Below are 106,253 nucleotides of genomic sequence, written 5' to 3' on the forward strand. Positions count from 1 at the left end.
CAGACAGAAACCAGATTACGGATTTTATGTAATGTGTTGAAACGGACCTGGATCTTGTGTTTATTCAAGATTTTGGAGATATTTTTTGACCCACACACCAAAAAGCTAGACGTTAACAAAGTCGTAATTAATCGCAGTAAGTTCTATTTCCAATGGTCTGAAATCCGTTTTAGCTAAAGGTCTAAACTTTGCAGTCACACCTAAACACATACCAGTTAATGATATCATTGCCCAAGTAGACGTTGCTCTCAAGGGCCTGGGTCACATCGCTGCAGACGTAGCAAGATCTGAAATCGCTGCAACTCTCAAAAACGCTAAGATGCCAGCTAGCAACCTTAGCAAAGATGAGCGTTTTGAATAATATAAATTAAAAAAGAGGGATGACATTGTAATCCTCTCAGCCGACAAGGGCAATGCTACTGTCATCATGGAGAAAATAGAATATAACAACAAAATTAAAGAATTACTCGACGATGGCAGCTATACAAAAATAAAAAGAGATCCCACCAACAGCCTCGTCACACAAACCAACAAAATAATTTCTGATTCAACCGCATTAATTGATCAAACTGAACAGTTTTTGTTGAAATCTTCTGCTGCCAAGCCACCAAGATTATACGGCTTACTAAAAATACATAAAGTAGATACACCCCTTCGTCCCATCGTCTCTACTATCAACTCCCCCACCTACAAACTGGCTCGTTTTCTGTCTGAAATCCTGCGGCCTTTCACTGGAAAAACCACCTCTGCGGTACAAAATTCTACTCACCTGGTATCGACAATCAAGAGTATTTCCCTGTCCCCAGACGACCTGCTTGTCAGTTTTGATGTAGTTTCCTTATTCACCAAAGTTCCTGTACCTGACACCATCGCAATCATTGAAGACTTGGTTCATCAAGGACTAAACACTGAGGTACCCCCCTGGTGAGACACTGCTTAACCAATACATACTTCACTTGGAATGGAACTTTCTACAAACAAACTGAGGGCACCCCAATGGGCTCCCCCCTATCTCCGGTTATAGCCAACATTTTCATGGAGAAATTTGAGACTGACGCCATCCAGACTGCCACTCTGCGCCCAACCTTATGGAAGCGGTATGTGGATGACACTTTTGTCATCTGGCCACATGGCCGGCCTGCTCTAGACCAATTCTTCAACCACATCAATTCCATACACCCAGCTATCAGATTTACCATGGAAGTCGAAAAAGATGGCAAGCTACCTTTTTTTGGATGTCCTAATAAAAATGAGACCTGATGGTTCAATGAACCACTCTATCTACAGGAAAGCTACCCATACGGATGCTTATCTGAAACCGGATTCCCACCACCATCCATCACAGAAGAATTATCTCATCAAGACTCTGCACCATAGAGCCCAATGCATATCCGACCAGGAACACATAGGCAGTGAACTCAAGCACGTACACCAAGCTCTTAAGGTTAATGGTTACTCCGACTATACAATCCGCAAAGCTATCACCCAAACCATGAGGAAGGACCCTCTTGAGGAGCCTTTCAAAACCATCACTTTACCCTACATTGCGGGGATCACAAAAAAAGATCTCCAAAATCTTGAATAAACACAAGATCCAGGTCCGTTTAAACACATTACATAAAATCCGTGCTCTGGTTCCATCTGTAAAAGATGTGATTCCGGACATACAGTACCCTGGTGTCTACAAACTAAGTTACCTCTGTGGTAGTAGTTACATTGGAGAAACCAAACGACATGTCTCGGACCGCATTCGTGAACACAAAGCAGACCTTAAACACGGTAGGATCATCACCTCGGCCGTGGGTGATCACTGTTATAATTCAGTGGGGTCACATGACATTGACTTCTCCAAGACAGAGGTTCTTTGCAAGCCATCGGGCTACCATGAGAGATTCGTTCATGAGGCTATCCACATATACAAACACAGAGACAATTTCAACCGAGAAGATGGATTCTGGCTTAGCAATCATTGGAAGGATTTGATAAACCATTTCGGGTCTTAATTGATTGTTCACGCTTACGGTGGCTTTCAGACAGCATACATAAAATTTTCGTCTCCCCCCTCCTCTTTTCCGAACATAGATGAACTCGTCCATCTAACAAACTGTCAAATCGCTCTCCGTGGTGCCAACGCTTAAAAGTAAATAAATGCAAACGCCGCCAGGAAATAAATAAATAAATACAAACCGCCACTTCTTTCAAATGTTTCTTGCCGTTGGTTTTCACACCTGATGATGACTGTTTGTGTTACAGTCGAAACGTCGTGAGAATTTTATTGTTTTATATATATTTTATTATTTTACTAGCTGTACCCGGCCACGCGTTGCTGTGGCCCAGTCTGGTTAAATGGAAAAGAAAGAAAAGAGAAAGCGCACATTTGTAATATGTTTAATTTCACAATGCTTGTGGGTATACAATATTTTTTGTTGTTCCATTGTCTGTGCAGATATAGAGATTGTCTGCTTTGCCGACTCTAGAACACGCAACATATAATTGTCCATGTGAGAAGCAATCCGTGTCTAGATCTAAACCGCACAATTCTAAAGATTGGCCCTGAGCTCTGTTGATGGTGATTCCAAACGCCAATCGAATTGGGAATTGCAATCTCTTAAATTGAAATGGCATATCCGTTGGAATCATAGGAATGCGAGGAATGAGGACATCTTCACCTTTGAAAGGTCCTGTCAAGATTGTTGCTTCTACGACGTTGCTCATTATTTTTTTTACTGCAAGCTGCGTGCCGTTGCAAAGCTTTGGCTGGTTGATATTTCGCAACATGATAATTGGCACGCCGATTTTCAATTGCAGTACGTGCGGTGGCATCCCTGGCAGATCGAGTGAATTCAAAAATTCTGTTGGATAATTAACCGCTTCATCTGCTTCCACAACAGTGTCGACGGACTTGTATGTGACTGCCTCGCTTTGAATGTTAGACTGAATAATATTGTTAAGTTCGTAGACGTCTTTGTTCTTGGCCGCAAGAATAGCTCGTTCACTCAGCCAATCGTGATTCTTATAATTGGTTTGAATATTGGGAAATACTTTTTCAACCAATTCTTCTTTTGACGTCACTAAATTGCAGAAGTTATGAGGCAATGAAATTCGTCCTGAGGTCAGATCAACCGGCACCTTTCCGTTAACAATTTCCAGCAATTGATGTGAGCATATCTCAGCTGATCGATCGTTTTGCAGCTGGACACGCATATTTGTAGTTAATTTTAACGTCTTTACGTGTCGCCACAAAGAGTATTTCAAGCAAGAATTTATTTCGTCCGCTGGTGTCGATCGAGGAATTACAGGTAATGTTTGCCTGAAATCTCCTGCAAGCAATATTAATGCGTTCCCAAATGGTCTGATGTTTCCACGCAAATCTTGCAATGATCGATCAAGAGTCTCGAGCGATTTTTTTGTGCGCCATTGTGCATTCATCCCAAACAATAAGTTTGCATTTCTGCAATACTTTTCCCATGCCGGATGCTTTGGAAATGTTGCACGTGGGAGTTTCAATGAAGTGCATGTTCAATGGCAATTTCAAAGCGGAATGAGCAGTTCTTCCACCTGGTAGCAATGTCGCAGCTATTCCGGACGACACAAGAGCTAAGGCTATGTCATTTTGGGATCGAATTGCTGCCAGAATCAATGTAATTAGGAACGTTTTACCAGTTCCTCCTGGCGCATCTAAGAAGAAGATTTCTCCAACCCCGTTAGTGACAGTTTGCATTATTTGATCGTAAATGCCTTTTGCTCAAGCGTTAGCTTAGGAATATTTGATTGCATATACGACAAAAGATCACCCGTGTTGTAATTTTGTTCACGACGCAATTCTACATCGAACGAAGCAGCAGCAGATCGATTCGGTGATGGCATTCCCAATTTATTGAGAACTTTGTTCGCGATTTCTAAGCACAAATCTTCAATCATTATCAACGCTTCGTTGTACATTTCTGCTGTGAAATCCATGTTCATGTTTGAATTTTCCTTGCGTATTCGACGGAAAATATCTTCAGCCATGTGCGATTTATATTTCTCCCATAACTCTTTTGGAGATGAAGGAGAGCAGGCGGTCAATATGATTGCAAACAATGCACGAATTTGATTTGGATGTGACGTGCTGCACGCGTCATTAATGCATACATCCCAGTGTCGGTCGTTCGCCAATAAATTCAGAGCTTGACATGCACTGCGGAAAGTGGCATGTGTAACGCCGTTGACAATTCTCAATTGCTGGAAAGACGTTGGACCAGGCACATTTACCAACAGCATGCGAAGAAAGAAGCATTAATCTTGATTGGGATGCACGGTGTACAGTCTGCCTATCGTAGTTTCTTTGAATATACCAGGTTGTCCGTCGACTCACTCTCCTCGTTTGCGTCGTTCAAATGATTTTCTACTCGCATTCCATGTGCAATACGTAGGCACTTCCGAATACAGCAGTGTTTTCGCAAACGCGTCATTTTGATATAACGTGAAGAAAGCAGTTAACGTTGTAGCCGGTGGATTCAGGGCTATTTGATGCACATTTGCAGCTGTGAAATAAACGCGTTGTCCATTTTCTAGATGTACTGCTAAGTGGATAACAGCTGGACTTCGTTCATGTATGGGAAATGAAAGAATTCGCCATACAGCTTAATTGCTGCTTATGTATCTTCCAGCCTGATACTGTGCGATTTCATCGATATGTATGACCGCATTCCTATCACTTCTTTCCGGTTGCACGCCAAAAACTGCCATGTCGCTGCCTTTATTCACGTACTTACAAATGTATTTGATCGATTTTACGGAGTTACAGTATTCCACGTTTATGTGCGCTTTGTATGTTTTTGATAGCGAAGGCGAATATGGAACAACCCACCGGTTATCTACTTCGATGTCACCGTCTCGCATTTGTATGGTTGATAATTTACCGCCATCTTCTGATCTTCTTCTGTATAAAGGATATCCATCGTTTCCTGTAACTGTGTTGGATAGTAATGCTCGAGGATATCGCTTAGAGCATTTTGCGTCTATCATGCATGGTGAATTTGGATTCAGTGTACCGCAAGGTCCATGTATCATATTTTTCGTCACAACTTCATGCAAATCCTTATCGACGTCGGCATCGGGTATTTCAGCGCATATTACATCGTCGATTTCGTTTGAAGTGATTTTGTTATAGAGCCAGATGAGTATATGTGCGTGTGGCAATCCTCTCTTTTGCCATTCCACTGAGTACATCCAGCAGCGCACAGACCCAAACACTTCATGTTTTACAATGAAATCCATCAGCGATTTCAGCTTCTGTCTGAAAACACGTGCTGTGATGTCATGCCTATCCACCGGCGATTGCCCAGGAAGTAAGAGCTGTTGTATATCGTCCCAAGCTGGATTGCATGTGAATGTAATGAATAGGTCTGGACGCCCGTAGTGACGAACATACGCAATTGCATCTTGAGCGTACTCACGCATATGACGTGGACTGCCTGTATATGAAGATGGCAAAATCGTTAGTCTTCCAACGTTAGTTGTATTACCGTCATTTACAACTGCATCTAGCAAATGCACGTATTCTTCAGAGCGAAGCTTGGTCTGATTCAAACGGATGAATATCAAACGTTCTGTTTCGATTTTTGCAAACATATCTACGATGTATTGGTGAAACAATTGACGGCATTTCAAAATGTGATTGTCTTCGTTCGCTCGAATCATTAATCGGTATGAATAATAGTTCATTGCGCTGCATTTCATATTTGTTTCTTCGCCACTGACTGGATTTATTTTTTATATATGTTTTATTATTTTATTGTTTCCCTTCAACGTGACTTTACCGAAAGAGCTAAGAATATGGATTTATCATCTTAACGTTGCAGTGATATCCATCGGCACCATCCCAAAAAATGATTGGATATTGCAGGGCATCGTAGCATCGATGAGTTTCTGCAACTTTTGTTAATTGATCGTTTCTCCGATGAAGAACGATATCTCTAGGTTGGAATTGATCTCCGACTATAACAATTGCATCTTCGTCTATAGTTGGAGCATTGAATCTTCGCACATGTTCTCCAGCAGGCGTTTTGTCAGCATGACTAACAATATTGTGTGTATCAGATGGCATCATGTCAATTGCTGTTTTAAACAAACGCACTAAATTGTTTTTTTCGTGAAGAAGCTCTTGCAGTTGGGAAACGATGGACCTTTTTATGCCGGTAGAAATTCCGCAGCGTGCATTCAATTAATCATTGCCATCACTGATGAAATACATTTGTAGGAATTTATGTTGACCATCTGGGAACGGAAGCAGGGAGCCGGCTTTATGATAAATTTGTCCTTTCATTTTGAAAGTTGGCATGAATTGAGCTGTTACGATTTCTGCGCCGAACGACATCATTTGGAAGCATGAGTTGTATTCCCTGATGTTAGATAGGAAATGCTTTGATTCGGCGGTATATCCGGCAAGCAAAGTTTTCAATGGCTCTGGCGGTTCTCCAAGTTGAGGCAGTTTAATTTTTCTGGCGGCGCAACACATTCCTTTCGTTTCTCCATTAAATTTCAGAGCCTTGCAATAAGGACACACTTCAGTCATAGTGCCGATGAGAACATGCCGGCTAAAAACTATAATCATCAGCTGGGTTGTACCGGAATGCAAGGCGGATTGTAATCGCGTGATTGCTGAGCACGGAGTCGTGCTTGACGCTGATCTGCTGTTTCTCGTTGACGTCTTTCAGCCATATTCTTAGCTCTTTCGGTAAAGTCACGTTGAAGGGAAACAATAAAATAATAAAATATATAAAACAATAACAAATCTCACGACGTTTCGACCATAACACAAACAGTCGTCATCAGGTGTATCGGTTCGCATTAATTTATTTATTTCGATTTAAAGCTTTCGTGACTGCAAGGATTCATCTTCTTTGGTTCTTTCGGTAAAGTCACGTAGAATGAGAATAAAATAATACATTGATAAAATAAAATAACACAATAATATTCTCACGACGTTTCGGCCACAACACAAGCGGCCTTCATCAGGTGAAGGGGACGAGTGAAGGGGACGAGATGAAGGCCGCTTGTGTGGTGGCCGAAACGTCGTGAGAATATTATTGTGTTATTTTATTTTATCAATGTATTATTTTATTCTCATTCTACGTGACTTTACCGAAAGAACCAAAGAAGATGAATTTATTTATTTTGAAACGGGCATTTATTTATTTATTTAAAAAACGTCAGCGCCACGCGCAGCGATTTGGCAGTTTATTTAGAAGGACGAGTCCATCTATGTTCTGAAAAGAGGAGGGGGGAGACGAAAAATTAATGTATGCCGTCTGAAAGCCACCGTTAGCGTGAACAATCTATTAAGACCTGAAATGGTTTATCAAATCCTTCCAATGATTGCTAAGCCAGAATCCATCTTCTCGGTCGAAATTGTCTCTGTGCTTGTATATGTGGATAGCCTCATGAACGAATCTCTCAGCCTGTCGCGTTCATTCCGTTGAGAACGAAGCAGATCTGAAGCTATACTCTTTGGTTCTATTGGATCCTTGCAGTCACGAAAGCTTTAAATCTAGCAGATCTGAAGCTGCAGAACGCGATCGCCGTGCTCGCAACCCATGCATCCTCAAGCCTGGCTGCACGTCGCTCTGCTGCTTCCTAGGCGCGTATTTTCAGCCATTCTTTGTCTCACTCATTGTTTTTTTTCGGTAAAGTCACGTATGTAGAAATACAATAAAATTATATTTAAAAAAAACAATTACTACGACGTTTCGATCACAACGCAAGCGATCTTCTTCTTGCGTTGTGATCGAAACGTCGTGATTGTTTTTTTTGTTTTAATATAATTTTATTGCATTTCTACATACGTGACTTTACCGAAAAAAAAACAATGAGTAATTTTATGCAGTCACGAAAGCTTTAATACTTTATCATTCTTCGTCTGTTTCGCTCGTTCGCTGATGCCCGTTCTTCCTCACTTTGATTTGCAATTACCCGTCGCACTGCGAGGCGTTATTTGGATGAACTAAAGCGGATCGATTGCACTGAAAAAGGAGAAAGAACGTTATAACCAAAACATATGAAATTGCAAAGCATTAAAAAAGGAAAAAAACACAAACTAAAAACAAAGAAAAAAATAAAAAATACTAACGAAATATTTCAATTCAGACGCGGATCAATCGCCACAGCTGAATTCCACCGCCAATTGCACTGAAAAATAAGAAAAGCAGTTAAAAAAACGAAACGAAAAGCAATGAAAAAAGTAAAAAAAGAAACTATACTCACGAAATGAACGCTATGGTAAACGACACAGCTCAATTCCAACGCAATGTCACACGAAATTATTAAATCAAAATGAAAATAAATCAAAATCTATGAAAATTCTACTTAATGACAACGGAAACATTGAAATGGAATCGTGAAATATTTAGTACAGCGTGTGTTGCTTTTACGTCCAACAGATGGCGCTGCTTTTTTTTTTAAAGCATGTTTTTACCTGTCACAGGTGTGACATCTATATAATAGTAGGTATATAAAAACACGCGCGTATTCGAATGCAACGTTGTGTCAAAATAGTAGGTGTATAAAAACAAGCGCGTATTCGAATGCAACGTTGTGTCAAAATTTCAAAGCAATCGGTGAAGAACTTTCGGAGATTTCAGATTTTGAACAAACGAACATTTACATTTTTATTTATATAATAAGATAGACGATTGTTTCCCTTCTACGTGGTGACTTTACCGAAAGAGACAAGAATATGAATCACTGCAGTCACGAAAGCTTTAAATAAGAAATTAATTATTATGCCTCATATCGGCCAATCACAAGCGGCGACTCGTCCCGAAAATAACGGCGAACGCGATTGGTCCACGTTGTCTGTAACTCGCCGTCGTCACGGCAACGCGGTTGCTAGGAGACGAGAAGCTCTGGCCTAGTGCTCGATTGGAGCCTGAGGCCTGTGCGCCTCACTCTTTAGATGTTTTTAAGAGCCATTTGTGCAAAGTAAGAAATACATTTAAAGTTAAAATTTGAAGATAATAAAGGCAGGGACATGGCCGGGAGGGGTACCGAAGGCGGTTTATGGGCGCCGGCCGGCGCGGCCTTCAGTCCGGCTACCCGAGATCTGCTGAGAGGTGAGACCTTCACGTCAAAATTTTGTTTTAACTCTATTAAGAACATTGTATTGCGGTAATTGGAATTAAGTATTGCGCAAGCTGCGAGGCGAAATGTTTGCACGAGACGACGCAGGAGACGTGGACCGGTTTGGTGCAATTGGCGAGTCATCACCCATACGGTTTAACCCCGTATTCTCTTAGAGGGAAATAGAGTTTTAAAGCCCATACGGCGTAAAGCCGTTTAAGTGCGGGGGATTTTTGTTTGTTTATTTGTTTGTGTTTCTCCCTTGTGATGGCGACTTTGTAGGACGAACGTTGGGATTCATAAGGGGCACGGGGTGACCAATAAGGTCTGAATTGGTTTGTAGTAAGGTAGGGAGGGGCACTGATAAGGGGTTGACAGGTAAGAGTACACAACAACAACAAAAACTATTAGGTAATTAAAAAAAACTACGTTATTTTTTTGTCTATTTGTTTGTGTTTCTCCCTCGTGGTGGAACTTTGTAGTATGAGCGTTCAGATGTATAAGGGGCACGGGGTGACCAATAAGGTATGAATTGGTTTGTAATAAGGGATTGACAGGTATGACACTGACAAACTTCGACGAAGTGATGATGGCAGTGAAGATGAAGCCGGCTTTTGGCTGCTAAACCATCGAAACAAAGACGGTGGGGTCATCGCATCGCGCGCTTTCTGCGGCCGTCTGGAACGCACCTTCCTTCCGATATTAGGGATGCCACCGGAGCTATGCACTTTTAAACCACCTAGATTGAAAAACGAATGTCTTTAGAACTGCTTTTGTGTGTTTAGTTTGTTGTGCGCCCCGCGCACCTCCGATTAGCGCGGTTGGTTACGTACGGTGCGAAAAAAGTTCAACGTAATGGGGATGCCTTTAGCCAAGATTGTGGGAGTTTGTTTTTCCTTACATGTGCCTTTTTACGGGGTTTAAAGGGTTAAACATACTTAACTGGATTCATTAATAAAGTGGTTTAATCCGTTTCGCCCATTAAACCGAGGTTTAAACCGGGTTTGATATAAACCCGTTGCTGATGTGAAAGCGGTGCTTTAACTCCCAACTTACTGCCAAACAGCGCCTCACCGCGGCTGGAAATGGTTGTTTTACCGTTTGGTTCTATTCGGTAAAGTCACGTAGGTAAAAAATTAAAACAAAAATCACGACGTTTCGGCCACAACACAAGCGGCCTTCATCAGGTGAAGGGACCAACCAGCGCTTGGCTTTCTTCACTCCAACTTTGTCCGCTGGACAGGTTGGTCCCTTCACCTGATGAAGGTCGCTTGTGTTGTAGCCGAAACGTCGTGATTTTTGTGGTTTTAATTTTTTACCTACGTGACTTTACCGAATAGAACCAAAGAGCATGGATCCTTGCAATCACGAAAGCTTCAAATCTAGAATTGTTTTACCGTTTTTTGTTAGTTTTAATTCAGTTTTCAGTTTCAGTTAATTTATTATGGTATAGCCCTGTGAGCCATTCAGCTCTTGAATCGGGTGCAACCACAACAAATAAAAAACACAAAAAACACGAACAAGAATAACATCTTAAAGTGACTATGTGACTGTGCAAACAGAAAATCCATGAAAAAAACAGCTAAATATTCCTGAAAAAAGCACCGTACACCAACGCTGTGTGCAAAAAAATCCCAGTGGGATGCAAGTCAAACAACAACAACCACAAGAAAACTTAGATTAAGGCCATCAGTCTAACTCCGTACTACAACAAAACAAACATGTCCAAACCAAAAAACGTTTTCGAAATCACCAAAAAATAAAGCCATAATTGCAACGTAACAGTGATCACAGGTACTGTGACCGAAATTTTACAATAAACTACATAAATAACATGTAACACCAAATCCTAGAGCCATAGCTGCCTGCATGAGTTACTCCACAACAACAGAAGCATCAGTCGGAGTATCACATTTATTTTTCAATGCACCTTTAAGATCAGCACGCTAAATCAAAATACAGATAATACTTTGCAGCGTCATCCGGAGCTAAACATTTTATTTTACGCCAATGAATAGCAGTGGCAGCTAGGGGTGTACAACTCCTCTAGAGCAGTTTTGAGAGAAGATCTCATTGGTAGCGATTCAAGTTGCAGTTTATTGGCAATAGCATTCCAGACCCTGGGGGCATCAATAGCAAAGGCCCTTCCTCCAGTTTTTGTACGGCAATAGGGAATGTGAAGCTGGTAAATGAGCGAAGACCTGAGGTCAAATTTGTTCTTTGAAACAGAAAGGAGATCCAGCAGGTAGTCTGCGGATTTTTTTCTAAGTACATCGTGAATAAATAAGATCTGGTGCGCAAGCCGTCGAACATTAAGAGATGTTAAGTTTGAACCAATGTAGAGATCACAGTGGTGAGTCCTATATGGGCAGTTCAATGTATATCTTAAGGCCGAGTGATAGATGAAATCAAGCTTCTTCAGTACAGTACTTGGGGCTGATTTATACACGATGTCACAGTAGTCAAGTAGAGCCAGTATGGTAGCTTTTATCAATTCCAAATGGAACATTGTGGGGAAGCAGTGCTTGTGTCGATACAGAAAACCAATTTTTATTTTTGTCTTTTAATATTGGATATCGCCGTGATTTTGCCTAACAGTATAATGAGGTTACTTAAACACGAACGTATTAGTACACTTGTTTTATGAAGTTATAAAAATGAACCTTATTTTGCCTCTCATTTTTTCCACTTGCCAATCGTGTCTCTTGTTGTTGCAAATCCGCATCTCCTTTAAGGCGTATACATGCAACCAATTGATAATCGTCCAATAATAACTCCAGCAATTGTGATGAATATTTTTTTCTCTCCAAATGTGCTGCTGATTCCTTTCTCTTCCCAGTGATGATGAAAGAGGCTCGCCTGACGAACCTCCAGCAGAGACACCTCACCGCCAAGATCGCGAGTAAAAGCGCACCCGTCTCTTCGAGCGCCCTTCCTTCCCCCTTTGCCGAATTATTGCAGTTCGATCATCGATTATTCGGCTTCCAACATTATCCGGTGGTCCCGGGCCGATCCGGTGAAACTGGCAAAACTGTTCCAAACGTCAGTCCGACAATCGGCACCATGTGCGTGACAGATTAAAAGGAGCTCTGTTTGATTTCAGTTTCAAATATTATATGCAGTACATTATACACTACATACAACTTAAACAATGAAAATACTGAACGTATATACATCACCCCATGCACAGTCTGCGAGATTGGAGCGGTATGGTACAGTAAATACAGTAAAAAACATTTAAGTAGGATGTTTATTTTTGTCCATTTGTATGTTTAATTATGCCAATTTCACAAAGTAAACACATTTAAAACACTGAAAAAACACACAACACCTAAAACACGTCATACAAGAATGTGCAAAAATAAGCTATTTTAAATAATGTGATTATCCATAATTTTTGAAAATCCTGCGCCCCCTCCCACCCCCGAAGCACGCCGGATAATCGACGAACGACTGTATCTCATCATTTCAGCATCTCATTCGGGTTGACTTCCCACAATCACCACTAGCGTCGCCCGGAAGGTTCCTGAAGCCTCTGGGTACAATGCCACGTGGGGGCCCCTCTTGTTAAAAAAATGACAAAACAGAACACCAGGCAAGTTGTGGCACCCCCTCTTTTTGTGAGCTCCTCGGAAAATTTTACCTATTTCCCCCCCTCCCCTTCTGGGCGGCCCTGCGCACCACCTACAGATTAATGTAGTCTCAAGCACAGATTATAGATTTATTCCCACAGCCCAGGCAGCCAGACGAAAGCACCCTGAGAAGTATTACAGTTCAGTGGTCATGCCTGAAGCTCGCAGAGGCATACACCTTCAGGATTACAGTATTAAGGTTTAGTGACATTTCTATAGGCTCGCAGAGTCATCTTTAGGATTACGGTTTACTGTTCCTGCCCAAGGCTTAGTGGCAGACGGAAGCACTCTTTCGACTACTATATTTGGATTTAGTGGCAATGCCAGTGCTCTTACTCATTTTCCTTCAGCTTGAACACCTGGTTCGTCAAAAAATACAGCTATTCAATTGATCAATTGTAGAAAAACTATAGGAAATATAAGAGGGTAATCAGTAGGTAATATTTATATTCATAATTTGACACTCCTTTGTCAGTCCACTGTTGATGGCCTCTCCACTCCGTATCAGTCATGGGAGTTGATTGATCATACATAACCAAACTGGCCAGTGTGGGCTGCTGAGTGTGGGTTGAGATATCACTCACATCAACTTTTATTCATTGCTGGGAAGCGAACTTACACCGCTGAGTTAAAAGCACAATGCGCTAACCACTACACCACCACTTCACCCGTCTAACAATTAAATTACAATGAAAGAACATCTTAAGACATTGCACATGAGATGGGAACCCAAAGCTGTGGGGAGAAGGCGGATGAAAGGATGGATAAGAGGTCTCGTACAAAGATTATGAGAGGATCTGGTGCAGTTAATGGCAGAGGAGTTAAAGCTAAGAGGCAGTCATGGATAAATGAGAAGAGGAAGGTCTTGAACAAGTACATGAGTCAGCATCGCTCTACTTAAAAAAGTTTGATTGTTCGTGTCTCCAATCACATTTCTTTATCAAATGTTGGTCCACTGATTTTAATGCATTTTGATGAGTAATTGCATGTCGAATATGATCTGTGCCTTCGTTTATTGTGACTTGTGTTTACATTATGTTTTTTCCTGCTTTGACAGAACAGTATATTTACTGTTAATGAGCAACTGATCGTCTCATCTAAGATATTTAACTCTGTGTACTTAGATCTAAATTGCACTTGTTGACCTGGCTCACCTTGCAAAAGTGAAATGTCAAATCAACCCATATGGAATCATTGGAGCTCATCGTTGAACTATATTCAATCACATACTATCAAGGGAAGCACACTGTTTTATGGATCCTCGTTCATTTAGCTTATTAAGTGACTCATACCCAGTTACAGATTTCATGGGAAGCCCACAGAGCTGCATGGGTCATCATCATTCGAGCTCATCAGTCAGCCATGTCAAGCTGCAGACTGCCAATGAGAGCTCATTGTGTTATATGCATCTTTCTTTCATCAGGTCTCATAAGTGAATCATGCCATGTATTGGGGGCCTGTGGTGGCATTTCGAATTCACCATGGCATTGGGGGGCCATATACCGCGATGTGCATTGTGTTATATGTGAGGGGGCTACAGCTTAGCCGTGGTGCCAGTGGAAGTAGCATGTAGAATATCACGGGAATACATTTAAATTGAATGCACGGAACTGGTGCAGATGGCGAGAGCCTGCCGCTGAGCAGCCATGCGCCCACCAGCGCCAGGCGGTACAGAAAGCCACCGCCACAGGCTCGCTCCACCGCGGCCTCCAGGGGAAGGCCCCACCTACGACCGGCGAGTGACTGCATGGCCGGAGACGCCTACAAGAGGGAGCAGTACCGCCCAAAGCCCGGCAGTGAGTCCCCTTTCCTTTTCAGCACAAACCCACACCCCATGCTGTCAGTGACCACTCCTCATGGGTTTCAGGTTGAGAAGGCTCCAAACTCAGTGATGAGTGGAACGCAATGGCAGGGAGTGACGATGATGAGGAACTAGCTGCTGGGCTCCAGATGAGTTCTGTGATGCTGTATGGACTGCATTCTCCCCTTGCAATAAACTTTTGAATGGGCTGTCATCTTGCTTTATTTTTTTATGATTGCATAGACATGCATTTGATCGTCTGGTGCAGAAATAGCCAGTGATTAAACCACTGCCAGCGCATTTCAGTTACTCACTGCATACCCACACACGTTGTTCTGAATCCATCTGAGATATGTTAAACCTAGGGTGGAGTTTGTATCTCCTCCTGGACCCAGAGCCGCGAGCCAACACCACACGTCACGGTTGTGGTTGCGCGAGTTTGAGCCAGCACTGTGGCGGTCATGTGCTCCGTGGCAGAGAACACCGAGGCCGAAAAGCAGCGGCTGCAGAACTTGATGGCGACGGGGCGAGCTGACGAGGAAGGCGGGACCCATCGACCCCGGCAGCCCAGGACCCCTCCGCCACCGGAGCCAGAGCTTGACAGATTCACGGAGTGTGGGTGACACCGTCACTACCAACCGCTACTGCCAACACCAACACTGCTGCCGCTGCTACTGCCAACAATATCACTGCTATCACTGCCACCACTGCCACCGCTACACCCAATACTACCTTTATCACCACTAATAGTGCCACCAATGTCACCATTCTTACTGCTGTGATTACCACCATTGCTACAAGCTACTGTTATGACCATCACCATTGCTACCACCATGACTGCTACCGTCACCATTACCACTGACATCACCACTTGCAGTCATAACTGTGATCATCACTACTTACCAATGCCTTGACTACAACCACCACCATATGGCATTACCATATCTGCAACCATTGCCTCCACGGTCTCCTCTCATCCTTGTTCCCATTCTTCTCGGTGTGTCTTGGCAGTGATGGAGGAAATTGAGGAGCGTCGAGTATTCCTGCAGGAAATGGAGGCGTTAGGTCGGAGCAAGCAGTACGCGCCTCTCATCCACTCGCAGATCTCGCAGGTGGTTCCAAGTGCAGCATGACGCACTCATCCAACTTACCCACCCAGTGGTAGTAGTGATAAAAGGGTGATAAGGAGGCAAATTGTCTTCCGGTGAGTGTCTATTAAAGAAATATTTTTATGACTTGTTTTTTGGCAGCATTATACATTTGGGAAGTTAGGTTATTTGAACCAATTTGCTGTAGTGCCTTCTACAGGAATTCTGCACGTGGTGCCACCTGACCGGATACCGAATCTCTTTGGCTGTCACCAACAGAAAATCCGCGAGATGGAGGATATCGACCGCAAAAGGACGAAGGAGCTCACAGATTTGGTGGAAAAAGATGAGGAGCGGAACTCAAATCATGATGGCAGAGTCACAGTTGCAGAGTGACCTCGCAGTCCCTGCAATTGCCACGGAGATGGGTCGATGTATAAACAAGAGGTTTCACTCCCAGTGAAGCCACCCATGGAATTATCAGAGTTGTGACACGTGCTGCAGAGCAGACCTTACAGGTCCTGTGACATTGGGTGAGACTAGGCCCAGGGCTTTTTGCAGCCGGGTCTTTTCGGGTCAGCAACCTAGAAAAGACTTCTGCATCCGGGACACCACATCGAGTATACTTCTCACTCCGGCTGTGGCTACTACCAGTCACGTGCCACTTGCCAGCCTAACAGTCGAAAAATATTGAGTGAGAAAATTAAACCCCAGGTAGGGCATTGTATTGTTGTATCAGCCCGAATACCAAGTTGTTAAAATATAAATAAATTTGATTGTGTAACTGAATCTTAAATTCACACTGCGATTTCACTTACATACGTAATAGATATGGAATTATGCACCACTCAGCAGCCAGTGATTTCCCCTTCATGCATAAGAAGTAGAACGTGTCCTTAGCGATTATGATAGTTACATCAGGTTGATGTTTGCGTAAGTGGGGTTTCCCATAATGCACTGTGCCTTTCACATCTTATATCTTCACCTATGAATTTTTATTTAGCAGACAGGAATTATCATTGGTTGAAGATAGTGTGAGCATAGTATGACGAGATATAATATAATTTTACAACCTTGTCAATGCACTACTGCATGAAGGCCACTTCACATAGTGTTGGTCATCGGGAGTTGTTTGACCATACTTCACTACACTGGTCAGTGCAGGTTGGTGAAGGTAGCACCCAGGACCAGTTCAGACATCACTCACCAAAGATATGAGCTGTGGCCAGGAATCAAAACAACGGTCACTAGGTTCATAGCGCAGGGTGCTAACCACTGCACCACCGCTCCACCCCTTCATCCACCAGTCGATTGACAAAGGCCTCTGAATTAAGACTCGATATGTACATAAACTACTCATCACAGTCTAGTGTGAGTACCTCCCTGCTTAAATGCGCAATAGGGTGGTGATAATCCCCACTCGCAACCCAAAGCCATCTGTCAAAATTCCACATTCGAATAGGGCCGTAGCCAGTCTCTACACAGACGACCACTGTTGACCTGTTGACTTCCGACAAAGTGGTACCAGCTATCTTATGCACCCCACCCAACAAGTGAAATGGAGGCTGCCTCACACACACTTGAGCAGGTGAACACTTTTACTGGTAGGAACCTCCTGGTTACACGAGCCCACAGGGGATTATTGTGTCCGTCCGTCGTGCATCCAAAAATGTGAGGGGTGGGGCTGGGTGGAGAGGGAGGGTGGGGAGGGGCTGGGTAGGGAGGGGAGGGTGGGGAGTTGGCTGGGTGGGGAGGGGAGGGTGGGGAGGGGCTGGGTGGGGAGGGTGGGGCTGGGTGAGGGGTGGAGCTGGGTGGGGAGGGACTGGTCACCCCGTGGTGCCCTTATAAAACTCAACGTTTCACCTACTCACGCCGGCTATTGCCCACCCTCACAGTCGGGCATATTTGCGGAATACACCACGCCGCCGTTGACCCTGGCCATTGACCGAGCAACCCAACGTTCCTACCAGCTCCCTCCGCAGGAATGTGTTATTCAAACTACGAAAGCAATTGATGAGTGTTAAGAGTGGCTATTCAGCAATTCACCCACCGCTCCAGCCCTGCGATTTGACGAGTTCTCACAGTGTACGTTTCTATTCTCATTAATAATCAATTCCTTTGATTAATTTTGCTTCCATACATTCTATATAATTTTCACTCTAAATTGCACGTATCGTGTGCAGATTCAATTTAAATTGACAGCAAATTAATTGTTACATAGCTAATAGTATGAAACCAGTGGCGATTTAAAGCTTGCATATATTTTTTTAACCTGTCATTGTCCGTGTGTGCGGCCCAAACTTACGAAGGATTTGGCTCGCAAACCGTGGGGTTGAAAAAAGTAGCCAGGTACCACGCCATAAGCCCCGTGCTGAGCCAGCGCTATTCCGATTTCGCGTCCGTCACATTTCAAAGTTTAAGTAACGATTTAGTGCTGTTTTATTTTTTACATAGCGCGCTAGACCATACCAAGTCACACGCGTTCGGTGGGGGTATTTCTATTTCGTGTGCACACTGCGCAAGGTAACACACGCAAATTTACAGCTCCCTTCAAACAGTTATTCCCGTGACTGTTTACTCATTACAAATTGCCTTTTATAGGTTAGAGATTTAATGACAGGGATGAACCGATGTTTTTGAATAGCCTTTTTCTGTACTCTTGATGCATAAGCAGCCACGCAATATCACTTTACTGCACAGATGGCAAACCAATAAATATACTCAATTACGTCTTCATTCTATCACATTTACACTTGCCCCCTCAGTAGGGGGGTTGATCAGTGACGTTCTGTCAATGACGCTTGATCGGTGCGCATCTGGCTCATGGTGTAATAAGTGGCTCCGGCACGGCGCAACTTTATTTATTTATTAAAGGTTCTTCACAGCCACGACTCCTCTCGCCGCTCTCCACCACACCGCTGGCTGGCGGCGCGCTGGGAAGCGGCTGGAGGTTCGGGCCGCCACGTGGCTGCTGGAGGTGGCTGGGGCAGCAGCGACGGGCGAGCTCCTCTTCAATCTTCAACCACCGAACCTTCCGCGAGACTCCCCGCTTTATATCCCTTCTTCCCAGGCCAAGCCCCGCCTCTGGCCACGCCCCACTAGGAACCTTCGAGAACGTTCCAGAGGCTTCCTTGCTAGCTCCGCCCATTAACCTTCCTCCCAGATAGAATCCCACTACTGACGAGGCATGGACTGTCTCGACAGTATATAAAGTGTAACCCCGCAATTATGCAGGAGATTGCGCTCGCTTATTACAATAGTTACAGGTAGGTTAGGTTCGTTTTGTATTAGTTGACTTTCATTTATTTGCCGCTCTTGCTCGCGGCAAATGTTTGCACCAAAATGGCGGAACACCCTCGCAGTCGCTCCTAATGACTTATCCCCTCTCCCTTGCCTCTTTCGCTCAAGTCACGTACATAGAAAACTATTATTTACAAACTTATTAAGTCTATATAAAAGTGCGAGTGTGCGTGTGTACATCCATGTGTGAGTTCATTATGTGTGTGCGTGTGGGTCCATGTGTGTCAGTCGATGTGTGTGTACGTCAAAATGTGTGTCTGCGTGAGTCCATGTGCGTTTGTAAGTCGACATGTGTATGTGTAAGTAGATGTGTTTGTGTGTGGGTCGATGTGTGCCAGTCGATGTGTGTGTGTGTGTGAGTCCATGTGTGTGTGTTTGTCGATATGTGTTTGTGCAAGTCCATATGTGTGTGTAGGTCCATGTGTGTGTGACTTTATATAGGTGTGTGTTTAAGTCCACGTGTGATTAGTCGATATGTGTGTGTCTAAGTCCATATGTTTGTGTGTGTGTAATTCCGTGTGTGTGTGCGTCGATTTGTGTGAGTCTGTGTGTGCGTGGGTCCATGTGTGTGTATGTCAATGTGTGTGTCTTTGTCGATATGTGTGTAAGTCCGTATGTGTGTGTGTAGGTCGATGTGTTTCTGAGTCTATGTATGTGTATAAGTCGATGTGTGTGTGTGCAAGTCGATATGTGTGTGTGTAAGTCGATGTGTGTGTGTGTGTCAGTCGATGTGTATGTCAGTAGATTGTGTAAGTCGATGTGTTTGTGTGTGCGTCGATGTGTGTGTTAGTCAAAATGTGTACGTCCGTGTGTGTATAAGTCTGTGTGTGTGCAAGTCGCTGTGTGTGTGCGTGATTCTATGTGTGTGTCAGTCGATGTGTGTGTTAGTCAATGTGTGTGCGTCATGTGTGTGTGCACAACTAATATTTAACAATTAAGTTAGTAATTTTCACAATAATGTGTGTGTCTAAGTCCATGTGTGCGTGTGAGTCGATGTGCATGTCTGCGTCGATGTGTGTGTGCGTGAGTCGATATGTGTGTGTCAGTCGATGTGTGTGTGTTAGTCAATGTGTGTGTGTGTAAGTCCATTTATTTGTGTGTATGTGTGAGTCGATGTGTATGTGTAAGTGAATATAACAACATAATTGTGCGTGTAATTCCATGTGTGAGAGTCGATGTATGTGTGTGTAAGTCGATGTGTGTAAGTCCATGCGTGTTAGTCAATGTGTGTGTAAGTCCATGTGTGTGTGAGAGTCGCCGTGTGTTTGTAAGTCTATGTGTGTGTGTGGGTCTTTGTCTTTTTGTAGGTCGATGTGTGTATGTGTGCATCCATGTGTGTTTGTAAGTCGATGTGTGTGTACGTCGCTGTGTGTGTGTAAGTCCATGTGTGTGTAAGTCCATGTGTGTGTGTCAGTCTATGTGTGTGTGAGTCGCTGTGTGTGTGTACGTCGATATGTCTGCGTGTAAGTGGATGTCTGGCTCTATGTGCGTGTGTGAGTCGATGTGTGTGTGTAAGTCGATGTGTGTAAGTCCATGCGTGTTAGTCAATGTGTGTGTAAGTGCATATGTGTGTGCGTGTAGGTCGATGTGTGTGTGTGTGTGGGTCGATGTCTGTGTGTGTGTAAGTCTATGTGTGTGTGTCTTTTTTGCCCGGGGAATGCCGGGTACTTCCTGCTAGTATATATAAAAAAAGAAAATCACCATTTTTAACAAAGACTGCACAACTTTATTTCGGAAGCAACAATAGTGTTCTAGCTTAAGGCTGTAGAGAGTTGCCAAGTCCCGAAAGCAGCAATTAATATCGCAGTGTATACATTTTGCAAAAGGCAGAGAACATGTTAGAAACGGGAAATGTGCTGTAAAGTGGAACTGAAGCTTGCCCATGCGCTTGCCGGCCACTGTGCAAATAGCCCAGATGGTCAGACAACTATTGCAGTCTAAAAACCCTAAAGTGCAACCACAAAAGGAAACAAAAACACAACTAAAATCAAAACGGCCAGGGTTCAAAAATGAAAACAGTGGAGCCCCACCGTCAGTGTCGTGGCGCCACCCCTCTTGGCGCCCGGGTGGCGAGATGTTAAGTAGCTCACCTGGTATACAGGGGTCGTGGGTTCCATCCTGACCCTAATGCCTGTATATTTGGAGTATGCATGTTATTCCCGTGGAGATTTTCTCCGGGTCCTCTGGGTTTTCCCCCCACATCTAGAAACATGCACTTAAGAGTATTTGGCTGCTATAAATTTCCACAAGCCACTTATTAGAGCTATCATTTGTGGACAGGTCGCTGCTGAAAAGAGCTGCGTAGCTCAGTGGGCCTTACCTGGTAAAATAAAAAGTTTCAGTTTAGTTTAAACCACGTCTAAGCGCCACCCTCGACCCGACGGCCCCCCAAACTCGTACTCTGGAAGAAGTGACGGTCGGGGATTAATTTCCGCCGGGTCTGAGCCAGAAAATGTTCGCTATGGTTGTGGCTACTAGTCAAATGCCACCTCCAGTGTATCAGCGGTCCGGAAAACACTCGGTGAGAAATGAAACCGTGAGTGGTGCTGACTGGGAAGGCATGGACGGCGATGGTGGAGGGAGTGGGTTGCAATGGCGCCGTGACCTCACCCCCCACCGCCGTTTTCGTTTTAAGTCTCGCTTGCCCATGATGCAGCCGCCTTCACCACGGCGGTCAGGCTTCGATCTTTCCGTTTTCCGTCTCGCTGCTGAGGGTGTCACTTTGGTTCTTTTTGTTCTCAGCTTTTTCCTTGTTTTTCTTTGACTTCTCCTGCTTCTCCTTCTGCTGCTTCTCCTTCTCCTGCTTCTCCTTCTGCTGCTTCTCCTTCTCCTGCTTCTCCTTCTGCTGCCTCTCCTTCTCCTGCTTCTCCTTCTCCTGCTTCTCCTTCTGCTGCTTCTCCTTCTCCTGCTTCTCCTTCTGCTGCCTCTCCTTCTCCTGCTTCTCCTTTTCCTTCCGTTCCTTTTCGGCTCGTTGCCTCTCCTGCTTTTCCTGATCCCGCCGCTCCTTTTCTGCCCTGATCTTCTCCTTCTTCTCAAGGTCCTTCTTCTCCTGCTCGGCCCTCTTCCTCTCTTTCTTCTCCTTGGGTGTCTCCTTTCCAGTATCCTTGGGCGTCTCCTTTCCAGTGTCCTTGGGCGTCTCCTGGCCCGTCTCCTTGGCCTCTTGGCTCTTGAAGATATCTGAAAGCCAGAGGAAACCGAGTTTGACAACCAGGAAAAGACATTTCACGCAGCCTTCGATGCGAGAGTGATTGTTACGCGGCTAGCTTTGCCCCAGGTGTCGCTCATTGAAGCCAGCAATTCATTTTGATCATCCCCCGAAACTTTTCAGCGAAAGTAGGCAAGCATCGGGCATCGACAGAACTGTTACATCACTTCCTGCGATGTTACTTCTTGCAATGCTACAGTATTCCCTCATTATTTCCAAGGGATATGTTCTGGAGACGCTCGTGAAGAGAACATTTTGCGGATAACGATATTGGCCTATGATAATTATCATATGCGCAACGTCTGCATATTATTTTAAAGCGTCGATAAGTTCTTTATCTCTTTATCTCTTCACTTTCTCGCATCACATTCTCTCATGCACTTTCTTTCTATCTCTCTCGTTGCAGTCGTGTAGAATTTCAGATGCGATTCGCGGATAGCAAGTTCGTGAATAAAGAGGGAATATTTCGATTTAAAGCTTTCGTGACTGCAAGGATTCATCTTCTTTGGTTCTTTCGGTAAAGTCACGTAGAATGAGAATAAAATAATAAATTGATAAAATAAAATAACACAATAATATTCTCACGACGTTTCGGCCACAACACAAGCGGCCTTCATCAGGTGAAGGGACGAGACTGTCTGGAGGACAGCGCAGACAGTCTCGTCCCTTCACCTGATGAAGGCCGCTTGTGTTGTGGCCGAAACGTCGTGAGAATATTATTGTGTTATTTTATTTGATCAATTTATTATTTTATTCTCATTCTACGTGACTTTACCGAAAGAACCAAAGAAAAAGAGGGAATACTGTACTTTCTCATCGACAGGCCAGGGGTTGTGGGCTATGGAACCGGTAATGACATCCACACGGTCATCTGCCATTGGTTTACTCAGATTGTAAATATTGTGGATTTGCTCTCCAATACGTTTACTCATAACGAATTGGTATGTTCTGTTTACGTGACAAACCTTACTATATTGGCTGTGTCGGGTGGTGGCGGGTTTAACGACACATTTATATTTACACGATCTAACCCAAAAATACCTACATTAGGGATCCTATTGGTTTGTCAACAAGGCCACACCTATTGACGCTGCACTGTTGTTGCTCAAAGACAGTCGATGTCAAACGCATAACGCCAGTGTCCTTCACGAATTTTCAGAGGGGGGCCACTTTCGCCGATAACACATCAGTGTTGGGGCCCGCCACACATTTGAAACCATTGGGGTTTGGACAGCTCGATGGGGTGTTTTCACGTTTTGTGTATTTTTGGGGGCTGCACGTCAGAGGCTGCACTAAAGGCCACCATGGGCTTTTCAGTGGCCCGCGGGCCTTCCAATGAAGAAATCTGGCATACGCAGAGCACGGTGCAGTGTATATTTATCAGATAAACATCAATTAACCCGAGTGAGTACGTCACCTTCACATTATTTTACTCATTCAAACTTTATACACTTGTTGCTCTGATGTTATTTATAAGTCGACGTTGACTAATATTAGTGCCGTCATTTCTGCGGTTGCCTCCGTAGGAATGTGATGAATATGGACATCGAATTGCGGTGATTGTAAATGTCAATCTCTGCTGCATTAATCTCTGTGCTGAGGTTTTATGTAACACTCGCTTTACTACCCGGCTTCGCCCGAGACTTGGATTCTTGTCTTGGATTAATACACGGCCCACGCGGAGGGTTGGGGGGGGGGGGATGCGTGATGTCAGCAGGCACACTGTGTGACGCTGCCGCATGCGGGTAACATCACAGATGTAACGTCACCGCTCATTTGCCGTGCAAAATATATCCATTATTGCGCCCCCCCAAAATATTTTTATACTTTTTGCATTGTTTACAGTCTGGAAGTTAATTCTAGATATGAAGCTTTCGTGACTGCAAGGATCCATACTCTTTGGTTCTATTCGGTAAAGTCACGTAGGTAAAAAATAAAACAACAAAAATCACGACGTTTCGGCCACAACACAAGCGGCCTTCATCAGGTGAAGGGACCAGACTGTCTCGAAGTCTGGTCTCTTCACCTGATGAAGGCCGCTTGTGTTGTGGCCGAAACGTCGTGATTCTAGTTGTTTTTATTTTTTACCTACGTGACTTTACCGAATAGAACCAAAGAGTCTGGAAGTTACCCACATGCCAATTTTCAAGTTTGTTGCATGTCGGGAAGTATGCTAACCATTTCGAACAGACACACGTTCACAAGTTTCCCTTTTATATATATGTAGATGAGCCAATGTAACAGCAAATAAATACCTTTTGTAGACAGCATATCCTCCAATGCCTTGTCTTCTTCTAATTCTCTGTTGAGAAGGAATAAAAAAATAGTTCAATTAACTACAACACAGACTGGCTGTAAATCCTTATTTACATGTGCGTATTTATCTGTGTATCTTCTCGACTAACTGCATACTTGTGTAGTGGCACAGCGCCGACTGCTGTCCAACAGCAGCAACTGCGGTGGACGCTTAGCGCACACGCCGTTGAGCATGTACACGGTGTGTGTGTGCCGGCAGGGCCGAGGAACTGGGGCAAGGGTCACGGTAGACCTCATGGGGAGGCCCCTGGAACCCTACCGGTGGGTTCGAGAAGGGAGGCGAGGCTAGGGCGGAGCCAAGCTGCACCGAGGGGAATATAAGCAGCGGAGAGAGAGAGCTCCAGGCTACCGGTTCTGGGATTGGGCTCGTCTCCTCGTCGCTGTCGTCGTCGCTGCCCTCGTCGCTGCCCTCGTCGCCGCCGCCGCCGCCCGATCATTGCGCAGCCGGACAGCGGTTGGCTGTCTCGGTCAACGCCGTCGGTGCAACGCGGACAAGGTCGTGTCTGGGACGGGTCGTGCCTGGGACGGGCTGTATGGCAGCGTGGTCGTGAGAGAGGAGGCCGGATTTGGTGGTGTTAAGATAATAAAGAGAGATGATGGTGCCTCCTGCCAACTAGTGTGTGCGCCGCACACCACACGCACTCACACGCCGGGAGGAAGGAGGACACTACACTTGTATGCCTTTCTCCCTGCATACTTATCTGTGTACCTGTCTCTGTAATAGCCTGTGCATCTTCTCGTGTACCTGCCCGTGTACCTCTCGAGTCCATCTATCCACCCATTTGCCTCTGTTTCCCCATCCGCAGGGCACCAGATCACACCTTTTCTGTACCTCTGCATCCCCCATTTACCTGTACATATATACCTGTCTTTGCAACTGTCAGTCTACGTGTCCATGGTAACGTCCTCGCCTTGTATATGGGGAGTTGTGGGTTTCATTCCGACCCTGACACCTGCTGTATATTTGGAGTTTGTATGTTCTCCCCGTGGTCGCGTGGATTTTTCTCTGGGTCTTCCGGTTTTTCGCTCCACATTCAGCAACGTGAGTTTAGAGTATTTGGCTGCTTTGAATTTCCACGCGAAAAGCCACCTCATGGAGCTATCATTTGTGATGAGGTCGCTTCTGAAAAAGAGCTATATGGCTCAGGTGGGCCTTACCTGGTAAAATAAAAACAATAGTATTTAGTTTACCTGTCCTCTGTGTACTTCTGTTTACCTATCCAATCACCTGTCTCCCTATCTAGGGGGTGCAGTGGTGGTGCAGTGATTTGCGTAATCCGCGACGAGCACATGCGACCCGAGTTCAAACCTGGCCAGGGCTGACATTCATGGCGAGGGATATCTGAACCGGTCCTGCGCTCTGCCCTCCCTTTAGCATTCTACACTCACCAGTTTTCTGATGTATGGTCAAACAACTTCTAAATCCCATGTGGCATGCATGGGCAGTCTTTCGTTCCTCAGTGAATTGACAGAGAGCTGTACACCTCCCCCTGTTTGCCAGTATCTGTGTCTACCTGTGTACCAGACTTTCTTTATACCAGCCTGTCAGTCTGTATGCCAGTCTGCAAGCCTGTGTTCCCACACGCCCTCTCACCGCAGACGGTCCCTCTCGAGGTTCTCCACGATGAGGTTGCGGTCGCGCACGATCTCGATCAGCTCATCCAGCAGCTCCTGCTCGTGTGCTCGATCCTTCTCCGCCTCTACTCACACACACGAATACACACTCTAAGACAAAGATCCCCCTGTATGGCCTTAACAGACTGTTGGGGCAAGCGCTGTTCGCGAGCACCTATGAAGATCGGAATGGCACACAAGGGGGTGGGTGGCCAGCAACCACGCCAGGCCGCCTTTGTCTCCATAGTGGCGATGTTTACGCACTGCACCAGGAACTCATTTGACGCTGAGTCGACCTAGGGGAGGCCCAGGACCGGTTCAGATAATCGTCACTGGTGTTGGCCACGAGCGGGAATTGAACTCGGGTCGCTGGGTAAGTAGCGCAGCGCGCTAACCGCTACACTACCGCTCCCCACACACATGACCACACATACACAAGCACACGCACACCCGCGCATGCACACATTCCACGTGCACTGCACGTGCTGCGTGAACCGTGCGCATCTCACCGGGCCGCCCCATAATCCGCCGGATCTGGTCCTCCACCTCGACTTGGCGCTCCTCCAGGATCTGCTGCTTGGAGCTGCACACGAGACATTATCATCGGCATCCACCAATATTGTCGGCATAAATGAGATCATCAGTATCTTCACTATCAGCATTGGTGCCATCATTCATGTCAACATCACCATCCTTTCCAACAACTTGGCCACCAACGTCATCATCATCATCGTCGATACTATCACAGTCATCGTTGCCACCATCATTGTCATTATCACTATAAACTGCTTTTTGTGTTTGTTTTTTTGTCCTTTCCCCGCACCTCCGATTAGCACGGTTGGCTACGTACGGTGCTAAAGAAGTTCAACGTACGTACAATCACACTAATTTTGATAATCTTCACCACTGTTTTATCATCCCCATCATTGTGATCACCATCAGAAAGTCATTATTAATCATTATCATAATTGTCATTGGCAACATCAATTCATCTCCGTTTCATCTTTCACCAATGCCTATTTATCATCATCATCATCACCAACTGTGCAACCATCATCGTCATTTCTACGTCATCATCATCATCATCCGTCCCGGTAACCAACCCGAAGTAAAAATTCCACATCCGGCACACCACATCCATGACTGCGGCTACTTCTAGTCACGTGCCACTAAATTCAGTCTACCAACAACCTGGAAATCATTATTTTAGAAATCAAGCCTCTAGTTTCTATCATCATCAATCATCATCTTCATTGTCATCGTTGTCAGCACCACCGTGCTGGAGGGAGCCTTACACGTATGCAAGCTCAGATTCTTTTCGCACGAGCAGGTTCTTTTCTTGGATGAGTCGGAACCAATTGACGAGCAGCTCATCTTCGCCATCTCCTGCATGCAAGCACGCAGCGCCCATCAGCACACGCACAAACATCTGTGTGTGTGCATGTAGTGTGTGTATGTGATGTGTGTGTGTGTATGCACGTGTGTATGGAGAGCGGTAGTGCAGTGGCTACCACAGTGTGCTAGGAACCGAGCGACGTGAGTTAGAATCCCGCTCACGGCCAACACCAGTGATGGTCATCTGGGCCTCCTCTAAGTCAACTCAGCCTCAAATGGGTACCCGGTGCACTGAGTAAACATCGCCACTGGGGGAGACAAAGGGGATCGCGCGTGGTGCTGCCCACCCACCCCCTCGTATGCCGTGTTGGTCTCCATAGGTGTTCGCTTATAGCACTTGCCTAAACAGTCTGTGAAAGGCTATAGGGGGATCTTTGTCTTTGTGTAAATAAGAGGCTGGAGCCGTGATGCAGTGGTTAGCACCCAGTGCTACAAACCCGGCGACCTGAGTTTGATTCCAGTCCATGACTATCATCACTGGACAGTGATATCTGAACAGGTTCCTGGGCATCTCTCTGGCCGACTCAGCTCCAAGTGAGCATTTGGTTTAGAGTGTTAACATCAGCACTGGGGAGACAAAGGTGGTTGGAAATGGTGCTTGCCACGCAACCATCTCGATCACCGTGCCGGCTGTAGTAAGTGCTTCGCTGCGAACAGGCCCCAACAGCCTGTGTAGGCTACAAGGAGACTCTTGGTCTCGTGTGCATACGCACGTGCATGTGTATGCAAGTGCGTGAGTGTACGTGTGCACGTGCGTTCGCACCTCCCTCACAGCTCCTCAGCTCTGCCTCCAGCAGCACTCCCCTCTGCTGCATCTCATCCAGGCTCAAGCAAATGGAGTTCAACTCCGCCTGGATTTGCTCCGGGGGCATGTACGTGTCCGGCTTGCGTCGCTGATGTCGGCAAGGGAGTGCAGAGGGTGGGGGGGGGGGATTAGTGTGGGGGGGGGGGGCATGTGTTTGCATATAGAAGCACGTTTACCCCTGCTGCTGCAACCGTCCAGTCGTTTCTAGAGAACCAAGCTTATCCGAGACGCAGACTTCATTTGCAGCACACAGCGCAGACTAGATATTGGTTCTAGATTTGAAGCTTTCGTGACTGCAAGGATTCATACTCTTTGTTTTTTTTCGGAAAAGTCACGTAGGTAAAAAATAAATAAAATAAATGAAAACAACTCAATTGAATCACGACGTTTCGGGCGCAACACAAGCGTCCTTCTTTAGGTGGGGACAATGTAGCGAAAGCACAAACGCCGCTTCAGTGTGTTTGTGCATTCGCTACGCTGTCCCCACCTAAAGAAGGACGCTTGTAAAATTTTGATTTAAAGCTTTCGTGACTGCAGGGATTCATATTCTTGGTTCTTTCGGTAAAGTCACGTAGAAGGGAAACAATAAAATAATACAAGTATAAAACAATAAAATTATCACGACGTTTCGACTGCAACACAAGCAATCATCATCAGGTGTGAAAACCACAGCAAGAAAATTTGAAAAAAAGTGGCGTTTTTTTTAACGTTAGCACCACGGAGAGCGATTTGGCAGTTATTCAGATGGACGAGTCCATCTATGTTCAGAAAAGAGGAGGGGGGAGACGAAAATAATGGATGCGGTCTGAAAGCCACCGTAAGTGTGAACAATCAATTAAGACCCGAAATGGTTTATCAAATCCTTCCAATGATTGATAAGCCAGAATCCATCTTCTCGGTTGAAATTGTCTCTGTGTTTGTATATGTGGATAGCCTCATGAACGAATCTTTCATGTTAGCCAGATGGCTTGCAAAGAACCTCTGTCTTGGAGAAGTCAATGTCATGTGAGCCTACTGAATTATAACAGTGATCTGCCACGGCCGAGGTGTTGGTCCTACCGTGTTTTAGGTCTGCTTTGTGTTCACGAATGCGGTCCGAGACATGGCGTTTGGTTTCTCCAATGTAACTACTACCACAGAGGCAACTTAGTTTGTAGACACCAGGGTACTGTATGTCCGGAATCACATCTTTTACAGATGGAACCAGATCACGGATTTTATGTAATGTGTTGAAATGGACCTGGATCTTGTGTTTATTCAAGATTCTGGAGATCTTTTTTGTGATCCCCACAATGTAGGGTAAAGTGATGGTTTTGAAAGGCTCCTCAAGAGGGTCCTTCTTCATGGTTGGAGTGATAGCTTTGCGGATTGTGTAGTCGGAGTAACCATTAGCCTTAAGAGCTTGGTGTACGTGCTTGAGTTCACTGGCTATGTGTTCCTGGTCGGATATGAGAATTTTATTGTTTTATATTTTTATTATTTTATTGTTTTCCTTCTACGTGACTTTACCAAAAGAACCAAGAATATAAGGACGCTTGTGTTGCGCCCGAAACGTCGTGATTTAATTTAGTTTTCATTTATTTTATTTATTTTTTACCTACGTGACTTTACCGAAAAAACCAAAGAGTATAGATGTTGGTTGCTCATTGTGACGTGACCATATTTATTTAACGTTCAATTGAATATTGAATTTAAGTCAGATTATTTTGTAGTAACGGGTCTTCCTTGATTAGCTGTCTCTGCGGTGTGTGTCCAGCTGTCTGTTCCGTCTGCTGTGCGGACATCTATCTGTCTGCAATAGAGGTTTTTGGGTTAGATCGCGTAAATGTATAAATGTGTCGTTAAAACCCGCCACCACCCGACACAGCCAACTAGTAAGGGTTGTCACGTAAACAGAACGTGGCCAATTCGTCACTAGTACAGCACCACCGGTGTATTGGAGAGCCAAGCCACAACTTTTGTGGCTTGTACATTTGTGTCACGAGTACATTGCTGCACTAGTGACGAATTGGCCACGTTCTGTTTACGTGACAACCCTTACTAGTTGGTTGTGTCGGGTGGTGGCGGGTTTTAACAACACATTTATATATTTACGCGATCTAACCCACAAAACCTGTGTTATGGATATTGGTCGCGAAAGCCTACGTGTTAAACTATCTGTCTGTCTGATCTGTCTGCTGTGTGTACAGCTATCTGGTCTGTCTGCTGTGTGTACAGCTATCTGGTCTGTCTGCTGTGTGTACAGCTATCTGGTCTGTCTGCTGTGTGTACAGCTATCTGGTCTGTCTGCTGTGTGTACAGCTATCTGGTCTGTCTGCTGTGTGTACAGCTAACTGGTCTGTCTGCTGTGTGTACAGCTATCTGGTCTGTCTGCTGTGTGTACAGCTCTCTGGTCCGTGTGCTGTGTGTACAGCTATCTGGTCTGTCTGCTGTGTGTACAGCTAACTGGTCTGTCTGCTGTGTGTAGAGCTATTTGGTCCGTCTGCTGTGTGAACATCTGTCTGGTCTTTCTGCTGTGTGTAGAGCTATCTGGTCTGTCTGCTGTGTGTACAGCTCTCTGGTCCGTGTGCTGTGTGTACAGCTATCTGGTCTGTCTGCTGTGTGTACAGCTATCTGGTCTGTCTGCTGTGTGTACAGCTCTCTGGTCCGTGTGCTGTGTGTACATCTATTTGGTCTGTCTGCTGTGTGTACAGCTAACTGGTCTGTCTGCGGTGTGTAGAGCTATTTGGTCCGTCTGCTGTGCGGACATCTGTCTGGTCTGTCTGCTGTGTGTAGAGCTATCTGGTCTGTCTGCTGTGTGTACAGCTCTCTGGCCCGTGTGCTGTGTCCAGCTGCCTGGTCCATATTCTGTGTGTCCAGCTGCCTGGTCTGTCTGGTGTGTGTACAGCTATATGGTCCGTCTGCTGTGCGGACATTTATCTGTGTGGTCTGTCTGCTGAGTGTCCAGCTGCCTGGTCCATGTTCTGTGTGTCCAGCTGTCTGGTTCGTCTGTTGAGTGTACAGCTGCTATAGCCACATGTCCTGCTTATTGCAGGTTTCTGCAGAAAATGTGTTTCCATTCACTATCGCAACCCGGGACAGCGTGGGCGCTGTACCGTGTGTTGGGGGGGGGGAGGGCAGGGGGGAAGGTTACCGGTATGCGATTTGGGGGGTATCCATATCCCGGAGCTGGATTCTTCTTCCACGTTTTTTTGGGGGTCTCGGCGGTCTTGGAGGGAGACCCGCCACGACCTGAGTGGGGCAGAGGTTGGGGTCAGAAACGGGGTCGTTGGCAGTGGGCGCATCGGCATTCACTTATCTCGTGTCTTAATACAACTACATGTCAAGACGCTGTATAGAAACAGTGTGACATGCACACACGTGTAGATGGTAATATATATAGGATATATGTTCTAGAGAAGATATATGGTCATGGGAAGAAGATAAGCAGATGGTCTCGAGCCTCCACATGCAAAGGGGGCAGGGACTCTTCTCTTGTGAAACTCCCAAAGCTGCTGGGGTACACGGTGGCCATGAGACGGCAGTACAGAAAGTTGATTCGTGATTTTGTCCGTGGCAGATTCTTCAATGAGCAAAACACCCATTGAAGAATTGGCCCGACTTCCCAAAGTAGGACTGTGCTGCAAGTGACACTGTGAGACATGGGAGACAAGTTTGTCCGACAGATGACACAGTGAGATATGGGAGACAAGTCTGTTCGACAAGTGACATTGTGCGACAGTAGCAGCTGTGGTTTCCACCAAGCGTGGCACACCACATCGCCACGGAAAGCATTACACGTCAGAGAAATATTTAGGACGGATAATAAATTGCTGTCTCACTTCCTCTCGTCTCTCCGCGGGAAGCAATGGGAGTGTTTGCCGAACGGCTTGAGTGGGGGTGCGAGTAGAGTCCCTGAATCAGTGCACGCATTCCTTGTGTCACGGGCATGATCGGGCATGTCTGTCCATCCATTCGAATTGTCTGTTTATCCATATGTGCCTCTGTCCATCGGGGCTGTCTGTCTGTGGTTCTGTCGGCAAGATCTGCTTGTATGTCGGTCCATTCATCCGCCCATAATTTTGTTTGTTTGTCCATCTGCCTGGATGTGCATATATATGTTCGTCCGAGCATGGCTTCAGCTGCATGTCCATCTACTTGTCAGATACAGCCTCTCTTACTTTCCTTCTATTCATCTGTGTTTCTGTCTATTTGCTCGCATGTCCTTTCCTCTGCCCGTCGATCCGTTTGTCCGTCTGTTCCTCTATCCATCTGTCAGACCGTTGTCTGTCCCTCTGTCATGTCTGCCTGCCTGTCTGTCTGGCTGTCCGCCCACCCCACCAACCTCACCCCACCCACGACCCCACCTCTGTGGGGTTTTCATTAAGGTCACGCATGGCACCGCGCACGTATTCTTAGAAGGCTGGGGCGGACAGTTCACGTGCTTTGGCTACCGCTTATTTATAGCCGCTGTTCACAGGGGGCAGATCAAATCCTCGAAGCACGTGCGACCCTTTGTAACTCGCTGCTGCACACGTCCTGGCTACGCTCCAGTGTGTGAAAAAGAGAAGTCTGCTGGACAAGAGCTTTATAGCTCATTGGATTCCTCCAGTGCCAATCAATATTCTGATTTCCAAATCTGTGTGGGTAAGGGGACAGCGGGTCAGCCAGTTGGTTGGTAGGGTGTGTATTCAAGTATGTTGGACTTCTTTCGCACCGTATGGAACCAACCGTGCTGATCGGAGGTGCGGGGGAAGGACAAAAAACGAAACACAAAAAGCAGTTCTAAAGAAATGAGTTTTCAATCTAGATGATTGAAAAGTGCATAGCTCCAGTGGCTTGCTTATATCGGAATGAAGTGCATTCCAGATGGCCGCAGAAGCACATTTGAAAGCGTGCGATGCGGTGACCGTCGTTATTCGATGGCCAGCTGAAAGCCGCCGCTGTGAGGATGACGACTGGAGTTGTTGCGGTAGTTCATGCTCCTTGACGGAGTTCTCGTGGTAGTTCATGCTCCTTGACGGAGTTCTCGTGGTAGTTCATGCTCCTTGACGGAGTTCTCGTGGTAGTTCATGCTCCTTGACGAGATCAGCGAGGTACTGTGGTTCATCTGTGGCAAGCACTTTTGTGTGCAATGAGTGCGACACTTTGTATGTAATGAGGGTGAGGGGTACTTAAGTGGGCTAAGCATATGCTGGTGAGGTATTCTGGAATCCTAACCGTATGCCAGATGGTGTGTTAGATTTGTCAGGGTGTGGCAGTGGAGCGGTTAGTGCCCTGCACTATGAACCTGGCGACCTGAGTTGGATTTCCACTCGTGGCTAACACCAGTGACGATGATCTGAACTGGTCATGGGCCTCCCTTAGGTCGACTCAGCCTCAAATTAGTACCTGGAGTGGTGTGAAAACATCACCACTGGGGAGACAAAGGCAGCCGGGTGTGGTGTTGGCCACCCACCCTCTCGTGTGCTGTACCGGCCTTCATAGGCGCTCGCTAACAGCACTTGCCTCGACAGTCTGTTAAGGCGATACGGGGGAACTTTTTTGTCTTTGGTGTGCCAATGAGTGTGCTATAGGTGAGTGGGGTGAGTGAGTGTATTAAGTGTGAGTGTTAAGTAATTAGGCAAGCATGCTGGAAGTGTCAAGAGCTAGAGGTGTGTCAGTGCGCAAGAGGTGTGTTCAAGTTCTAGAGGTGTACGAGATATGTGTGGGTGAGTGTCTGGGTGAGGTTGTTGGGTAAGTTACGTTAAACGAGTAGGTGAGCGGGTATATCAGGAGTGTCCGGGTTGCTGTGAGCCAAGTGTGAGTGTCTTATGGTAAATCGAATTAAGTTGTTAGACAGGGAGGAGAAGTGGCACAGTGGTGATACCGAATGACTGACTTGATTCCCAGCCACGGTTAACTCCAGTGGCGAGTGATACCTGAAACCAGCCTTATCACCCTCCCATCACCCAGGCCTGTCTCCAGCTCCACTCAGATGGGGGGGGGGGGGGGCAGCAGAGCTATAGTGCGGCTGGTCACCATCACAGGGAGATTCACCGCTAAAGAGTGTGAGTGAGTTTGGCCGGGCCAATTAGCACGGTTGGCTATGCGCGGTGTGAATGAAGTTCAACATACACACACACACATACAAGGGGACATTTGGTGGTGCAGCGCCACAAGTCATCGCCGAAAATGATGATGGCGATGACGATGGCGATGATGAAGATGCCGGCGATGATGGGGCGGTGACCGTGGCCTGGCGACAGCGCGTTCGCTCATTGCTTTTTGGTGAGGTTCACGGATCGAATCGAGTGGCTGCCCTGACTAATACTGCGTGGACGTTAAAGATCCCGTGAAGTCGTTCGCGCGAGCAGTCCATCGCATGCCGGCGTCGTGCTCAAAGATTGACCACATTCTAAAGATGACGCGAAAATGATTCAGTTGACCCCGCTACCTCCGCCGCCACCAAAATATATTTCTTTCGGGACCCTCCTGACTCGGTGATGCTTTTCTTGGGCAGACACGCAAAAGAACACAACGATAGCAGCCACGACGGGAAGAGGTGGTTGCACCTTTCGTGTCTCCGTGCCCAAAGGGAGCGGAGCCTGGAGGCCCCGTGTGGGGCAGAGAGGCGGGCACCTCCCACTGTGCCGTGCTGCGGTGGCCGCCACCATCGACCGGCCTGGCACACGAGGTCACACACAAGCACAACGAGGTCACACACAAGCACACGAGGTCACACACAACCACACGAGGTCACACACAAGCACACGAGGTCACACACAAGCACACGAGGTCACACACAACCGCACGAGGTCACACACAAGCACACGAGGTCACACACAAGCACACGAGGTCACACACAACCACACGAGGTCACACGCAACCACACGAGGTCACACACAAGCACACGAGGTCACACACAAGCACACGAGGTGACACACAACCACACGAGGTCACACACAAGCACACGAGGTCACACACAAGCACACGAGGTCACGCACAAGCACACGAGGTCACACACAAGCACACGAGGTCACGCACAAGCACACGAGGTCACACACAAGCACACGAGGTCACACACAAGCACACGAGGTCACACACAAGCACACGAGGTCACACACAAGCACACGAGGTCACACACAAGCACACGAGGTCACACACAAGCACACGAGGTCACACACAAGCACACGAGGTCACACACAACCACACGAGGTCACACACAACCACACGAGGTCACACACAAGCACACGAGGTCACGCACAAGCACACGAGGTCACACACAAGCACACGAGGTCACGCACAAGCACACGAGGTCACACACAAGCACACGAGGTCACACACAAGCACACGAGGTCACACACAAGCACACGAGGTCACACACAAGCACACGAGGTCACACACAAGCACACGAGGTCACACACAAGCACACGAGGTCACACACAAGCACACGAGGTCACACACAAGCACACGAGGTCACACACAAGCACACGAGGTCACACACAAGCACACGAGGTCACACACAAGCACACGAGGTCACACACAACCACACGAGGTCACACACAACCACACGAGGTCACACACAAGCACACGAGGTCACACACAACCACACGAGGTCACACACAACCACACGAGGTCACACACAAGCACACGAGGTCACACACAACCATACGAGGTCACACACAACCACACGAGGTCACACACAACCACACGAGGTCACACACAAGCACACGAGGTCACACACAAGCACACGAGGTCACACACAACCACACGAGGTCACACACAACCACACGAGGTCACACACAAGCACACGAGGTGACACACAACCACACGAGGTGACACACAACCACACGAGGTCACACACAAGCACACGAGGTCACACACAACCACACGAGGTCACACACAACCACACGAGGTCACACACAAGCACACGAGGTCACACACAACCACACGAGGTCACACACAAGCACACGAGGTCACACACAAGCACACGAGGTCACACACAAGCACACGAGGTCACACACAACCACACGAGGTCACACGCAACCACACGAGGTCACACACAAGCACACGAGGTCACACACAAGCACACGAGGTGACACACAACCACACGAGGTCACACACAAGCACACGAGGTCACACACAAGCACACGAGGTCACACACAACCACACGAGGTCACACGCAACCACACGAGGTCACACACAAGCACACGAGGTCACACACAAGCACACGAGGTCACACACAACCACACGAGGTCACACACAAGCACACGAGGTCACACACAACCACACGAGGTCACACGCAACCACACGAGGTCACACACAAGCACACGAGGTCACACACAACCACACGAGGTCACGCACAACCACACGAGGTCACACACAACCACACGAGGTCACACACAACCACACGAGGTCACACACAACCACACGAGGTCACGCACAAGCACACGAGGTCACACACAACCACACGAGGTCACACACAAGCACACGAGGTCACACACAACCACACGAGGTCACACACAACCACACGAGGTCACGCACAAGCACACGAGGTCACACACAACCACACGAGGTCACACACAACCACACGAGGTCACACACAACCACACGAGGTCACACACAACCACACGAGGTCACACACAACCACACGAGGTCACACACAAGCACACTAGGTCACACAACCACACGAGGTCACACACAACCACACGAGGTCACACACAAGCACACGAATTCACACACAACCACACGAGGTCACACACAACCACACGTGACCTCTTAACCATACACAATCACACGAGGTCACACACAACCACACGAGGTCACACACAAGCACACGCGACCTCTTAACCATACACAACCGCACGAGGTCACACACAACCACATGTGACCTCTTAACAATACACAACCACACGAGGTCACACACAAGCACACGAGGTCACACAACCACATGTAACCTCACTACTGTACACGACCACACCAGGTCACGCACAACCATAAGCAACCACACAAAGACACAAGCAGGTACATAAAAGTACATACATAACAACAATAACCACTGTCGGTTGCCACTAAGTCGCGGTGCCATCACCACGGCACTTTGTGCCAGGCTAGGTGCACCTTGAGGTACGTAAAAACACCCATACCTAAACACACACCCTTAAGAGGCTGTTGGGGCAAGTGCTGTTTGCGAGTACCTATGACGGCTAGCAAGGCACACGAGAGGGGTAGGTGGCCAGCACCACGCCTGACCACCACTGTCTCCATCGTGGAGATGTTTACATGCTGCACCAGGTACTAATTTCAGGCTCAGTCGACCTAGGGGAGAACCGGACCGGTTCAGATAACTGTCACCGATATTGGCCGTGAGCAGGAATCCAACGCAGGTCGCCGGGTTTCTTAGTGCATCACGCTAACCGCTGCACTACCGCTCCCTCTACATGTGCATGCACGCTCTCACACACACATTTTCACACGTACACACCCAACCACACATTCATTCATTCACGGGCTGATGAAAGGGCCCATATATACACATACACAAGCAGGCACGCATGCACGTAAGCATGCACACACTGCCACGTACAAACAACAAAGACAAAGATCCTCTGTATATTCTTAGCAGACTGTTAGGACAAGTGCTGTTAGCGAGCACCTATGAAGGCCGGCACGCCACTTGACGGGGTGTGTGGCCAGCACCATGCCCGGCCGCCTTTGCCTCCCGAGTGCCGATGTTTCATACACCGCACCGGGTACTGATTTGAGGCCACTTAGGAGAGGCCCAGGACCAGTTCAGATAATTGTCACTGGTGTTGGCCGTGAGCGGGAATCGAACTCGGGTCGCCAGGTTCGTTGTGCGGCACGCTAACCATTACATTACCACTCCCCCTACACATGCATGCACACACACACATATGCCCACACACAACTCAGCTCTCTCTGTTGGTAACAGGACTGTTAAATGGTAACCGGTAACCATTTTTGGAATCGATTACTGGTTCTGAAAGTGAGAAACCGATAATATTTTCCAGTGGAATTTTAGGAGCTAAAACCCACACACAGTGTAACTGGTGTTAGCCAATAATCCTAAAGGTGAACAAAAATTACCTGCAAATTACTCAATTTGGTGAATTACACACAGCAATGGCAACATTGCCACCAAAACCTAACAGGACCTCTCCCAAAAAAGAGTTGAGGATTCAGCAAAACCTTCCTGGGTAAAGAAGAGTAAACTAATTAATAACAATATTGCATCAAATATTCATTAATCTAATTATGAAGAGGTGGGGGGTGAAGGGTGGGGGCGATCACACTTCACCCATTTCACCCAACAACCACACGTGAGCAGCCGATCGACCGTTGCGTACACCTTCACACCGCTGGGCGGTGGGTGGGGTCATTCAAGAAATCCGCACCCATTGTTCTCACCGCTGCGCCGCCAGGAGATGGAATCAAACCGACGACCCCGGCCTGGATTGCGAGTCCAGTGCGCTGCTAACAATTACACCACTGTGGCGGCAGCTGCCTCCAGCATCTCAGTACAGAAAGTAAATTTATTTTGTTATGATTATGGTAAGACGTATCTATACGTGTGGCAAACCGGTGATGCAAAAATAAGGAATGTACCAGCCCCGAGTGGGTAATAATGTTATTTGCAGGTGGAGCTATTCAGCCATGTCCCAGAGATCAGCTAAATTCTTAAATTTTTTAAATGTTTATTCTAATACTGCGGTGAATGTACCGGCTGGCCTCTTGCAGAAAATCACAATAACCACCCCCATCCCACGCCGTGTGGCTTAAAACCGGTAAAAATAAATTAGCGACATCTATTTTCACTTCCATTTTCGTGCCGGGCGTGACCGTACACGCGGGTGTGGGCGCCGCATGATGGTGGTACCAACCTCGGCTGCTCGGGGACGGGGATGGTGACGGTGACGGTGACCGACTGAGCCCTGCCACTCTGCGGGACGAACGTGGTGGTGCCGGAGGCGGTGCTGCTGGGGGCCTTGGTGGCTACTGGGGTCGTGCCACCAGCGGTGGAGGTGGTGCCCGTGCCCGCAACCGGAGTGGGCGATTTGGTGGGACGTAACTTCACACCGAACGCGCCGGCACCGCCTTTCGACGCCGAGGATTTTTCTGGGAACCCGGCCGGCTGCCCAGGTGTTGTCGCCTTCCGCAAGACGATGTCTGCAAGGGGACAAACTTAAACTATTTTTAAACTATTTTTTATTTACCATGTATGTAGCTCTTTTTCAGCAGCGACCTGGCCATCACAAATGATAGCTCAACGAAGTGGCTTATCACGTGGAAATATATAGCAGCCAAATACTCTAAACTCACGATTCTAAATGTGGAGGGAAAAACCGGAGGACCGGGAGAAAAATCCACGCAAGCACGGGGAGAACATGCAAACTCCAAATATACAGGTGTCCAGGTCTGGATGGAACCAATGAGCTCCTGTATACCAGAAGAGGTAGTTAACATCTCGCCACTGTGGAGGACGAGACTTGAGTGATGCACGCGTCTCCCCCCGGTACTCTGTAAATTTCACGAAATGTAACGGTTCAGGGATCACAGTTTCGCAGTGATCGAACAACTCAAAAATAATTAAACAAAAGTCGCGTCCTTACAAGTTCGCTGAAGGAGAGAACATGCCTGTCTGGGAGATACAGCAGGGCATAACACTTGCGCGATTTTAAACGTCGCCGACTCGTACAAGCACAATTCGGTGCGAGCGTCTCACCCGCGTAGATGGAACCGGGAGTTTTCACGGAAGAATCGGCGAGCGACGCCACCGGGGAGCGGCTAGTTCCGGCGCTGCTGCTGCTGCCGCCACCACCGCTGACACTGGTGGCACCCGTGCCAATCCTCGTCCTGGTGGGAGACTTCTCCGGAGTGGCACTGGGCGTGTATTTGGGCACGGGAGACACTGACGACTCCCATTTTGACGGCACGAGCTCGGGGATGGTGCGACGTGGCAAGGGGATCGGCGTGGGGCCGGCAGGCGTCACCGTGGGGGTCTCGCCTGAGGTTGCCGAGAGGTTACCGGAGGCCGGCGAGCGTTTCCTGGAAGTTGGTGAGAGTTTTCCGGAAGATGGTGAGAGGTTGTTGGAGGTCGGTGCCACCGTTGAGCTCTGCCCAAACGGCAGGCGCCTCGCTAGGAGCTGCCGCGCGTTCTCCATGGCCTTGTCTCTTTCCTCGTATCTGTTCTTGTCCAAGCGCGGGGAGGCGGGGGTCCCGGTCCGGCCCGAGGTGGGGGTGTCCGAGCTCCCGCCTCTCGGAAGTTTCTGCTCAAACCTATCCCAGCCCGGCGCCGTCTGCCCTGACGCCGGCGTCGACAGGAAGAATGTGTCCCTGGCCTCGCTGGTGCGGCCGGTCTCCGGCACGGGCGACACCGTGAGACGCGCGGCCGGGCTCGGGGAGGTCGCGCCGATGCCCCTGCCCTCTCTTCCTGACGGCGTGGTCGGCTGAGAGATGGTGGGGGTGGCCGCGGCGTTCAACTTGCCGATTGTCGGCACGTCTCGGCCTGGGGTGACCCTGCTGCTGGCTGTGCTTGGTGACGTCAGCCGAGAGGGCAGAAAGCTGGTACTGCTGGTGGTGGAGGTTGCGCCGGTAGTGGTGGTGGTGGCGGCTGTGCCAGTAGTGGTGGTGGTGGCGGCTGTGCCGGTAGTGGTCGTGGTGGCGGTGGTTGTGGTTGTGCCCGTGCCGGCGTTGATGGTTGTGGCGTAGATGGATCTGGCCCGGTGGTGCTGGCACACATAGGTGCCTGGCTCTTTGCCCTCCTTGTACATCCCCGGCATGAGGGTGTTGCTGCACTCCTTGCATCTGGTGGGGGGGGGGGGGTCGGTGGGGGGGGGGTTAGGGGATAGGGGTCGAGGGACAGAAGGGAAGGCAGCCGTGTCAGAGACAGAGTGGTCGGTAAAGGGAATTCACGAGGGTGAGAGAGGGACCAGGAGAGGAATTGTGATGATTCTAATAATAATGTCATTGATTTAGGACCACCAATTCCTTTTTTAAAGGAGTAGTTTTGTGCGTGCGGGAAAACTGGAGCACACCTTGAGAGAAATACATGCGGGCAAGGGGTTGCAAGGAAAATCACAGCAACCCGCTTGCTGTCCTGCCAACTGCTGCCCAAGTCATAACCCGACAGGCTAACAGTATCCATTGCGTGCAAGCATCTCTAAGCAACCCATCAACCCGAGCACCCAAGGTGCTGCATCGCGGTGTGGTTCATAAGCTTTGTGTGGTGGCACTCCCGTTGTGCATGAGAGGGCGGGAGACCAGGGTAGAGAGAGAGAGGTCAAAGACCAGGAGGTCAATCGAGAGAGATGTGAAGAGACAGAGAGGTAGAAATAGAGAGGGGTATGGAGAGACAAAGAGAGAACACACACAGATATGGGAAACAAAAAGAGACGTGGAGAGACGTGGAGAGACAGAAACGGAGATATTTTGAGGTGGGAAAGCAGGGAGAGAACAATGAGATAAAGGGGAATTGTGGGTACAGGAACAAGAGTGAATAAGCTGTTGAGCGTCTGTGTGAGAAAGACGGTATGTATGTATGTATGTTGAAACTCTTACGCACTGTACGTAGCCAACCGTGCTAATCGGAGGTGCAGGGGAAGGACAACAAACTAAACCAGGGGTGGGCAAATTTTTCGACTCGCGGGCCACAATGGGTGCTAAAATTTGACAGAGGGGCCGGGCCAGGAACAGATGGATGGAGTGTTTGTGTGAACTAATATAAATGGCATGTAAAAATCATTACATGAAAGGATTTGGCCTTTAACAGGTAGCAAAGCATTTATTTGCTAGGCAATTTAACAAATTGCACGAACATGAACAATACAAAAAGATGTCATAACTCCCGGTCAAAGTGCGCCATCTAATGGGAAAATGGGGGCATTACAGGAGAAAGGTAAAATTGTATTTAATAATATTTGGACAAGTTCGGCGGGCCGGGTTAAAAAGCCCAACGGGCCGTATACGGCCCGGGGGCCGTACTTTGCCCATGTCTGAACTAAACACACAAAGCAGTTCTAAAGAAATGAGTTTTCAATCTAGATTTAAAAATGCATAGCTCCAGTGGCTTCCTAATATCGGAAGGAAGAGCGTTGCAGACGGCCGCAGAAGCGCATCGAAAAGCGCACGATGAGAGAGGGAGAGGGACAGAGAGAGAGAGAGCTGGGAGACACAGAGATATAGAAGGATACAAAGGTGGTGAGAGTGCAGCGGAAGGAACGTGAAAGAGAAATTGAGGGAGGCAGAAGGGAAAGTGAACAAACAAGGGTGGAGAAAGGGCAGGGGCAGTGGGCGTGCCACCATTTGGGGGATTTTTAGAAGCGATTTTCATTCCCGCCGCCCCCGCCAAAGAAAACGGAAGAAAAGATGAAGAGTGTGCAAAGGGGCGTGGAGGGTACGGCGCGCACTTGGCCTTACGCCAAGAGACGGACAGACGAAGACTCGTGTTGGAGAGCGTAATGCACGTTAGAGACGTCACGTTGACTCGTGTTACCCCACAACTCGCGCGGCCGCCACATCTGACCTGCATTTCCATGACGGCGCCGCTTTGTGGATTCACAAGAGTGAGCCCGGGCAAGGACTCTGCTCGTACAGCCAATGGAATCTCCCCAGGAGACAGGAAGCATATTATCGAGGTCACGGAGGAGAGAGTTAAGTTGTTTGGGCACGTGTTGAGAAGAGACAAGGACGATGCACAAGAAGGACTTTGGAGACTTGAGACCAATTGACTCACACAGAGAACCAGAGACTCGCCCAGAGACCCACATACTCACACAGAGACTCACAGACTCATACAGAGACTCAGAGGGACCAACCGATTAACAAAGACACCCACAGACTCACACAGAGCCTCACAGTAAACCCACAGACTCACACAGAGAGATTCACAGACTCACACAGAGACCCGGTGGAACGAGGTATGAAGGTAATGGATGCGAGGAGAGAAGAGGAACAGAATATGGAAGCACATGGATAAATAAAATCAGAGTCGCTGACCTCACGCGAGTGTGACTTACGGCTTGGAAGAAGTAAGTCTATGGGTGTGCATTTTTCTATACAAGTCTATTGATCATGTAAGTATTGATCATGTATGTGTAATAGTTGCTCTTCATTGGTCATGCAAAATCATCATCATCATCATTGCCGTCATGTTGTTTGTGTGTGCGAGTCTATTGGTGTCTACGTAAGTGTACGGATCTCTGTGTAAAAATGCTGGACGTGATGAGCGAAGAGGCACAGAATGAGATGTGCAGGAAGGGAGAGAAAGAATTGGGGCAGTCGACCCCCACGTAAACAGTGGGACTTTGGTTCGAAAGAATATTCTGACAGTCAGCGACATTCCTTTCTGCAGCCGTCGCCACCACCCCCCCCCCCCCCCTTGTGACCCATGCGTCTATGTTGCCTACGGGCTTCCAACGGGGTGGGTGGAGGAGGGCACGGACCTGGGATGGGCTGTGCGTCTCAGAACGAAGCTGCGAGTCGAGCACAAAGAGCTCAAATGGACAAACGGAAAGGAACAGAAGTTGAAATAAAGCCCGCGTTGTGCGCCGGACCGAAGGCCGATCGCGGGGGCGTCCGGTAAAAGTTGTGTGGTTTGGGACGGGCGTGGGGGCAGGGCAGGGAGTGGGGGAGATGTGGGTAAGGAGGGGGTGTTGTGGGTTTTTTTGGAGTGCCGATGGTCCGTGCTGTGCTTTTCCACGCTATTCATCTTTTCGTGTCAAAGTACCGTGGCCACGCGGTGGCCGGTTGAACGGGTGACATGGCACCATGCCGGCCGACACGGCACCATGCCGAGGAATGTGACAGTGAAACGGTCAAATGTACACATGCACACACACACATACACAAGACAAAGATCCTCCGTATAGCCTTAACAGGCTGTTGGGGCAAGTGCTGTTAGCGAGCACTTTTGAAGGCCGGCACGACACACGAGGGAGTGGGTCGCCAGCACCACCCCCGGCCGCCTTTGTCTCCCTAGTAGCGATGGCTACACACCAGACCAAGGTACTCATTTGAGGCTGAGTTGACCTATATACAACAACCGTCATTCACCAGGAAGTGGCGGTGACGTTACCACGGTGCTTGTGCCAGGCTATGTGCACATACACGCACACACGTACACAATTGCACACGCACACATGCATCATACTTACGCGAACACACACGTGCGCGCATACGCGCGCCCGCTGGAAAATTTCCTACGCACACACAGTTGCACATTCAGGCGTGTGCAAGATTTCATGCACAAAATCTCAGCCCTCTCCCACCCTGAACAGAGAGGTAAAGTTGTAGCAGAGAGGTTTCTGACCACACCAGCCCAACGGTCAGTTATAGCCTAGAGGGAAAGTCTCCGCCTCTGCCTTTGTGTTGGTGTACATGGGGAGCGGTTGTGGAATAATAAAATATTTTCTGTAAGGCGTAATTCAAGCAAAACGGCAGCTCGTGACGCCGTACAAGACAGAAGGGCAAAACAATAAACACAGCGAGAAGGTTGCACCTCTCAAGACACATGGCGCACCCCAACCAGCGTCAACTCAATTAAAGGCCGACTTAAAGAATGAGGTTTTTAGATGGAACTTACACTGTGGAAAGGGTTAAATCTGGCCAATAAGGAGCGTCGGGAGTGTGTTCCACACCGTGGGAGCTGCAGATGTCAAGGCGGCAGTGCCCACCCACTTGCGTAGTGGTCAGCGTGTAACGCGACCAAACCGGCGACCCGAGTTCGACTCCCGCTGCGACGATTTTAACCAATCCTGAGGCTCCCCAAGGTCATCTCAGCCTTATACGAGTACCTGATGTGGTGTGTGATCATCAGCAATGGAGAAACAAAGGCGGCCGAGTATTATTCTTACGTGCCATGCTGGCCTTCATAGGTACCTGCTCACACCAATGTCTGGTAAAGGCTATACGGGGGATCGATTAACTTTGTTTTGTCTTTATATGACAAAACAACTCAACGGATTTATAAAAAAAAATCACTGCCTTTAAAGGAAAAAGCAAACAATCGGTGACGTTTCGGGCAACGGCCCTTCTTCACAGCACATAGAGGTAGAGTCAGATATGTGCGTGTGCTACAACAGTCTGTTAAGCGGTATAGGAGCATTTTATTTTGACTTTATACAGGTACGCATGCACACGCACGTCACCCACCGCCTAGACCAGTTGGGTGAGAATGTGTGAGGCGGCAGCCTCCCTGCCCACGGTAGCCACAGGTAAAACAGGCAAACACAGCTCCTGGAGGCTTTTAAGGTGAGGGCAAGAGGGAAGAGGGAGGGCGTCTGGCCAGAAGTTAAACCCTATCTATATTTGAGACTCACAACCTCAAAACCAGTCCTAGCCTGAAACCTGATCCTAACCTGATCACTAACGCGGATCCTAACCATAACCCCTCAAACTAACCCTGGTACGAACCCTGACTCTGATCCTAACCGCAACCCTGATACTAACATCAGCACTAAAACTGATCCTAATCCTAGCACTAACCCTGATCCTAACCCCAACATGGATCCTAACCCTAATTCTGATCCTAATACTGTCTCGGATCCTAAGTCTGACACTAATCCTAGCTCTAACCGTGATATTAACAGAACAGCCCTAATACTAACCCAACATCTACAAAGGTGTGTGTCTATATATGTAAACACTGATGTGTGTAAAGGAATGTGACCCTAGGTGCATGGTCAGGTGCTCGCCCCCTTGTGTGATGCGCAGGTGAACCCACAGGCCAGAATACAGGTGAACAAACAGATGTGATCGCAAATGGGCTTTCCCAGATTTTAACACAGGTGGACACACAGGTGAATACGCAGGTGAGCACACAGGTCAACACACAGATGCGTGTCCAGGGGTGAGTCCAGGTGAACACACAGGTGAGCAGACAGGCGCGTGGCCCAGGTCCACACACAGGTGCGTGTCCAGATGCACACACAGGTGAGCGCGTGTTCCAGGTGTGAGCCCAGGTGAACACGCAGGTGAACACACTGGCACGTGGCCCAGGTGCACCACGCACCTGAAGCAGTTGTGGTGGTAGAGGCGCCCATCCACCAGGTGCCTCTCCACCAGGTGCACGCGGAGGCCGCACATCGTACACGTGGAGCCCTGGGCCACGGGGGGCGCCGCGGCAACGGCGACGGTGGGGGGCGCGTGGAAGCCGGCGGGGGACCCCTCCCCTATCGATGCCAGAGACCCCCCCAGCCGGGCGCGCGCGGGAGAATGGCGCTGAGCTCCCGCGACGTTACCCTGGCGACAGGAAGCAGCGCTCAGTGTGTGTGCACGCCTGTGCTCGCAAGCGGCACTCGTCCCAACAGTCTGTTAAGGCTAATGGCGGAATCTTTGTCTATTGATGTGGGGAGTGGTAGTGTAGCGGTTAGCTTGCTGCGCTACGAACCCAACGACCTCAATGAGTACCTGGTGCAGTGTGTACACATCGCTACTGGGGAGACAAAGGCGGTCGGGCGTTGTGCTTGTCAACCACCCCTTTATGTACTGTGCCAGTCTTCATAGGTGCTTGCTAACAGCACTTTCCCCAACAGTTTGTTAAAGGTTATATGGGGGATCTTTGTCTTTGTGTGTGGATACATGTGTGCATGTGCACGTGCTTTGTGTGTACATGTACATGCACTAGAAATTATATATTGCTATTATTTGTATTGTTATTACAAGGCTTCTTTACCCAGGAGAGCCTCACCGAGTCTCATGACGCTTTTCTTAGGACGGTCATGCCAGGCTTTCGCAGCACGGAGTGATGCGATCGCTATGTATATTAACAATTTGTGGGCGAGTTTGCAAATTGCCCAAATTTGGACCACGTACATGCACTGGCGAGTCTGTCCGTATGTGGCTGCCCCTGTGGGTGCGCGCATGCGTGTGTATGAGTGCTGCCCTTACCTTGAAGACGTTCTCTTTGTCCGCAGCAGACGCCGCGGGGGTAGGCTTTTTGGTGGACGGCTCGGACTCCGCAGGACCCGAGGGCCTCTTGGTGGCTCCTCCAACTGAATCGGGGACAGAGGTAGAGAGGCAGAGACACGTGGAGAGACACAGGCAGACAGGCACACAGAGAAATAGACACACATGCAGAGGCACAGGAAGACAAGAGATACAGAATTATACCCAACATGGAGAGACACAAAAAGAGACAGAGACACAGAGGAGAGACGGAGGAAGACAGGGACACAGAGAAACAGACACACATGTAGAGAGGCAGAGACACACGGAGATACACAGGAAGACAGACACAGTGACGCAAACAGTGAGAACGATTCTTTGAGAGTGTGCTTACAGGGCCCATGGGAACCAGTTTTAGATGACGAATCGATGCATGCCCACTCATTTACTGCGCTCACTCAGCGTAGTTTTTCTCAGGCTCACAAAACGTGCCACGGACTGTGGACAGGCGAATAAATAAACTATCATTAGTTCATACACACGTGATGTCAATCATTTAAAATCTCTCCCCTCTCTCTCTCTCTGCTGTGAAGGGTCATTAACCGGACCATGAACGCATCGTATTGGTCCGCGATAAGGAATTGTTCGTGAAGAATGTGCCAGTTTTTTTTTTTTTACCAAACGCTAACGTTACACTGCGGCCAAGGGAGCAAACGAGATGGCGCACACGAGCCGTACAAAACGACAAACGTTTACAAAATCAATCTTGGAATTCAGAATATTTATTCATACTGGAGGAATCTGATGAGCTGTAAAGGCTATCATTCACAGATGTCCAGTCGGGGCGGGTCAGAACGTTACAAGAATCAACGATAACAAGAACACATTGAAATGAACCGTGACCCCCCCAGATAGTCTCTCGCGGCCCCAATGTGCTCACTCGGGGCGCGGCCGTTGAAGTAGTTGTAGTACTGCGAGACGTAGGTGATGACGCTGAGACGGTCGGGGACCCGCATCGCCAGCATGTCCTCGGCTTCCAGCAGCGCCGGGATGCCGAGCTCGCGCTCGGCCACCGAGAACGCCTGCACGCGCATGCACACGCAAACAAGAACACGCACGCGCATACACGTGCACGAGCACACAAGCACACGGACACACGCACACAAGACACACGCGTGCATGAGCACACACGCACACACCCGTACACGGACAAATGCACACAATACAAGTCAAAGACACACACGTACAAGCAGACACGTACACGAGAACACACATGTACATACATGAGCAAATGCACACAACAACAACATCAACCGCCATTCGCCACTAAGTGGCGGTGACGTCACCACGACGTTTGTGCCAGGCCATGTGCACCTTGTGGCCACGTGAAGTGTCGAACGCCCGCTGGCAGGAGGTCACGGGGCAGACCCAGGTGCCACGGGTCGACTGACTGAGATGACTGAGATGACTGGCTGATGCACCACCTGTGCCCCCTACTGTGCCAACCTGCTGTGCTTTAGCCACCCGGCGCTTCGCTCGTTGTTGTGAGCGTCGCTCCTCCGCCCTCCGTTGTTGTTGGAGGGCCACTGCCTCCAACTGCCCAGTAGCGTCCTTCACGAGCCGCCTCCACAGAGGCCGATCTTGACACCGCTGGTACCAGTCATCGGCAAGTTCACTCAGCTCCACGTCCTCCTGTACCACATCGCTCCATCTCTTCTCTAGCCCGTGCCGCGCCCGTTTAGCCCCCTCGATCCGGCTGAACAAAAGCTGTTTCGGCATGCGGTGGCTGGGCATACGGGCTACATGACCCAGCCAACGCAGCCTTGCCTGACAGGTGTTTTATTTTCATGTTACAGTAATTCAACATTTCCATGGCAGGAGACAGTCCATCCATACTATGCAATGCATTTAGACACTGGCTGTACTTGAATAGGACACATGTGTGTGTGTGTGTGTGTCGGGGAGCGGTGGCATAGTGGTGAGCGCACTGTGCTCCGAACTCGGTCACCCGAGTTCGATTCCCGCTCACAGCCAACATCAGTGACGAATATGTGAATCGCTGTACACCACCAGAGATACAACAGGTTGCCAGGCGTGGTGCTGGCCACCAACCCCCTCCTGTGCCGTGCTGGCCTTCACCGGTGCTTGCCAACAGCACTTGCCCCAACAGTCTGTTCAAGGGTATATGGGGGAACTTTGTTTTTGTCTTGTCGGCGTGTGTCCTTGGGAGCATAAGTGCATGTGTAAATCTGGGTTTTTCCACCACCCCCCCCCCCCGCCGCGATGAATGTAATAGCCTCTTGAGACCTCCCCCGGTGTCTGTAGATGAATGAGAGAATAATAAATGACCAATAAAGCAACGTAACATTTAACCCCGTCCGCCAGCGACTATCCGCTTTGCGTTTTGAGTTCTCCAAGTCTCATCAGCAGGGCCGCGTGCTTGTGCGAAACGCGTTCCGCCGGTCATTGCTGTCTGGAAGCGGGGCGGGTGGGAATGTCCTCCCCCTCCTCCTCTGCGGACCAGAGGTCGTCTCATAGGTAGCTCCGTGACATCCGCTTCCTCGGGCCGTTCTTTTACACGTTGGGTTCTTACATTGCGCTCCGAGAGTTGCCGCTGGATGCTTCTGTCTCCTGACACGATGCCGATAGAACAAATCGGGATGAAATTGGTGGTGGGTGGGAAATTACCGAATAATATTTATTTTTAAATGCCGCTGGGGCGCGAGAGAAGCCGAGAGGTGAACTCACGCACCAGGTTGTTGTTTTCGAAGACGTCTTCCTGCTTCAGGGAGTGGAAATCTCTGCAGGGGTGGGGGAGGGGCAAGATGAAGAAATCAAGATAAAAAAAGTCATCATGGCCGTTGATGCCACTAACCACTACCACCACCACCTCATTTCATTGCCAACGCGTTCTGCCCTCCGCCAGATCCCGCAGCTGCTTCAGGGCAGACACGCATACGCGGCCACCGAGATCAGCCCTAACGGCACCCACCCTCCCCTCCCCCATCTGCTCTTAGGTCTTCTCTCCCCATTGTGTGACCGGATTTGTGGAGATCACTCCCGATGCCTTTCTTGGTAACCAGCCCACACCCCATTCTGCACATGCGACCCACACACAGCAACTGGTTAAGCCGAACTATATGAAGATATACAGGGCAGGTAGATGTAAATGTGTGCCCTGACACGTGAACGGACACGTGTGTACGTGTACAGTACATAATATAAAGACGAAGGTCAGATGTGCACATAGACTGTCGGGTTCAATTCTGTCGGTGAGCACCTTTCAGAGCCGGTGTGGCGCACGATTGGGTGATGCGATTGTTGACACACAGACACATGCACATCCCCGCACATCCACCTGCACAGACACACACTCTCATACAAGACAAAGCTCCCCCGTATAGCCTGAACAGACCTTTAGGACAAGTTCGGTTAGCGATCCTCTATCAAGGCTGGCACGGTACACGAGGAGGTGGGTGCACAGCACCACGCCCGACCGGGTGGTACGTTGCAGGGCCAGTCCTGGTACACGATACCCCAAAAAATGCACATTTACAAACGTGCCTGGCAATCAGGCGTGACACGTGGCAAGGCACGCACCTTCACACGCATGCACGCATGTATGCACACAACCCCGATTAATGTTGGGCCAAAATAGCTCACTTAAACCAAAACATGTCGATGATGACAGCTGATACCTGGGCAGTGCCAACAGGATTAAGAGGGTGGATGAAGGAACCTTCATGAGCACCGAGCCATTGTCCACCCATAGTCAACCCCCTGTCAACCCTGCTCGCTCCTAATACCATGGTTCCAATGTTTCAGCCATGAGAGTTAAAGGGAACTTCCGGTCCACGACCAAACGGCGCTGAATGTGCCCGATCTCGTTGGCTCTTGGAAGCTAAGCAGGCTTCCAGCCTGTGTAGTAACTGCATGAGTTACCACCAGGGGCTTGCCAGGTGTTGTAGGTGTGGGGATGCGAGGTGTGGCCAGGATGTGGTTAGTGCCGAGCGTTGCTCTCTTGTTACGGGTTGTGAGTATTATCCGGGGCTTTCCGACTTCCTCCTACACGAAGCCAAACTCTCATTAACTGAAATCGGTCAACCTTTGCAATGTCGTAGACTAAGTGATACTGTCATGGGTAAATGATAGACAATATTATTGTGATGTAATGGAGCCTTTGAAGCCTCGATAATAGGCCTAAAAATCAGCAGCCACCCTCATTTAACCCGGCCGATTTGTCACTGCGGTCGGAGTGTCAACTCGCACACGGAATGTCATGGGTTCACATCAAGTCCAGGGTTTGACTCAGTCCATCATCATCATTATTGTCCTACATAGGCTACTTCCATGGCAAGGTGGAATGTCAGCCACTGGCTCAGGGCAGCACGGATAGACCGCCCCTTATCTGTTTGAGCCGGAAAGATGCTGTGTTTATAATAAACAACGTATTTCTGGTGGCTTATCTATAAAGGCAAATCACTTGCACTGAACAGCTGTTTTTTCCCCCCCAAGTAATAAGGTCTGTTTCCCCGTGTTCAACTTCGCATTGGTGTGTGCGTTTGCAATTGTAAACCAACGCCATGGCTGGGGCCATGTAGCCCCGCATGTCCAGCCGCCGCATGCCTAATAATGTTCTGTTTGACCGGATAGAGGGTGCCAAACATGCTAATTGGAGGTGCCATGGAAGGAAAACAAAAGAAATGCAAAAAGCAGTTCTAAAATAAATGAGTTTTCAATCTAGATTTAAAATTGCATAGCTACAGTGGCTTTTTTAATATCAGAAGGAACAGCGTTCCAGACGGCCGCAGAAGCACATCACAATGAAAGCGCATCTGAGTTCATTAGAGTTTACGCGGTTTATGCTCCTTGATGAGATCAACAAGGTATTAAACTTGATTTGGAGCTTTCGTGACTGCAGGAATTACTCTTTGGTTCTTTCGGTAAAGTCACGTAGAAAGAGGTATTGTGGTTAATTTGCGGCAAGCACTTTCTGTGTAATGAGCATGACCTTCAAAGGTTATCGTTCGGCAACCGGAAGCCAATGCAGCTCAGCGAGCACCGATGATGGCGATAACGATGATAGACTCAAATGATCCCATGACCTAGAATCAAACTCGTGACCTTCTGATTGCGAGTCAAACACCCGGAACTTCGGGTTCATGAGCTTCATGCAATGGTAGTAAAATACACATCGGTTAACTCAAGGATTGCAAATCATCTAATTCGAGTAAAATACAGAAAAGTCCTTGCCCATCACAGTGGGGGTTACGTTCTTGAAAATAGCTGCAATCGGCAGATCTGCGATCCACAAAATACCCCCTCCTTTTGATTTATGTTACCTGACATTAACCTAAACATGAAACGGAAAGTAGTTTTAATATAAAAATATGATCAATATTTTCTATAGTATTAAACTTAACTTGTACGGTAAAATGTATAGAATGAACATTTTTAATTTAGCGTACATTCATGCACTTCTACAGGAAGAAAAATCGCTGGCGGCTGAACTTCACTGCCTCACTGGACACTGGGAGCAACACGTGAACTGGGTCCCGCGATGGGCTGCACGGGAGACGAGAGGAGAGGGCGCAGTGTGTCATTTGCCGAAGCGTAATCGCGAACGCCGCAGTTGCAACGCGTACAGGAATCTCGTGGTCAACCGCGAATGGTCGAGCCACGGGGGCGCGCAGTCAACCAAATGTACGTCAATATATGATACAAATGGTCAAATCTGCGACGGGAAAACCTGCGACGGGCAAGGTGTTGGTGCACTTGAGTAAGCGTTGTAGCCGCAATAGTGGCAGACTTGAGACTGGCTTCGACAAGAGTCATCGGCAAAGCAGGTTCTCATGAACCGATACCACACGGTGCCCTGTCAAAATGGGAATAAATAAAAAAAACTATCACAGGACGAGCTCAAAACGTCTACACGCGACGACGAGACACAAAGTATGTTGGCCGCAAGGCATCACGGGGGGAGAGACAGCAAACAAACCCATGAGCAGCCCGAAAAAAGTTGGCAGAATGAATAAAGTTAAACTGCGACTTCTTTAAAAAAACAACTCGGTGCCAGGGCTCGAATGGCTTTGGTTAAATAAGGAGGTGGATAATTTTGAGCGGCGGCGGCGGCCGAGGTTTCGCGGGGGGGGGGGGGGGGGGGAACTGTAGATGGGCCCCGGAAAGTAACAAAGAGGGGTGGCTCTGGCAGCAGCTGCAAGCGGCAGGCGATTGTTGGCAGTGGCGAGGCTGTATCCAGGGTTTCGGATTGCCTGCGGAGGTCACGACGGGAGACGAGGGGGGGGGACCGGGGTGGGGGAGCTGGAGTGGGGGAAGCGGGGGTCTGCAAAAGGAGCAAGGCGCAGCGCCGAAGATTCGGGGGGAGAGACACGGGAAGCTCCGTCCATCCTAATGTCAAACAAACCAAATCCCGTGATGGTCATAAATGCGGGAAAATTTAAGGAAAGGAAATTGGAGCAACAATAGTGGTCAAAAGGTCAAGGTGTCTGTAAGATCAGTGACCAAGGGGCAGTCCTCGTCTCACTCGGTAACAATTGGCCGGTTACGGGAACTACACATTCCTATGGTAGGGGGTCAGTCTCTCCGACGGACTACCGTTGCAGTCTTGACAGAGAGACTTTAGTTTCAAATGTCTGGTTCAAAAAGCTTCAGGTCTAAAATGTCACGAACTACTGTATTTATTTATGTAATCTCAGTGGACTCTGACATGGTTACCAAATAGATGTCAGTGAATTAAATTCACCCAATTTTTAAGGAAATGCATATGTGCATTAAAAGTGCACCTAGTCTGGCACAGACACTGTGGTGACATCACCGCCACGTAGTGGCAAATGGCGAGTGCTGTTTCACAATCAGAATCTTCATTTATCCTGGAGAAATCCGATGGACTATGAAACTCTTTTTTCACAGATATCCAGTTTCTTCTCGCGTATCTGTATGGAGCGGTGGTGCAGTGATTCACACATTGCTCTATGAACCTAGCGAGCTGGGTTCAATTCCTGGTCGTGAATGGCACCAGCGGCCTGTCATATCTGAGCCTCTACTGCGCTTCCACTTGGGACAACTCGGCCTTAAATGAGCACCTGATGTGGCATGTGAACATCAGCGCTGGAAGGCAAAAATGGCAAATCATGGCAGTGGTGTAGCCATACAGGCCTTAATGGAGACTCGCTAATAGCACTTGACCCTGGAGCTGGGATTTTAAGGTTGACGAATTGGCTACATTTTACAATCGACTACGTTTTCTACAACGGTGGCCACCCCACATCTCGTCTCCTGACAGCAGGAAACCCCCTTCAAGCCGCAAGCGGCAGATGATTCTGATGACATCACCTCCGATCCAGCGGCACACATGGTAAAAGAGGCAAGCCTTTCTCCCCCCCCAAAATATTTTCCTGGTATCTAATTAGTCGCGTAATCAAAGTGACAATCGGTAGAGTAATGGATTACTTAAATAATTGGATGGTAGCCGGGCTCTAATCTTTATTCATATACCGGTGTCTTTTGGTATATGCATGTGTACAAGTCCGTGTGTACGTGTCTGTTGGTGCCCTAGTCTTGGTATACAAGTCTGCACTTGTACCAACTGGATGCAAGGCTACAAATCAAAACCGTGGGATCTTGCGTGCGTGCGTGCACATGTGCACTGTATATATTTAAAAAAAGTGCGAGCCGTGTATAAACGTGAATTCAGAAAATAATGATTTAGACTTTAGAGTACGCGTTGCCTCTGTCACACACGTGGGATATATTTGGGGGGCTGGGTCTGTGAGTCGAGACTCGGAAAGAACACAGGTGTGGCAGTACAAAACACAATACACAATGGGGATGATTTATCATCTTTAAGAAGCTGCACAAAAACAGTGGGAAAATAATGTATTTCACAGTGCTGTTATTGAGCACCGATGATTACGTCCAGCAGAGCACACGAGGCGATGGTGTGGGCAGCACCAGGGCTGGCCGCCTCTGCTTCCCGCTAATGCTAATGTTTAAATACTTTCCCATTATTTTACTCAATTACGGCTGGATGAATTTAAGAGGGCCGCTCGGAACCAGGTCAGATATCACCGAAGATAGCCATGGCTGGGTAACAAACTCAGGTCGGCAGGTTTATCATGCGGCACGTTAACTATTACAACAACAACCGCCATTCGCCACTAAGTGGCGGTGACGTCACCACGACGCTTGTGCCAGGCCATGTGCACCTTGAGACCAGAAACACAAAGACACACACACACGGGCTAGGATAGGACGGGGGAGGTGGGGGGGCTGCATTTTATAATCTACATTTACGCCAAGGCCATCTGCTTGGTCATTGCTGCCAAACTTTAGTATCACGGTAACGGATGGTGGCAGTAGTAAAACGCAGCGTGATCACAAGCGCCTCTCAAACCGAGCGCCCAGTTCTCGTCGAAGCGGACGGCTGCCGGCATTTGCTCAATGCCCCCCTTCCCCTGATAATAAACATGAAAACGACTTTATATTGCGCCGCTGACAATATTGACCAGCAGCGCATCACATTATCAATTCTGAAACTTTGAGAATTAAAAGGCCAGATTGAAAAGGTTGAGATGGTTTAATTTTTCTCGGCAAGAAGTTTGCTGGACATTGAGTTCCGAGCTTAAGGAACAGCGTGCCAGAAGACACGCTCCTCGTGTCACCGATGGCGGAGCCAGGATTTTCAGGTAGGGGGGGGCAACCCCTCCAGCAATGAAAAATGATAGAGGAGTTGTTAGTAAGTAAGGACTTGTTAGTAAGGACTTGTCCCTTGCTTTTTATTCGACGCGTGTCCGGCGATGGCGCAGCCATCGATCGAGGGGTCGAATTCGAACCGCGTTGTGTGATCGGCATCGCGCTCGCTGAAAGTGAATGCCTTCAGGGAAGTCGTGTACTGAATACGCAACTGCGCACAATTCTGAGTTACTTATTGCCAATTATGGAATCAGACTATTGTCCTATCATCTCATAGAGTCCCTGGCACGTAATAATATGCTACACAGTGGCAGTGGGGGTTGCAAAATGCCGATTTATTAATAATAAACCCCAATGATCCGATCGAAATTAGGGATTTCGATCGGATCATTGGGGGGGGCACGTGCCACCCCCACCCCTCCCCCCCCACTGGCTCCGCCAGTGCGTGCCACCGTCATGCCCTCGCTCTCAGTTCCCTCTGATCTGTGCCACCATGCCCTGCTCTCAATGCCCCATAGATTGGCGTCCCATGCCGCATGTTAGGGTTGCTACCTCATCCACTGTAGACCACACCCGGACGTAATTCTCAGTCAATCTTGGTCTATTATCAAAACTGTGCAGTATACTGGCCATCAGGGCACCTGGGGTTGTTTATTTCTGCCACCTGAGCGCAGGTGCCAATTCCCAGACTGTGTGAATCATACTTGGACAGGTGGCAAGCCTAGCCCATGCCCAGTATCCAATGTTGAATTTCCAGAACCCCCTTGCCCATTGTTCCACGGTTGCTGCCCACAGTTCTACATATTTCCACGTACCCTGTCATAACAGCAGCTGCACACAAGCCGAAGCGCCCGCTTGCTCAAACGAGCGATGGATGACACTCATCTCCAGTGGCGGCACCTGAGCCAGCGGTGGAAATTCCACATTCATGTGGCGAGTGGGGGGGGGGGGTTAGACAACCCATGAAATGACCCCTGTTTATTTCCCACGTGACTGCCATCGTTTGTCCGCCGGAGGGATGAAGACATCAAGGATGATGACGATGATGGCGGGCTGAGTCACCTTGTAGGTTGTGAGTCGAGCGCTTCGTGGAGAGTGAGAGCCAGCCACCGCACCCCATCGCTCAATGCCCCTGTGCCCATGCCCCATGCTGTTTATTTACACCCCAAAAAAGGAAGGCAAAGAAGACATTGAACTGAACTGACATGGCGATGGTGATGACGATGATGTTTATAGAAAAAAAGAGGGGTGGGGGGGAGGGGCTGTTTGTGAACAACGTCACTCCGAGTGTCGGGAAAACGAAACGCGCACACACACGGTGTTGTGCTCGCAAGGAGTCAACGTGACAGGCAGCAGGAAACTGGGCATCCTGTCACAGCATGAGAGTGAGGCTCTAGGCGCCTCACTAAACACTACAGCACAGTTTATAGCCCACAGCACAAGCCCACAGTAATAGTTCACAATTCAAGCTCACAGCATTAGCTCATAATGCTAATGCTAGCACAAAGTGTTAGTCCACAGTGTTAGTGCTAGCCCAGTGATGGCCAACAATGCTGGAGCTCGCCCACAATGCTATAACACAACGCAATCACACCACATTAAGATACAGTGTTACAAATCCTAAGACCCCGCCTTTCGACAACCACAATCTCACAACCACCTCCATGATGTCTTACAAGGCCCCGCCCTCCTACCAAGACAGACGTCAGCAAGGAACAGGGGGGCAGGAAGCAAATAGGGAGAGGTCATAGAACAGACAGCAAGGGGCATTGGGCGCAGGTCATGGGGCAGAGGACATAAGTTGTGGGGCAGAAACTAAACTATTTTGAATTTTACCAGATAAGGCCACTGAGCTATATAGCTCTTTTTCAGAAGCGACCTGGCCACAAATGACAGCTCGACAAAGTGGCTTAGCATGTGGAAATTTAAAGCAGCCTCAAATACTCTAAATGCACGTTTCTAAATACAGCAGGCGTCAGGGTCGGGATCGAACCCACGACCTCCTGTATACAAGGCGAGGTAATGAACATCTCACCACAGGGCAGATGTGATGGTGCAGAGGGCACGAGGTAGAGGGCAGAGTGCACAGAGCTGAGGACAAGGGGCACAATGCTGGTGGGGGAAGGGCAAAGTTGCAAGGGGCAAGAGACCTGGGATTGGGGCACTCTCAGGATGTGGTCGTGTGGAGACACCGAATTCTCCATGGACCATCTGCATCCCTTCAGCTCCTCCCACCGTAATTAAACCGCTGCCGGCAATTATGCGCGGACTGTTATTGTTACGTTTCCTCTGTTTACAAGATGAAATAGCTTGCACAAAAAATGTCTAAATGGGATTCCGCGCACACCCAGGAGAGCACGGGGAAACAAACGGCTGGGTGGCCGAGCGACGGGCACGCTCGCCGTGAATGTGAATTACACTTTGCCAATCCGCGTCAGTCGTAGGGGTTTTCTGCGTGTTGGTGAAGTGGGGGAGAGGGTAGGGGGGTTGGGGGACGCTGTGTGGGACCAGGAACGCTTCAGATACTGCTCGTGACTGGACATCTGTGAAAAAGAGCTTCATAGCTCATCGGATTCTTCCAGTCTAAATCAAGATTCTGATTCTGTTCAACATGGGGCCGGGAGTCGATTTCAGGTCGCCAGGTTCCTAAAGCCGCACTGCGAACCGCCACGCCACTGTGACTTTTCTCCATTGTGCAATTACTTATTACAAAGTGGCATAACTGCGGCTAGCCGATGGGCACCGAGAACTCGAAACCAGTCTGGGTACAGCTCAATTTGCACAGCTGCCAGCTAGCCAGCCGGAAATACGAACCCATGAATGCCTGCGAGGCCAAATCGCGGATTCTTATATTTTGGCAATTAAACATTTGAACATTTGGCGGGACCCCGGGGTCCCGCAAAAATCAGGTCAATAATTATTATTTTTCAGTCCGCCCACTCGTGATCCCGACAGCAACGCGCCGCCCGCCCAGACTCGCGCCAACAAGTGCCAGCAGCAGGCGGCGATCAACACGATGGGCGCCACCCCACCGGCCAAAACGCAAGCCCCGGGGGGCGTCCGCCGCAGTCGCGCGCGGCGACGACGCCCTCCGGTCAGCCGTCGATCCTCAGCTTCTTTGCCAAGGAGAGCCCGCCCCCCAGGCAGTGAATTTAACGTGTTTGTGTAATTTTTCAACTTATTAAGAAACTTAGTGCCCCAAGTAGCTCTCGACGAGGCCAATCGATTGACCACTAGTTTTGTTGTCGGTAAGGCAGCAAGACTCGTGTCGCTATGCGGTTTTTCCCCACCCCGGGGCAGTGATGGGACCCCGGGGTCCCGCCAATTGCTTCATTGTATTAGTTTACATACAGTGGCACATAATGGGTGCCCACTGAGCAAAGACGCCTCAGGCCAGTCAGACCCAGACCTCGGAAGTTAAGTTTGAGCCTGGAAAGCAACTGGATGGTCGACAACAATGCGGAGCAGGTTTGTTATAGGCTGCAGGGGTTACGTTGTTTGCAGAGGGCAGTGCAGCAATATCCATTGTTGTGTTATGCTCTGCTCCCAACGTCTATGCTACCCACCTTTACCGAGCCGCACTGACGAGCGCGGTAAAGTATGGGCAAAAAAACACCGAGGCATTGTGCGGCATGGGAAGGCCCTCTCATCCAGCAGTGGATTGAAGGGCTGTCCATGTATATGGGCGCCACAGTGGTGAGAAGTTATCTCCCGCGCCTTGGTATGCAAGGAGGTCGTGGATTCGACCCCGACCCAACCGCCTGCTGTATAGTTGGAGCTTGTGGAAACACATTTCAAGTATTTGGCCGCTACTATAAATCCCCACATATGATAAGGCACTTCCATTGAGCTTTCATTTGTGGCCAGGTCAGCTTTTGAAAAAGAGCTGACAGCTCAGTGAGCTTTACCTGGTAAATTAAATAGTTTTAAATCGTTTAGTTTTACACTGTATAGGTCTCACACTGCTGACGGCAAAAAAGCGAGGGCGGGGGAAGGGCTTCTTGGGAGGCGGGGAGAGTGGATTGGTTCCAGCAAAGTTGAGAAATCATTAAATGTTTACAGATAAGTGAATGGAAAAATCACCATCAACACCAGCACTGTCATCATCGTCAGTACCATCACGAGACAAGCAATGCGATACAGACCCTGCACAAACAACAACAACAACGGCATCATCATCACCACCGCCAGCATTATCATCACCAACGGAACACAAGCAAACATGTGCTGTTTTACAAGGCAATAACTGACCATAAAAAGTAACTTTCAGGAACTGAATCTGTAAAAAAAAATCAATCCTTGCTCAATGTCCACACGTTATCCCAAAAGCTGTACACGCTACATGCCCATTTACAGTTTCTTTTCCGACGGAAATGCAAGTTCAATCGAAATCTACAGGAGAACTTTAACGGAGTGCTCCCACAAATTCGCGAGTACTGTCCACGAGATGTTCACTTCGGGGATTTCTTGGCTATAAAAACCAGGAGTAGAAAATTCGGCGCGCATCTCCGCTCAAGGCACAATGAGGCGACCGTGCTCATCACCACAGGTGGCTCTGAGTCAGAGGTGGAAATTCCACATTCCTAGGGTGGGCCACTCAGCCCAATACATATGTATGATTATTATATTACACCTAATTATTAAGTATATAAAACTGACAAGATTGCAATTTGTCGTGGGTCACCGAGTGTGGAATATGCGAGTGAGGATGGTGCGATTGGCGAGTGGAGTGCGGTTGTGTGTGCGTGCTGGTGGCTCAGGGTGCACATAGCCTGGCACAAGTGTCGTGGTGACGTCACCGCCACTTCGTGGTGAATGGCGGTTGTTGTTGTTGTGATGTGAGTGTGAGTAGTGTCTGGTGAGTGGCATGCGGGTGAAAGTGACTGTGTGGTTCTGGAGTGAGTGTGTGTAGTGTGTGGTGAGTGTCATGTGGGTGAGTGCGAGTGTGTGGTTGTGGTGTGAGTGTGAGTAGTGTCTAGTGAGTGTCATGTGGGTGAGAGCGAGTGTGTGGTTGTGGTGTGAGTGTGAGTAGTGTGTGGTGAGTGTCATGTGGGTGAGTGCGAGTGTGTGGTTGTGGTGTGAGTGTGAGTAGCGTGTGGTGAGTGGCGTGTGGGTGAGAGCGAGTGTGCGGTTGTGGTGTGAGTGTGAGTAGTGTATGGTGAGTGTCATGTGGGTGAGAGCGAGTGTGTGTGGTTGTGGTGTGAGTGTGAGTAGTGTGTGGTGAGTGTCATGGTGGGTAAGTGCGAGTGTGTGCGGTTATGGTGTGAGTGTGAGTAGTGTGTGGTGAGTGTCATGGTGGGTAAGTGCGAGTGTGTGCGGTTATGGTGTGAGTGTGAGTAGTGTCTGGCGAGTGGCGTGTGGGTGAGAGCGAGTGTGTGTGCTTCTGGAGTGAGTGTGTGGTGAGTGGCGTGTGGGTGATAGCGTGTGTGTGGTTGTGGAGTGAGTGTGAGTAGTGTGTGGTGAGTGTCATGTGGGTGAGAGCGAGTGTGAGTGCTTCTGGAGTAAGTGTGAGTAGTGTGTGGTGAGTGGCGTGTGGGTGATAGCGAGTGGGTGTGGTTGTGGTGTGAGTAGTGTGTGGTGAGTGTCATGTGGGTGGTTGTGGTGTGAGTGTGAGTAGTGTCTGCTAAGTGTCATGTGGGTGATAGCGAGTGTGTGCGGTTCTTGTGTGAGCGTGAGTAGCGTCTCGTGAGCGGTATGCGTTAGTCTGTGTTCATAATGTGAGTGCGAGCGTGTACTGTGTGAGTGGCGCGATTATGACAGCAATGTATTCGCTTGTGGTGCGAGTGGTGAGGATTGACTGGTGAGTGGGCGTGCAGGTCAGAGTCTGTGTGTGTTTGCGCGTGTACGCAGTGCGACCTGGTCGTGTGAGAGCGTGCATTAACGATGTGTGCGTTGAGTGCACTCTCTGTGTGTGTCTGACACAAGTTGCGCGTGTTGCAATTCTGCGTGTTGTCCAACTAGGGTGAGTGGTACTGTGGTTTGACTGGTCACCGACACTCCGCGATGTGGTTTACACATCCCCCGCATGTGTAACGACTGTGCGTCAGCAGCACACGACAATGGATCGGTGTGTTAATATCAATGTGTACGCGTGCACGTTCGAGCGTATATACCAATAGAATTTCCACAACTTCGAAAAGCAGAGAGGGCCGTGTCCGAGCAAGTGGTTGAATGCGTTCGTGCGAGCGTGAGAGTGTTGGGATGAGTGGCCTTGGCGAGTGAGTGTCGGTGTCGTGTTAAGTGTGTTCCGGCAGACACGCACCGCACAATTTACCCACGATCACCCCCACCGACCCAGACAAAACTGTCACTCACGGACAGAGGGAATTGGTCTTTCCCAACTGGTTTGAACGCACATGCAAATAATCTCAGCTGCTGCTCTTGTATTGCACCCATTCATATGTTCCGTACTTGTTGTGTGTGGCTACTGCACTGTGGGGAGTGGCAGCCTACACTGCTCTAACAACCCCGGCAACTCGAGTTCAATTCCTGCTCAAGGCCAACATCGATGACGAATATCCGAACCGGTTATGGGGCTCCCCCAGCGGTGTGTATAAACATCAGCATAGGATGAGACAAACGCGAACAGGCGTGGTGCTCGTCACCCTCCCCTTCTTGTGTGCCGTGCCGGTCTCAAAAAGGTGCTCACTAACTGCACTTGCCCAAACAGCCTGTTAAGGCTATACAGGGTATTTCTATATTTTTCTGTACTGCAATATATCTTGAATAGTAATAATGCATTGTGCGGCTGGCTGGCTGGCTGGCAACTGTACTGCATGAATAGCTGTAGCTTAGTAACCTATAAAGAGGATTTGCATCATCAGCAACATGCGCTGTAGCTTACTTTGTAACCAAATGGTATTGCATTCTGATTAACACCAGGTGTGTAAAGTTTTATGGGACTTTGTGTACATGTGTAGTGTAGCACAAGTCGGAGACGAGGTAGTTGTGTATGTTATCACAGTACTGCATGAAAACTGAAAATCAACTACAACCGTTTGTCAAGCCACTGCTGGATGAAGGCGACCATACTTCACCACACCCGTAAGTGCAGGTTGGTGAATGGGGGAAACCCCGGCCAAAAATTGGGATAATCGCCGCTGATGTTAACTGTGGCCGGAAATATCGAATTCATGTCATCGGGTTCAAAGTGCAGTGAGTTAACGGCTATGCTATCACTCCCCCCCCCCATACATAGATAACCCGCCTACCCAATACAAAGATCCCCCGTATAGCCTTAACAGACTGAGGGGCAAGTGCTGTTAGCGAGCACCTATGAAGGCCAGAACGGTATACGAGGGGGTGGGTGGCCAGCACCACGCCCGACCGCCTTATTCTCCCCAGTGGCAATTTTTTTATCCACCGCACCAGGTACTCATTTGAGGCTGAGTCGACCTAGGGGAGGCCAAGGACCGGTTCAAATAATCGTCACTGGTGTTGGCCGTGAGCGGGAATCGAACCCGGGTCGCCAGGTTCATAGCGCAGCGCGCTAACCGCTACACTACCACCTACCCAATACACACACACAAAGACCCGCATACACACACACACACGCACGTGCAGGCCTATTCACGTACATGAGGTCCGGCCGGTGGTGGTGGATGATAGCGCAGAAGGCGAGGCCATCACGGAAGGACGAGGTCATGTTGGTGATGCTCACGCCAGGGTAGCCGTCCGTCCGACGGCGACACCATTCTTGCAGGCCCCGGAGTGCCGCGCCGGCCGCCATCGTCACAGCACCACGACCGGGGGAGTCCAACTCGAGGAGGACCTGTCAAGATCGCTGCCACCAACCCGGCCCAGAGTCTAACCCGTACCCCGTCACTGTCTCGCTGTCACGAAACCTGAGCCTAACCTTAGCAGGAGCCGAGCCCCTGTCGCTATGGCTACCACTAACCCAAACCTAGTTCTGGAGATTAACTCGAACACCCTGCTGCGGTCAACCACGTAAATAAATGTTCACTTCAATTTCAATCTTGGCCCTCCTCTGAACTCAACCCCGAATTCAACCCTAACATCGCAACTCGTAATACTCTATTCGTAAAACCTGACGGCGACTGAAACTCTAACTATTCTCCTCTTTACACCCGACCCGTAACACTTAAGCTTACCCTCAATCCGAACACCGACTCTTACTGTGCGCCCCCCCCCCCCCCTCTTCGTACCACAGCTATACTGAATAGACCCTGATGCTAACGAAAAACCTAACGTCTTGTCTCGACTTTAGCCCTCGATCTAAGACACTAACCCCACCTCCGCCACGAGCCCTACCCCGTGCCAACCTTTCCTCTTCTGAACCCCTCCCACGTTCTGGCTGTTGTCCAACCTCAGCTGGGGTTTCCCCAAGTCTCAGATCTCTCCTATTTCCTCCTAGGTTCCAGATCCCAGATCGCAGGTTCTTGGTTTCAGGTCTCAGGGTTATGTTGTCCCAGGTCTCTTTTCCACCGGCTCTGTGAACTTTTGTCATAAAGAGAGGCACAGAGAGACTTGGGGTGAACAGGTGGAGATATAAACCCTCTGATCTGTGCGAGTCTGGGTTCATGCCCTGGGTTCACTTCTCTTTGGCTCTAATTTGGGTAATTGGAGCTGCATGCTGTGCGATTTTAGGAGTTAAAGTGAGGGGGATTTTTTTACGTCCTTACCATCTAGCCCCACCTATGCAATTATTCATACTATCACTATCACCACCACACCATCATTACACATCCATTCATGCGCCATAACTACACACCCCACATCACTAACGATCCACCTACTCACCTACCCACCCACCTCTTTCCATCGCAATCATCCTCCCACACACATAATCTCAATGAGTGAAACCCCTGTCATTTAAAACTAGGCAGATGAATGATCTTTCCACATGAATAGATAAGACCCATTCATACAAGACGCCTCTTTGCCAACCAAACAAGACCTGTATTTAAGTACTGTCATTTAAATATGCGTGAAACAATACATCGCAATGTGTAGGGGATCTGCTTTTAATTTTTAATTATTATTTTGAGTTACGTCCTATATAATTTTGCGTCCCAACTAGAACCCTATACCGCAGAGAAAGGGTCCCTTTGCCTGTCATATTGGCAGTTCACCAGAATTGATTTAAGCAAGCCTGATTGCTGATGAGACACTGTCAAAAACCGGTCGAGAGTTCGCCCGTCTTGAAACAACGCTACAGAAATGATGCACCTCAAAAGGCCGTGCAGCTGATGCGTTTAAATGTTATACGATTTTATGAAAAGATGGATATGTGAAGGACACAGTCAGCTTATTTTTTCTTCATTTTAAAAGTTAACTGAATCATATATATGGAACGTACACACACTAAAACACATAAACAATAACCATAGACATGCAGACTGCTGTACACACTCATGTATACACCAAAGGAAAAGTACAATGCAGTACTGTGCAAATGTACACGCAAATGTTTAAGTACCACATACACTGGCATATACTGGAGTCACACAGCACATATATGTACGTTAACATTCAAACGCATGCACAACACACGTACATTAAAATTGTATAGCGTATTGTGCAAGTGAATGTCTTTAGGAACATTCACATAGCACCCACAGTATACATCCAAGAAATGTACATTCACGTGTACACACTCTTACCACCATATGCACCAACACACACAAACATTCACAGAGGCACAGCAAACACTCATCTCATTCCTCCATCTCCGCCGTGGTCGCTCCTCTCGCGTGTTGTGTTCTCCCTTTAATTCGTGGGAATTCTGTAACCAGTCTCAACCATCGCCCATTATCATTTCGAGCGATGGTACCTTCGCCTAAGCCCCACTGACTTTTCTTAAGTCAATAGGATGTCACGAATTTGCATATGTTCTCTGATCCACGTGTTCCTCCTGTTTCTGTCTCTGAACGTAATGCCAAGAATGAACATTGCCATGCTTCATTAGAGGTTTTTGGGTTAGATCGCGTAAATGTGTCATTAAACCACATTGATTTTTGCACACAGCGTTTGAATACGTTTTTTTTTGGTGTGGAATATTTGCTGGTTTATTCCAGGATGTTTCTGTTACGCGTTGTCGCTTTAAGATGTTCTGTGTTCAAATTTTGTTTGTTGCGGTTGCACCCGACTTAAGAGCCGCATGGCTCACAGGGCTATACCTAATAAATTAAACTTGAAACTTGAAACCCGCCACCACCTACGTGTTAAACTAAATTGCCATGCTTCTTCGCACACTTCTGAGTTCCCTTCCTTGGCAGCGTCCATCTGTGCAAATAAACACTTCAGCCTTGTAAAAGAAAGGATACAATTGTATATACAGGCTGAAACCAGACCGTTAACATGGGAAAAATCGAGATCGGAAGCCAGCATAACTGCGACTCACTGTAAGCAAGATGACGAATTCAAATGATTTGAGGAGCCAAGTAATGAAATGAATGTCACCGCTTTGTGATTGTTCTTTTGTGATCAGTCGAGGGGTTATCTGCGGTGAACAGTTTGTTGTTTTGCACTGGGGGTGGGGGGGGTGTGCGGTGTTTTAAATTCATGGTGTTTTACATTTCTGGCCGTGGCACCGGTTGTTTCTGTTCTGACCGTTTTTGTTCCCTTTGTGAGCGAGACTTTCTCCTGGTCTCTTGCGTTCACAATCGGTTTAAACAAAAAATAAACATGGACTTTGAGAAATGCATCAACGAGCAGAGTAACGGACTGAGCATTAAAAATGGGAGAGGGATGTGTGGTTGGGGGGGGGGCAAGGCAAGGTAAAAAGAAAAGGATTGGAAAAAAAAGACGTAAAAGCTATTGAAGAAAGACCCAAAGAGTATTGAAGAAGAGACGGGGACAAAGAGGTGGGATATGCTAAACAAAAACATAATAGTATACGGGGAACTCCGTCGAATAATTACGAAAGGACTAAGAAACTAAAGTGGCGAACATTCAAACGGCAATTGCTGGACACGTCAGAGCAAGCAACGGGAAGCGTGTGCCGGTCATCGATACCCGGAGAGGTGCTACGGCGAGTAATCGAAACGACGTCAATCAAAGCGATTGGCAGGGTTGTTAGGGTTGGTGGAGACGACGCAGAACGAGAAAGGGCGAACGGCGAATGCCGTCCAAGCGACATGAGCGTGCGTGGGACCCAGGCGACGCGAATCGGGTAGCGGCGTTAATAAAGCGACGACGTATTTGCAAAAACAACGTAAAAGGGTGGACGACGTATATCGGGGTATGACTGTATCGTAGCAAAAACGGAGATTCTGCACGTTGGGTTCCTTCGGGAGAACGATGGAACCACGACGGATGAGTATTTTGTTGCGCGTCCCCCCCCCGATTAGTGTGGTTGGCTACGTACGGTGCGAAAGAAGTTCAACATATTGTACATCTTACATTTTGTGGATTAATTGTTGTAGAGCTCTATAGATAAACTACACATAATCTTGATTTGAAACTACACACATCCGAGGAATAAATTAATTTTCTGATGAAGGGGAAGTTTCAGATGTCACACTTGTGCTAACCTAATTTATTTCACGTTACTTTATTGTTTTGTTGTTTGTGAATTATCTGACCCCACCCCTACTGGACATCTGTGAAAAAGAGCCGAATGGCTCATCGGATTTCTCCAGGAATAAATAAATATTCTCATTCTGAAGAAGTAATCTCTTCCGCACTATGAACAAATTGAACTTATTTCGCACCGTACGTAGCCAACAGGGGGGCTGGTGTAACAGCACCACGCCCGGACGCCTTTGTCTCCCCCAAAGTTTCCTACACACCGCACCAGGTACTCATTTGAGACCGAGTCGACCTAGGGGAGACCCAGGACCGGGGTCAGATAATCGATACCTACCGGTGTTAGTGGGCGTGAGCGGGAATCAAATTCGAATGTCTGCCGTGTTCGTGGCACGGCGTAGCGCTAACCGCTGCACCACCGCTCCCCATTGGTGAATACACACAGACACACAAGACAAAGATCCCCCGTGTAGCCTTAACAGACTGTAGGGGCAAGTGCTGTTAGCGAGTAGCATCTATGGAGGCCGGCACGGCACGCGAGGGGGTGGGTGGCCAACAACCACGCCCGGCCGCCTTTGTCTCCCCCAGTGGCGATGTTTAACACACCGCCACCAGGTACTCATTTGAGGCCGAGTCGACCTAGGGGAAGCCCGGTACCGGTTCAGATTAATCGTCACTGGTGTTGGCCGTGAGCGGGAATCTAACCCGGAGCCGGCCAGGTTCGTAGCGCAGCGTAGCGCTAACCACTGCACCACCGCTCCCCCGTCTCTCTGTCACACATCCACGAACACTTTAACACAACGCACACGACCACACACAACGCACACACACAGTCCTGTTATGTAACGCAAAGGGTAAACCGCACGCGAATGTACTTCATACACAACTTAACTTACACATGTATTATACAGGAGTCGTGTACTCTATGCAGACGCGGTGCGTGTCTACATAGAGTACAGGTACACATTCACTTTGTGGAAATTGCACAAGCCCATTCATTGCCCGTTGGTTTAGCACTTCAGCCCAAATTAAATAGAGTTTATCATCCACGAGCAAGGACAATAATTATACCGTACGACAGTTCCGCATTTACATTGAGAAACGATTATGTATATAACGTGTGTACTGTAGATAGTTGTACAGACTGCAGAGACAAAAAAAACACGTGGTGAGCAAAGACAAAGATCCCCCGTGTAGCCTGTAACAGACTGTTGGGGCAAGTGCTCTCAGCGAGTAGCAGCACCTAATGAAGGTCACCGGCACCGTGGCACACGAGGGGGTGGGTGGGCCAGCACCACGCCCGGCCGCCTTTGTCTCCCCCGGCGGCGATGTTTACTACGCACCGCTACACCGGGGTACTCATTTGAAGGCCGAGTCGACCTAGGGGAGGCCCACGGACCGGGGTCCGATAATCGCTATCCGCCGGCGTTGGTGGCCGTGAGCGGGACTCGAACTCGGGTCGCCGGGTTCGTAGGCTCGGCGTAGCGCTAACCGCTGCACCACCGCTCCCCTACCCCTACCCACCACACCACGCACACACAGAGACACACACAAGGAGAGCAGGCAGGTAGCAACAACACGTACACAGTGGAGCAGCGGAACAACAACTACCGACCGTATGGAGTTGGTAAGCAAGTAGTAGGACGAGGAGGATGGATGAGGATGGAGGAGGATGGAGATGGATGGAGGAGGATGGAGGATGATGATGATGATGGAGGAAGAAGAGGTCGTCTCTGCCCACCTGATTTGCCAGCCACTGAGTTCTCTCTCGCCAGCGGCGTGATGAGGGCGCGGATGGAGCTGGGGATAAAAAAAAACAACTTTAAGAGGAGACACACATTGCAACATACACACTCACAACACTCTGACTCACTCACACACAGAGACAGACGCGGGCGTTACTAAACAGCGCCTCCACGTGGACGGACAAAGATCTTCCCCTCCCCCCTTCCTTGTGAGAGACTGGTTGGGGGGCCAAGTGCTGTGAGCGAGTCAGCACCGATGAAGGCCACTGGCTCTGTGGCACACGGGGGGGGGGGATGGGTAGCCAGCAACCACGCCCGCCCGCCTTTGTCTCCCCAGTGCTGATGTTGTTACACACCGCGACGCCAGGGTACTCATTTGAGGCTGAGTCGACCTAGGGGGAGGTCCGGGACCCGGTTCGGATAATCGTCGCTTTGTGTTGGTGGCCGTGAGCGAGAATCGCGCTAACCATTGCGCCACCGCTCCCCCGCACGTGGAAGGACACGCACCACGTTACGCACGCAGGCACGAGACGAATACTTTATTGTATGGTTGACAATGCGAAGACCGCCCGCACTCTCTCCAAAGTGAACTGATTATTGTTTTTCCTGTTGGTTAAGTGTGTTTAATTGTTTTACGATGTTCATGAGTCGTAGGGGGTAATCAATCCCATTCACTTATTAAGGTGAACCAATTATTCGGCAGTGGTGGCACAAGCGCTAAAACAACAAAAACTCCACGCATTCGTCGATAATACGGTTCGATAGTGCTATGAAGAAGGGTCATTGCCCGAAACGTCACCTATATATTTTTAGACCGCGCCGGTGTCCAATCACCTGCGCTGCTCCCTCCTCCCTTAGCGAATTCGTCTGGCGGAGAATGAATGAAAAACATATCTGTGAACTTTCGATTTAAAGCTTTCGTGACTGCAAGGATTCATCTTTGGTTCTTTCGGTAAAGTCACGTAGAATGAGAATAAAATAATAAATTGATAAAATTAAATAACACAATAAAATTCTGTCTGGAGGACAGCCTCGTCCCTTCACCTGATGAAGGCCGCTTGTGTTGTGGCCGAAACGTCGTTGGAATTTTATTGTTATTTTATTTTATCAATTTATTATTTTATTCTCATTCTATGTGACTTTACCGAAAGAACCAAAGAAGATATCTGTGAACTCCTTACCAGTCCCTTACTTATTACAGACCAATTCAGACTTTATTGGCCACCCTTATAAATCTCAACGTTCATCCTACAAAGTCACCATCACAATGGAGAAACGCAAACGAATAGACAAAAAAGTGTTTTTGCCCGTTTTGAAACGCCGCATGGACCTGAAAACTCAATTTCCCTGCACGAGAATACGGGGTAAACCGTATGGGTTAACAGCTATGGAATAATGTCGAATGATTAATTAGTCATTCATTTATGGCATGAATAACGAATATCCGTAACTTAGCCACGATGTATATTGTGTACACATTTACCTATACACTACCTCCATAACACAGGTTTTTTTTCGGGTTAGATCGCGTAAATATATAAATGTCTCGTTAAAATCGCCAGTACCCGAGACAGCCCATTTGTAAGGTTTGTCATGTAAACCGAACATGCCAATTCGTTACGAGTACAGCACACCGGTGTGTTGAAGAGCAAAGCCACGACATTTACAATATGAGTACGACGTTTCGCCAGTAATTACAACTGGCGAAACGTGTTACTTATTGGCACGCGAGTTTGATAATGTTTAAGTTCTTTGCAAAACTGAATGATAGTGGCCAAGACTAAATCTTGACTTAAAGCTTTCGTGACTGCAGGAATTCATACTCTTTGGGTCTTTCGGTAAAGTCACGTAGATCTTTCGGTAAAGTCACGTAGATCTTTTGGTACAGTCACGTAGATCTACGTGATTTTACCGAAAGACCCAAAGGGGTATGGCCAAGACTAGTTCGATAATGTACCGAAATTCAGAGAAATACAAATAATTGTAACCGTTCGTATAGCTAGACTTAGTACTGCTTGGAAGCGAATCATCAAGTAATACATTGTTTAAATGCATGCCTATAGAGGTCACCAATCTTCAATAGGGATTACCGTTGAATAATAACAGGTAAGGCTATTTCAGTGCACACAATCGACAGGAGGTACAATAACAATTGACTTGCATGATACGCATGCATAATATAAATAACTCAACCGGCAATGGATACCCATAGTAATTTATATGCATTCATTACCCCCCCCCCCCACTTCGCGCAAGAAGGGCTCACAAGTGATGTCATCACATCTACCCCCTCTATTTAAGGAACGAAACAGGAGGATTTCTCCACAAATCTATCGCCTGATGAAGCTAGTTGTAATTACTGGCGAAACGTATTCAGATTGTAAATGTCGTGGCTTTGGCCACGTTCTGTTTACGTGACAAACCTTACTAGTTGGCTGTGTCGGGTGGTGGCGGGTTAAACGGCACATGTATATATTTACGCGATCTAACCCACACAACCTGTGTTATGGATATTGGTCGCGAAAGCCTATGTGTTAAATTACACACTACCTATTAAGTTATACATTTATCATTTACATTTAAATGATGAATTACTATATAAGATTCACAATATACATTTTATTAATGAAGAGAGGAGACTGGGTGGCTTAGAAGTCAGTGCTGAGCCGGCACCACCGAGGTCCTTGTGTTGAAATCCAAGTTCCCAAGTGTACTGAATTCAGAGTCTCAGTGGCAGCACAAAAAAACCCCATTAAATATAATCAGGTTCTGCGCTTAATTTGGCTAAATTCCAGCCCTTAGAAATAAAAAAACCAACTCGTTACTCAATATTGCTCTCAGTAGCAGTGAATGGGAAAGCGCTGCCCTCTGTTGAGCGCATGTAAGGATCTAGCTCAGAGGTAGCTCTGTGATATCTGCGTCCGCGTGCCGTTCTCTAACATGATGGGTTGCACTGCTCTGCGAGAGTTGAGAATGAATTCTTCGACAAGGATATATGACACGGGGAACATCAGTCTGTTTCAACATTCGTGCAATAATCACCCGAAATACGTTTTGAGTTTACGTTTATTAATTGCACAAAGTAATTTGTTCGAACAACAACAGTCATTACAGCAAATGCGTTTTCTTTAACACAGTACATTAGTTGACTTATGTTTGTGCAGTTTCTTCGATTTCTCCTGCAAGTTTAGCGCCGTTGTTTTTTTGGTTTTGCACCAACTTCTATCTTCTTTTCATTGCTCTCCATTATTGGTGCACGTCCTTCTGCTGACCCCATAATGCCCGTCACTCTAGCTATTAAAGACTATTAAGTGTCGTTACAAGAAATACGTTTCCTTTAATACAGTAAGTCGACGCATTTTGTTGTGCAGGAATCTTCGATTTCTCTCGGGCATGTATAGCGTGCGTGCCCACCGTTTGATTTGTTTCACCAACATCATCTCTGCCGCGTTGCTCGACATCACCGCTGCACGTCGTCATTCTGGTGACCCCCGCTCTTGCTACCAAGACTACCTTTGTCCCAGCCTACATTGTTGGACACGTCGCATCGCATGTGTCTCCCTCAAGGTCTCCCTAAGATCTGGGCATGATGCAGATCTTCGTCTCTGCATTCCCAGGTCGAGGTCTATGGGTGACCGAGATTTTTCGAAACAGCGTAGTTTTTTTTAAACAAAAATTCTTTGACCCTATTTACGTGACTATCGAAAGACCCAAGAATTTTCTTTGACCCTATTTACGTGACTGTCGAAAGACCTTAATAATATGTAGCTATTTGGTGTTTAAACATCTTAACGCAACTGCTGTTCTATTGCCAGAAAAGGCTAAAACCTACTTATATTTTTAAAACCCCGATATATTGATTGACGTTCTTACACCTGTCGAACGATCGAGAGGCAAATGGGGAGGCTGCGGCAAGGGTGCAGAGCCACCGATCTAAAACAAACTCCCAATAACGAATCGATAGCGGTAATGGATTACCGTTGCGTTCCGTCGCGAACAAATCGATTACCGACACGGCGAATCGATAGCGGTAACGGAATCGCCGCGTGACCTCACAATTCGGGTCTCCGGCTACTTCCGCTTTCCGGTTCGCCGCGGTCCCTTCAGCCTGCCGCCGCCGCCACCACCCCACACAGCGACAGTGCAAGTTGCGGGGGGGGGGGTCCCTTATTATGAAGGGGGTCCCTTAAACCGGGGTGGGGGGCACCTTTACGCGCACACCCCCCCCGCCCGAACAAAAGTGACGTTGCGTTGTTGGTGGGGCAGGGTGAAGGTGCCCTACTGCGTTGTTGACGGGGCAGGGTGAAGGTGCTCCACTTCGTCATGGCGTTGGCACGGGACCGGCCACGGCAAGGCTCGCAGGTCGGTGTGAGAGGCGGGCGGGCTCGTGTTATGTTGTTTGTTGTTGTTTATCGTTTGTTGTTGTTTATCGTTTGTTGTTAAATTTGGGGGGGTCACAGTTCCCATGGTTGCTGTTGGCGCATTGTCTTTTTTTGGTAGCTTTATTTTGGTTTCTGGTTGTGGGTGTAATCGTTTTCTTGGCCATGTAGAGTCGTATTTTGGCTTTGTCGCCGGTTGCACCCGACTTACGAGCCGCGTGGCTCACAGGGCTATGCCTAATAAATTAAACTTGAAACTAAAGTTGAAACTTGGTCTAACGTGAGGTAACTGCCCCCCCCACCAAGACCCCCGTGTCCCCCATGAGAGTGGAGCCGCGGGACCCCCCCCCCCCTGTTAGAAAGCAGGCCCCCCGGTTGGAGCTAGCCAAGGGGGTGGTCACGGGGGGTTGGGGGGGCACGTTACGGAGCAAGCCGTCTGTGCTACGGTTAGTGGCGGTGCTCACAGCGATCCGCGTTTATCTTTGCTCCTGGGCATCTCCAATGCGTCTGTGATTGCCCCCCCCCCGTCACTGCCAAATCCGCCGTCAGCCGATCCGTGTGTGGTGCTGCGTGTGGACGTGGTGGAGTGGTGGGGGGGGGGGGCGCTTGGTGAAGCAAGAGACGACACTTATGCCATCCTGCGGTGGATTTTACAGCGGTGTTGAATGGGACAAGGAACTGAGACCACCTCCCCCCCCCCACCACCACCACGATAATTGTTGTGCGGTTCGATTCCTGACCACGACCCTTGACTTTGCTCGAATTGATAACCCCAAAGCTCCTCTCTTTGACCCCATTTATTTTGTTACTCCAGCGGTTCGACTAGCACAGTCCCAAAGTTGCCCGAAACTCCCGAGCGGCCAGCGATGAACACCACTGTTGATGTAATCGATAAGAATGTATCGGTTTCTCGAAATGAGCAGAGTTGTACGAACTTGGCGGAAAGGAAACGATGGGAGGTAGTTACACATTCAAGCGGTGCGAGGGAATTGGCCGAAAGAGTTGTGTGTGTGACCTGCAGCGCGGTGAGTCGATGTATGTTCAACTTCTTTCGCACCGTACGTAGCCGACCGTGTAGTATGGAGGTAGTGTATAGGTGAATGTGTACACTATACATTGGGGCTGAGGGACGGATATTCGTTATTCATTCTTTGAATGAATGAAGAATAAATCATTCGACATTATTCCATAGCTGTCAACCAATACGGTTTAGCCCGTATTCTTGTACATGGAAATTTAGTTTTTAGGTCCATACGGTGAACAGCCGTTTCAATACAGGCACAGTTTTTATTGTCTATTTTTTGTGTTTCTTCCTTGTGATGGGACTTTGTAGGATGGACGTTGAGATTTATAATGGTACGGGGTGAACCAATAAGGTCTGAATTGGTCTGTAATTAGGTAGGGCACTGATAAGGGGTTGACAGGTATGGAGAACTGAAAGCCCTCTCTTGTGGCAAGCAGACCTCAACATTGGCACTTAGCTCCTGAACACGTTGCCATCGTACACAAGAAGAGCATAGTGGATGGGTGTGTTGTTGTGACCTGCATTGTGGTGATTGAATATAGGTGTGGATGAGACGAAACGGTGGTAGACAAAGTTCCTCAGCATTGATGGAGAAATCTCTGCGGGAAAGTTCACCGGAACAGTATCCATGTTGTAGTAGTAGTTTCGATAGAAGAGGGATTAGGAGGCGACTGAACAGGATTATAAGCGTGGGAATTCCAAAGTGCAGCAGTGCGAGATAAGACACAGAGAGGGTGAAGCAACTCCTGGCCTTAGCCTTAAACTTTTTTCAAACTTGACTATTTTACCTTAATTGTGACCCCCCCCCCGCAGGGCCCGGAGCACAGCTGGACTGATGACCTCCCGGCATGCCACCTCTCTGGAGTCGGGGTCATTCCCAACCGCGTGTACGGGGCCGACGGCACTGCGAGGGAGACGCATCCTTACCAGGACTGCAACCTTCGGCTCAGGTCCGTTGTGGGGGCTGCAACAGCGATTGTGACACTCGCAGCAGAGGTTGACACCAGCGTCAGAAGCAGCAATAGTTGCACGAGCTATAGTGGCACTTGGAGCAGTAGTATTGGCTGCAGCAGTATTAGTACCAGCAGTGGCTGTCTCAAAGGTTATGGATACCAACAGAAGCGGGAGTATCAACATTGACACCAGTCGTGGCAGCAGCAGCAGTAACATCGGTATAAGAAGCGGCACATGAATGTCACGTGTGTACCATGCCTCGTGTACCATGCCGTGTGTGCCGCTGCCGTATGTGCCGTGACACGCACGATGTCACGTGCGCTGTGTGTACCAGGAGCGAGGAGTGCTGTCTGTATGGCGTGTGCCGTGGCTTTGAGGGCGCCCGCGTCTCGGCATTTGTGTCTCAGCGACTGGCGGCCGAACTGCTGCTGGGACAGCTGAGTTCCAGCGACTCCGACTCCAAGGTGAAGACGGTGCTGCTGCAGGTGAGACAGTGCCACCGGCACTACCACCGCCACCGGCCTTGCCGAACCCAACCTGTCGGTACCATCGCCGCCACCGCAACCGCTATCTAACCCATCAGTACCACTGTCACTGCCGCCAGCGACAACCACCGCCACCAGTCACGACTGGAATTTTCACAACCAGTTTAGGGTCCTCAACAGAGACAAAGCACCATTCACTGCTCGGTTGAGAAGGGAAACATGGTGACACCAACCACAGCTCTTGCCACCACAAGCAATGGCACCAACTCCACCATTAACAAGTCCACCACAGCCATCATATCCACTACCCAATCGAATCCGCCGGTGCCGTCATCAGGACCACTATCCAGCCGCACCTGCCAGCAGAACCACCACCAACTCTTAAGACAAACACCACCCCCATCAAAACCACTACTACCGTCAGGCCCATTGCCACTACATCCACTGCCACCTCCCCACCTTCTCCAGCATCACCACTTTCAAGACTACAATCAACCCCACAACTTTCATCCAAACAAAACTCAGTTGACATCTCAAAATAATAATAACAGGCCGACAATCTCACCAGGGCAGCACTTTCTGTGAAACGAACATGTGTGCCCATGCGTGCCCATGCGTGCGTGCAGGCGTTCGATGTGGTCGAGCGGAGCTACTTTGAGTCGATTGACGACAGCCTGGCAGAGAGGGCTGACCTGCAGTCACGGCTGCCTGAGGTTTGTGACCTTTGATCTGTGACCTGCTCATGGGTGTTTAGGGTAGCCATATTCTCCTGCGCATGCATACGTGTCTTCGTACGCACACGTTTTCATACACACGTGTTTGCGTGTTCAACTGTGCTGCTGTGTAAACGTGCCCACGTGCATGTCTGTGAACACGTGTGTACATGTGCTTGTGTGTAAATATGCGTGTGCGTATATTTCTTTGCGCAAGTGCGTATATGTGTAAAATAAGCGGTTCAGTAGTTCCCGCACTACACTACAATCGCAGTGACCTGGATTTAAATCCCAGCCATGGCCAACATCAGTGGAAAATATCTAAACCGGTCCTGGACCTCCCCTAGGTCAAATAAAGCTTAAACGCATACATGATGCAGTATGTAACCATCACCACTGTGTTAACAAATTCGACCTGGCGTGATAATACCCACATGATCCCCCCTTTGTGTGTCGTGTCGGCTTTCATAGGTGCTCGCTAACTGCACTTGCCCCAACAGTCTTTGCTTTGTTTTTGCTTGCAGGGTCTCAGCTCTTTCCAGGTAGCGCAGCAGTACCCGCAGCTGGTGGAGCGGCTGGCGGCTGTGGAGCGCGAGGTGGCAGGGGGCGCCACGGCCGTGGTGGCGTTAATCCTCAACGGCAAGCTGTACATCGCCAACGTTGGTGCGTGCGCTGTGGTGGAAAAATAACTGGATCTTATAAAGCGGCCACAAAATAAGCTTCCGGGCCCTTACTAAATACAGCTGCACGTAGATGGACACTGGGAATTTCACATCACGGCAGGACGGTTGTGAGGAAATTTGTAACTTTGAAAGAGAGCAGAGCAGGAAAGTTCTTGAGGCGTTTTCAGGGAGAGAAAGTCACGGTGGGTGGGACACGCGTGCGAGATGGAAGAGGGCAGGTTATTGAGACGGGCACTGGAGTGGCCCCCTGAGCTTGGTGACCAAGGGGAACGTACTTACGTTAAAATTCTTTCGCACCGTACGTAGCCAACCGTGCTTATCGGAGGTGCGGGGGAAGACCTAAGGACGGCCCTTGGAGGGTGAGTCAATCGTATCACCAAAGGAAGACCTAAAGCCCGATGTTACTGATGATAAGCATATAAGCGCAGACCTCGAAGATCAGGGGCCCACCGTCTAAAAGATGCAAGATCTGGCATAAGCGAGGAAGTGATGGCGCTGTGACTTGTTTCTTGTTATTCTTAGTTCTTTCGGTAAAGTCACGTTGAAGGGAAACAACAAAATAATAAAATATATATATAAAACAATAAAAATTCTCACGACGTTTCGACCATAACACAAACGGTCGTCTTCAGGTGTGTGTGAAGACGACCGTTTGTGTTATGGTCGAAACGTCGTGAGAATTTTTATTGTTTTATATATATTTTATTATTTTGTTGTTTCCGTTCAACGTGACTTTACCGAAAGAACTAAGAATATGAATTACTGCAGTCACGAAAGCTTTAAATCAAAATTGTTTCTTGTTGTTTCAGGTACCAACCGGGCCCTGCTGTGCCGCTTGGCAGGAGATTCCACACTGCAAGTGACACAGCTGAGCATGGACCACCACGCGCAGAATGAGGCGGAGCTGCAACGGCTCGCCCAGCTCGGTGAAAACACAAACATTTTTCTCACGCGGTGGGCAGTGGTTGGACAGTTGAAGTCTCGCTGATGCATCAGCGAGACTTCAACTGTCCAACCACTGCGCCTGGGTTTATGCTCCCCATGACCCCTCTTCCTGTCAGTGCGCCGTAACCTGTCCACATGGTCTCATCAAAGTGCACCATTACAATGTGATTATTACACTTGTTTACCCAGGAACGCCTAGGTCCCCCATTTTAACGGCAAAGGGGCGACCTTTCCTTTGTGTTTCCACAATCAAGTCATTTGTGGTGTAAGTTTTCAAACTTGGAATATTTGGACCATGGCGCCAGCACGCAATGGCCTCCTCTTTCTATTGATGTCAGGTGATCTTTAACGCTTGCACAGTGAAGCAGACGGCACGGTTATTACACCTGCTGTGTTTATTAGGGTGACCTCTATGGATATCAGAACTGTGAACCTGAACTATGAACCTCTGCAACAAGCGGTGAACACACTTCCCTTGGGGCCATGTCACCGTGCCTTGCTTGGCACAAGTACGAGTGGCATTATGTTACTTAGTCGTCAGTTGTGGCTGTTGTGTGTTTGGCCGTGTGCAGGCGTATGCGTCAAAGTTAGTACATGTGTGTACGACCCCATGCACACTCAGCTGTGCACGTGCATGTTAAGTGTATGTAGTATGTACATGTGTGTAAACATCAGTGCTTCGGAAGACAAAGGCTAACGGCACTGGCCATAATGGTGTATAAGGCTGAACGAGATGGGGGCGGGGGGTGTTTGCGTGCGTGTGGATGTGCGTTAGGCCTGGATGTCGATCGTATCCGTCGCGAGGGGCGACTGGGACACCTAGACAGCGCGCGGTGCATCGGAGACTACAGGATCAAGCTCGGTTATAAGGACATCGAGGTGCTCAGGTGAGACGGCGACATCGACACCCCCGCAGACATCAACGGCATCCGTCCTCGGCGCACCGACGTCATTGCCAGTCAACTCGACACTGCCAACAGGGGCCATCGGCAATGAACGCCGATGAACAGACATCATCGACGTCAATACTAACATCAAAACCGAAACCATCAATAACATCAACACCAAGGTCAATGTTTACATGCCCTCGCAATCGACACTGATATTGAAAGCCATCAATTATCGACACATCGGCAATACCAAAAGAAAAATAAACCTCTTGTATGGCCTTTTCAGATTTTTTTGGAAAATGTTGTTAGCAAGCAGCAATGAAGCCAGGAATGAAACACAAGGGAGTGGGTGGCCAGCACTGTCGCCTTTGTCTCCCGAGTGGCGATGTTTACACACTGTACTTGGTACTCATTTGAGGCTGAGTCGACCTCGGGGAGGCCTGAGACCAGTTCAAAAAATTGTTGCTGGTGTTGGCCGTGAGCGGGAATCGAACTCGGGTAGCCGGGTTCACAGCGCAGCACGCTAACCGCTACACTACCACTCCCACATCGTCAACACCACCAACGGTGACACCAGTGGCAACAACATTGACATCAACATCGGCAATACCACCGTCAACAACACACATATCAACATCAACGCTGACAGTATCACTAAAATCTTTAACACTTAGATCAATGCCACCGATATCACACAACGAACATCCTCGTCAACAAACGCTGACAGTGGCAGACACTGACACGCCACCATTTACCACAAACAACTACCACAATGTCCTCTGCCACCACCGACGTCACTCCCCACGCTCGCGGTTTTGTGCCTCAGCGCGGCAACATCGGAGCCGGTGACGGCAGAGCCCGAGATTCACGGCGGCACGTCGCTCGACGCCACCGTGGGCTTCCTGTTGCTCGTGTCGGATGGGCTGTATCGCGCGCTTGACGCCACGCTCGGCCCGGGCCACGCCAACCAGGTGCCTGGTCACTCAACTGCTCGCCCGCTTGCCCGCTCACCCACTCGCGGAACGTGTAAACGCACGTTCACTTGTGTACACGCTGGCATGCGCACTTGCTCGTACGTTTGTGCGTACGTGCTTGCTCTGGCACTCGTGTACGCACGGACAAACACGTGTGCTTGCTCGTACACTCGTGCACACACCAGCGATGAGCCACTGCCTCAATGCTCATTTGAGTAGGAAATCAATGACTTTGAACAAAAAAAAATGACACGCAGAAGCGAAATCCTTAATTGTCTCCGCTGTCGTGTTTATGCATCTCCCGCCCTTGCGTGCGTGTGCAGGAGCTGGCACTGATGGTGGCGCGTGAGCTGGGCGCGCGCAGCTCGGTGGATGCGGCGGCTCAGGCTGTGGTGAAGCGCGTGGCCCGGCTTCACCAGGAGGCGTGGGCGAGCCACGGGGAGCGAGCGCACGCTTGCGAGCATCACGACGACATGACTTTGCTCGTGCGCAACCTCGGCTTCCCGCTCGGCGGCGCTGGTGGGGCCAGCGCTGTCACCGGCGCTGCCGCGGCCACGGCACTGGGCACGGGGAGCCCTGGTGCTGGTGCTATGGTGAACCCACTGTCGCCAGGTACACAGTGCGGGCACATATATACGCACAGCGGAGCGGGAGCGTGTGTCTGTGCGTGAGGGCTAATGTTATGGAAAACGGTAGTGTATAGGTTAGTGCGCTATGAACCTGGCGACCTCAGTTTGATTCCCACTCATGACCAACACCAGTGACGATTATCTGAACCGGTCCTGGACCTCCGCTAGGTGAACTCGGCTTCAAATGACTACCTGGTGCTATGCGTAAACTTTGCCACTTGGGAGACAAAGGCGGCCGGGCATGGTGTTGGCCACCCACCCCCTCATGAGCCGTGTTGGCCATTCATAGGTGCTATTCGCGAATGGCACTTGCCCCTAAAAACGGGGGACCTTTGTCTTTTGTCTTTATGTGTGCAGGTACCCGCGTGTACCCGGTCTCCGTGCCGTACAGCAGCACCGCCCACGACGCCGCAGCCGCCACCGCCGCAGCCGCCGCTGCCGCCGCCGCTGCCGCGGCCACGGGCAAGACGAGCGTGACGCTGTCGCTCGTCATGCCATCGCAGGGGCAGCTCGTTAACGGGAGCGCTGGGGGCGCGGGGGGTCTGGCCGGCGGCGTTGTCGCAGGCGGAGCCTTGGCGGCAACCGATGGCAGCACCGAGGGCTCCGGCAGTGACGACCACACGCACGGCACGCTCACCAACAGGTTGCTGCTCGTGCGGAATGCCCGGCCGACGACTCTTGCCAGAGCGGTTTTAACGCTCGCCGCACTTGTTCTACTTTCACCGCACCTTGTCTTGGAGGACACCTGCTCAACAAAACACTTGCTTGACACTGTTACTGTGAAAAAAGATATTGCTGTATTGAAATTGTTGGTTACGTTCTTATTGTGTCAGTTTTGTGCTGTTCGTGTGCTTTTGTCTTTTTGTTTTCAGTTCTGTTTTCAATGTTGTGTTATTCTATTACTGTTATGCGTTTTTGCTGTGTTTGTGTTCTTGGTTGTGTTATCGTGTCGGTTTTGTGTTAGTATGTTATCTCTGTATTGTTATTCTCAGCTGTGTTATTGTGGGTTGTGTTTTTACTGTGTGTGTTTTGTGTTATTTGTTGGCTACGCCACACCTCCGAATAACATGATGGCTACGTACGATGCGAAAGAAGTTCAACATACGTACGTTTGCCAACACCTGTCAGTCGTGTACACTTACAAATACAGCTCACGTAATACCAACACCTTTCATGCCCAACACCTGTGAAACTAGTATTCGACGCACACCAACGTCCGTTCTACGCTCGGGTAATTTCGTCTGCTCTCGTACTTGAGCAATTTCGCATGGTGGTGATATGTTAACTACTTCACCTGGTATACAGGAGGTCGTGGGTTCGATCCTGACCCTGAAGCCTGTAAATTTGGAGTTTGCATGTTCTCTCCGGTGTCCCATGTATTTTTATCCCGAGTCCCCCAGTTTTTCACTCTACATTTAGAAACACGTGTTGAGAGTATTTGACTGATATAAATTTCCACGTAATACGTCACTTAGTTGAGCAATCAATTGCAGCCAGGCCACTTCTGAAAATGAGCTATATAGCTCAGTGGGCCTTACCTGGTAAAACAAAAATGATTTAGTGTTATAGTTTAGCTTATACGCTCAACACACCAATATCCATGGAACCTGTGAGTCGGAATCAAACTCGGATCACCAGGCTCGTAGCACGGTGCAGACGTCTACCACTATACCACTGCTCACCACGTACACACCTGAGCTCCCAGACTTGCTGCGAGCGTGAAAAATTCCACATTTCATTCCCCGGTAGCAGCGCAGATTAGCGATCGCGGCCGCAACGAACGTGGTAACGCGGGGCTGGGGGGGTGGGGGGAAATTGGGGAAGCGCCGCCTCTGTAAATGACTCGCGCTCTCGCCGCGCTGGAAGCACTGTTCACGGTTGTTTGCGTTAACACAACCGCGACGCTCACGCGCGGCGACTAGGCGTATGGGTTTAAAAACAATCACACGGATCTTTTCAGGTGTAGAGTAACAGCTCTGGAAGCAGGACCTATTGTGGCCTGAGCCTCTCGAGTTTAAAGCGGATGTCTGGCATGAAGCAAATGATTAAATAATGCGAATTTCAAGCTAATATTCACTTAGAAGACGTAATTAACACCGAATGCATGTCCGTGCCCTCCTGCGTGCATGGCCGTGCATCCTCGAGACCAGTCCTCTTTAAGGCGAGCTCTCCACCTTTGACCCTAAGGATGTGGCCTCAGGGGTGTGGCTTCAGCCTGAGGACCTCGAGGACTTGTTTCAAACCAGTCACCTACTTGTTCTTTCTCACAGAGACAACTTTCGTAACATGTCCAAACTGCGACTGATTGCTAAATTTAATTAATAAAAGTTAATTGTTTCCCACAACTAGATTCTGAGGTTCTCCGGCCCTTGACTGGCCTTTCCACTGGCCTCAGCCTCGTGGCGCCCGGCCTCGACCTCAACCCCGTGGGTCGAGGCCTTGAACCCACGACTGTTTCCCGTTCCCTCCCGTGCGTCTCACCGTTCACGACATCACCCTCCTCCGCCGCCGCCCTGCCTTCCCGTCCCCTCCCCCTTCTCCCCTGTGGCCTTCCCCAGCCCCCACACGACTCTGCGCTCGGGAGGCAGCACCACCCGCACGCGCAGCTCCAGCTCCAGCTCCGGGGGCGAGGGGACGCTCTTCCAGCGGCCGCGCGCCTCCCTCGCGGCGCCCCCGGACCTGGACGGCCGCGTGGAGCCCTACGTGGACTTCTCGAGCTTCTACCGTCTGTGGGGCGCTGAGCACGCGGACAGCGCCACCCCGCTCGCCACTCCCACCCCCTGAGAAACCTTTTCCCCACCACCCCCGCCATCCCCCCCCCTCACCCCACCCACCCTCGGCGGCGGGGTTAGGGCAGTTCAGAATCAGAATATTTATTTATATGGAGATGAATATCAGATGAGCCGTGAAGCTGTTTTCTCACAGTTGTCCAGTAGGTGGCAGGTGAGAACGTTACGGTAACAATACAAAAACACGACAGACGTGCAAAAGAATAGGAAAGGTAAACAAATCACTGAACAAAAATATACAAATATAACAAATTTGTATTTTACCATGTAAAGCCCACTGAGGTATTAGTTTTTTTTTTTCCCGAAGCGACCTGGTTATCACAAATTATAGTTGTTGGGGGGGGGCGGGGGGGTGGTGGAACACCCAGAGTATCACGGGTGAGCCCTAAAACCTTGGCGAGGTCCCCGGGGAAAGCTTAAGCCTGGCCTAGCAAGTCTGCCCCACATAGACCCCGACAGCGGTGACTTAAAGCTCCCGAGGGTTCCCTCTTTTGGTTTAGCACTTGCTTCATCGGCCTCAAAGGGATGGATGATAGGACTGATGTAAAAACTCAGCCGCGATTTAGACTCCCACTCTTCTGATGACAAGGTCAAAACACTGCTACGGACACGAGCAGTGCCAAGCAGGGCTGTCGGTGCCGCCAAAGTGAGTGGTAGTGGGGGTGGGGGGGGGCAAATCACCCGATTTCACCCCTCCCCCCGCCTGCCCCCGCAAAAAAAAACCGCATGGATACGAGGTCAGAAACCAATTGAGTTCGATTCTACAGTAAAACAGCTACAGGCACTCGTGAAGTTTAACCGCTCGAATGGTCTCGTGTGGTGGAGTCTGGTGTCGGCGCGCCCACCTCTTAAAAAATGCCTGGCCATCATGGAAGAGTAGGCCATGTACACTCGAGAGGGACACTTTTTAGCTCATAAAGGTCCTTCTTGCTAGCAGTAGTGTGAGCAAGCAATTGCAGGTCTGCGCCCTTTAGTAGTAAAGTAGTATGTCACAAACGTGAACATACTGTCGATACCTCTGTTTAAAAATTGGCATCTGGACGCTGCAGCCTAAGGGATGGGTAAAAATACAATCGCTTGTAACCTGGTAAAACTTAAGCCGTCGCGTGCTCTATTGCCTCGACTGTCGCTCCTCCATGCAGCAGAAGCTGATCCTCTTAAGTTAGAGCAGCGATGGTCAATACACCAAGCACTGTCTTCCTTTTCGGTGGATCTCAACGGGCTCTGCGATCCACCAGAAATCTATGACCTTCATTTACCACTCTATTGATGTAAGTACCAGCGCTATCTGTTGGTGTGAACTCTTTTTTTAACGTATGTTTTAGTTGTGGATTTTTATTTGCAATCAGCTGTCTGCTTGTGAGAGTGTTTTAATTTTGTCTTGAGATCCACAAAAAATATTTTTCGATCCACGTATTGGGACACTGCTGAGTTGGAGAATCATTTTTTTTACTATTAACACTTTCCCATTCTGATGACGTATGTGTAAGTCATCGGTTTTTCTTCCGATTCCATTCCGATTATGTATGTTTACCTCATCGGAACGAAATCCATGCCAATTGGAATCGAAAATATTTCGAACCGAATTGGAACTGATTTTGATTGGATCCGAATTGATTTCGAATGGAATCGGAAGTCAAAGTACTGCGGGAGGGCATGTGGCACAGTTTACCGCCAGCTATCATAGAGAGTGCGGTGGTGTCACTACAGTTCTCTGTGGCGAGCAGAGTACATTGTCTTTAAAAACAGCAGTGCGATGCCTCTAAATAAAATGTACCTCTTGCGCGTTTCGAGATTCAGCAGTGAACAGGACCCACCCTGCAACTTGCAGGCATCTTGGAACGGGAAAGGGTTGAGAAAAGTGGGCTGGGGCAGGACACGTCGCGAGATGCAAATATGGCAGATGGTAGAAAACTACGGACAAAGTGGCAGCCAAAGGGGAGAAACGTTCCTGAGAGGTCGACCACGTGCACTTGACACTTGAGAAGATGGAGCAATGAAATCGGCTCTTGTACAAATACTGGATGAATTGTTACAATTGTAGGCGATCATTAATGGTAGTGGCCTTTAACCAGCAGCCGATAGCTGATGCCTGATAAAGCTTTACAGCGTCCTCTCAACCCCCAACCACACCCCAACCCATTCTGCCCACCCCCCCCCCCCCCCTCTCAGCACTGAAATCCTTGCAAATGGTTTCATTTGCACCCCTGCTCCCCCAATTGTAACATCATAGCACCGCTTATGAACGGGCAATGTCTCAATAAACTGCCCAGTGTCTTTTACTGAACCTTATCGGAGTCCTTTATGATTTTTGTTTTGTCTCACAATGGAGATATGGAAAACCTTGTGAGATGTAATTTTTTTTAATACAGCTCGGCTTTGCAACTCCAGTTTTTCCAGCCACGTAATATTTGGCCGAAGCCGGAATGCGCCCGATCTAGTCAGATCTCCGAAGTTTATCAGGCTTCAGCCTGCGTAGTGCTTGCAACGGGCGCATCGCTGTTGCGTAAGCAGGCATTATCGGCTGCTGCGTGGCAACTTGGTAGGCAGTGCAGAAAAACCCATTTATGTGCAGCAAAATCCTTGCCCATCGCGATGGAGGTGACGTTCTTGAAAATAGCCACAATCGGCAAATCCGTGATCCTCAAAAAGGCAAATGGAAAAACGAGGGGTTTGGTTCACGGTCAACCACGAATAATGAACTATACCTCAATAATACATCATGGGTCCTCCTTTGCCAGTACCAAAATATGAGAATAGGTGTTCCCCTTTTTTGTGGCAACAAAACAGGTGTTAAGATGTTAAAACACCAAACTGAAACCTTTTTGGCGTCCTCTGGTCTAACACCATTTGAGACTCTGCTCTAAAGAAAGCTGTCTCTGGTGTGGACCAATCAGTTTCAAAGACAACGCATATATTATCAGAGTATCAATCTTGATTTGAAGCTTTCGTGACTGCAGGAATCCGTACTCTTTGGTTCTTTCGGTAAAGTCACGTAGGTATAAAAATTAAATAAATCACGACGTTTCGGGCGCAACAAGCGTCCGTCATCAGGTGGGGAAAGCGATGGTCTGCTGCTGAAGCAGACTGTTTTATAAAGGTTTGAAATGGGTGTAGCTCAAGGGTCATAAAGAAGTGGCCGGGGCTAGTGATGTTAATGTGAGAAATTAACGTGATGTTAATGTGAGAAATTAGCATGTAACTGTAAGATAGAAGGAGAGCGGCCTCCTAAACGAGGGCACGGAAGTGGCTATGTTAATATGAGAGATTAGCATGTTGATGTGAAATCCAAGAGTGGTGCAATCCAAAGGGTACATATATATAAAAAACTACCACTATGCATCGGAATCATATTTCTTTCGCAGTGTACATAGCCAACCGTGCTAAACGAAAGGTGGGATATAAACAATCAATTGCCTTAAAGCATCAATATAGGGCACTGCAAAGCTTGACCAATTGTTGGACTGTATGGCGCTTGACAAGTTTAAATGATTACCAGAACGGCCACCGTCACTCGTGGTCTGTGCAGAATAGCTATCCGTAAAGTTTCAAGCTTGTATTTGTTATTTACGGTCACAGAACTCAAACTTCCCTTCTCACACTTCAGCTTTTAACATCTATGGGAAACGTGCATATGTCAGGGTCGTGATGACTCATGCGAGCCTCCCTTACACATTTACAACTGTCTCCCATGGCCATTTATATGTAGGTTTATACAGCGTCTTAATGCGTGGCGCTTTACAGTAATTCGTATTTATGCGCGATGATTCGACGTTGATGCGCAGTGTGGCGGCAGTTGCGTGGAGTTTGCCGAGTAGAGCTACGGTGCCGATGTGAAGATGTGACGAGACCGTTCCACGATTTACCCAGTTCCCTAGGCGACGGCTGTTCACGTTTTACTGCTAACAGGCGCAACAAGCTCGATCTCGGGGCTAATGTGGGGGAACCGTGGAGCCATTCACGCGGTGAAGCGCGGCGCGCTGCGCTTCACATTTAAGCGAGGTAGCAGCACTCGCTCCACGGGCGCTGCAAACGGCAGCAGAGAGAAGTGGGCAGAAACATTTTATTTTACCTGGTAAGGCCCCCGCCGAGCCATATTGCTCTTATTCGGAAGCGACACTGGCCATCACAAAGGGTAGCTCAGCGAAAGTGGCTTATCGTGTGGAAATGTATAGCAGCCAAATACTCTAAACGCACGTTGCTTCTGAACGTGGAGGGAAAAACTGAAGGACCTGGAGAAAATTTCCATGCGACCACGGGAAGAGAGACACGCAAACATCCAAATAGAAAGAAATGCGTCAGGGTCGGGATCGAACCCACGACTTCCTCTATACCCGGCGAGGCAGTTAACATCACCACCGCGGCACCGATCACCAGCATATTCACCAAACCAAGTGATCCATTTAAAGTTTGGTCCAACATGACTTGGGTAGATAGAAAAAGCATAATGCGCGTGGTAATGAACACGAGTTCCGTAACTGTTATCCACCAAACACCAAAGCGTGGCTCAAGAGATGTAACTCTTGAATTAAGGCGGGTACTTCAAGGTTGAATTTTGATTAAGCAGGTTGAGAGATATCAAAAGAGACCCAGGTACAGAGTGTCAATTTGCAAGACCGACCCGCCATAGGGCATCACTCCGCCTGGCCAACAGGGCGTGACAATTGCTGCCACGCTGTGCGTAGCGTGATCGCAATCGAGTCACCCTCGGTGGGTAATCGTCAAATTGTGAATTTTGCGACGCGGAGAACACAATGAATATAATGGCCTGAACTCTTGCGAATTTCGTCCCGAAGATCTTGAACACCCGGTGTTGTGCACTCTCCTCCAAATCCACGCTGCTTTGAGCCTCTTCATTGTCATGTACACAGTAATGAACTTCTGTGTACATTTCTTCAATGCGCCTTTAAAACTTATACACTTCCGCTTATTAAACTTTGAGTTGATTTAGTAAATTATTAATAAAATGTATCGATAATTTTATTTTTATGCCGAGTGTCTGCTGCTGCTGCTGTGTCCTGTACAGCGCTTTGAGATCCCTGATGAAAAGCACAATATTAATGTACGGTAATTATTATTATTACAGCGAGTCCTCGATTAACGCGGTAGACGCGTTCCTGAAAAGTTCCGCGTAAATCGTAAAACAAATCCCCCCCCCCCCCCCGTAAATAATGTAACGATAAAGTTTGGCGAGATACGATGTACTATGCACACGTGCAGTGAGATGGCGGGACAAAATTAACCGAGGGTACTGCCGGCCACGCTACTGTATCAATCCGCGTACTGTTATCACCCGTAGCCGCTCAGCCGTGCGGCTCAAGAAAGTAGTTAGTCGTCGACCGCTCTCGGGAACCGCGCTATAACAGGGGCACGCGTCGCGCGTTATAACGGCGCGCGTTCTGCGTTATAACAGGGACGTGCGTCCCGCGTTGTAACAGGGGCGCGCGTCCCGCGTTGAATGCGGAAAGTGTCCCCCTAATGGAAGAACCGCGTTTTCGCGAAAAAAAAACCGAGGACTTACCAGAACGGAATCATGACATCGATTGATGTTGCTGTACTGCCCTTTGCTGACCCCCACGCTGTGAGTGGGACGCGCGGTCGTCCGTCCAATCCTCAAACCCTGCTAAGTTTCCGAGATCTCACGGGATCCGGCGCATTCTGGGTGCATGTACTCACAAGTATGGAATATATAAATTAACGTGCTCTTCATAACAACTAGAATAATAATTTGCATTGCGTCTAGAATACAACTGCTTCTTAAGACGCTTTATACCAGAGACAGGGGAGAGTTTAGGAGTCACTCGTCCCACTCACGTCACTGTGGCTATCCATCCATACCACCACAGTCACTTCTAAAACCATCACTCTACAGTACCATTATCATGACCAAATATCCCGTCGTATAGCCTTAACAGACTGTTGGGGCAAGTGCTGTTAGCGAGTAGCACCTGTGAAGGTCGGTACGGCACACGAGGGGGTGGGTGGCCAGCACCACGCCCGACCGCCTTTGTCTCCCCCAGTGGCGATGTTTACGACACACCGCACTAAGGTACTCATTTTGAGGCTGAGTCAACCTAGGGGACGCCCAGGAGCGGTTCAGATAATCGTCACCGGGTTCGTAACGTAGCTCGCTAACTGCTACACCACCGCTCCCCCGTTATCATCAGCATCATCACCACTACTACCATAATCAACACTACCATCATCACCACCACTACCATCACCATTAACTACCAACATCACCACTAACTACCATCATCACCACTAACATCATCACTACTACCACCATCACAATCATCACCACCACTACCACCATCACCACCACTGCCATCATCACCACTAACTACCATCATCACCACCATTACCATCATCACCACCGCTACCATCATCACCATTAACTAACATCACCACCACTACCATCATCACCACTAACATCATCACCATCACTACCATCATCATCACCACTAATATCACCACCACTACGATCATCACCAGCACTACCATCATCACCGTTGTCATCCCCACCTTCGACGACACCCACACCACAACCATCACCACGACCATCGCCATCACTACACTGCCACTACCATCACCACCAACTACCAACAACATCCTCACCGCCAACTTCTTTCACAACCACGACCATTCACTTGTCACCATCTCCGCCACCACCACTGGAGGTCGCTGCTGACCGTCGTTTACCGATTGTTTTTTTACGACTCACGAATCGATTGTTTATCGTGAGAGACACAATTGCGAAGTCGGGCACCCCACGGTGGCGAGATGTTAACAACCTCGCCTGGTATGCCGGAGGTTCGTGGGTTCGATCCCGACCCTGACGCCTGCTGCTGTATATGTGGAGTTTGCACGTCTGTCTCTCTCCCGGTGGTCGCGTAGATTTTTCTCCGGGTCCTCCGGTTTTCCCCCTCCATATTCAGAATCAACATCACGCGTTGATAGTATTTGGCTGCTATAGAGTTCCACACGATAAGCCACATTGTTGAGCTATCATTTGCGGTGAGATCGCCTCTGAAAAATAGCTATATAGCTCAGTTGGGGGCCTTACTTGGTAAAATAAGCAAATAGATTGTAGTTTATATACTTAGCTCTTTCGGTAAAGTCAACGTGACTTTACCGAAAGAGCTAAGAATATGAATTACTGCAGTCACAAAAGCTTTAAATCAAGATTGTAGTTTAGTTTATATTCGTATTTGTGGCGGTGACAGGGCGTTCGCCGCTCGTCGTTGCAGAGGTTTCACGGTTCGAATCCAGCGGGCGTCCTAATTAACAATTCCCTCTCGTCGCGTTTTCTCCAAATTCTTATAATGTTGCTGGCCGCTCGGTGTTTTTACGACTTTGTGGGGTTCGTGGCTCAGCAAGCGATTGAAAAACAACAAACAAATAAATACAACTGCGTCGTTCATTGGTGACTTCCTCAAAAGTAGTACTGTACTGTTTCATTTACCGACCTCGGATGGATGATGGTCGTTGATAATCAAAAATAGTGATAAGGAGGCGACCGGGAAAATAGCCGAAGGTCCTGGATACAAATGTAAGCGACCACGGGGAGAGAGACACGGCAAACTCCCCAATATACAGCAGCAGGCTTCAGGGTCCGGATCGAACCCACGATGTCCTGCACACCAGGAGAGGCAGTTGACATCTCGGCACCATCTATGGGTCACCTGACGAGGCATTCCGGGTGGCAATCCGGGTGGCCTGGCCATCGTCGGACGATAAGGCCGACAATAATGATGGCGATGATGATGATAAGATGACTGATGACGATAATAGTTGTGACAATTTGAACTGATTATGATAATAAACAACTCATCCTCCTCACTACGACCTAACTTCACCTCATGTTCTCTCCCACCTGAGCCGTTTCAGGTTTGATTCCGACCCCGGGGGCTATTTCCCTTCCTCCGCCCCCCCCCACTCTACCCCCCCACCTGCCCCCTCCCCCCCAGATCGATAATCATTCCGAGTGAGATAATTGCGACTGCGGATTAACCGCGTTCATCTGCTCAGAATCGCCCGCGCTCGTTATCTTACAGCCACTTTGTGATGGTTTAATGACCAGGCTTTAAATGAAAGCAAACGTAACATAAACTCCATCACGTCCGTGTCTCCACATATATATACATGTGTGTTTAGTCCACCAGCCGATTGGCTCTCCACACCGATAATATCAAGCAGTACGAGTTTAAGCAAAACGCACTCTGGACCGGTTTCGAACTTGTGGGTCTCATCAGCAGAGTCGGGCTTTGTTATTCAAATTCTGCTGGATCACAGGATGCTCTTTGGCAAGAGCACTCTACACGTCCACCTCCCGTCTGTAACCTCCCCACCTTCTAAATAACATCTCCTGTCTTCACTGTCGACATCTCACAACCATCACCATCCGCAACGGCCATGAAGTCAATCCACTCGGTGGAGTGTGCGCGAGACGCACAAGGCCCCCTGGGCTTCGATCTCCCACCCTGAAGCTTCTTGGACGGGCATCATCCTCATACAAACCATTGCAGCGGCGGCAGCAGCATCCGATGCGGCTATACTTACTGCTGCTGATGATGATGAGGCGAGTAAACACTTCAGTAGCGTGCGGTGACCAGTGGCGTCCGTAGGGGGGGGGGGGCCTGGGGGAAATGCTCTTGACACCGTGAGGGCGAAACGCGGACCCCCACAAGGCGCAGAACAGAACCGGTTCAGATAATTGTCACTGATTCTTGGCCGTGAGTGGGGAATCGAAGTCGGGTCGCCGGATTTGTAGCGCAGCGCCCCCTAATCGCTACACTACCGCTCCCTATACACACAAAGATCCCCCATTTAGCCTTAACAGACTGTAGGTTCAACCACCTCAATGTCAAATCTAAAGCTGTTGCTCCACCTCTACGACAGGGCCCGGACCAAGACGAAGATCAATCAATCAGCTGCTGGATGAAGATTCCCGGTTGATGATTACAGCGATGCTGCTGACAGTCACGGTTATTATGGGTTTGATTGTCTTGATGATGATGATGGATCGGCTTTTAACCCTGATCGGGATTCGACTTCGCGTCTTTCCGATTGTGAGCCGAGCGCCCTGTACATCCCCCCCCCCGACCCTCCATTCCACCCCCCCTCCTCCCTCCCACCGGGATGATCATGACATAAATATGCATGTTGGTGTGATTATGATTATTTGCATCATAGCATGTAACAAAAGTTCCATTTGATTCAATAATTGCTTCGTTCCGGAGGGAATCAGCCTAGAGGCGTGAAATCCCAAATTTACACGCCCCCCCCCCCCCACACTTTTCCCCATACTCCCACCCCTGCCTCCAAAGTATTCTCTCTCCTTGATGTTTACTTTGTTCTGTGAGTGAAGATGGGGTCCACTCATGCGGTCTCATCATCATCTAGTCATTAATGGTGGCGAGATGTTAACTACCTCGCCTGGTGTACAGGAGGTCGTGGGTTCGATCCCGACCCTGACGCCTGCTGCTGTATATTTGGAGTTTTTTGTGTCTCCCCGTGGTCGCGTGGATTTTTTGTCCAGGTCCTCCGGGTTTTCCCTCCACATTTAGAATCAACATCATGCGTTTTGAGTATTTGGCTGATATAAATTTCCACGCGATAAGTCACTTCGTTGGGATGTCATTTGTGACCAGGTCGCTTCTGAAAAAGAGATATATAGTTCAGAGGGCCTTAGCTGGTCAAATAAAAATAGTTTAGTTTATTAATCACCCATCACCACTATGATCCATCATGTGTAAAATAAATCGTTATCAATCGTAAGTTGTCAATCATTCTCATAATAATCGTCAGTGATCAATAAGCTATCGTCATTAACATCGATAGATTTGTAAAATATCGACAATCATCTCATTAGTAATCAATCAAACATGATTCGAATTTATCAATAATCATGACATCTAAACCATTCACTGATCACTATCATCTTCTGCACCAATGCATTAATCACATTTTAACAATAATTATCATCATCGCCAAATATCATTCGTCAATCATCAGAATCATCTACTCATCAATCATCATGTATCAAATAATTTAAAGCATCATCTCATTAATCATCAATCACCATTATCATCATTCATCACCAATAATCCAATATCACCATCATCAGCGAGGGGCCGATAAAATCGCTACCAAATTGTTGAATACATGAATGCATGAGACAATGAGAATGTTTTGGGAGAGGGCGAGAGAGAGGTGGGGGGGGGGTTAACGAAGAGGTGGAGGGATTATGTGAAGGGGATGGGAAGGTGGGGGGGGGAGTGTTTCGGGGTCCCACTCTCCTGATCCCCCTTGCTCCGGGCCGGCACGTGGTTTGTGATGGAGATGAAATGGCTTCATTAAAGTGAATCTCCAGACGCCTCGGGGACTGCGCGACCCGGTCCAGAAGGGGGAGGAGGAGGGAGAGGAGAAGGAAGTTGGGGAGTGGAGGGGGGGGAAGAGGTGGAAGAGGAGATGGCGCAGCGGGAGTGATGGGAGGAAGAAGAAGAGGAAGGAGGGGGGAGATGCGGAGCGAGAAGAGGAGGAAGAGGAGATGGAGCAGGGGGAGTGATGGGAAGAGAAATACAATTGGGGGGGGGGGGGGGGCAAGGAATAAGAGGAGGAGGAGGCGGGATGATGATGATGGTAACGATAAAGGTCGTTTAAATACAACGATGCAATCAATATACAGCCATTTGTCAATCACTGCTGGATGATTATGATGGCTCATTATGACAAAATGATGATGATGGCTCGTGATGATGGTGATGTGAAATCGATATGCGCAAGCCACTGGAGGAGCTGCAATGCACCAAAAACAAACATTACTCTTAGGTTCTTTCGGAAAAGTCACGAAGGTATAGAATAAAGTAAATCACGACGTTTCGGGCGCAACACAAGCGTCCACCTGATGACGGACGCTTGTGTTGCGTGACTTTACCGAAAGAACCAAAGAGTATAGATTCCTGCAGTCACAAAAGCTTCAAATCAACACCAAAAACAAATAGTGATTCTGTACGGTATCAAGCGAGGTATCGGGGGGGATAGCGCTAGAAACTACGACCCCCCCCCCGCCCCGAGTTCGATTCCCGTTCACGGCGGCCAACAATCGGTCCTGTACCTTCCCTAGTTTGACTCAGCCACACATGAATACCTGGTGCCGATGTGTAAGCATCATTCACTGGAGAGACAAAGGCGGTCGGGTGTGGTGTTGACCACCCACCCCCTCGTGGTACGTGTGCCCCAACATTCTGTGAAAGGTTATGCGTGGGGGGGGGTCTTTGTCTTGTGCCCAGGTGTGTCCCTGTCTATCCTGAACTCTGTCTCTCTCTCCTTCGCTCCGTCTCCCTTGTGTCTGTCTGCCAGTCTGTCACTATGCACCTAGCCTGGCACAAAGCGCCGTGGTGACATCACCGTCACTTAGTAGGGGAATGGCGGTTTGTTCCACTTTGTGTCTCTGTGTGTGTCGATGTGTGTGGGTCTCTGTGTGTGTGTGTCTCTCTGTGTGTGTGTCTCTCTGTGTGTGTGTCTCTCTGTGTGTGCATCTCTCTGTGTGTGTCTCTCTGTGTGTGTCTCTGTGTGTATCTGTGTGTGTGTCTGTGTGTGTCTGTGTGTGTGTATCTGTGTGTGTGTGTCTCTGTGTGTGTGTCTATGTGTGTGTGTCTCTGTGTGTGTCTCTGTGTGTGTGTCTCTCTGTGTTTGTGTGTCTCTGTGTGTGTCTCTGTGTGTGTGTATCTGTGTGTGTGTCTCTGTGTGTGTGTGTCTCTGTGTGTGTGTATCTCTCTCTGTGTGTGTGTCTCTGTGTGAGCGTCGATGTGTGTGGGTCTCTCTGTGTGTGTGTCTCTGTGTGGGTCTCTCTGTGTGTGTCTCTGTGTGTGTGTGTCTCTCTCTCTCTGTGTGTGTCTCTCTGTGTGTGTGTCTCTGTGTGTGTGTCGATGTGTGTGTGTGTCTCTGTGTGTGTGTCTCTGTGTGTGTGTCTGTGTGTGTGTGTATCTGTGTGTGTGTCTGTGTGTGTGTGTCTCGGTGTGTGTGTATCTGTGTGTGTCTCTGTGTGTGTGTGTCTCTGTGTGTGTGTCGATGTGTGTGGGTCTCTGTGTGTGTGTCTCTGTGTGTGTCTGTGTGTGTGTATCTGTGTGTGTCTCTCTGTGTGTCTCTGTGTGTGTGTGTCTGTCTGTGTGTGTGTCTCTGTGTGTGTGTCTCTGTGTGTGTGTCTCTCTGTGTGTGTGTCTCTCTGTGTGTGTCTCTTTAACTGTCTGTCTCTGTGTGTGCGTCGATGTGTGTGTGTCTCTGTGTGTGTGTCTCTGTGTATGTGTGGGTCTCTGTGTGTGTCTGTGTGTGTGTGTATCTGTGTGTCTGTCTCTGTGTGTGCGTCTCTGTGTGTGTGTCTCTGTGTTTGTGTGTGTTTCTGTGTGTGTGTCTCTATGTGTGTGTCTCTTTAACTCTCTGTCTGTGTGTGTGTCGATGTGTGTGTGTCTCTGTGTGTGTGTGCGTCTCTGTGTGTGTCTCTGTGTGTGTGTGTGTCTCTGTGTGTGTGTCTCTCTGTGTGTGTCTCTGTGTGTGTATGTGTGTGTGTCTGTGTGTGTGTCTCTTTAACAGTCTGTCTCTGTGTGTGGGTCTCTGTGTGTGTCTCTGTGTGTGAGTGTCTCTGTGTGTGTGTGTCTCTTTAACTGTCTGTCTCTGTGTGTCGATGTGTGTGTGTCTCTGTGTGTGTGTGTGTCTGTGTGTGTGTGTCTCTTTAACTGTCTGTCTCTGTGTGTGGGTCTCTGTGTGTGTGTCTCTCTGTTTTGTGTCTCTGTGTGTGTGTCTCTCTGTGTGTGTCTCTGTGTGTATGTGTGTGTGTCTGTGTGTGTGTGTGTGTCTCTGTGTGTGTCTCTTTAACTGTCTGTCTCTGTGTGTGGGTCTCTGTGTGTGTGTCTCTCTGTGTGTGTGTCTCTGTGTGTGTATGTGTGTGTCTCTGTGTGTGTGTGTCTCTGTGTGTGTGTGTCTCTCTGTGTGTGTCTCTGTGTGTGTATGTGTGTGTGTCTGTGTGTGTGTCTGTGTGTGTGTCTCTCTCTGTGTGTGTCTCTGTGTGTGTGTGTCTCTCTGTGTGTGTCTCTGTGTGTATGTGTGTGTGTCTGTGTGTGAGTGTCTCTGTGTGTGTGTCTCTTTAACTGTCTGTCTCTGTGTGTGGGTCTCTGTGTGTGTGTCTCTCTGTGTGTGGGTCTCTGTGTGTGTGTCTCTCTGTGTGTGTCTCTGTGTGTGTATGTGTGTGTGTTTGTGTGTGTGTGTCTCTGTGTGTGTGTCTCTTTAACTGTCTGTCTCTGTGTGTGTGTCTCTGTGTGTGTGTGTCTCTCTGTGTGTGTCTCTGTGTGTGTATGTGTGTGTGTCTGTGTGTGTGTGTCTCTGTGTGTGTGTCGATGTGTGTGTGTGTCTCTGTGTGTGTGTCTCTGTGTGTGTCTCTGTGTGTGTGTCTCTGTGTGTGTCTCTCTGTGTGTGTCTCTGTGTGTGTATGTGTGTGTCTCTGTGTGTGTGTGTCTCTGTGTGTGGGTCTCTGTGTGTGTGTCTCTTTGTGTGTGTCTCTGTGTGTGTATGTGTGTGTGTGTTTGTGTGTCTCTGTGTGTGTGTCTCTTTAACTGTCTGTCTCTGTGTGTGTGTCTCTGTGTGTGTGTGTCTCTCTGTGTGTGTCTCTGTGTGTGTATGTGTGTGTGTCTGTGTGTGTGTGTCTCTGTATGTGTGTCGATGTGTGTGTGTCTCTCTGTGTGTGTGTCTCTGTGTGTGTCTCTCTGTGTGTGTCTCTGTGTGTGTATGTGTGTGTCTCTGTGTGTGTGTGTGTCTGTGTGTGTGTGTCTCTGTGTGTGGGTCTCTGTGTGTGTGTCTCTCTGTGTGTGTATCTGTGTGTGTGTGTCTCTCTGTGTGTGTCTCTGTGTGTGTGTGTCTCTGTGTGTGTATGTGTGTGTGTCTGTGTGTGTGTCTCTGTGTGTGTGTCTCTGTGTGTATGTGTGTGTGTCTGTGTGTGTGTGTCTCTGTGTGTGTGTGTGTGTCTCTCTGTGTGTGTCTCTGTGTGTGTGTGTGTGTCTCTGTGTGTGTTTGTGTGTGTGTGTCTCTCTCTGTGTGTCTCTCTGTGTGTGTATGTGTGTGTGTCTGTGTGTGTGTCTCTGTGTGTGTGTCTCTTTAACTGTCTGTCTCTGTCTCTCCGTGTCTCCGCTGCTGGGTCCCTCCCTGCGGCCCCCCCACCCCTACAGCCCCCCCAGCCCCCCCTCCGCGGTTCTAACGAAGCGAGGCCGAGTTTCCGTGAAGAATCACTCAGCTCCCCCTCCTCTCCATCCCATCCCTCCACACACACAGACAAAGATCCCCCGTATAGCCTTTAACAGACTGTTGGGGCAAGTGCTGTTCGCGCGTAGCACCTGTGAAGGCCGGCACGGCACACGAGGGGGTGGGTGGCCAGCACCACGGCCTCCGCCGCCTTTGTCTCCCCAGTGGCGATACTCACACACCGCCACCAGGTGCTCATTTGAGGCTGAGTCGACCTAGGGGAGGCCCAGGACCGTTTCAGATAATCGTCACTGACGTCGGCCGTGCGCGGGAATCGAACTCGAGTTCGTAGCGTAGCGCGCTAAACCACGACACTACCGCTCCCCACACTGGTGCTATGCGCTTTTAAATGTAGATGAAAACTCATTGCTCTAGAACTGCGCTTTTTGCGTTCATTGTTTGTCCTCATCCCCCCCCCTCCCGCAACCTCCGATTAGCGCTGTTGGCTACGTACGTTGCGAAGTAAGTTCAACGTGCAGTGGTGCATCGACACACACAGACAACAGATTCTGCCCACATGGCTTTGACAGACTGCTTGGGGCAAGCGGTGTCAGCGAGCACCTAAGAATGCCGCAACAGCACACGAAGGGGAGCTTGGGGGGGTCTCTAAACACCACGCCCGACCGACCGCCTTTGTCTCCCCCAGAGCCCGATGTTTTACGCTCACAAACCACACTCGCGGCAATCCTTCACCAACTCCGCCACCACCCCCCACCACCTCAACTCCCACACCTTGAGACCCATCACTCAAATCCCCCAGACAGAGCAGCGCGCCGCACGCGACTCGCAGCGCGCGGACGGACAGGTGATGTCCCAGCAGGATGGTAACTCACAAAGTCCAGCGCCGGTGTTCCACTGGGCGGAGAGGTGGAGGGGCAGCCCCCCTTGTAAATTGCTCGGCTCCAAGCCACTGCTGCCCTTGAAAGGGTGGGGGGTTCCACCAAATGGGAGCTCTCGAAGGGGGGGGGGGTGTGGGTATTTGGGTCTCCTCTTCGTAGCTGTCTCAACCCAGACGGTTTGACCCGGTATTGTTGTCGAGGGGAATTGAGATTTCAGGTCCACACGGCGCACAGCCGTTTCAATGCGGGCAACGTTTTATTTGATCTCAATTGTGTTTCTCCCTTGTGATGGGACTCCGTAGGATGAACGTTGAGATTTAAACGGGGCACGGAGTGACCAGTATGGTCTGAATTGGTCTGTAATAAGGTAGGGGGCACTGATAAGGGACGCGTGTCGAAAATAGGTGCGCGTACCCACGCTGTCCTCCACCGCACGTGGCCGGACCGATGGACCGACTCGATGGAGTGAATGTGGGTGGTGGGGGGCGGGGTGGTGGTGGGGGGAGGGGGGTGATGAAACTCGCCTCCTCCCATTGTTTCACCCGCCGCGCCGTGAGATGGAATCGAACAGGCGACCTCTGTAAATGACGAGAGAGATGCCATCGCAGCAAAGAAAAACATTTGCGCAATCAAGTTTATTTTTATTGTAACGGCTGACCTAATACAAGAGGCTCACAGCGAGTGCAGCTCTCCAGCAACTGCTGATCGTTGTTTGTTTGCATAATGCGCAAAAGGCTTAGCGGTGTTTGTTGTTGTTGTTGCTGCTGCTGTTGTTGTCCGAGACCTCTGGGTTGCAAGCCCCGGTGTTGCTGACCGCGGTGGCATCCCGGCAGCGGGCAAAGCGAATGTGAGGAAGCAAAGCTCTGCCGTTCTCGAGTCTCCACAACGCGAAGCACAGCGGCGCGGCAACTTTGTAGGGGGGGGGGGGGGAGTCAATGACAGAGTAGCAAGGAACGGCACAGCGAAGAGAGAACGGGAAATGGAAAAGGAACGGGGAGAAAAAAACCGGGAGCAATTGTCTGTTCAAGGCTATACGGGGGATCTTTGTCTTTGTGCGATTGGGATGTGGTGTGGATGGTTGGGAGGTGGTGTGGATAGGGGTGGTTGAGAGGTGCGGTGGATGGGTGTGTGGGAGGTGGAGTAGATGGGTGGGTGGTGGAGTAGATGGGTGTGTGGGAGGTGGAGTAGATGGGTGGGTGGGAGGTGGAGTAGATGGGTGGGTGGGAGGTGGAGTAGATGGGTGGGTGGGTGGGAGGTGGAGTAGATGGGTGGGTGGGAGGTGGAGTAGATGGGTGGGTGGGAGGTGGAGTAGATGGGTGGGTGGGAGGTGGAGTAGATGGGTGGGTGGGAGGTGAAGTAGATGGGTGGGTGGGAGGTGGAGTAGATGGGTGGGTGGGAGGTGGAGTAGATGGGTGTGTGGGAGGTGGAGTAGATGGGTGGGTGGGAGGTGGAGTAGATGGGTGGGTGGGAGGTGGAGTAGATGGGTGTGTGTGTGGGTGGGAGGTGGAGTAGATGGTTGTGTGTGTGTGGTTGGGAGGTGGTGTGGATGGGTGGGCGGGAGGTATGGGTGGGTGGGAGGGAGGGGTGGTAATTGGGTCGTTACGGACCCATCCGGTGTGGATTCGCGGGGATGATCCCACCTGGTAAGGTCACACAGGTCACGGGGGAGGGGCACGGGAGGGAGCGGGGTGTATACACTTGTAATGGCCAAACTGCATGTTTGATATGGAGGTGTCAATAATAAATGACAGATTATACATCATTGTATAAGGTTTAATTCGTTACACACGAAGTTCTTGCCACCGATTAACCACAGGACCTCGCTGATCTCGTATGGGAGCATAAACCATCATCAAGCGAACTCCGAGCATCCTTGCAGCAGCAGCGGCAGCAGCAGTAGCAGCAGCGGCGGCGGCGTCGGCAGCAGTAGCAGCAGCGGCGGCGTCGACAGCAGTAGCAGCAGCGGCAGCAGTAGCAGCGGCAGCAGCCGTAGCAGCAGCGGCAGCGGCAGCAGCTGCAGCAGCAGCAGCAGCGGCAGCAGCTGCAGCAGCAGCAGCGGCGACGGCAGCAGCAGTAGCAGCAGCAGCCGTAGTAGCAGCAGCGGCAGCAGCAGCGGCAGCAGCAGTAGCAGCAGTAGCAGCAGCAGTAGCAGCAGTAGCAGCAGCAGTAGCAGCAGCAGTAGCAGCAGCAGTAGCAGCAGCAGTAGCAGCCGTAGTAGCAGCAGCGGCAGCAGCAGCGGCAGCAGCAGCAGTAGCAGCAGTAGCAGCAGCAGTAGCAGCAGCAGTAGCAGCAGTAGCAGCAGCAGTAGCAGCAGTAGTAGCAGCAGCGGCAGCGGTAACGACAGCAGCAGCAGCGGCTTTGCGCTATCAAACAAAGACGGTGGTCACCGCACTGCGCGCTTTCAGATGCGCTTCGGTGGCCGTCTGGAACGCTCTTCCTTCAAATATTTTTGGAAGCCACTTGAGCTATGCACTTTTAAATCATATAGATTGAATCGTTCCTTTAAAACTGCTTTTAGCCTTTCGTTTGCAGTCCTTCCCCCGCACCTCCGATTAGCGTGGTTGGTTATGTACGGTGTGAAAGAACTTCAACATACATACATCATCATATATAACAATGTCGTCATCCATCCATCAATGATCAATCGTATGATGTACAATGTATTGCTGTGCGTGAAGGTATCGTCACGATGACGTGCCCGGTGGTGGCGGCGGTGGTGGCTGTACGCTGCACGTGGCTGGCTGTAATCCAGCCCTGGTGGAGGCAGCAGCCAGGGTTGGTGGATCACCGCACAGATGTTGTTGTGAAACTCCCTTCCTGCCGTGGGCGTCGAAGAGGATTCGTGACCCCCCCCCCCCTCCCACCCCCTGGCTCGATAGGGGAAAGGCAGTGACGGCAAAATGTGGGACTCCACCCGTTCCATCTGTACGGGCTAGAGTGTTGCCCCCTCGCACGCGTTGTGTTTCCTCCCACACGCAATCACCCGATGCCACTCAAATATATGTAGAGGACCGCAGAGCTTGGAGTGGGGAGGTTGGCGTCGGAACAGCGCCTGGCTGCTGCTGCTGCCTTTCCGCTCTCTCTCTCTCTTCGAGAGGGTGCAGTGCGGCGTGTCACGAGTTGAAATTATTGTTATTATTTGATTACTATTATTATGTTTAGCAGCATGTGGTGTGATGGTGATGCTATGATTGGCGTGCATATGTGTACTTCCCGGCCGATAGATGATGTCGTGATGTGTTCATGCCTGGTGTAATTATGATGACGATGATGAATGCCATTATGGATGGACCTCCGATGAGCACGGTTGGCTATGTACGGTGCGAAAGAAGGTCAACATACATGTGGTAATTACAATGACGGCGTGTAGATGGATACGTACTGGCGTAATGATGATGATGATGTTGTTAATGTGATGTGTTCGTGCTGGTGTAATGATAATACATATGATGAGTATGATGATTATGGTGTGTACATGTGTACGTGCTGATGCGATGATGATGTTATGATGTTATAATGATGTTATGACGATGTTATGATGGTATTACGATGTTATAATGATGCTATGACGATGTTATGATGCTATTACGATGTTATAATGATGTTATGACGATGTTATGATGGTATTACGATGTTATAATGATGTTATGACGATGTTATGATGCTATGACGATGTTATAGTGATGCTATGACGATGTTTAGGCTCGTAGATTCTGACCTGTAACGCTGTCTCCGTGGGAATTCTGTCTCTCACCCCCCTCCCTCCCCCACCCACAACTCCTCCCTTCTGTGATGTTGATGCCGTGATGAGACATCACAGATTATCGGGTCGGCGAGGCCGGGGTCTGGAAACCTCATCATGGCCACACCATCTCCTTTCCCACCGAGTCAACACAGGGGCATGGGGGCGGGAGAGGGGAGGGGCGGGGTAGTTTTGGGTGTGGGGACTGGGTCGGGTCGGTTAAGGAAAGGTTCGATGGGTCTCTGATCTAACCTCCAAAAAAATCTTATTATGAATGAATGGGTCTTTATTTGCTATGAATGCATGTACGTTGAACTTCGCACCATACGTAGCCAACTGTGCGAATCGTTGATGCGGGGGAAGGACAAACAACACAAAAAGCAGTTCTCAAGAAAAGAGTTTTATGTCTAGATTTAAAAGTGCGAAGCTCCAGTGGCTTCCAGAGAATGGATGCACGTATGTATGTATGTTGAACTTCTTTCACAACGTATGTGGCCAGCCGTGCTAATCGGAGGCGCGGAAGGAGGACAATAATAATCAACTTGATTTGAAGATTTCGTGACCGCAGGAATTACTCTTTGGTTCTTTCGGTAAAGTCACGTAGAAAGAAAATAAATTAAATAACAGAATACGACGTTTAGATTGCAGCACAAGCAGTCGTCATCAGGTAGAACTAAACACAGACACGGAGAGAGAGACAAAACACAGTCTCTCTGCTTGTGTGCCTGTCTGTGTGTTGGCCGTGAGCGGGAATCGAACTCGGGTGACCAGGTTTGTAGCGCGGCGCACTAACTGCTACACTACCGCTCCCCACGACTCCCACCGTCACCACCACCATGACCGCTACCACCACTCTCACCACCACCACCGCCACCTCCACCACTCTCATCAGCACCACCACCAACCAGCACATTCATCACCACAACCATCACCATCACCTGCCTCCCATCCTTTTTAAATCCATCAACCCCTGCTCTCTCACCCCCCCCCCCTCACCGCCCCCCACGCCCCCCAGGTGCCCAGAGATCGTGAGAAAGCCGCACGCACGTCGGGAAGTGTCGCAGATGAAGAAGCGAGCAGACGGGTGGAGGCAGGCGAGCAAATCGTCGTGAAATTGCGCGTTCCGGGGAGGCTACAGGGAACCCTTCGCGTTCCCAGGCCGCCCCCCCACCAACTTTTCCCCTCGGCTAGGGGTCTCATTCCAACTTTGGCGGAAAGAAGGGACAACTTCTCCGCCAGTTTGTTTTTTTTGTTTACGCCGGAAACGACCGCTCCGTCAACGAGCACGCGGATCGCGCCCCGGTCTGGCTGATGATGATGAAGTTGAATGATGATGATGACGATGAGAATGCATTGATGATGATGGATTTTTATGATGATGAAAATCCATTGATAAGGATAAATTTGAATCGTGATGATGATGATGGGAATGCATTTGATCATGGATTTGATCATGGATTTGAATGATGATGAGAAGCATTTATCAGTTTAACACGTAGAAGCATTTATTATGATGATGTACTGATGGTGATTATGATTATGAAAATAATTACTGCATTATATGAAATATATTATTGATGATGAAAATAAGGTTTATGATAATAATAATAATAAGGCCTTATTGATGGAATGATTATTTTTTTGTCATTCTGAAAAAGAAGAGTATTAATGATCGCAAAGTAGTATAGCAAGTAGGTTGCGTATATATTTGTGTTGCATTTGAGAGCTACTTAAAGCAATGGACAAATGGATAATAATGGCAATGCTTGATGCTATCATTTGAGGGCCAGGTCGCTTCTGAAAAAGAGCTATATAGCTCAGTGGGCCTTGCCGGGTACAATAAAAAAAGTTTAAAGTTTAGTTTAAAAAAGTTTCATAATCATACATTATGGTAATGACTTATGGATGCTGATGACTTATGGATGATGTTGATGATAATAGTTATGATCACCTGATCATGATAAAAATGGTAGTAATAATCATAATGATGTATTGATGATAATGACGCTGTATAATAATCTGAGCATTATAAAGATGATGCGTGATGGTAATCGTGATAGTAATGCATAATAAATAATGATATGATAATTATGATGTATGAAACTAATAGCAATTACTGATGACTCATTGATAATTATAATGGATGCTTATGATGATTTAATATAATTATCAATAATAATGCCCATGACGCATGGCTGAATATAATTCTAGACAATGCTAATGATGACAATCGTGATATTACACATTGATAATGATGATAACAATGATAATTACCGATTCATCATCATGACGACGATAATGATTTTTCTGAATTATCAATATTACGCAATATCATCACCAAATTTGTTTCTAAATGATGATGGATCGATCAGTATAATGACCCATTCATCACACTAATGATAGATGATAATGCTACTGTTGAATATAATGATCGTGACTAATTGATGATCACATTGATGATGATCTGTGGCGACCCCACCTTGACTGAGATTTTAACTTTCGACCTCTTCCCGATCTCTCTCCTCTCTCTCCTCTCTCTCTCTTCTACAGAACGATAAAAAGATGCTGGAAGGTGACACTAACGGCTGCTCTGTGCTTCCAGTGTTCAGGGGCCTGCTTAAGGCGCGGCTCTGGCTGGAGCACGCGTACCACACACATGCCGGTGATGTGCACGTCTTCTTCGAACGCTGGGGAGCCGGAAAAGCCCTCTGTACCAGCGTAGACGGCACCCTCATGTTCACCTTCTGAAGCGCTCGCTCGTCACCGTGGCGTGCGCACCACAACCACGTGACTTTTCTTTTGTGTTGTGTACGGTGCTTTTCAGCGCCACAGCGCGTGGATTTGTAACGTTCATTTTCATTTATTTGCTGGTGACTTTGTGTATTTCATATCGAAATCGCCTCCAGTGCTTTTGCTGCTGGCGGCAATAAAAGTTGTTTAAAAGTCAAAAGTCTCTCTCTCTCCCTTCCCTCCTCCCGTCTCTACCCTGAGCCACGTGGACTCATTCGGCCTCGAGGCCAGTTGAAGGCAACTCAGAGATCTCCCAGCAACGAATCGTCACCTCCACCTCTCGGTCACTCGCGACCGAACCCTCGCTCCTACAAATGTCCAAAACAAGAAAGACGAAGGAAGATCCGCCCGTATAGTCGCATCTCGATTGGCACGGTTGGACACGTACGGTGCGAAAGAAGTTCAACATACACACATGGCCTTAACAGACTGTTGGGGCAAGTGCTGTTAGTGAGCACCTATGAAGTCCGGCACGGCGCACGAGGACAAAGGCGGTCGGACGTGGTAGCCAGCACGACGCCCGACCGCCTTTGTCTCCCCAGTGACGATGAATACACACCGCCGCACCAGGCACTCAATTGAGGCTGAGTCGACCTATAAATGTCCAACAAACTACCATGCGCCATCCAGTGGCGGTGACGTCACCACGGCGCTTGTGCCAGGCTACGTGCACTTTAATGTCACGTGAAGTGTCGAACGCCCGCTGGCAGGAAGTGACGAAACAGACCCAGGTGGTGACATGGGTTGACTGACTGAAACGACTGGCAGATGCACCACCTGTGCGCCTACTCTGCCAACTTGCTGTATTCTATCCGCCCGGCGCTCCGCTCGTTGTTGTGAGCATTGCTCCTCTGCCCTCCGTTGTTGCTGGAGGGCGACCGCCTCTAACTGCCCAGTAGCAGCGTCCTTCACGAGCCTCCTCCACAAGAGGCCGATCTTGACACCGCTGGTACCAGTCATCGGCAAGTCCACTCAACTCACCATCCTCCCGGACCACATAATTCCATCTCTTCTCTAGCGCGTCCCGCGCCCGTTTAGGCCCCCTCTATAAATGTC

General features: G+C 48.9%; 3 protein-coding genes across 7 annotated transcripts; 2 read left to right on the forward strand and 1 right to left on the reverse strand.

Moving 5' to 3' along the window:
* The first annotated feature begins 8,881 nt into the window (after window positions 1–8,881).
* C3H22orf23 (chromosome 3 C22orf23 homolog) lies at window positions 8,882–16,155 on the forward strand. The gene is made up of 6 exons (XM_032977975.2): window positions 8,882–9,095; window positions 11,942–12,004; window positions 14,354–14,530; window positions 15,013–15,150; window positions 15,547–15,647; window positions 15,903–16,155. The coding sequence occupies exons 1-6, from the start codon at window positions 9,014–9,016 to the stop codon at window positions 16,017–16,019; spliced, it is 678 nt and encodes a 225-aa protein (XP_032833866.1). The 5' UTR covers window positions 8,882–9,013; the 3' UTR covers window positions 16,020–16,155.
* A 4,471-nt stretch (window positions 16,156–20,626) lies between these two features.
* MICALL1 (MICAL like 1) lies at window positions 20,627–69,555 on the reverse strand. 4 transcript variants are annotated; one of them, XM_032977994.2, is made up of 17 exons: window positions 69,426–69,555; window positions 69,066–69,124; window positions 63,412–64,291; window positions 49,875–49,923; window positions 48,063–48,204; window positions 47,126–47,229; window positions 46,248–46,477; window positions 39,963–41,044; window positions 39,121–39,406; window positions 34,792–34,901; window positions 31,392–31,489; window positions 28,217–28,346; window positions 27,354–27,444; window positions 26,568–26,641; window positions 26,039–26,144; window positions 24,384–24,430; window positions 20,627–22,100 (listed from the first exon to the last, which is right to left on the reverse strand). In XM_032977994.2, the coding sequence occupies exons 3-17, from the start codon at window positions 63,561–63,563 to the stop codon at window positions 21,598–21,600; spliced, it is 3,204 nt and encodes a 1,067-aa protein (XP_032833885.2). In that variant the 5' UTR covers window positions 63,564–64,291; window positions 69,066–69,124; window positions 69,426–69,555; the 3' UTR covers window positions 20,627–21,597. The 4 variants fall into 4 exon arrangements, with proteins under 4 accessions (XP_032833885.2, XP_032833878.2, XP_032833893.2 ...); XM_032977987.2 differs by lacking the exon at window positions 69,426–69,555 and having other exon boundaries at window positions 69,066–69,224; XM_032978002.2 differs by lacking the exons at window positions 69,066–69,124; window positions 69,426–69,555 and adding an exon at window positions 68,940–69,047.
* Window positions 69,556–73,139: 3,584 nt separating this feature from the next.
* On the forward strand, window positions 73,140–85,821 carry TAB1 (TGF-beta activated kinase 1 (MAP3K7) binding protein 1). Of its 2 annotated transcripts, XM_032978021.2 has the most exons (12): window positions 73,140–73,342; window positions 73,378–73,431; window positions 75,286–75,422; window positions 75,761–75,911; window positions 76,538–76,624; window positions 77,149–77,287; window positions 78,117–78,233; window positions 79,028–79,139; window positions 79,969–80,113; window positions 80,440–80,728; window positions 81,103–81,388; window positions 83,304–85,821. In XM_032978021.2, exons 2-12 carry the CDS (start codon window positions 73,393–73,395, stop codon window positions 83,527–83,529), a joined length of 1,728 nt encoding a protein of 575 aa, XP_032833912.1. In that variant the 5' UTR covers window positions 73,140–73,342; window positions 73,378–73,392; the 3' UTR covers window positions 83,530–85,821. The 2 variants fall into 2 exon arrangements, with proteins under 2 accessions (XP_032833912.1, XP_075908352.1); XM_076052237.1 differs by having other exon boundaries at window positions 73,140–73,431.
* The last annotated feature ends 20,432 nt before the right edge of the window (window positions 85,822–106,253 follow it).

Source organism: Petromyzon marinus, chromosome 3 (assembly GCF_048934315.1).
Source record: "Petromyzon marinus isolate PM22_M1 ecotype Great Lakes invasive population chromosome 3, UKy_Petmar_22M1.pri1.0, whole genome shotgun sequence".
Classification (NCBI taxonomy): Eukaryota; Metazoa; Chordata; class Hyperoartia; order Petromyzontiformes; family Petromyzontidae; genus Petromyzon; species Petromyzon marinus.

What these genes read in the sequence shown, in the direction of transcription:
- C3H22orf23 (XM_032977975.2), top strand. Translation starts at nt 9,014, where the DNA reads ATGGCCGGGAGGGGTACCGAAGGCGGTTTATGGGCGCCGGCCGGCGCG. An exon ending in GTACCGCCCAAAGCCCGGCA is followed by an intron (nt 14,531 to 15,012) that starts GTGAGTCCCCTT and finishes GCTCCGTGGCAG; the next exon opens with AGAACACCGAGGCCGAAAAG. An exon ending in GCTTGACAGATTCACGGAGT is followed by an intron (nt 15,151 to 15,546) that starts GTGGGTGACACC and finishes GTGTCTTGGCAG; the next exon opens with TGATGGAGGAAATTGAGGAG.
- MICALL1 (XM_032977994.2), bottom strand. Translation starts at nt 63,563, where the DNA reads ATGGCGGCCGGCGCGGCACTCCGGGGCCTGCAAGAATGGTGTCGCCGT. An exon ending in CTTCAACGGCCGCGCCCCGA is followed by an intron (nt 47,230 to 48,062) that starts GTGAGCACATTG and finishes TCCCCGATTCAG; the next exon opens with TTGGAGGAGCCACCAAGAGG. An exon ending in TCCCGGTTCCATCTACGCGG is followed by an intron (nt 39,407 to 39,962) that starts GTGAGACGCTCG and finishes GTCCCCTTGCAG; the next exon opens with ACATCGTCTTGCGGAAGGCG.
- TAB1 (XM_076052237.1), top strand. Translation starts at nt 73,393, where the DNA reads ATGGCGTTGGCACGGGACCGGCCACGGCAAGGCTCGCAG. An exon ending in GGCCACGGCAAGGCTCGCAG is followed by an intron (nt 73,432 to 75,285) that starts GTCGGTGTGAGA and finishes CCCCCCCCGCAG; the next exon opens with GGCCCGGAGCACAGCTGGAC. An exon ending in GGTGAACCCACTGTCGCCAG is followed by an intron (nt 80,729 to 81,102) that starts GTACACAGTGCG and finishes TTATGTGTGCAG; the next exon opens with GTACCCGCGTGTACCCGGTC.